The 144,179-nt window shown below is 33.6% G+C and overlaps 8 protein-coding genes, 2 long non-coding RNA genes and 1 pseudogene across 18 annotated transcripts; 1 reads left to right on the forward strand and 10 right to left on the reverse strand.

Annotated features, from left to right (window-relative positions):
* Positions 1-2,164: 2,164 nt before the first annotated feature.
* LOC118343682 (NAC domain-containing protein 91-like) lies at positions 2,165-14,828 on the reverse strand. The gene is made up of 7 exons (XM_018985328.2): positions 14,581-14,828; positions 13,159-13,445; positions 5,079-5,315; positions 4,670-4,963; positions 4,373-4,570; positions 3,836-4,144; positions 2,165-3,636 (listed from the first exon to the last, which is right to left on the reverse strand). Exons 1-7 carry the CDS (start codon positions 14,738-14,740, stop codon positions 3,493-3,495), a joined length of 1,629 nt encoding a protein of 542 aa, XP_018840873.1. The 5' UTR covers positions 14,741-14,828; the 3' UTR covers positions 2,165-3,492.
* Positions 14,829-18,849: 4,021 nt separating this feature from the next.
* LOC109006141 lies at positions 18,850-21,857 on the reverse strand. The gene is made up of 7 exons (XM_035684714.1): positions 21,658-21,857; positions 20,871-21,133; positions 20,147-20,407; positions 19,737-20,033; positions 19,332-19,649; positions 19,171-19,245; positions 18,850-19,093 (listed from the first exon to the last, which is right to left on the reverse strand). Exons 1-7 carry the CDS (start codon positions 21,815-21,817, stop codon positions 18,887-18,889), a joined length of 1,581 nt encoding a protein of 526 aa, XP_035540607.1. The 5' UTR covers positions 21,818-21,857; the 3' UTR covers positions 18,850-18,886.
* Positions 21,858-36,024: 14,167 nt separating this feature from the next.
* Positions 36,025-38,758, reverse strand: LOC118344295. Its single transcript, XR_004798067.1, has 3 exons — positions 38,329-38,758; positions 37,898-38,251; positions 36,025-36,690 (listed from the first exon to the last, which is right to left on the reverse strand). It is a non-coding gene; the product is annotated as an uncharacterized LOC118344295 (long non-coding RNA).
* Positions 38,759-38,921: 163 nt separating this feature from the next.
* Positions 38,922-42,799, reverse strand: LOC109006143 (protein NTM1-like 9). 3 transcript variants are annotated; one of them, XM_018985332.2, is made up of 4 exons: positions 42,499-42,799; positions 41,572-41,858; positions 39,330-39,572; positions 38,922-39,220 (listed from the first exon to the last, which is right to left on the reverse strand). In XM_018985332.2, the coding sequence occupies exons 1-4, from the start codon at positions 42,656-42,658 to the stop codon at positions 38,951-38,953; spliced, it is 960 nt and encodes a 319-aa protein (XP_018840877.1). In that variant the 5' UTR covers positions 42,659-42,799; the 3' UTR covers positions 38,922-38,950. The 3 variants fall into 3 exon arrangements, 1 of the variants encoding a protein (XP_018840877.1); XR_004798079.1 differs by lacking the exons at positions 38,922-39,220; positions 39,330-39,572 and adding an exon at positions 40,615-40,893 and having other exon boundaries at positions 40,985-41,784; positions 42,499-42,794; XR_004798078.1 differs by lacking the exons at positions 38,922-39,220; positions 39,330-39,572 and adding an exon at positions 40,617-40,893 and having other exon boundaries at positions 40,985-41,858; positions 42,499-42,792.
* A 5,364-nt stretch (positions 42,800-48,163) lies between these two features.
* Positions 48,164-59,400, reverse strand: LOC109006142 (NAC domain-containing protein 91-like). Of its 4 annotated transcripts, XM_035684554.1 has the most exons (7): positions 59,200-59,400; positions 58,373-58,668; positions 57,626-57,922; positions 57,230-57,514; positions 56,960-57,151; positions 56,621-56,764; positions 55,346-56,545 (listed from the first exon to the last, which is right to left on the reverse strand). In XM_035684554.1, exons 1-7 carry the CDS (start codon positions 59,360-59,362, stop codon positions 56,534-56,536), a joined length of 1,389 nt encoding a protein of 462 aa, XP_035540447.1. In that variant the 5' UTR covers positions 59,363-59,400; the 3' UTR covers positions 55,346-56,533. The 4 variants fall into 4 exon arrangements, with proteins under 4 accessions (XP_035540448.1, XP_035540447.1, XP_035540446.1 ...); XM_035684555.1 differs by lacking the exons at positions 55,346-56,545; positions 56,621-56,764 and adding an exon at positions 48,164-49,140; XM_035684553.1 differs by having other exon boundaries at positions 55,346-56,764; positions 58,373-58,656.
* LOC109006144 lies at positions 49,963-52,328 on the reverse strand. Of its 2 annotated transcripts, XR_001998605.2 has the most exons (3): positions 52,040-52,323; positions 51,380-51,662; positions 49,963-50,879 (listed from the first exon to the last, which is right to left on the reverse strand). It is a non-coding gene; the product is annotated as an uncharacterized LOC109006144 (long non-coding RNA). The 2 variants fall into 2 exon arrangements; XR_001998604.2 differs by having other exon boundaries at positions 51,380-52,328.
* A 4,324-nt stretch (positions 59,401-63,724) lies between the features above and the next one.
* LOC108996623 (NAC domain-containing protein 91-like) lies at positions 63,725-67,457 on the reverse strand. The gene is given in 6 exon segments (XM_018972618.2): positions 63,725-64,041; positions 64,043-64,300; positions 64,382-64,795; positions 64,933-65,244; positions 66,267-66,544; positions 67,027-67,457. Coding segments are annotated over 6 exon segments (1,467 nt in total). The 5' UTR covers positions 67,190-67,457; the 3' UTR covers positions 63,725-63,999.
* Positions 67,458-73,967: 6,510 nt separating this feature from the next.
* Positions 73,968-78,351, reverse strand: LOC108996622 (uncharacterized calcium-binding protein At1g02270-like). 2 transcript variants are annotated; one of them, XM_035684869.1, is made up of 10 exons: positions 77,730-78,351; positions 77,453-77,557; positions 77,180-77,285; positions 76,311-76,531; positions 76,119-76,195; positions 75,906-76,014; positions 75,667-75,792; positions 75,447-75,557; positions 75,191-75,298; positions 73,968-74,813 (listed from the first exon to the last, which is right to left on the reverse strand). In XM_035684869.1, exons 1-10 carry the CDS (start codon positions 77,913-77,915, stop codon positions 74,586-74,588), a joined length of 1,377 nt encoding a protein of 458 aa, XP_035540762.1. In that variant the 5' UTR covers positions 77,916-78,351; the 3' UTR covers positions 73,968-74,585. The 2 variants fall into 2 exon arrangements, with proteins under 2 accessions (XP_035540762.1, XP_035540761.1); XM_035684868.1 differs by having other exon boundaries at positions 73,968-74,816; positions 77,730-78,350.
* A 16,090-nt stretch (positions 78,352-94,441) lies between these two features.
* On the reverse strand, positions 94,442-103,722 carry LOC108996588 (annotated as a pseudogene).
* A 16,807-nt stretch (positions 103,723-120,529) lies between these two features.
* Positions 120,530-127,424, reverse strand: LOC108996587 (WAT1-related protein At5g64700-like). 2 transcript variants are annotated; one of them, XM_018972566.2, is made up of 8 exons: positions 127,236-127,424; positions 126,429-126,849; positions 126,167-126,229; positions 122,577-122,693; positions 122,164-122,398; positions 121,887-122,045; positions 121,069-121,220; positions 120,687-120,937 (listed from the first exon to the last, which is right to left on the reverse strand). In XM_018972566.2, the coding sequence occupies exons 1-8, from the start codon at positions 127,246-127,248 to the stop codon at positions 120,820-120,822; spliced, it is 1,278 nt and encodes a 425-aa protein (XP_018828111.2). In that variant the 5' UTR covers positions 127,249-127,424; the 3' UTR covers positions 120,687-120,819. The 2 variants fall into 2 exon arrangements, with proteins under 2 accessions (XP_035540068.1, XP_018828111.2); XM_035684175.1 differs by lacking the exon at positions 127,236-127,424 and having other exon boundaries at positions 120,530-120,937; positions 126,429-127,088.
* Positions 127,425-129,474: 2,050 nt separating this feature from the next.
* LOC118344297 (60S ribosomal protein L9-like) lies at positions 129,475-134,621 on the forward strand. Its single transcript, XM_035684797.1, has 4 exons — positions 129,475-129,552; positions 132,700-132,996; position 133,129; positions 134,509-134,621. The coding sequence occupies exons 1-4, from the start codon at positions 129,475-129,477 to the stop codon at positions 134,619-134,621; spliced, it is 489 nt and encodes a 162-aa protein (XP_035540690.1).
* Positions 134,622-144,179: the final 9,558 nt, after the last annotated feature.

Below are 144,179 nucleotides of genomic sequence, written 5' to 3' on the forward strand. Positions count from 1 at the left end.
AACAGATGGAAATGACTCAGCATAAGACATTAACTGAACCTCCATCTTGGAAGATTTGGGCTAAAGATCTCAACCACTGAAAGATTTCAAGCCAAACAAATTTCACCAACCAACATATCTTCTTTCTGATGCAAAAGTGTTACAAAGTCCAGCCAAAAAGAAAGGCAAAAATCTTAAGAGGTTGACCTCCTTAATTCTAATCCACCTTCTCCTAGCTTTCTCCACTAATAAAGATGCTAATTTAGGTTATGTTTGTTGGAATCACTTCAACTTTGAAAGATAGGCTGATTAGGAGATTCTCATCTTATGCCAAGTGTTGGCAATGCCATTATTAGAACGGCCGATTAAGAGAATCTAGATTATTTGTTCAGCCTAGTTGATTAAAGCAATCATACTCTAAAACCATTTGTTTTTGGGCAAAGTGCAATCATACTCAACCACTCATTAATTTAGCTTTCATGTTTCAGAAAGCACATATATATGAGAGTTTCAAATTGTTAACATGCATGCAAATCAAATGTTGTCATATAAACGATATGGATGATGTGCTCTTCATACTTAATTACAGCTAAAGGATTTATCCTACAGTCCTTTAAATATTGTATATTTGTCTCAAATTAGGAAAAAGAACTCGTTTATATGTACAAAATCATGAAAAGATGGAACAAATGATAAACTATACAGTGACCATCATAATGGTCAAGATCGTGCAGTTGGGATTTTCATGTGTCTTGATTATTTGTTTGTGATCGAATTTTCTTAAATTTTTTGTTGGACAAACACTTTTGGTGTGCTCTTTATGTAAGGCCGGTGACCAATAATTTAAAGAATAATTGAGAATTTAAAGCCATTTGGATAGTGAGATGAGATGAGATAGTTTTAGATGAAAATTAAAAGTTAAATAAAATATTGTTAGAATATTATTTTTTAATATTATTATTATTTTGAGATTTGAAAAAGTTGAATTGTTTATTATATTTTGTGTCGAAATTTGAAAAAGTTATAATAATGAGATGAGATGAAATGAAATACTTTCACTATCCAAAATGCCTTAAATCTTTTAAAACATACAAATTTATAATGGAAATGGTAAATTATTGAAGGGCAGAGCCACACCATCCAAAAAAGAGATGTAATTGCTAGACAGGCTAAGGGAATAAAAGTCTCTCTTACAATTTCCATAACACCGTACCACATGATATCCACAAATTCATGGACAAAAAATCCTGTTTATCTTTAATTAAAGTTAGATTTGTTCTTTGTGATAAGAATCAATGTTCTTTCATTTTGACAAACAACTGAAAGTAGCAGAGTCTCTGGCAATAATGTTGTCCCTTTAAAGTTTGAAAGCTAGAACAATGATTAATTTGATTTTGATGGCCATGCCAATTTCTAGAAAATACATGGTATATAGGAATTACTTGTTTTCTAGAAAAAAAAAAATTGTACATATGAATTATAACAATTTTTAACGTGGGCCATGACCCCCCAACCTAAATGTGGGTCCTTGTCGTGATCATGGAGGTGCTTGATTCGTGTGAAGGGGTCCATGGCATAATAGATGAACATAAAGAGAGGTAAAGGGAGTGCTTTGTTGATTAATTATTGCTCTTTTTGTGGTCTTAAATTCTCTTTGTTTTGGACGTTTGGGGAAAGGGATTTTAGATCTCTGGGGTGCAGAATAGATACATTGTATGGAAGAAAACATACATGTGAAGTAGATCTCCACTCTGTGTTAGTAGTAGTACTGGCAATCTTTCTGTTTCTGGTGCATTATTCACGACATATTGTGCAACTTGGTAAATTGAAACTTAAAGCATGAGACCCGCTTATTCAGATCAACCTCTTTCTCAAACACACACACACACGCAACATAGATTCTGGCAATACGATCCAATGTAGTTGGACTCTGATATCGATTCGAATGTAATTTTGTAGTTTCTAGCAATCAAAAGTTTGAATAATCAAAGTCATACCTAATGGTCTTCGAATACAGCAAAGGAAAATGTATACTCATTAGGACCAAAATAATTCACCACTAAATAAATTAGTTCAAAAACTGTTGTAGAGGTTGTCTATATACGTAGAAACAAATAAAAATAAAATAAATAAATAAATAAACACAATAACAAGAACTATCATTATAAGTACCAAAATAATTCACCACTAAATAAATCAGTTCAAAAACTTCTATCATTATGCATACTAACTAATCTTCAAACTGCATACAAGTTTCAGAACTCTTGTACGAAATGGTATCCTTCTAAGTGCTTCTAGACTCCTGTAGGAAGGCAACCTATAGCATTTCAGTCTGATACCAAACCCTTTAATACAACACAATATTATTTACAAAGTATCCATTGTCAAAGTACAAGCAAACATTACTTACAGGAATCATATAGTAGCTTAAATAAAAGTACAAGTCTTTGTCAATCTTCCGTGGTTACTAATTCCACAGTCACTTATGTGGTGATGCATTTTCTCCCCACCACAAATATAGCTGTGGGAATACTTCATGAAGTCTTGAACAGTTCTTGAAAGTCGATAAACAAGAAAAACTACAGAGCAAATAGGCAGACGATCTTTCCCAGATTATAAGACATCTTGTCTCGTTGATTTGGTAACAACCATATGATTATCAGAACCTTTGGAACCTCTGTTCCAGTCGGTTCTGATAATTATCTGGTAACATCCCATATGATTTCATATGGGGCATCATACTTATGATTATAAGTCGGTTATGATAATTATCCGGTAACATCCATATGATCTCATATGGGTCATCATACTTATGATTATCAGTTGGTTCTGATAATCATTCAGCACGACATCATCCATGAAACTTGAGGGCCATTCTGGCTAAAGTTTCATAAGTGGTATCATTTTTTGGTTGTAGCTACAAGCTACATAACTTATAGCTGGGTAGATTTGGTTTTTCTAGGCCTTTTGGGTTATGGATTGTGTGGCTGGTGTATTTTTTCGAGTCTGAGACTGTACAGCATGATAAAAAGGGTTTGGGCTATTGAGGTTTGTGCTTGAGTTATTTGCGGCTTAGGAAAAGTTCAGGCAATTGAAAAGAGTTTTAGACTGTAAGTCTGGGCTCATGGGAGGTTTTGGTGGAATGTTAGAATTTTGAATCTTGTATGTTTTGAGTATTATGCATTGGGTGAGATTCAAAAAGAGGCAAGTTTCTAGAAATTGGTTGGAGGGAAATGCATGTCCAGGAGAAAACCTTTTTGAACAACTTCCAAGGAGGTTTCACATGGAATTCTGGTTCAATGTCAAAACCTGGAATTGGCAGTGGCTTCATAAAAGAGTTGATATGGTGTTTGGATACTAGAGTTGGAAATGGAAGGGAATTAGAAACTGAGCAAAATAAAATATGTTGGAGGTTTGGGATATACTAGTTGGGAAATAATTGTCTTGCATAAGTACCAAGATTTTGGAATTTTAGGATTGAGCCTTTAGTTAAGACTCATCCTGCGAAGAATGTCAATAATTCTTCGGAATACAATCAGATCCAACGATCTGATTTGCAGACCCTCCCATTGGTACCATGTGGGATTCCAGATTTAGCAACCCTGATGAAGCTTTTCTTTTGCTGGTCTCTCCAGAACCTTGGAATGTTGACTCCAACTGTCAAGAACAATGCACGGTTAGGTTTCAAAAAACCAATAAATTTGAAAATACAAGGCAGATAAAACTCTTTCAATTAAATGTACTTGCGGAAGATTATAAAAAGTCACAGCATTCGAGCTGCAAATTGATACGATCCAACAAAATTTCTGGGCTCAACTACTATCAATAAAAAAAGTACATGAGAGCCGCCACTTACAAGTGCGTTGGCCAATTTTGCATCTAGACCACTGCATGATCCATTGTCCTTCATCGAGTCCAAAGGGAGATTCTTTTGACAGTCAAACGTATTAGGAAAGTTCTCACTACGATAATCAGATGTCAAATTCGAAAACTTGTAACCAAATTTGGGAAGCTCATTCGTGACATACTGAGAATACGTCCCACAATGATTGTAGTCATTGTTGACGGAGTAAGACATGCCAATATGCATATCTGATGTGAGTGGCGAGGAAAAGTAGCAATCTAGTGGCTTTTGTAGATCAGACAAACTGAAGCCCTCCTGGAACTGCAAAACAGCCTGATGTTAGAAACATAAAGGATTGGGGGAGGTGCTTAACTGCCATCGATATAATATTTTCTTTTAAATAGGAATTCAATGATTTACCTCACTAGCTGTAGCATTATAACCATTTTGGTTACAATTACTAAGTGTTGTAGTGTTAAATGGTGTTCCATCAAAAGTTTCTTCTATATAATATTTTCTTAATCAAAAGTACTTGAGAGCTCCACTTACCGGTTCATTGGCCATTTTTACAGCTGACCCACTGTATGATCCATTGTCCTTCATCAAGACCCCATACAGAGAATCCGTCCCACAATGATTGTTGCTGACAGAGTAAGACATGCCATTATGCATATCCGAGGTGAGTGGCGAGAACAAGTTGCAATCTAGTGGCTTTAGTAGATCAGAAAAACCAAAGCCCTCCTGCAACTGTAAATCAGCCTGATGTTAGGAACATAAAGGATTGGGGCAGGTGCTTAGCTGCCCTCGATATAATATTTTCTTTTAAGAAGGAATTCAACGATTTACCTCACTGGACGTAGCATTATAACCATTTTGGTTACAATTACTAAGTGTTGTAGTGTTAAAATTTGTTCCATCAAAAGTTTCTTCAGGATGACATTTTGCTAGATAATTGTTAGACTGTTCTTCTGATGAGGGAGATACCAAAGCCAAAGCTTGCCTAGACTCTAATTCTTCAAGAGAAGATTTAGCTGTGGTAGGGAATGAAAATGCAGAGTTATTATGTAGTGAAGGTGACGGGGCCAAAATCTCACAATCAACATAGATCATTGCTGATGCTTCATCTTGCTGCAGATCATCCTGACGGAAAAAACATAAATGAATAAGATGAGTACTTTAGTAATTGAAAACACCTATAACTTTTTCAAAAAAAAATGAACAGCTATTTTAAGCTGAAACTCAATTCCTTTCTCACCTCAGTAGCTGTAAGTTCTCCGACTTGATTCTCTGCAGCATGAGCGCTAAAACTTTTGCCATCACAATCTACAGGTGTTATAGTGGTAGATATTGTTTTGCCAAAATTCTCAAGCGTTTTTGTAGCTTGCACTTCTAATGCCGGAAGTCCAGATGGAACAGCAAGTCCAACAGAATTGAAGTTTTCAACGGCACTCTCTTTATCTTTATAAGATAAACGACAGAGTACAAATGGGCTCTGCATAAAGTTCATCAAAAAAGTGAATTAAGCCGATCAAAACTTACAAACTTGAGTTAATACAAAACTGCAAGGTAACAATATGTAAAGATGGGATTCGAAAAGTTTAGGGACATGACAACAATGAAATACAGGATTTGTTTTTGGTTAATTGCAAAATCAATTCTTCAAGTTTTCCTACTTTTGTAAATATTAAGAATATAATACAAATAATTAAATCTACTTATTCTCATCAACTTAAATTTTTGGGACAAATGGTAATTTCATATGGTATCAGAGCAGAAGTCCTGAATTCGCAACTTGATTCTACACTCTGCTTCATTTAATTAAATATTCCACGAGTTGAGCCTACTTATTGAGGGGGTCTAATTCACCCGTGAGAGGGAATGTTAAGAATATAAGACAAATAATTAAATTTACCTCTTCTCATCAACTTAAACGTTTAGAACAGTTAGTGATTTCACAGTATGCAACACCTTGTCTCCAAATTTCGCACATTACCTCCCTGGGTTAAAAAAACTCGCACTTTAGTGTTTAGGTCCTTTCATTAGTTTTTAAATATATGCCACATGACGAGAGATGCCACACATCAGCAACTAAAAGTTGACACTTAGCAATAGTATCCCAAGTCATCCATCCCTTAAAAGATATAAAAATATTATAAAAACAGATTATTAGAAGTCTTAGGAAAAAAAAATTAAACTAATAAAAAAAATTGAATTATCCTTAAAACAAATTAAACATCTATATACTATATAATCTCTTAGAGTTCTTCTACTCAGCAACCTTCTTCTTTGGGTTTGAAGCTTTATTCTTCTTATGCCTTTTGACTTCCTTTTCATGACAAACCCATTGAGTTGGCATGTTGTTTAAGCCATAGCATAAATTCTTTCGTGCCTTGCTGATTTGCTTCTTGGCTTTCTTATGAAGAGTGCTTTGGATGCATATTTCTCTTAAATATCTTCTGCATTCTTCGATTATCTCTCCTAGGATTTCGTAATGAGCATCTTTAGCTCTGATGGTTATCATTAACCTATCGTTCCATGGAGGAGTTATTTTCTGACATAGGACTTCAGATACTCAGTATTATGAAATTCTCCAATCTCATAATAGTATTTTATGTACTCGTAAGTATTAAAAATACTATAATGAGACCCTCCAAAATACTTTTTCCTGTACTCTCACAATAATAGTATGACGACCCTCCACAATGCTTCCCGTGTTGTGCAAAACACACATCAACGATGACAAATTAAAGTAAAAGCAAGCACGATCAATCACACAACACACAATATACGTGGTTAAACAAATTGTCTACGTCCACAGAGCTGCAGAAATATTATTAACTAGAGGAGATTACAATCACTTAATCTCAACTCACACTCTCTAGAACTTTTTTCTTTCTCACACAATATGCACTCACTTGACAATTGTTCTTTATCAAAATATGTTGAAAGTCGTACAAAAACAAGTCAAATGTAACATATTTATAGCAAACGGCATTAGAAACTCTAATATGACAAAAACTACGATCTTCGCTTGAGCGTGTCTCGAGCGAACAGCTAATGAATATTGGCTCAAGCGAGATGTCAAGCGTGGCTCAAGCGAACAAAGTGAACACTAGGGTTTGTGTCTCTCTCGAGCTCACTGTCGAGCGCACCTCGAGCAAACTCACAGGTTGAGTTTCGTTCGAGCCCACTGTCGAGTGAACTCACTATTTCTCACTCACAGACCAATCTCCACATGCAACCCAATAATCTCCTACTTGGAGATTGGGTCTCCATATGCCAACCACTGTTTACAGCCAAGCCCTATCATCTCTACAGCTCACAGCTCCCATCTTCAAGCTAGGAGACACACTAAAGTCAAGCTCGACTTCAATCTCCCATATACATCGCCCTTAGTTAGCACATCCATTAGACAACTCATAACTCTCATTGCACTAGGAGTATCCAGCCTCGAACCAATCTTGGCAACCTCAACCAACTTTCCCAGTCTTACATGAGGAACTCACCCGAGTCTTTTCTACATTCCTCTTCAGCAAGGATCATGTCACGTATGTCGTCATAGTTTAGTTTCATCTTGCCAGCTGAACTACTCACAGCCATCCTCATGGCCCCCAACTATTTCGCAGTGATGCCAACAAAATCAACGCTCTGATCTCATCATCAAACTCAATCTCTACAGAAAACATTTGATTTGTGATCGTATTGAATTCATTTAAGTGTTGGGCCACAAACATACCTTTTGACATCTTCAGATTGAACAATTTCTTCATCAAGTGCACTTTATTATTCGCCGACAACCTTTCATACATACCTGACAAAGTCGTCATGAAATCCGTTATGGTTCTCTCCTTATTGACATTGTGTGCCACTGTTCTGCACAATGCCAACCGAACAATTCCCAAAACATGTCGATCTAACAGGGTCCACTCAGCATCATTCATACTCTCCTGCTTTTTTTCCAACAATAGAAGATGGAGCCTCTTCCAATAGAGATAGTCATCGATCTTCATCTTCCAGTACCCAAAATCAATGTCGTCGAACTTCTCGATTATGAGTGCTTTCACTTTATCTCCAGCCATCGTTCTCCTTCAGATTTGGCATTGGCTCTTGATATCAGTTGTTGTGCAAAACACACACACCAACGATGACAAACTATAGAATTAGCTCAAGCGAACATTAGGATTTGTGTCTCGCTCGAGCCCACTATAGAGCACACATTGAGTGAACTCACGTGTTAAGTTTCGCTCGAACCCACTGTCGAGCACATGTCGAGTGAACTCACTATTCCTCGATTTTCTGCTCACAAACTAGTCTCCGCATGCAACCCAACACCCCATTCATTGTTGTATCTCCATAACCATTTTCCAAGCAAAGATTTAATATTAGCTCTAATATTATTGTTCTTTGGTGGTGCTTCCCAACATAGCATTTGTGGTTGGGGGTTTTCATGTAAACGTAAATGAAGATGTGGCCATGTTCGGAAAACTTAGAATTCTCAAAATCTTTCTACATCTCTCAACTTTTCTTATAACTTCATTCACAAATATTACGTAAACACAAATTCTTCTATTTCAACTTTTCATCTAATCATTACTCAAACAAAAAAAATCAATATAACTTTTAAAAATTTCAAAACAAAAAATCATTTTTATTCACAAATTTACAAATTTCAAATTATATTCACACATCTTTTCAACTTTATCTATCTACATTCACAAACTCCAATACAATACTTATTTTAAAAAATACTTTTATTCAAAACATTCTCTCTCCCATTCCAAAACCTAATCTCAAACAAATTTCAAAAATTCTTGGAATCCAAACATGTTCTTGTGACTAGTTATTGTAGTACTTTGCCGAGAATCAAAATTGTTAACATGAAAATAATATGTTGGCATATTCTTTCAATACAATTTGTCCAATTGAGTTATAAGTATGTTGGGAAGAGTTTACGTACAAATTGGAAAAAAATTATATAAGATTACAAATTCAGTAGATTTGATGAGATCGACCTAGACATGGTAAAACACTTATAACTTCTAATCTTGACACAAAGTTGAGATGATCTTGGTGGCATTGGAAAGCTGAATCAAAACTCTATAACTTCATCTTTCACGAAGATTTTTAAATTCCAACGTGTACTAGATCAAAACAGCTTGACATTGGCTCAAGCGAAAATTGGATAGAAAGTTCATTCGATATTGGCTAGAGCGAAAGTTGTAAAAAACACAATTTTACTTGGATAAGTAGCCTACACAAACCCTAGATAAATATAGCTTAATATGCATGACTTTTAAGGTGTAGAGATAGGTCAAGCCTACTGTTTTTATTGTATTCGGAAGAGAAAACTCTAAGGAGATTTGTTGAGCTTTTAAGTTCTTCTGATAAACAAACCTCCACATATCATGTTTCTGTTGGATTATTGTTGGGACCACTGGTGTGGACGGTGCAAAACTTATAAAGTGGGTCACTTGGATTTTGAAAGCTAGATTTAGATACTTTAAGGTTGCGTTTAGTTACAAGAGTCAGTTGAACTCAGTATAATTTTAAACTGAGTCTAACATCCAAACACCTAACTCTCAAATTACTAAACTCATCTCAGCTCAAAACCTCCTTACACGTAGGACCCACAATCTTTTTCAACTTCCAATAAAAAGTACTAAACTCATCTTAACATCCAAAAACACTTTAAACTCGGTTTAGATGAGTCCAACATAAGTCCCTCCACTACTTAACTCACTATTATTCATAAAGAACTAAGTTCAGCTCAACATCTAAATGTAGCCTAAGGGTTTGTGAGTATTTTTTAAATTGGTGATTATAACGCAGTAACTTCTATATTGGATTTAACAGTAATGGCTGAGCACCTAGAGTGGTGTTTGTTTTAAAAAGTTTTTCAAAAGTTTTCCCTTCGTGGCCAAAATCTTGTGTTCATTGTGTTTACTCATTTCTAAGGTTTTGGTTTGATCTATGTGATTGCCAATATATATTAGTCTGATTTATTAATCAATGTCCACTTACCTCTAGGGGTTGGCTATAACACCCAAGTCGAGCACCAAGTCCAAGCTAATCGTAGGTTCTATAATTTTTCTTTTTCTTTTGGTTAATACGCATAAAAAGCCCACTTGAGATTTAACGAGTAAGTTTGGAGTAAGCTATGGGCCCAAAATTTATTTCGGCGGTATATAAAATTTTATTGGACTTGATAATTTAGTTAAGTTACTTAATGGACCAAGTGGGGTCTTTTTATTTGGGAATTGGCCCTAAAAAAGAATTGCTAGACGAGTTGGGCTATTTTAGCAGTTGAGTCGAGACCTATTATTTTTTATTAAATGATCGACCCATGAAAATATGGGTAAGCTAAAAAGATTATTTGGATTGCTTTAATCGACCCAACCTTGTCATTTAGACTCATACCTAGTTGCTCTAAACTGAGAGACCCAACGTCCAAAAATTTTTTTAGAAACTTCCCACCATGCACGACTCCACACCCATGCACATTTCTCCCTCCCCTTTCTCTAGGGTTTTCCAATCACCTATATATATACATATATTATCTCATGCATGTAGAAACTGCGCAAGCCTTATTTCTGCCGCCAATCACTACCCAAGCCCTACCTTGCTGCACCTCCACAAGCCACCAATCCCACGTTGTTGTTGACCCAAAACCCTCCACCGCAGCACCTAGACAAACTGAGAACCACCATAAAGTAGCCCAGCCACCGTGCACTCCACACCCAAACTATTTCTCTACCACCATTGGAGCTAATCAAGATCAAGCCACTGCACTTATGTATTCCCCATCGCATAGTTAGCTGTTAAGCACCCCAATCCTCACGGCCAACAACTAGTGGCACACCTAAGGTGCTGAGAAAGAGACCACCAGCGTTGGTTCCTCTCTTCCTCCCTCTGTTCAGTCACCGTGCAATGCCAAATTGCTCCACAACATTGCCCTTGCACCACCAGCCCACACCGAACCTCCATTGTGCTCTATTTCACCACACGAAAACAAAGCAAGCTCCTCCATTGCCGCCCAGTTGCTCAGCCTTAAAGCCCACAATTGAACAAGCGTGAACCACCTAGACGAGCCACAGAAACCGCCTGTCATGCCACCCTAGGTCCGCCTTTTTCCTCTCAATAAGCCCACGCCGAAACCTTCCCCCACTGTCTCCCTCCGTCCCTCTTCCCCTCACGTCGTGCTCTCTCTCTCATCACTTTCTCTTTCCCTTCCACAGTGCTCTGGCACCACTCCCACCCTCGCTGTTGTAATATTCACCAAGGCCGCCACCAAACGTAACTCTCTCTATAAGGATCTATCATACACCCCCACCTTGCCCAATGGAGTTTGGTTACAAAATAGGAAGAATACAATTGTAATCTCTCGTAGAGCATATTAGCATGATGAGCTTCGTGAGGTATTACATTTGTACCCCTAATTTTTCAGGTGGACTTGGACTCACAAGAGCTTTGTTTAGTAATGGGTTTGATTTTAAATGGGTTGGGTTATATTTTATTTACACAGAGCCACTTTGTTATGCTTGAAGTAATCGTATAAGTATGTTAGCTAGAAACTTTATTTCACATAAATAATTTAGAATTAATGTATTAGCCGAAAATGTTGAGTGGATATCGAAGAAATTTAAAAGTGATGATATTTTAGAATTACAAAGATTTTAGATTTTTAGGAAAAATCGGTTATTTTAGTATTTCAGGCTTAAATACCAAAATGTGTATTTAATTAGAGATTTAAGTAAGTTATATGTTTATCTTATAGGTGACGATTGATTTCATTCAGCACTGTTGTGAAAAAAATCAAAGAAGATAAAAAGTTCAACTAAGCGAGATTCTTATACTAGACTTTGCATAAAAGAAAATTACTGGGGTTGATTTTATAAAAATGTGCATGATATGTTTTAAAAAGAAATGTGAAAACAACTTCAGTCATGTGTTCTGCATTACTCATGAAACTTTGTATAAAAATAAAATATTTTCTGACATTACTGGTGTAGACATGAGCTTATTTTACCATTCTATTTTTTGAGCTATGCAAAAAGAGCGAGTATGAAATCTGAAAAGTTTTGCTTTGATTAAGTGAAGGTGCTTTGAATCTGTTTTTGAATATGTGAAAAAATCTAAATCTATTTAGTACTCTGTTTTGATATGATGTGACATCTAAAAAACTTTTGGTATGACTTTCTACTTCTACTTCTGTATCTGTATCTAATTATGTTCTATTAAAGTTCAGGCAATGAACCCATGGCATTGTCGCCATGGCCCATGGGTCGATAAACATGACCCGACGGTGTTGTTGCCATGGACAATGAGCACAAACCCACGGCGCTGTCGTGGGTCGATGAACGTAGACCGACGATAGTGTTGTAGATCGATGAACGTAGACCCATGGTGCAGCCGAGGGTCTGTGATGCGAAGATCCATGTGCTGCCATGGGTCAATGAAGAGGAGCCACAGGGCTCTCGCCCTGGGCGATACGCTACCGTGGGTCTGTGTTGCGCAGATCCTAATGCCATGGCTATAGTTGTCTAGATTTGTGCAGATATCTGGTTGTCTAGATTTGTGTAAATTTGTAACTGTTGTCTAAATTTGTGGATAGTAAGTTTGATATGGATTGTCAAAACGGGGAGGCAGTGGCTGACGGGCGGAGTTGCAGTGGGGATGGAGTTGGAGTGCTCTGAGTAGTATAGTGGCAGAGGTTTTGACCAGCGGCCGCTCCCGGCGCTGAAAGAGATCACTGCCATGGGTGACGTGGCCCTAAGCTTGATCTGTAACGGATTGAGAGAGAGAGAGAGAGAGAGAGAGAGAGGGGTAGGTCATAGGGCATTTTAGTCAAATCTTGATCTGAGGCATTTTAGTCCAATTATGTATTATTGTAGTAAGGATATTTTAGTCCAAACATGAACTATGTTAGGGGTATTTTAGTCCGCACAATGAAAACAAAACCTATGCCTAAGGCCTAAAACTCTCTCTTTTATAATGTATAGATTTCTTTGGGCGCTACTGATAATACTTTGAGAGATTCATCATATAATGACTCAGAATATGTTAAATTAGTTATACTTAATATTTTCATTCAAGAAGAAGAGTTGAGAGGAGCCAAATTCAATAATAATATCACAAAGGGAAATATTTTATTCATAAAATGATTGCATAAGAATAAAAATAAACTCACAAATTGATATGATTCGATACGTCAAATTATAAAATTATTTTTTATTATAAAGTAAAATTAACAGATCTAAGTTATTTTAATTTATAGATTTATTTTTATTTTTATATATTCAGCAATTTGATATCACAAACCAATCATTTGAACCAACCTGACCGGGATGCGAGCCATCGAATTCATTCAGGGTTACGAGGTATTGATGCATAACCCAATTTGTTTTCTTGGCTTCTTTGCCATGCCCCATATAGAATACCAAAATGTCTTTCTTGCCAATTAATCCCGAGTCCGACATGAATTTCATCGGCTGACCTGTCACTTTCCAAAACCCAGATTCGGTTGCCCTTTTCAATGCCTTCCCAATCCGATCCAGCAGCAAGAAGCACCACCACTCTGGATACATCGTTATGCCACATAAATCTAACCAGGCTACGCACAAATCTAGAAGGCCCAAAGTGAGTAAAACACGTTAGCAAAACAGTGATTGCAAAACAAAGATTCAATGGATTTATGATTGCAAAACAGTGATGAAATCTTATCTTACAAGCAAATCAGTGTAATGCAATGGATTTATTAATGATCAGTTTACGTTTCAAATAGTACTACGAAATTCAAAAGAAGAAACATCTTCAAGTTTCCAATTCGAGGCCCAAATGAGTGAACAAGTGTGCTGAATAGGTTTATTCAAATTTCATCGTCTCTATGAGTATTATTCGATGAAGAGACAATCAAAGGAGGAGGAGGTTAAAGAACGAAGATTAACAGTTATCCCAGAATTTTTTTTATTTTTTTTATTGGTATCGGGAGTCCAAAACAACATCGCTCTTAAAATGTCCAAACTCATCTCAACTCATCATTACAAATTTTTTAAATCTCAACATAAAATATAAAAAAATAATTTAACTTTTTCAAATTTCAAAATAATAATAATAATAATATTAAAAAATAATATTCTAATAATATTTTATCAACTCAACTCAATTTAACATCCAAACACAGCATTAGTTATAAGATTTTTAATTTTTTTGCTTTTTTATACGTATATTTTTTAACACTTTTAAATAATTTTTAAAAAAATAAAAAAAATCATAATATTATTAAAAACACAATTTTTTTAAAAAAATTAAAAAAAATCACAATATTATTTAAAAATACTTCTTTAATCACTGAGTAAAATAAGTCGAAAAAAAAAATCACACGTAAGAAGGAGCGGTGAGAATAACATTTTTCTCCCGACTAATTCCGAAGATGCTTAGATTCTCGACAAGGATTTTTCAGCAAGTTAACCTCAGATAATTTAAAGAAAAAACTCTCTAATCCGATGGTATCTAAAAATTGTTTGCACGAATAAATGATGGTAACTTCCAACCCATGATTTTATCCAAATGTATCATCAGCTACCCATTTACCACCAATCCCAAGAAAGATTAAGCCTGCAGATATGATCAACTTAATAATTTTCTAACAGGGTTTAATAAACCAAGTACAGCCAAAGAATCACAAACTTCTGCAGGGAGAAAAAAAAAAAAAAAACAAGAATCTGGGTTTGTAAGAACACGAATAGGGAGATAATTACTTTTCAGATCCCAGGGCTCCAAGTTGCATTTCCCGGCTTCGAAAATGAAGTCAATTCCTTTACAATTCCCAGTGATCTTTGAAATCAAGATGTCGATGGCCATCTTGTTCGAGGGACTAAATCTCATGCATTGTTGCAGGTCCGGAGCCAATTCACCCATCACACACACACACACAAACACCAGCAGATCAGAGTGAGGAAGGAAGGAAGGAAGGAAGGAAAGTAGTGTGAATACCGTCAGAGAGTATAGAACTGAGGGCAAGCATTTGGTCCAAAATATATAAGGCAAGTTGAGTCTATAAAAGCTGGCCCACCTAACTTCTTGATGAAGGTTGCACTTTAATCCTTGCTTTTCAATTTATTATCAAAATAGCTCTTTAAATTCGAGTTTAGTTTGTCGATTCCTAGTTTAGTCTTTCGATTTTATGTAATCGTTTTTAAATTATAGAAGAGTTATAAATGATTGCAAAGGTATCATTATTTTTTTTCCGAGTAATTATGTGTCAAAAGGAAACTCCATTGTAATTATCTAAGCCACCTAGTAAAATAGATAAATTTGGTATTTTATACATGTTAATAAGGAGTAACACACATTCTCTTTGGCTATTAACTTATTCTTAGTCGAAATGAAACCATGGCTCTAAATATTTTATTTTTAAAGGTATTATTATTTCGACATTTTTTTTAGAGAATTATTTCCATAGAAGAAGGATTATCATCATTTCACTTTAAAATATTTAGTGTAAAATATAGATATTTTAGTTAATTGGCATTATATAAACAAATAAAATTATTAAAATATACTTATTTTACATTAAATAAATAGTATCCATGTCACTTGCAATTGGGAGGATACTTAAAAATATATTTATTTTTTTATTGTTCTCACAATAATTATTATAATATGAAGGTATATAAGGATGGGTTTGGAGAAGTTAAAGACTAATTTCTGATTATTTCAATTTTTCAATTACTAACCTTAACGCTTTTGTTTGTTTTTAATCATTTTAAAATAAAATAAACATTCTATAAGGATAGAATCATAGAAACACAATTTCTTTATAAAATATGTTGTTTCCTTAAAATTGTATTTTGGCAATATGTTTTTACATTCCAACATGAAAAAATATTTTAATCTTACCCATAAAAACAAAAAATAAAATAAATAAATACATAATATTAAGGGAGGAAAACCGGAGTCTGAGGTTGTCCAAATCATCTGTAGACCATTGACCTGGGAGTCTGTGAAAGTGACAAAGTCATGCTCGAAATGGCAGACATGTGGGGACCACTTACCTCTCCACTATCTCTGCCCTTCGAATACACGGGAAGGGAAAGCCAAACTTTTTAAAAAGATATCGGCTTATTTCCCTTGGAATAGAAGATAAATCAACATGCTGCAGAATCAATCGGAGCATGGCCTTTTTTTCTTTTTAGAAAGAGATTCGCTAATGCCGATTTTCCTTGATAGAAGGTAAGTGCTGGTTTGGATTGTGTGAGAAGTTTTAGATAAAGATAAAAATTAAATAAAATATTATTATTTAAAAAAATTAAATTAAAATTTAAAAAAATTAAATTATTTATTATATTTTATATGAAAATTTAAAAAAATTATAATAATGAGATGAGATGATTTCTAATTCTACCGAGATCTAAATCAACATGCTGTAGAATCAATCCGAGCATATCATTTTTTTTTTTTCCTGGCATCAATGGTCTCTACATTCGATGGTACAAAGTGTGAGGTTTTAATAGTTGAAATGTGTAATATGTCAAATTTTAGTAATTGGGGTGGACACAACTGTAATATGTCAAAGTACAAGGTATGATTTAGCAAAATCACAAATCTGGTTCAAAACAGATGTATTCCAAGGAGCTCTGGTCATGAGAATTTTTCTTTGCATAGCCCTTGAATAATTGAAAGATTCTTACCACCATGGCAGGGGAGAATTTTGAGAAGAAAGGAAGCAAGGAAATATCTGCACATTCTAAGTGACACCATCACCAATTAAGTTTCATGGAATTACCATATATATATTGACATAGATTCTATCTTAACTCTATAAAACAAAGAAAGCAATCGATGCATCAGCTTCAATGGCACCCAGGCATTAAGCTCAAATCTCCTTAACTTGAAGGTAAAAAACAAAATAAACTTCTGTCATCATGCGTGATCACTAAGAGTATTTGACAGATGTCTTCAAACCAATTACAACATTATTTAACAAATTGTCTATAGCTCAAGTACAAACCAAAGTTATTTACATGCAACATAAAGTAGCTTAAACAAAAGTACACATCTTAGTCTATCTTTCATGGTTGCTAATCTCCCATGACGACTTCCCTGGGGATGCATTTTCGCCTGCCGTAAATCTAGTTGCAGAAGTACTCCATGAAGTCTTGACAAGTTCTTGAAAGGAGGTCAATCCAGAAAAATTCCAGGTCAAATACACAGATCACACTATCTTGACTTACTGCAAATGTGATGGGTAAGAAGAACCCATGTTTAATCAGGTTCCATAAGATGATTAGAGCCTGTTTTTCAGGTTCAAATAATCTTTTGGAATGGTGTTATTCATATGATTATAAATACCTGATGATCTTTTTATCAAGTTTCTGATAATCATTTGATTTAATAACATCCATATGATTATAAGAATCTTACTTTTAACAGGTTCTGAGAATCATTTCATATGGCATCATGCAGATGATTATCAGAAGCAGATTTTTTCTTATAAATGAGGGTTCTGATAATTATTCAGCATGATATTCCATGAAATTTGCGGGCCTGTCTGGCTAAAGTTTCATGGATGTAAGGACCCTTTTTAGGGCATCATTAGGTTATGGTCTGATGGTAGAAATGTGGAGAAATTCAAATTGTTGGATGGAATAGGTTTTTGGAGGTCTTTGGGGTCGTGGACTGTTTTGGTTGGTGTATTTTGTGACTCTGAGCCTCTACATTCTACATGCAACATGACAAAAAGGTTTTGGGATGCCTTGTTTGGTTACCAAAAGTCTTCAATAAATTTGAAGATTTCAAAGCAAACATTTCCAAATTCTAAAAAAAATAATTCACTATTTCAACTCTACATCTAATTATTATAAAAACTCAAGAATCAAGACTATTACAAATACAAAAATAAGAACTACTCTTGAAAAGTCATATTCAAGCATCTTTTCAACACTACTTATCCACTTTTCATAAATCCTAATGCAAAACTAAAAAGATTTATTCAAATTTTCTTAGATCTCATTTACCAAAACTCAATAAACAATACACATCTCTCAAAATTTGAAGAATTATCTTGAGATCTATTGTTTATTGAGTTTTTGAAAAAGGTAGAAAAGAATTTGAGTAAATACTTCTTGAAAATAAATTTTGTATTTAACTTTGCAAAAGTAGACAGGTAGATTTGAAAAGTTATTTGAATATAACTTTATGAGAGAATATTTTATATTGTAAAACTTATTTTAATTTTCTGTTTAGTTGATGATTAGATGAAAAGTTGAAATAGAGTATTTCTTTTATTTGGAAATATTTGATTTGATTTATAAGAAAATGGAAAAAGTTTGGTCAATTGAAAAGACTTTTGAGTATTATGCAGTGAATTGAATTCAAGGAGGAGACAAGATTTAACCAAAATTAGTATATATCCGACTTTTTGAATATTAATTTGGTTAAGCCTTTGGTCCTTCGGATCATAACCCTAAGATACAATCCCACGAGCTGATTTGAAATAACCTCCCATCGGTACCATGTGGAATTCCAGATTTAGCAACCTTGATGAAGCTTTTCTTTTGCTCATCTCTCCAGAATCTTGAATTGTTGAGTCGTTAGGTTTCAAAAGACATCTAAAACTCATTTAGTTAAATTTACCCAGAGAAGATTATAGCAACCCACAGCATTCAAGCAGCAAATCAACAAAACCCAACACGAAGCTTCCGGGCTCAACTTGCAACTATCAATAAAAAAAGTTCTTGAGATATCCCACTTACCGATGCGTTGGCCATTTTTGTATCTGAACCATCGCATGATCCATTGTCCTTAATTGAGGCCGAAGGGAGATCCTTTTGACATCCAAACGTATTTGCAAGGTTCTCATTAACATAGCCATTCAGATATAGTTTCATCTCATTTTATGTCACCATTATAATTTTTTTAAATTTACACATAAAATATAATAAACAATTCAACTTTTTCAAATTCTAAAATAATAATATTATTAAAAAATAAATATTCTAACAATATTTTATTCAACTCATCTAAAATCATCTCATCTCATCTCACTATCCAAACCAGCATGTACTAAGGTTCTAAATCTGGAAAATCATAGCCATATGTGGCAAGGTCATTCACCCCATACTGAAAATACATCCCGTAGTTTAAGTCATCGGAGATTGGGTAAGACATGTCAAATTGCATATCCAAGGGATGCGGGGAGGACAAGTTGCAATCTGGTGGCTCTGGTAGGAGATCAGACATGCTCAAGCCTTCCTTGAACTGAAAATCAACCTGATGATAGGAACATGAACGATTGGGACAGGCATTTAACTCACTAGCTGTTCATGTGTAGGAATTCAATGCCTTACCTCACTGGCTGTTGCTTCCGGCACTTCATTTTTTGCAGTGTAAGCATTATAACTATTTTGGTCACAACATTCAAGCTGCAAATTGAGAAAACCCAACACAAAATTTCTTAGCTTAACTTGCAATTACCAATTAAAAAAAAGTACTTGAGAGCTCCACTTACCAATTTATTGGCTATTTTTGCATCAGACCCACTGCATGATCCATTGTCCTTAATAGAGACCAAAGTGAGATTCTTTTGACTGACAAACGTATTTTGAATGTACTCACTAGGAAAATCAAGTGTTGGATCTGAAAACTCATAGCCATTTGCGGCAGGCTCACTAGCACCATACTGAAAATACATCCCACAATGAGTGTTGTCCAAGTCATTGGTAACGGGGTACGACATGCCAAATTGGATATCCAAGGGGAACAAGGAGGACAAGTTGCAATCAGGTGGCTCCGGTAGGAGATCAAACATGCTCAAGCCTTCGTCAAACTGCAAATCAACCTGATTAGGATCATAAATGATTGGGACCGATATTTAACACACTAGCTATCGATTTTCTAGAGCTCGATGCCTTACCTTGCAGGCTGTTGCATCAGGCATGACTTCATTTCTTGCGGTGCAAGCGTCATCACTATTTTGGTTACAATTACTGGATGCTATAGTGTTCAACGTCTTTCCATCAAAATATTCGTCAGGAGATACCAAATCCAAACCTAGCGCAAACTCTATTTCTTCAAGAGAAGATTTAGCTGTGGTAGGGGATGAAACAGTAAGGGTATTGTGGGGTGAAGTTGAGGGTGCCAAAACTTCACAAGCTACTATTTGCTGCAGCTCAAAGGTCATTTTCGATGCTTCTCCTAGTTGCAGATCATCCTGATGAAAAATAATGAAAAGTTAAGATAAGTACTTAATTAATTGACTGCACTTCTAAACTTCCGGAAAAAGATTAAAAACTGTTCCAAGCTGAAACTCAATTCTGTTCTCACATTGGTAGTGGTAAGTTCTCCCAATTGATTCTCTGCAGCATGAGCACTAAAATGTTTTTCATCACACACGACAGGTGTTGTAGTAGCTTGCACTTCTGATGCCGGGAATACTGAGGCAAGAAGTAGCTCAGACTCATATTCTTCAAGACAAGAGTTGGATGCGGCAGGAGATGAAACAGCAGGTCCAGCATCATTAAAGTTTGGATCTTTAATACTCTTTTTTTCGTGTTTATAGGATAATCGGCAGAGTACAAAGGCGTTCTGCATAAAGTTCATCAACAAAATGAATCAGGCTGATCAAACCTACGAATTGGGTTACAGAACTGCATGGTAAAAAAATGTACAGATGTGTATCAGAAAGGTTAGAGCTATGGCAATAATGAAATAGTGGAATTTGTCCTCGTTTATTATAAAAAGTACAATGCCAGCGGTTCTAATAAACTAAGAGATTTCCACTTCAGAGTAAGGACAGCTAAAATTACAAATTGAAACACATGAAGAAATCCACAACTCGTTGATTAGGTTGACCCCAAGTAAAAATTTAACAGATTCCACACCCCTTGCTCATTGAATAATTCATCCTTTTAAGAGGACCTCCATGTAAGTTTGGCAGAAAAATGGTCTTAAATCCACACAAACGAAACTTACAGGAATTTCAACTAAGAATCGAGATAAAGAAGAAACTTGAAGCCAATAATATCACAAACCACTCATTTAAACCAACCTGACCGGGATGGGCTATGTGGTATTCATGAATCGTCCAATTTGTTTTCTCGCCTTTACCTCGCCCTCTACAGAATACCAGAAACTTTTTCTTTCCAATCATTCCCAATTCAGACATGATTTTCTTGTCCTTTCCAGTCACTTTCCAGTACCCAGCATTGGTTGCCCTGTTCGATCGATTCCCACTTCGATGCTTCAGATCCAGTCGCGAGAAGAACCACCACTCTGGATATGCGGTCTTTATGCAACGTGAATCTAACCAGACTAAGCATAAAGTTCAAGGGCTAAAAAATTAGAACAACACACAAGCACGGTATGCAGGATTATCAAACAAAAAGTTAAGGTGCAGTAAGAGATGGAAGAAAATTCAAACAACACAAAAAAGAAGAAAAAATTATAAATAATATGATTAAGAAACAAATAACAATGAAGTTACAAACTCAAGGTCCAAACGAGAAAATCAAATGGTCATACGGAGGAAGAGCTAAATATTTTATTGGTGTCACATTTCTCATACCGATTTAATTTCCCGAGAGCAAGTTAAAAAACAGTTATCCCAAAAGGTTAAGCCTGCAGATATGATCAACTTAACCAGTTAGGAATTTTTCCAACAGAGTTCAATAAACATACAAAAATTAGCAAAATCAATGACATAAAAAAATCCAAACAACAATTCTCAAAAAGGAAGACTACATTTCCTTAATACCAAAGAATCACAAACTTTAGCAGGAAAAAAAAAAACAGGAATCTGGGTCTCTGATGGTAAGAATGGGGAGAATGTATCTTACTTTTCAAATCCCAGGGCTCCCATTCGCAACTCTGAGCTTCGGGAATGAAGTCGACTAAATCATCATTCCCAGTGATCTTTGCCCTCAATAAGTCGATGGCCATGTCGTCCGGCGGATGAAATCTCATCCATGGTCGCAATTTCGGAGACAATGCATCCATCACACTCGCGAACAAACAGAAATTTAAGTGAAGTAATAGAGTCTCGAGCGCCAGCGAGAGTGAGATCAGGCCGTTGGTTCCTTATTTATGGAGGGGAAATGAGTCAAAAGAAAGTCCAACTAACTTCATAACGAAGATTGCACTTTAGTCCTCTGAGTCTCAGCTTATTATTAAAATGGTCCTCTAAATTCGGCTTTGCTTTGTTAATACTTAGGCTGACGTTGAGTTTAATTTTTTATAAATAGTAACGAATTGATTAATTAATAGAGTTATATAGGATCCATTTAAATTGAATTTAAAGTGTATTTAAATATTAAGATGAATTTAATATTTTTTATAAGAAGTTAAAAAAATTGTGAGTTTCACGTATAAAAATGTGTTAAGTTGAAAAATATTATGAATCTTACGTATAAGAATGTTTTGAGTTGAGATAAATTTAATAATTTAAAAATTAGATATTTAGATGTTAAATTCAACTTAAAAATAGAATGAACTCTTACAATTATATGCAGCCTTAATACCCAAAAATTTGAATATTTTTTAATCATTAGGATAAGATTATAAAAATTTATTATTTTGTGGATTTAAAAGATGAGTATATTTCCACGCGGAGACATCATGTCATGGCTCTAAAAAACGCGGTTTGAGAAGGACGACTTGGGTGTTTTTGCCTGGTTATTGTTCATTTCCATTTTATCTTTTCTTAAAAAAGAATCTCCTCTTTTTTTTTTTAATTTAAGCTCCTACAAACACAAAAAAATTATAAAAATTAAATTTATAAATTGATATGATTTCATAAAATCTATTAAATCTATTTTATAATAAAATTAAATTTATAATCTGACTTATTACATCAAGATACATCAGTTTATAGATTTATTTTTGTGTAATTATTTTGTAGTTGAAGTATTTTTTTTATCTGAATCTTAAAATTTTAAAATAAAAATAAATAAATAAGTGTTTTTTCTTATATTTATTATTGTTGATTTAGATTTTCCGCACTTGATGAAATAAATACTGTGCAACTTATTCTATATGTTTATTTATCTTCTACTTAAATAAATAAAAAAGTTTGGATGTAAAAATATGAATATTGACAGAATAATCGACCAAGCATAGGTGTCGGACCAGGACCAGTCCGCTTGGGTCCTAAGTTTCAACCCAATTTTCAATACAATTTTATAATTCTCTAATACCATTTTTCTAAGAATCGCTTCTTTTTTTTTTTCTCTCTCTCTATGTTCCAGAACTTTCTCTCATGAACATTTCTTAGGCGGAGTTGGGTTGGTGAAATGAAATAAGATGATTTTAGATAAAAGTTGATAGTTAAATAAAATATTATTATAATATATTTTTTAATATTATTATTATTTAAAAATTTAAAAAAATTGAATTATTTATTGTATTTTATGTAGAAATTTGTAAAAAATTTTAATAATATGATGAGATGAGATGAAATGAGACTGATTGAAATAATTTTGATATCCAAATTGAGCTAATTAAATGTATTTTTTTTTTTTGATAAAATAGAATAATAACAGATATAGTTTTATAGTTTATAAATCCACTATAATACTATTAGAACCCACCATTAAAAAGTAAAATTTTTCATTTGAGTTTGAGTTTGTTTATATTTTATAATTAAATGAAGTATGTAGTATTTACGTATTCTAAAATTTTTCATTTGAGTTTGAGTTTCCAATTTCTCACATGAACATTTCTTAGGTGGAGTTGAAATGATGAGATGAAATAAGATGATTTTAGATAAAAGTTGAAAATTAAATAAAATATTATTATAATATTTTTTTTAATATTATTATTATTTTAGAATTTAAAAAAATTAAATTTTTTATTGTATTTTATGTAAAAATTTGTAAAAATTATAATGATGTGATGAAATGAGACTGGTTGAGATAATTTTGATATCCAAATTGAGCTAATTAAATGTTTTTTTTTTTTTTTATAAAATAGGATAATACCAGATATCAGATATAGTTTTTTTCTTTTAAGTTTTACGTTTGTTTATATTTTGGAGCATTGCTACACAACCTCCACCACACTCCACACTCCACACTTTTTTAAATTTTTTAAATTTTTAATATTTTTTTAAAAAAAAATTTTGAGTTTATTTTTTTAAAATTATTTCAAATTTTTTATTCATTATTCATATAATAAATATTTAATAGAAGAAAATAATAATAAAAATTAAAAATAATGTGGAGTGTAGAGTGTTAAGAGGTTGTGAAGATTTTTTGTTTTGGAAATAATCCAAAATTGAAACATCTCCTGTGCTTACTTATCGGTAGAACAAATAGCAAAGCATGGTAGTATACTCCGTGTGTTCGCTTGAGACCCAGTTTTCTGGACTTGGCCCTCGAGCTACGTAACAGGCCCATCGGGTCTGGTTGGAAAATTATACCCTTTCACAAATGATTTTTCTTTTCTTTTTCTTTTTATAATTAAATAATTAAATATTTATAAATAAATCAAATATAAAATTGGAATATGATGACGAAAAAATATAAATCACACTCTACTGTTTGTAGAGTCCCCAGCACACTCAATGTGCTGGGGTGAAAAAAAAAAAAAAAAAATTCTTCACAGTGTGCGGCGGCTTCCGGCTGCTCCCAAGCATTTCTCTATGATGAATATCCTAAATAATAACTCCATTACAATATTGGTATTTAGAAAAATCTATTTATCATCATATTTATTATCATCCTCTCAATATTTATTGATGTCGCATTAAATAATAGGCCTACAAATAAAACATAATAAATAATTTTTAATTATTTAATATTACATCATGAAATAATGAGATGATAATGGTAAAATGGAAGATGAATAGGGTTATTGATTTTCTTTGAGTTCACGTTGCACAATTACGTTTTTTTCCTTAATAATCTTTGAGTTCACATTGAATAATTACTATTTTTGCCTCTATTGCACAATTATATTTTTGTCCTCTTAATATTTTTGTCCACAATTAAAATTTTCTATTATTCTAATATCAATTAGAATATATTATTATTACTATTATTATTAAAAATGAAATTATTATTTTTATGTTCCAATTTATGCATCAGTCTATCTTATTCACTATTTTATTTTTTTGCTAACACGTTTCATATTAATCTATTTGTAATGCATTTTTAAATTATTACTAAAAAATAAATAAAAAGTTTTATCCTTTAAAAAATTATTTTGGTAAGAACATGCTTTTATTTTCTAAGATCGATATTACAGTTCCAAATTTGAAAAGAATAATAATATTATATTTAAGTTCAAAAATGAAAATATTGTCTTTTAATTTAAAGAATAATATTTTATTACTATAAGATATCGTTTCAAAAACATAATAATTGTCTTCATATTATTTTTTTAAATTAATGAATGAAACTGAAGGTCACTTTTTAAATTAATATTATTTTCATTTGAAAAGAACTATTATACTTTTTTAAATTTCAAATGAATAGTCTATTTTTGCACTTTATCCGTCAAACTAGCAAGGGCAACGTGCGCTGCACGTTTGCCCAGTTGATAAATATAAGAAAAAAATTAAAAAAAAGTATAAAATAGTAAATGAGAAGGTGAAAAAGAAATTTAAACAAAAATTGAACAAAACATATAAAGTGAAGAAAGAAATATAGACTTTACATATAATTTAGTGTCTTAATTATTTACGTATATAATTACAACAGTGAGAAGTTTAAAAAGAAGAGATTTTGAATGTTTATGACGTAATTTGATTTATAGGATGAGCAGAGAGTACGTTGAGTTTATTCTAGCGCAGTTGTCTATGTTGATTCATTTCTGTGCACCAATACATAATTCATTTATTTTCTGAAACTGTAGTTGCAATATTTACTAAATATGGTAGATGCTCCTGTAGTAATGAAAAAATATAAAGACAATGTATTAAACATTCTACCTCACATGTTTATTCGAAGTGATCAACAATTGTACAATTCAATATTTCTTTTACTATCAGTCAAAAGATAACAATCGCTATATATCCAATATCTTCCTCTACTTCTAGATAGACTCGTCAGCTAAAATTAATGAGAATATTAGTAATTGCGTAATTTTAACAATTACTATGTTATCTTTATCATATAAGGAATGATCATTTAAAATGATGAGATAAAATAATTTACGCCATGTTTTTGCAATTATAGCACACAAGTTTTTCGTTGCAGTCATATCCAATTGCTTTATTGCAATTTACACGAGAGATGTAGTGGAACTTCAAGGTGAAGGAGATGTTGCTAATTTGGGTTGTGGGAGGCCTTCGGCGTCCCTTGAGATTAACTGCGTGCATCGGTGGCTAACTGTGTATCGTAAATTTCAGATGCTGGTCGTCCTGCGAGTTATCTATTTTATATCAAAGTTCCACTACCTCCTGAATCCTGCGTACTTTATTTATTTATTTACTTACATAAGTAAATTTATCAATTATTACTATCTTGCTCTTGCTAAAAAAAAATTATCGCTATCACTCAAAATCAGAGAATTCAATAAAGAAATGAATTATTACTAATTTTTTTGTCACTCCCTCCCTCTTTAATGTCTGCGTGCTGATTTTTTTTGGCATATTTTTTTTTTTACAATAAATAATTGCTTAAAGTATGTGGGATTATGCCGTAGAAATGATAGCACCAGAGAAGTAGGACAACCACATAGAAATTTTTTTAAAATAAATTTATAAATTTATATAATAAGTTAAATTTATTATTTAAAAATAAAAAATAAAAAAATATATTTATAAATCATTTGGAAATACTTTCCCTCAACTTTTTAGGATGTTATTTAAGTTAACTATTTCGTCACTTGGTAGGGTTCTGTACTTCTATTGTATAAAATTATGAATCATTGAATACAATTAAAAGATATCTATATTCCATTTTTCTTTTTTTCTTTTCTTTTCTTTTATTTATTTTAAGGAAAAAAAAAGCAAAATCACAATGGTTTCTAATATGCGTTGAAATGAATTAAGTGCAGGAAATAATTAATGTGGCCATGCATCGTTTAGGTTGAATTAAAATCAAAGTGAAGAATATAAGATTTGGAGCATATATTTCTTGTTTTTCAAAAATAAAAAATAAAAAACGAAGATGATTTCAATAGCTCTACGCCTTGGATTCACCATTCGATAAAATTGGGAGAACCAAAAAAATGAACCCAATAAAGTAAAAGTAGTGGTACATCCCTGAGGGATGGAGCTCGAGAACCCTGAGAAATGTAGAAAAAAGTTTTTTAATTTTTTGATTCATTTTTTTATATTATTAAATATTTTTTTCAAAATAGAAAAATTCACAATATTACTAAAAAGTACTTCTTTAATCACTAAGTAAAAAAAAAATTAAATTGGAACACAAAGTCGAGACCCACATTCGGTGAGTTTAGCATTTTTCATAAAGTAATAGATAGGGTGTAGTTTAGCACTCCTCTTTAATATAACTTTTTTAAAATATAAAGAGATTCTTTAAAATGTAACTTTTTTTTCTTTTTTTTTATATTTGATTTCTTATTTTGTATTTTGTTACATAAATATGGAGAGGAAATTATTCATGATTATAAACTTTTTAAATTAATTTCTCTCTTTTGTTATTGATTTTTTATTTAAAAATATTAAAAAAATAATATTTAAATGATATGAAGAAAAAATAAATAAACTGATATATACGATATTGTAAAAATTAATAATTAAATAATTAAATAAATTTTTATAATATATCTTAAAAGATAGAAAAAAATCCATTAAAACTGTATATTTGATTATTTTATTTGATCTATTATTAACATTGTGAGAAGAGAAAAATAGATGCATGCAAAATATTTATTTTTATTTGATCTATTATTGGTCTGCAAATTATTAAAGCAGAACAAGATATAATTAAATAAATTTTTTTTTTTTATCTTTATTTGATCCATTTAGTTTGGTAAATTAAAAAAGAAAAAAAAACACAACAACAACATTCCGAAATTCACTTGCTTTTTTGTGTACTCTCTCTCATGCTTTCCGAAATTCACTTCCGAAATTCCCTCTCCCTCCCTCGTATCGCATGCTCTGTCTCTCACGGATCGCCTGTGGACAGCCATCAGATATGCCCGCCGTGAGCCACCATCGCCGCCTCCAGCCACGACTTCGCACTTGGTGGTGGTGCTCGGTGGAGCTGGAGGCTAAAAACGGAGGCGCCACGGCTGTGCGAAGGAAGGAACGCGAGAGGAGAGAGGGGCTCGCGTGGGGGAAGAGGGACTGTCGTGAGGGGCTGGGTTTGGTGGGATGGTGCTCGCCGGCGTCAGGGGGAGCTGCCGTGGTGGTGGGTGAAGTCGCTGGTGGCCTACGGCGGCGCGGGGTTGAGGAGGGTGAATCCGTGAGAGAGGGAAGCTATTTCGGGTGGGGGAGAGAGAGACTCGTGGTGGCTGGGTCCGTGAGAGGTGGTCGCCGGTGGAAAGGGGAGCTCGTGCGGTGGTGGCTGGCGGCTGGCGGCGAGCGGCGGTGGGCTGCTGTGGCTGGGAGGAGCCAAGAGAATCGCAAGGGGAGAGGGGCTGTCGTGGGAAAGGGAATGGGCAGAACGCAAATTTGGGATAGAAGAAGGGTAAAACTGTAAAAGTACAATCAGTAGATAACGAAAATGAAGGACAGAAAGGGAAAGTAAATATAAAAACAGGGATAAAATCGGAAAAAAAATGTTAGACGAAATTACTGTAGATCACCCCTTCGCGTTTATATATATAGTAGATAACAATTATATCCAGTAGTTTTCTAAAACAATTAAAAATAATATTATTTTATTTTTTTCATTTATTATTATTATTATTATATATGTCTAATTGGTCTCATAACAAATAGAGCAATGCATGTCCTATTATAACTTTAATATAATGAGTTCTTAACACTTGATTTGCTATGTGTTCAATAATTTTACATTTTCTATTTCCTTCATTTTTTAATTATAATTATAATCATTTATAAAATTAATTGAATAGATTTATGATTATCTCTACATTTATCATATTTGTTGTTCTAATTTATATATATATATATATATATATCTTAAAATTCATATTTACCATATCGAAAATTCAATTGAACTTTCAACAAGGAATACATATATTGTACGTAAACTCTTACATAGTGTGTGTGTATATACAACTTCTAAAAAACTATTTTTTTTCATGTAGATATCATACTTACTCACTTTTTTCAAAGGAGAGTATGGTGCTTAATCTATGACAGCAAATATCTTTTATCAAATAGACTATACAGGAATCGAGAAAACCAGCCGGCACCGACTCAAACCGGCCGCCAAAGCACGGAACCGGCCGAAACTGGCAAAGAACCGGTCGGCCAGCAGCATGAATTAAGCAAAATTGAAGTCAGCCAGTTCGATCTCGGTTTGACCTAGGGAAAAACAGGTGAACCGACCGACATCAGCTATGTTTCTTTTTTTTTTCAAATATATGTATATGAAACGACGCCGTTTCACTTAAATGAGTGAAACAACATCGTTTTGGGGATGCATGTTGAAAAAAAAATAGAAATGCAACGGCGCCGAGGCCATTTTGAATTAGGGTAAAAGACCCCTGACGAGCCCTTCTTCCTTCGAAATTTTTCCCTCGTTCTCAGATTCTCCCCAGCGTCTGCCACCCCCAAGCCTCCCTATTCGATGTTGCAATACCATCTCCTTTTCCGATATGGTGATACCATCTCCCTCTCGAGCTCTCAGAGCCTCTGTCTCAGGTCTCTCATCTCCCTTTCGTCTCTCTCTCTCTCTCTCTCTCATGGGATAGTTGATATTTATTGTTTGGATCTGTATGGTTGATGTACTGTTGGATCTCTATTGTTGAGTGTTGAGAAGCTTGTATGACTCATGGGAACCGATGTTCATGCCGATGAATAGACGACAATCGGCCGAAACTACACTGGCTGTTTTTACCACTGTCCATCGAATGGTTGGACCGAAATCAAACCAATATGCTCGGTTTTCACCCCTAATATATATATATATATATATATATATATAGAAAAATTATATTAATCATCCATATACTACATACACTACCTCATACATGTGGTGTAAGGAAATTAATAGAATAACTCTCCTATAAGGAGGTGCTCTCAGCAGCCTAGCATTTATTGTTGGGCATACCACTAGTACAAATATATAATTTGTTTTATTTTTATCATTTTTAATAAATATTTTTTTAACATCCTTAACCATTAAAAAAATAAAAAAATATATACAATTTTATTAATAATTACTTTCTTAATCACTAAATAAATTAAAAAAATTAAAATATTCAAACGATAACTTTGTCACATTGAGGGGACAATTACCATTTTCCCTCTCCTATATACGAAGAGCCGTACACTTCTGTAATCCATGATCTGGTGTTTGTGGGCAAGTCAGAGGTGTGAGACCTGATCGGTCCTGTCTAGTCCCCTGTCCACTATCTCCCTTTAAATTTGGACTGTAAGCTTTTAACAAATATAATTCATGTTTTACACCGATGTCCATATATCTGTAGTAAAACAAACTCTTTGACTGCCAACAAAGCCTTCAATTTTTGCTTCTATTCATTATATAAATTTATACAATCTCTTAACAAAGTGGTTCGGAATGGTAAGGTGTACCTATGCTCTAAATTTTTCAAAAGTATGACAAATTTATCATGCTCCACATGCCTAAATGAAAATTCACACAAGATGGAAATACTTGGCAATCATCACCCTTATTTTTTCTGGAGGAATGGATGATATGGGATTTCGGATATTCACAAAGAAAGGTACTAAAGGACTAGCGTTTTCCTTTAAATCCAACAAAATACAAGCACAATTAGAACCACCTTCACCACTGGGTGTTATACCAACTATTCCACTAAAACCATTTTCCACCAGTTTAAAAAAAAATAAAGAGAGAGAAATATAATAGAAACATGTGGGCCTGTCGAGCTAAAGTTTTATGGACATCATTACGTTTTGGCTCAATGGTAGAGATGTGGAGAAATTGAAATTGTTGGATACATCAGGATTTGGAGGTCTTTTAGGTCGTGGACTGTTTTGGCTGGTGTATTTTGTCGAGTGTAAGATGTTGAATAATAAACTTAAATAAAGTTGTCTTTTAGTATATTCATGAACTAGAGTCTAGGTTCATCTTGGAAGAAGTAATTCATGTATTTGGAGATTCATGTATTTGAAGATTCATGTATTTTGGGTATTCATGTACTTGGGTATTCGTGTACTAGGGAAGTTCATGTATTAAAGTAAATGCTAGGTGAATCTACAAGCCTATAAATACCAATGTATGCATTGGCACAAAGCAAGCCACTTGAGAAGTAATTCACTTAAAGAAATTTCAGAAATAGTCTCTCCTCACTTTCCTATAGAATAGAATATCAGTTTTTCTCCTCCAACAAATTGGTATCAGAGAAACAATTTTCTAGATCCTGAAGATGGCCAACTCGACGTTTCCGTTTCAATTTTCGCATTTGACAAAAGAGAATTATGAGAATTGGTGCATTCGAATGAGGGCTTTGCTTGGATCTCAAGATGCATGGGAGATCATAGAGAAAGGCTATGAGGAGCCTAGAGATGAAGCTTCGTTGAGTTCTAATCAAAAGGAGGCTCTGCAAAAGTTGCAGAAGAAGGACCAACAAGCTCTCACGCTCATCCATCAATGTTTGGATGAAGCAATGTTCGAGAAAGTGGCCAATGCCACAACTTCCAAGCAAGCATGGGAGATCTTACAAAACTCCCATCAAGGAGTTGATAAAGTGAAGAAGGTGCGGCTCCAAACTCTGCGAAGTGAGTTCGAAGTCCTTCTTATGCAAGAATCTGAGACGATTGCAGATTATTTTTCAAAATTGTTGGCCATTGTGAATCAAATGAGGAGATATGGAGAAAAGCTAGAGGATGTCCGGGTGGTTGAGGAGATTCTTCGCTCGTTGCATTCAAAGTTCGATTATATTGTGGTGGCTATCTAAGAGTCGAAAGACTTGGAGACGATGACGGTTGATCAATTCATGGGATCTCTTCAAGCCCATGAAGAGAGACTCAAGAAGAAGAAGGAAGAACCTATTGAACAGGTTTTTGCCACAAAGCTCTCTGTAAAAGAGAAGGAAGGAGAGCATGATAGAAGTCAACGAGGAAGAGGACGCGGACATGGACAAGGAAGAGGAAGAAGAGGACGAGGACGAGGAAGAGGCAGACAAAGCAATCAAAACGCCAACCATGAAGAAAGAGGTCAATCCTCAAGAGGTCGTGGAAGAGGAAATTACTCAAGGCAGAATGGGAGACAATATGATAAGTCCAAAATCAAATGCTACAATTGTCAAAAGGATAGCCACTATGCTTCGGAATGATGGAGTTCTCCTAGCAATGCTGAAGAGAAGGCGAATCACGTTGAAAATGAGGAAGCGGAGCCCACTTTGCAACTATCCTACAAAGGAGAAGAAACTAGCAAATCAAATTTGTGGTATCTTGATAATGCTGCAAGCAATCATATGTGAGGAGACAAAAGCAAGTTCGTGGAGCTTGACGAATCGGTGAGCGGGAATGTCACTTTTGGAGATTTGTCAAAAGTTCCTATCAAAGGGAAAGGTACGATTCTAATTCGGTTAAAAAATGGGAGCCATCAATTTATGTCAAATGTTTATTATGTTCCAAGTATGAAAAACAACATTTTGAGTTTGGGGCAACTCTTGGAAAAGGACTATGAGATTGAAATGAAAAATCGTAATATTTTTCTAAGAGATGACAAGAAGAATTTGATTGCTAAAGTGTCCATGACAAGCAACAGGATGTTTTTGCTTGATATTCAAACTGATGTGGCTAAGTGCCTCAAAGCTTGTGTGAAAGATACGTCTTGGCTTTGGCATTTGAGGCTTGGGCATGTGAATTTTAGTGGATTGAAGATATTGGCTCAAAAGGAGATGGTGAAAGGCTTGCCGCCTATTGATGAATCTGATCAACTTTGCGAAGGGTGTCTTGTTGGCAAACAATTCCGAAAGAGCTTTCCAAAAGAGTCATTTACAAGAGCAAGTGAGCCGCTCCAACTTGTTCATACCGATGTTTGTGGACCGATCAAGCCTTCTTCATTTGGTAAAAATCGATACTTCCTCCTCTTTATTGATGACTTCAGTAGAAAAACATGGGTATATTTTTTGAAAGAAAAATTTGAAGTGTTTGGTGTTTTCAAGAAATTCAAAGCACTTGTTGAAAAACAAAGTGGTTATGAGATTAAGGCTTTGAGATCAGATAGAGGAGGTGAGTTTACATCTAATGAATTTAATGAGTTTTGTGAAGTATACGGGATTCGTCGGGCTTTGACGGTTCCGAGATCACCTCAACAAAATGAGGTGGTTGAAAGAAAGAACAGAACGATTCTCAATATGGCTCGAAGCATGTTAAAGACGAAGATGATGCCTAAAGAGTTTTGGGCGGAAGCGGTTGATTGTGCTATTTACTTATCAAACTGTTGCCCTACAAGAAGTGTAGAGAACTCAACTCCCCAGGAAGCATGGAGTGGAAGGAAGCCAAGTGTTTTCTATTTGAGAGTTTTTGGAAGTATTGGCTATGTGCATGTGCCCGATCAAGAAAGATCCAAGCTTGATGATAAAAGCAAGAAGCACATCTTCATCGGTTATGATCAAAGATCCAAAGGCTACAAGCTTTATAATCCAAGCACTAAGAAGATGGTCATTAGTAGAGATGTGAAGTTTGACGAAGAAGGTTCGTGGGATTGGAGTGATCAAGAAAATGAGAGATATGATTTCTTTCCTTTCCTTGAAGATGAAGATCAAGGAAATGATGTACAAGAACTCACGACACCTCCTCAATCACCAACAATTCCTAGTACTCCTTCATCATCTTCTTATGAAGGAAGTTCTAGTGAAAGGCAATCCCGAATGAGAAGTCTCTAAGATCTTTATGACGTAACGGAGAATTTAAGTGATGATCTAACTCTTTTTTGTCACTTTGCCGATTGTGAACCAATAAGTTTTGAAGAAGCGGTACAAGAGAAAATGTGGAGAATTGCCATGGATGAGGAGATCAAATCAATCAAGAAGAATGATACTTGGGAATTGACGACTTTACCAAAGGGACAAAAGCCCATTGGTGTGAAGTAGGTTTTCAAAGTAAAGAAGAATGCAAATGGAGTAGTAGAAAGATTAGAGGCAAGATTGGTGGCCAAGGGATATAGCCAACGTCCCGATATTGATTATGGAGAAGTCTTTGCCCCCGTTGCACGATTAGAGACGATCCGGATGATTATTTCTATTGCAGATCAAAAGAAGTGGATGATTTATCAAATGGATGTCAAATCGGCTTTCCTGAATGGAATCCTTGAGGAAGAAGTTTATGTAGAGCAACCTTTGAGTTATGTGGTCAGAGGGCAAGAAGACAAAGTGTTGAAGTTAAAGAAAGCCTTGTACGGCTTAAAACAAGCGCCAAGGGCATGGAATAGTCGAATTGACAAATATTTTCAAGAAAATGGATTCACCAAGTGCCCGCATGAATATGCACTCTATGCTAAGGTGCGTGAAAGTGGAGACATTTTGCTTGTTTGCATATATGTTGATGATTTAATTTTTACTGGAAGCAATTCAAGCATGTTTGGAGAATTTAAGAAAGCTATGATGAGAGAATTTGAAATGACCGATATTGGTCTTATGTCTTATTATCTTGGCATTGAGATCAAACAAATGGAGGATGTAATTTTTATCTCTCAAGAAGCTTTTGCAAAGGAAATTCTCAAAAGATTCAAGATGGAAGATTGTCAATTCGTGAGCACCCCAGTTGAATGTGGAGCGAAATTGTCCAAGCATGAAGACGGAGAGAAGGTAGACCCCACAATATTCAAGAGTCTTGTTGGAAGTTTGAGATACTTGACTTGCACAAGACCCGATATACTTTATCGAGTTCGACTTGTTAGCCGATATATGGAGTCACCAAGCACAATGCATTTCAAAGCGGCTAAGAGGATTCTACATTATCTAAAAGGTACTATTGATTACGGACTTTTTTATTCATTTTCTAATGAATTTAAGCTTGTGGGGTATAGTGATAGTGATTGGGCCGGAGACTTGGATGACCGGAAGAGCACTACCGGTTTTGTGTTTTATTTGGGAAATACGGCATTTACTTGGAGTTCTAAGAAACAACCAATTGTAACGCTCTCCACATGTGAAGCTGAATATGTTGCTGCGACATCTTGTGTTTGTCATGCAATTTGGCTGAGAAGGTTATTGAATGAACTACTCATGCCACAAGAGGAAGCCACAGAGATTTTTATTAATAACAAGTTGGCACTTGCATTGGCGAAAATTCGGTTTTTCATGATAGAAGCAAACATATTGATACAAGATTTCATTTTCTTCGAGAATGCATTGTCAAGAATGAAGTACAAGTCAAATTTGTGAAGACCCATGATCAAGTTGCAGATATTTTTACAAAGCCTCTCAAGTATGATACTTTTAACAAGTTGCGGATGTTACTCGAAGTTACCAATAATTAAGTTTAAAGGTGGGTGTTGAATAATAAACTTAAACAAAGTTATCTTTTAGTATATTCATGAACTAGAGTCTAGGTTCTTCTTGGAAGAAGTAATTCATGTATTTAGAGATTCATGTATTTGGAGATTCATGTATTTGGGGTATTCATGTACTTGGGTATTCGTGTACTAGGGAAGTTCATGTATTAGAGTAAATGCTAGGTGAATCTACAAGCCTATAAATACCCATGTATGTATTGGCACAAAACAAGCCACTTGAGAAGTAATTCACTTAGAGAAATTTCAGAAATAGTCTCTCCTCTCTTCCCTATAGAATAGAATATCAGTTTTTCTCCTCCAACATAAGACTCTTCAACATGATAAAAAATGATTTGGGTTATTGAGTTTTGTGCTTCAGTTCTTGACAATTGGGGAAAATTCCAACAATTAAAAAGGGTTTTATATTATAATGAGTCTGGGCACATGGAGGTATAGGCGGAATATTAGAATTTAGAATCTGTCTGTTTTGAGTATTATCCATTGGATGGGATTCAAAAAGAAAGAGGCGAGGTTTCTAGAAATTTATTGGAGGCCAGAAATGCATGTCCAGGAGAAAACCTTTTTGAACAACTTCCAAGGAGCTTTCACATGGAACTTTTTTTTTTTTTTTTAAATAATGGACCACGTTCCATTCATAATAGAGGACATACAAATTTGACTTAAAAACAAGTCAGTTACGAACATTAATAGCTTCTTAGTACACTTCTGTAACTGACATGGTCTAATCCAGACGACAAATCTCTAAAATTCTAAGTCTAAGAGATTTGTCGTGCACAACTCTATCCAAGATAGAGTTAACAAAACTCCATACCCCGACTAAGCAGAGTATGGAGTACCAACCCCACCATAAGCACGGCCAAGTAGGGGGGACCACTCCATTCGGACTAAAGTCCAACGGTACTATTTTTTTGGATTTTTATTTTTCTAAAAAGTAAAGATAGGACACAAAATAAAATACAATGGGGAACAATGCGCAAAACTGGAAAAACAATGCACCAAGAGGCTGCTGTGGTGCGTGTAGTACATGCACCACTCTGGGAGGAAAATCGACGGCCGATCTTGGAAGTCCCGAATTCACAGGCTCCAGAAGCGCCGTGCCGCGCATGGCTTCGACAAAGGGCTTCCTGTTGCCGCGTGAGAGCCACTCGCCGAACATCTCCGAGAACTTCAACCTGCGCTTGCAAGCCACTCGTCGTTCCGTTTGGTGCCGTATTCGGTGGTCTTGAATATCGGCGGCTGGGCAACACCATGGAGGGGTGCGTGTTGGTTTGTGGTTGCCAGAAGCTTCCAGATTTGCGATTCTCCCTTATTTGGCTTGAAAAAATATAAAAATACAAAACGAACCATTACACAAAGGAGGAGGGAGGGGGGAAAGAGGGAGGGAGGGGGAAGGGAGCCGAAGCTCCCACCCCCTCTAGCCGAATTTGTGGAGAGACTTTAGATAGACTAGAGAGAGAAGGGAGCTAGTGAGTCTTCACATGGACTTATGGTAAAATGGCAAAACCTAGAATTGGCAGTTGCTTAAAAAATAGTGTTGATATGGTGTTAGATACTGAGATTAAATGGAAGTTATTTAGTAACTGAACGAAATATGTTGAGATTTGGGATACTAGGGAAATAATTGTTTTGAAAATACTTGAAGATCTTGGGATTGTAGGATTGAACCGGTAGTTATGGTCTAGTTTGATTATGCATTTTAAATAAAATAAGATAAGATGTTTTGTTAAAAGTTGAATAAAATATTATTTTTATATTATTTTTATTTTTAGATTTAAAAAAGTTAATTTTTTATTATATTTAGTGTAAAAGTTTAATAAAATTATAATAATAAAATAAAATAAAATAAAATAAAATAAGATAGTTTAATTTGATACGTCTAAACCAGCCTTCTGGGATCAGATTGTCAATCAAACAATGTCAATCATCCTGTTGCAATGATCAGATCGATCTGATTTGAAGTACCTTTCAACGGTGGTACTACGACGCAGGATTCCGGACTTAACAACCCAGTTGAAGGCCTGCTTTTTTGCTTTTCCGATCACTTCAGAAATCTTAAAATATGACTCAAAATTGTCAAGAACGGTGCAAGGTTTGGTTTCAAAAGAGCAATAAATCTGAAAATATAAGGCAAACAAAACTCATTCAATTGAGAATAATGTTACTCTCACCGTTCCTGGTCTCGTTATATATTTTTTATTTTTTAATATTTTTTTTATTTAATAATTAAGTAAATATTTTTTAATAATATTATAATTTTTTTATTTTTTTAAAAAATATTTTATAGTGTTAAAAAAATATATATATATAAAAAAATAAAAATAAAAAAATATTATATTTTACACTGAATGGGACCAAGAGCGGGAGAGAGAGCGGGGCTGTAGCAGTACTCTTCAATTAAATGTACCCGCAGAAGATTATAGCAACTCACGCCATTCAAGCCGCAAATTGAGACAACCCAACACAAAATTTCTGGGCTCAACTAGCAACTATCAATAAAAAGTAGTTGAGAGCTGCCACTTACCAGTTCATTGGCCTCTTTCCAGTCCTAAATGGAGACCAAAGTAATAGATTCCTTTGGCATCCAAACATTCCTTCGACATCCAATGCTTCTTCTTGTTGCAGATCATTTTGCTGGAAGATATATAACTATTCTCCAAATATTCTCACTTCTCAGCATGACAGCATCCAAACATCCACTGGACCCGCAACTTTGACAGAAAGAAAAATCTTCACACCGGATGTGGTGTAAATAGTAATTATACACCATCCAAGCCTGCCACATCTTCTCCATTCTCCAATTTCAAATCGCTGCCATTGACACCAATAACTGGGTGTTCCACATCTTCCAATATCTCAATCTCTTTCACGGTACATCCTGTGCAAATTTATATTGTGATGTTGGTCGGCCAAACCCATTTCAACATAGATTGTAAGAGTTACAGGAGCACTTACCATTTAATCAATTTCATCCGGCATGTGTTCAGTGTGCTTCACAAACAGCGGTGAGACGGTGGGTTTAATGGGAGAGAACTCAGAAGAGAGGTTGCAACGGGGTGACATCGCATTGACCGAAATGGAGGACGGGGGCAAAATTAAAAATTCACTACATATACAGTACAGAACAGTGGTGAGAGGGTGTGTGTATATGTAGTGTACAAAGGGCTTTGTACACGCCCTATGAAACGTCTTCATCCTTAATTTTCAAAGGAAAATGAAGATAAAATACAACCTCTAGGTCATTTTTAAACAAATTTCTTCGTATTTTAAAGAATTTTATATTATAGAACATCCATCGGAGTGCTCTTACTGGCTAAGTGGCTGTTGCTTCCGTGAGATTCCTCGTGTTGACTTATCAACGAAGTGGATAGGTAGTTAATTGGATTCAAACAAGAAGTTATTGTATTTTATAATAATTTCAATTTATCTCAACTCATCGTTATAATTTTTTCATATTTTAATATAAAATATAATAAATAATTTAATATTTTTAAATCTTAAAATAATAATAAAATATTATCTTATAATATTTTATTATCTCAACTCAATTCAACTCAACGTGCAGCTTGTTACATTATCAAACTTCACTTTTTGAAATATAAGCATTATAGCTTACATGGTTACAATTACCGAGTGGCATGGCGTTTGATGTTGTGCAATCGAAGTTTAGTTTAGGGAAAATTTCGGGAGATGCCAATGCCGAAGCTATCTCAGACTCGAAGAAGCATTCTTCAAATGATTTTGCAGCAGTAGATCTGTTGAGTAGTGAAGTCGATGAGGGGGTCAAAATTTCAAAATCAACAGGATTTTGCAGCAGCTCGGAGATCATTTCTAGGTTCAGATCCTCCTGCGGGAAGGAAATATAAACGAAAAAGTGAAGTGCTTAAATTAATTGACTGCGACTTCAAAATTTTAAGAAATAGAAGGTTGAAGCTGAAACTGAAATCCATTCTCACCTCGGTAGCTGCATCTTCTCCCAATTGATTTTCTGCAGCGTGAGCCCAAAAACATATGTCACCACAATCCACAGGTGTTGTGGTAGATATTGTTTCATTAAAAATCTGAGGTGTTGTAGTAGCTTCAGCTTGAACTTCGAATGCTGTGGTAGGAGAGGAAACAGCAGTTCCGGCAAAATTAAACTTTGGATCTGTGACGCTCTTTTTCTGTTTATAAGATAAACGACAGAGTACGAAGGGTTTCTGCATAAAGTGAATCGGGGAGTTAGCACATAACTTATGTCTAAGATTCATTTCAATAAAAGAGACATGTTGCATTTACATGATCTTCAAAATTTCTCGTCATAATATGTATACATATTTTTTTCAATTTTTTTATGTTTTAATTTTCAGTTTTTAAAATTTTGTTGGTTTATATATATATATATATAAATCTTTTGTCTTTAAACACTAATTATGGCTTATGGATGATAGCAACATTCCCATAAATTCATAATAGATTTCAAGCACATATGCTCAAATTAAGATAAATCTCTGTGATCGCTTTTGGTGGATTTGATTCCCGAATTGGTATGTAAAATAGGGATTTGCTTTTGCTTTTATTAATCTTAGAGCATCATTCCCATCCGCTTTCTCATATGTGATCGTTAGTTAAATTATAGGAAAAAAGCATCAAATTCCCTATCGTAACTTTTGATTTTAGGATGTGCTGTACACATCCTAAATCATTCTTTTGATTTTTTTTTTCTAAATTTATATTTTAAAAGAATATAAAAGGAAGAGGGAGAAAAAAAATAATAAAAAAATAAAAAAATATTATTTTAATAAAATAGAGAAAGAAGAGAGAGTGAGACATAAAAAGTTTTTTAAAAATAAGTAAAATTTAAAAGAAAATTTTAGGAAATATGTTTTTTAGCCAAATTATAGAAAAATTTATAAGAAGCATAGGGGAATGTTCTTTTAGTCTGCCGACCCATGCTTGGTCTATTTTTTAGGGTTTTTATTTTTAAACCAAAATATAGACCGGTACGAAATATATATAATACATTTACTCGCCACTGGGCTTGTACAGTACGATATTTGAAACACTGAGCAGGAGCCTGCATCCTTCTACCACGCATTGTCCGGAATCCATACAGGGGCAGGGGCCCCACCTTGTAGGGAGAATGTCTAGCGAGGGCAGGGACGGGGTTGGGTTTGGCTGATTCCAACAAAGCCCCGCCTCCCGCTCTGCTATATATAAAAAATAAAATTTAAATATTTATATAAATAAATATATTATATATAAATATATACAATTTATTGAAAACTTGAAATTATATTTAAGTTATTAAATTGTCTTAACCTCCTACATTAATTTTTATATAAGAGATCAAGCCAATCCAATTTCCTAAAGCGGCATCCGCTCTTATTATAACAGTCCCTCACAATTTCACCACACTTGTAACAACTCCCACCATAACCCCTGGCATCCTCCCTCCTCCACGTCCACTTCTCCTGCCGCCTCGGCTAGTTTGCATAGGACCCTCAGATGGGCCTAATGATATCAAGGGCCTTGGTGCAGCTGAATATTTATATAAATAAATATATTAAATATAAATATATACAATTTATTAAAAACCTAAAATTGTATTTAAGTTATTAGATTTTCTTACCTCCTAGATTAATTTTTCTATAAGAGATCAAGCCAATCCAATTTCCCAAAACGGCGTCCGCTCTTATTATAACAGTCCCTCACAATTTCACCACGCTTGTAACAACTCCCACCATAACCCCTGCATCCTCCCTCCTCCACGTCCACTTCTCCTGCCGCCTCGGCTACTTTGCATGGGACCCTCAGATGGGCCTAATGATATAAAGGCCTTGGTGCAGCTGCGCTTGACTCAATCAGGTACTTCATTGCCGCCTAGATTCTGGAATCCCTCAGATGGAATGAAATATTGGTGGACGACAGCCCTTCCCCACGCACCATTGTCAGGGATTATGAACTCGACCCCTTTTGTCATTGAACCAATTCACTGTCCTGCTCAGCCTCTCCACCCATCTTCTTGGTTATGCAAAATAATTTGTATACATACATCTGATATGAACAGTATTTTTACCCAGTATTTTTACATCTGATAAGGGTCCATGCATGTACACTAATTAAACCCTTCCTTTACTCCTCAATGCAGATCTACAACTAGTGTTTTTTTTAAAAAAAAGAAAAAAACAAACTAGAGACCAAAAACCAGAAACTAACCTGACCGGGGAGGGTGCCATCGAGTTCCTTCAGGGTTGTGCAGTACTCGTGCATTACCCAATGGGTTATATTGCCTGGACGAGTCCCTGTATAGAATACCAGAAAGTTTTTCTTGCCGATCAATCCTGAGTCCGACATGATTTTCTTTGGCTGACCCGTCACTTTCCAGAATCCAGCATTGGTTGACCTTTTTGATCGCTTCCCATTCCGATCCTGTGGCAAGAAGAGCCACCACTCTGGATAATCCAGCTTTATGCCGCATATATACCACCAGAATAGGCACAAATCTTGAGGGCCAAAGACATGTAGTAGAAGTAGAACACTTTTAGCAGACTATATATGGCTCCTATACATATCGATCCATGTCTCTTCACATTTTATAATCAAAACAAACTAGAAGGGGTGAAAGAGTACTAAGAAACTCAAAAGAAACATTAATAGTTGCAAATTCAAGGCGGACCGAACCGAAGTGAGTGAAGAAGTACTAAATAAGTTCATCTATTTCACCAAAATTCATATTCATCGTCCTTTAAATCGTATCCTTCCATCGTTCTTGTTGATCGCAACAGTAATTGACAGTGAAAACTTGATTATTAATAGTCATTCATGCAAAATATATTCATATTCATGTTGAATTAACAGTTTATCCTGAGAAAAGTTAAGCCTGAAGATGTGATCAACTTAAATCAGTCTTCTAACTGGGTTCTATAAACATAAATTAGTAAAATCTTTGACAGAACATCCTAACAACAATTCCCAAAAATAAACATAAAAAAAGATTTAAGTTTTCCTACTTTTCAGGTCGAAGTACTGCCAAAGAATCAAAAACTTCTGCAGAAAAAAATAAAAACCATGAATCTGGGTTTGTAATAATAAAGAAAGTGCTTGAAATACGGACAAATTCACCCAGAATAGTGAGATACGTACTTCTCAAATCCCAGGGTTCCCATCCGCAATTCTGGGCTTCGTAAATGAAGTCAACTTCACGATCATTCCCAGTGATTTTGGACCTCAAGAAATCCATGACCTTCTCGTCCGAGGGACTGAATCTCATCCATTGTTTCAGGTTTGGAGGCAATTCACCCATCACTCACACAAACACCAGCTGCAGAAAGTGAGGAATTAAGGAAGGAAAGGAAGAGAGGAAAGATGTGTGGAAGTGGTGTGGTCTTGACTCTTGACCATTGTCACTTGTGTGGATATATATAAAGTCGAGCCGCGTTTACAAATCAGGCCCCTAACTTCTTGATGAAGCTTGCACTTTAGTTAGAAGTCCGTTTGTCGTCATATCATCCTTTCTTTCCATTTGAGCTTGTGGATGCTATTGTGCCGCCAGTTTTGACTGTACGTGCTAATTAATACAAATTTTATTCTTTTTTATTGCTTTTATATTTTTTTAATATATTTAAATATTTTTAAAAAATAAAAAAGTATATCAATAAGTTAGTTAATAATTACTTTCTTAAATAGAAAATAAAAAAATAAATTAAATATATAAACAGTTAAAATAAAACGACATAACAACATTATTTTGAACATAGTGTTATAGTTATTTTTTTCCAATAATGACGAGCAAATAATAACCAACTGTCAACTGATGTGATAAATCTTTTTACTGTCATTTATACAAGTACTAAGTCAAAATAACGTGTAAAAGCACGTTTACTTAGTTAGATTAAATAGTTATTTTATAAAAATAATATATTTTTTATTAAATTTGTAAAAATAATTAATGACATATATAACTTAGAAGACATTGCTTCAACTTTTATACAAGTAATATAATTAATAGAATATTACAAATAAACTTTATCAAACAAATTAACTACTATAATTAATACTTTAACAAAATGATTGAGTTTGCATCATCAAAATGATGATATTTAATGGCGTGTTTTGGACCAAATGGGATTTATTTTCCCTTTTTTCCTATATATTTTGTTGGATAACTGTATAACCTCATTGAGAATATTTCACTATTGTGATTCTGTTTATAAAATTCTAATACTTAGGATTACTAAGTTGTGAAATTTATTTTCTTATTTTAATGTTTTTTTTTTTACCCTTCTTTTTCAGATTAGGCTTGTTTTAATGTGTTTTATTCTCTTTTGGGCCCAGCCCATTCGGATTTGAAGCCAAGCCCGTAGCCTGCAGCCCAGTCCTCCCTTTCTCTCTAAACGGCGTCATTTTGGCCATAGCCCTTAGGGCTTTATTTCTTTTCCTCTGCGCGCCGTCTACTGCTTTTTCTTCTTCTTCTTCGATTTCATCTTTCTCCTCATATAAAAATGGTGTCCTATCCTCCTACTTCTTGTGCCTACGCTACAGCTCATGCCAAAGAAGGACCTACTGAGGTAGCCAACCAAGGAAGGGACCAAGTGTTGTGAAATACTATGCAAAGTACACACACCAACGATGACAAATAAAGTAAAAGCAACACAATCAAGAACACGACACAGTATTTACGTGGTTTGGCAAATTGCCTACGTCCACAGAAGCTGCAGAAATCTTATTAACCAGAGGAGATTACAATCACTCAATCTCAACTCACACTCTCTAGGGCTTTTGCTCTCTCACACAATATGCACTTACAAGACAATTGTTCTCTCTCAAAATATGCTTCTGACCGTTCAACACAAGTCTAATATGACATATATATAGTGAGTGGCGCTGGAAACCCTAATTTGGCAAAATCTGCGTACTTCGCTCGAGCGGACTGTCGAGCTCGACTCGAGCGGAGTGTCAAGCGAACACTAGGGTTTGTGTCTTGCTCGAGCGGAGTGTTGAGCGAGACTTGAGCGAACCTCTCTGACTTGCCTTCGCTCGAGCGGTCTGTCGAGCGAACTTGGCTCGAGCCAACTTTCAGCAAACACTTTTTCAGCTCCAAACCAGTCTCCACATATACCCCAACACCAAGCACTAAGAGCTCCACCTACTTACTGCTTGAGCCGACACCGCTCCTGCACTTGCAAGAAGAAGAGGGCCCACTTATCAAATGAAGACAAATTCTGCATTCAAACCAAAAGCTCCCATTTTTCCCTAATCTTAAGAATCCGAAGCCAGTATAGACTTATGGAACATGGTCAGCTAGCTAAAGGCCAGCTTCAGTTCTAGGCAGCCAGTAGCAGTTCCTTTACCAGTTCCCATTCAACATTCATTCAAAGTATTCTCTATGTGCGTGAACCCAGTTAGAAATTCTTTCATTATTCTAATCACCTTAGTGGATAGAGAGAGAGACATCCAAGTGGTGGTGCGGTTGTGTTTTTTTTAGTATTTTTTTCTTTGAGCTTGAGTTTAAAGCAGAAACACAGCTAGTGTGTGTGTGCGAGCGCGAGAGAGAGACTGCAAAACCCAACGATGCAAACCCGAGATAAAAGTTTTGGAAATTGAGGCAATGGTTCGTGATGGAGACGATGATACGATGTGAACTTGGCGTTAACTTTAACTGGAAAAAAAAAAAAAAAAAAAACGTTAAAACAAGGTTTTCCGTCTCATAGACGCTTTATATATATAGATAGATAATGAGAGTGTTTATACAACTATAATGAGAGTAATATTATTTCAAATTTTTTTATTATTTACAAATTGATACGTTATTTATATCATAAAATTTGATTGATAAAATTTAAATTTTAAGAATTTTTTTTTAAATCAAATTATATTGTGTAAATATTTTGTTAAGTATATTATCATACCAATTTATAAATAGAATTTTCTTTTCTTAAAATATGAATGTATAAAAAATTATAAGTATATTAATCATTATTTATTTTTAATGCTGTCATTTCTTATGAGTTATTACCTATTAGAATGGTATTAAAAGTATTGGATCGAACTTAAAGGTTTGAACCTTGCTTACTTGAAATTAAACAATGGAGATCAAAACGTGATTATTCCGGGATGGAACGCTTTTTGTTTGGAACGTGATTATTCCGGGATCAAAACGACGTATAGATACAATGGAACGCTCTTTGTTTGGTTTTGAAGACATTTTCAAAGAACTGATGGGCTGAATCACTGCATGTGCAAACCCTTCACTAACTAAATAAAATATTATTATAATTTTAAAATAAAATTAAAAAAAAATTAATTAAACTTACCCGTACAGTTTTCAAATAAAAATCGTACGTAATATTGCTCTTTCTATTATAACACGAGTCCGGCTATCTATACGCTTTAAAAACGCGGTATTCCGGTGCTGATGTGTCGCTGCCACATTATTTATTGAAAAAAAAAATAAAAAAAACTGGACAAATTCCAGCCGTTTACTTATTTCTCTTTCCGATATTTTAGCAAGAGCAAACAAAGTCACCATCACCTTTACAGATAAGAGAAATTATGTTTGTAATTGTGAGTGTGTAAGTATCATACAGTCGTTTTAAAAAAATAAATAAATATAAGATTTATAAAAAAATTAATTTTTTAATAATAAATCTTACATTTTTTCAAAATAATTGTACGATATTTATACATTCCACAACTGTATGTAACATTATTCTACAGATAAAGATTATAATGGGATGCCAAAGGCATGCCAAATGTTTGGCGTAAATTTTCACATATTGTTTGATTACGAAATTCAGATGAAATGAAATATTTTATTAAAAATTAAATAAAATGTTATTATAATATAATTTTTAATATTATTATTATTTTAAAATTTAAAAGAATTAAATTATTTATTATATTTTATGTAAAAATTTTAAAAAAATTATAATAATAAAATGAGATAAAATAAATTTATATATCCAAACGATACACAAACCGAGCCTCAAGGTACGTTTGGAATTAAAATTCCTCTCAACTAATCTCAATTCATCATTACAACTTTTTTAAATTCCAATACAAAATATAATAAATAATTCAATTTTTTCAAATCCTAAAATAATAATAATAAATAATAAATAATATTCTAACAATATTTTATTATCTCAACTCAACTCAACTCAACTCAACTCATTTCAACATCCAAACGCAACCTCAATCTACAAAAAGGAGGTTTTGGATTTCTTACACGTCGGATTTAAAACCTTTTTTAACTTTCCATTCACAATCGAAGCACACCATCGATCCCGGTAGAGAGGCCCTATGAAATAAATATGGTGGCAAATTAGGTTTGGAAATTGCCACGTCAACGCATACTCTTCTTTGCATAAACGTGTCCAAAATCGATTTCCACCCAAGTAGCAAGTACCCAGCTTTAGTTACGTCACATACCATCCCTTTTAGATCTGAGCCGAGGACCTCCTCTGCTCGGGAATGCACATTAAACACTGAACGAGTATGCTTTTCGAAGAGAGGAAAAAAACCTAATAAATGGTAAATATGAACCCCAAACCGAAATGTAGCGCATAAAATGTGTGTTATGATGATTTTCCAGAGATAATGGTGCTGTCTAAAGTAGCATACAATGAAAAAAGGCATTAAACAATAGTGAATAAGTGTGGGCAGATTATGGGGTTCTCATAGAGGACACTCGGAAGGATCCTTGTTGGGAATTCAAGATGGAGTGTTAGGTTTGTGTACAGACTACAGAGAAGCAAACAATTTAGCACATAAGCTTGCAAAATTAGCTTTTTCTTTTTTCTGAGGAGAGGGTGTGGATACAAGAAGGCCTTTTACAGATTGCTAATTCAATTCTTACTGAAAAATATTGTAATGATTGAAATGTTACTGATTGTTCAATGAAGGAAATATTTTTTTATTCAAAAAAAAAAAAAAAGGCACCATCAAATTGGTTCTTTTTTTTTTTCTTTAAAAAAAATTATATATTGGAAGGTTACATATTTTTGTCTTTTGAGCTATTTGGTATTTTACTTCCAAGATAAATCAACATGCTGCATTATCAATTCCATCAAAACTATTTTTGTTTTGGCCTTTAAACTTTAGATATTTACATTTTTCAACCCAAACTATCAAAACTTAACGCATTGCACCCTTAAACAGACAAATTTTCCTATACTTGACACTCAATTCAAATTAATATGGTCGTTGGAATCAATAAAAATGAGGTGACATGTCAAAATTTTGACGGTAAAACCTTAGTAGATGGTGTAAAGTGGCAGTTTTTAAGAGTTTAAAGTTGTAATACGTGAGTTTTAGTAACCGTCCGTATTGGTAGCTTGAGGGTATAAAATGTCTTTATCCCCAATTTTTGCTTACGTGATTTAGCGAAAACCACAAGTTAACCTTATTTGTTTATAAGGATTTTATTTGTCCGAGTTTATGGTAGATGTTTCAGATGTTTTTTATTTTTACTAATTTGTAGTTCCAATCTGCCATGTTTGTTGTAGACTAGACGATGTGGATTTTTTGTTTTGTTCGACTTCCTATATATATATATATATATTTCTTATTGTTTTATTTTTTATTTTTTATATCAATCTTCTGTTTTGTAGATTTGTTGAACGATCGAAAAGTTTATTCCCATAGAGCCTTGAATAATTGGAAGATCCTTACCACCATGGCAGGGGATAATTTTGTAAATGGAAACAAGTATACCATATTGATTTAGATTGTGTCTTAAGTAAAACAAAGAAAGTAATCGATGCATCAACTTCAATGGCACCCAGGCATTAAGAGATCTTCCCTCAATTATCCTAAACTCTTAAATTACAAATATAAGAATTTCATGTCTTTATGCGTACTAAGAGAATTGCCTTCAAACCAAACACAACATTATCTCACAGATTGTCTATAATTCAATTACAAACCAAAGTTATTTACATGCAAGATAAAAAAGTAGGTTAAACAAAAGTACACGTCTTAATCAATCTTCCACGCCTGCTAATCTTCCCCTAATAATCGTTCAGCATGATATCATACGTGAAACTTCATGGACGTACCCTTTTTTAGGGCATCATTAGGTTATTGCTCGATGGCAGAGATGTAGAGAAATTCAAATTATTGGATACATTATGTTTTTGGAGGATGCTTGGCTCGTGGACTGTTTTGGCTGGTATATTTGTCGAGTCTGAGACTCATCAACATGAGAAAAAGGATTTGGGATATTGAGTTTGTGCTTGAGTTATTGGACAGCTGGGAAAAATTTGGGTAATCGAAAAGAATTTTAGATGGTAACGAGTCTGGAATTTCTCTGTTTTAAGTATTATGCGTTGGATGAGATTCGAAAAGAAAGAGGCTAGGTTTCTAGAAATTGGTTGGAGAGAAATGCATGTCCAGGAGAAAACCTTTTTGAACAACTTCCAAGGAGGTTGCACATGGAATTATGTTTCGATGGTAAAACCTGGAATTGGCAGTGGCTTCATAAAATAGTGTTGATATGGTGTTTAGATCTTGGAGTTGGAAATGGAAGTGAAATAGAAACTGAGCAAAATATATTGAGGTTTGGGATACTAGTTGGGAAATAATTGTCTTGCATAAGTATGAAGATTATGAGAATTTGAGCCACTCATCTAGTGAAGAATGTCAATAATTCTTTGGACTACAATCTGATCCTTCGATCTGATTTGAAGACCCTCCCATACATACCATGTGGAATTCCAAATTTAGCAACCCTGATGAAGCCTTTCTATTGCTGATTTCTTTAGAATCTTGAAATGTTGACTCAAACTGTCAAGAACAATGCAAGGTTAGGATTCAAAAGACCAATAAATCTGAAAAATATAATTCATATAAAACTCATTCAGTTTAACTGTAAGTTTTTTGCAACCCACACCATTCAAGCTGCAATTGACACAACTCAACACAGTTTATGGGTTCAACTTGCAACTATCAACCAAAAAAGTACTTGAGAGCACCCATTTACCAGTGGGTTGGCCATTTTTGTATCTGGGCCACTGCATGATCCATTGTCCACCAAAGTGAGATTCTTTTGACTGCCAAATGTATTTGCAAAGTTCTAATTTTATTTTTTTTTATAAGTAATAACTTTATTAAGCACAATGTAATAGGCAAAGCCCAAGTACACAGGAAGTATACACAAGAAACACCTAATACATTCTAAAACTTAGAAAAACAAAGACAATAACTCGTTTACAGCCCCACCCTTCAGTACAATAGCAGAGAACTAGCTAAGTAGAGTGCTTATAAAAAACTTCCAAAATGCATCTCTATTGCGTTCTCAATCATTAAAGCACCTCTCATTAACATAATCAAGTTCTAAAATTGGGAAATCATAGCCATATGTGTTGAAACGCCTTAATGGAAGGCCCAAACCACATAGCCTATACTTCAAAAGGACTAGTCAATGATATAATTGGATCCCCATTGAAACTTTATAAAGAGCAAGAACTTCTCATTCTCAAACAATGTGAAATCTCATACATCACCTACACTTATTCTTATCATATGGGGTATCACAATCTACACCCCTTAAATTCCTAACGTTCTCGTTGGGCCAGTCCATTGTATGTGGCACGGTTCAAATCCACATTTTTTTTTTCATCGGGCCAGTGCAGTTGATTAATTAAGTACTTATCTTTATCTATTCATTTTTTTTTCATCAAGATGATCTGCAACTAGAAGCATAAAAAATGACCTTTGAGCTGCAGCAAATTGTAGCTTGTGAAGTTTTGACACCCTCAACTTCACCACACAATACCCTTACTGCATGATCCATTGACCTTAATAGAAAACAAAGTAAGATTCTTTTGACTGAAACTTATTTTGAATGTACTCACTAGAAAAATCAAGTGTTAAATTTGAAAACTCATAGCCATATGCTATGACTTGAACAACAATCATTGTTGGACGTATTTTCAGTATGGTGCTAGTGAGCCCGCCGCATATGGCTATGAGTACATTCAACACTTGATTTTCGTAGTGAGTACATTCAAAATATGTTTATCAGTCAAAAGAATCTCACTTTGGTCTCTATTAAGGTCAATGGATCATGTAGTAAGGGTATTGTGTGGTGAAGTTGAGGGTGTCAAAATTTCACAAACTACTATATGCTGCAGCTCAAAGGTCATTTTTTATGCTTCTAGTTGTAGATCATCCTAATGAAAAAAAAAAAAATGAATAGATAAGATAAGTACTTAATTAATCGACTGCACTTCTAAACTTTCGGAAAAAAATTAACAACTGTTTTATCAATTCTTTTCTCTCATCGGTAGTGGTAAGTTCTCCCAAGTGATTCTCCGCAGCATGATCACTACAATGTTTGTCGTAGTAGCTTGCACTTCTGATGCTGGGAATACCGAGACCAGAAGTAGCTCAGACTCTGATTCTTCAAGACGAGATTTGGATGTGGCGGGAGATGAAACAGCAGGCCCAGCATCATTAAAGTTTGGGTCTTTAATACTCTTTTTTTCTTGTTTATAAGATAAATGACAGAGTACAAAGGCGCTCTGCATAAAGTTCATCGACAAAGTGAATCAGGCTGATCAATACCAACACATTGCGTTACTACAAAGTGCGGTTTAAAAATGTAAAGATTTGTATCAGAAAGGTTAGAGCTATGACAACAATGAAATAGAGGGATTTGTCTTCTTTCTTTTTTTTTTTATGAAAAGGAACAATGCAGCTGTTCTAATTTAATTGGACAAATAAACCAACAGACTTCCTCTTTAGAGTAAGGGCAGCTAAAATTACCAATTGAAACATATGAATAAATCCTCAACTCGCTCATTATGCTGACCCCAAACAAAAATTTAACAGATTTAATAGATTCCGCACCCCTAGCTAATTGAATAATTAAACTTACTAAGAGGACCCCCCACATACGGTTGGCAGAAAGATAGTGTCAAATCCACACGAAATAATGTTGCACGAAATTCAGCTTAGCAATTAAGATTAAGAAGAAAGGTGAAGCCAGTAATAATATCACAAACCAATCATTTTAACCCACCTGATCGGGATGCGTGCCATCGAGTTCTTTCAGGGTTTTGGGTTACTCATGCAATACCCAATTGGTTTTCTTGCCTGGACAACGCACTCTATAGAATACCAGAAAGTTTTTCTTTCCAATCAATCCCGAATCAGACATGATTTGTTAGCCTGACCAATGACTTTCCAGTACCCAGCATTGGTTGCCCTGCTCGATCGATTCCCACTCCGATGCTTCAGATCCAGTGGCGAGAAGAATCACCACTCTTCATACTTGGTCTTTATGCCACATGAATCAAACCAGACTAAGCACAAAGTTTGAGGGCCAAAGTGAGTAAAACACACGAGCACAACATGCAGGACATGATTAAGAAACAAATAACAATAAAGGAAAAAATTCAAGATCCAAACGAGAAAATCAAATGGTCATACAGAGGCAGTGCTATTTTATTGGTCTCACACCGATTTAATATCTTGAGAGCAAGTTAAACAAACAGTTATCCCAAAAGGTTAAGCCTGCAGATATGATCAACTTAACCAGCTATGAATTCTTCCAACAGAGTTCAATAAACATACAAAAATTAGCAAAATCAACGACATAAAATCCCAACAACAAATCGCCAAAAAAAAAAAGACACGAATCTGGGTGTTTGATAACAAGAAATGGGAGAATATACGTTACTTTCAAAATCCTAGGACTCCGATTTGCCATTCCGGGCTTCGGGAATGAAGTCGACTTAAATCAACATTCCCAGTGATCTTTGCCCTCAAGAAGAAGTCGATGACCTTGTCATCCAGTGGATCAAATCTCATCCATAGTGGCAATTTCGGAGACAACACATCCATCACATTCACGAACAAACAGAACTATAATTGAACTAAAGTCTAAAGAGCGACCGATACTGAGAAGAAGCAGTTGGCAACTCGGTCTATTATACAGGGGAGCTAAACTCCAAAATATTCGAAACGGTCCTTAACTTCTTGAACAAGTTCAGTTCAGATTTCAAAAACAAAAAACAAAAATACAAAACCAAACTTATTCGTTACGTTTGCACTTTATACGGGCTAGTTTGGACATTTCAGTATTTTAATCCCAGCTGTGCTCCGTCAGAGCAGCCCGCTCATTTTAACCGTTAGATCATTTTTGTCTTACGTGAAGTGTCAAAATGAGATGGTAAGTTGAGTGGGTAAAATAATATATTTTTTTAAATATTTGGGATTTATTTGGATATAGAGATGATCTCATCTCATTTTATTGTATCATTATAATTTTTTAAAATTTTTATATAAAATATAATAAAAATTTTGATTTTTTTTAAATCTTAAAATAGTAATAATATTAAAAAATAATATTTTATTCAACTCATTTAAAATTATTTTATCTCATTTCATCTCATCTCATTTCATCTCATTTCATTATCTAAGATGTTTTAAAAATTAAGTGAAAAAAAGTTGAATTAAAATAATATAAAATTAAAAATTACTTAGATATATTTTTTTAATATTATATTTTTTTAGAATTTATAAAAATTATATTGATTTTTGTGTTCTATTTTAAAATTTATAAATATGGTATTATTTTTGTGTTTGAATAATTATTAGGTAATAATTAGATGAAAAAAATTGAAAAATTAAAAATTTGAAATTAAGAATTATTTTATATTTGAATAATATTTAAAAATAAAATTATGAAAAGTTTTAAAATTTTTAAAAATTCTATATTTCATCTCTGTGTCCAAATATGTTGTTGCTTCTTCCGTTCTTCGTATCATAGCTCTAAAATACGCGGGTTTGATTTAATTCTTTAGAACTTGAGTTTTTTTAGATAACTTTTGCATATTATTATCTTAATTATAAAGATTTTTTTAAGCAAATGTTTTATCTTACCAAAATATATATATAGCAAAATAAATCTTTAAAGATAAATAATATACATGATCATTATTATTATTATTATTATATTTTAATGCGATATTAATCAATTGAAAACTATTTATTATTTAAGAAAAATTTTACCCATCATCTTAAAGACCACACTTTTTTTTTCACTTATAAAATATGTAGTGTATAGATTGTGAATAGAAGAATTTAATTAATTTAAGAAGAATAAAAAAATAAAAATAAATGTGATATGTAGTGTGTATGAGTAGCAAAATTCATTATTCAATACATATCATTCAATTATTAGATGTCAAGTGAAGAGATACCATGATAATAGTGATTAAGGGCCCATTTGGAAACACAATTGTTCTAAGGTATTTTCAGATATTTTCAAATTCAATTTTTCCTTACTCATTTCTAGCAACCTGATAAAATATCTTAACTCAAACTATTTTATTATTATTCACAAACTATTTTAGTATTATTAACAAAGAGAAAAAATATTTACAACTATGAATTTTGCAATCGCAGCATAATCGTTTTGAAAAAAATGAATAAAATATGAGACTCACTTGAAAAAAATTAGTTTTCTAATAGTAGACTACACTCTTTTTCAAAATGATTACGCGACGTTTATACACTTCACGGTTATCTGTAAAATTACTCATTCACAAATATTCTAAGATATTCCTAATATCCAAAACAACACTAAGGTTTGGTTTTGTTTTACAAACCTTTCAAACTATCTCATATCAATATCTAAATATCATTCAAAGTTTAAATACAAACATTTTTCAATTTCAAATTTTTAATATTTTCATCTAATCATTACAATTTTTCTAAACTACTAAATAAAACACAAAAAATAATTCAATTTTTTCAAATCTCAAAACAAAAGTTATATTCTAATCCTCTTTTAATTTTATCATTTTTTATTCAAATTTTTTCTCTCTTATTTTTCAAAATTCTATAAAGGTCTTAACTCAAAATATTCAATTACTAGTTTTAAATTATTTAATTTTTTTTATAGTTTTTTTTTTTAATCTCATATAACCAAACGAATTCAAAGAGATGGAAGAAAACAATTTTCTATCTCCAAAATTTTGGCGTCCTTTGAATTTAAAATTCATTTCATTTCAATTCATTTTATTTTATTATTATAATTTTTCAAATTCTCATATAAAATATAATAAAAAATTTAATCTTTTTAAATTTTAAAATAATAATAATATTAAAAAAATATTTTAATAATATTTTATTTTACTATTTACAAATCATCTCAATTCATCTATAAATCCAAACCCTCCCTCTATTGAACAGAGCACGTGCGCCAGTCAACAGAGGGGCATAATCAACCTTGTGTAAACCAGTCCAATCCAGTCCACTTGGTCCCTTGGATTGCAAGTTATAAACCAATTTTCTATAAATTCCAGAACTTTCTTCTAACCCCATTTCTATAAACCAATTTGGTTTGATTTGGTTTTTTATTTCTTCTCTCTTCTAGAAATTTGTCCTAGCAACATTTCTAAACTATTATTAGGATTAATCGTTTATTTTTTTCGATAATAAAATAGGCACAGTCAATTTTCTTAACAATGGTAACTTTTAGTAGTGTGATGTTTAATGTTTATGTGTATGTATGTATTTTAGAACTCAATTTATATATTTATTTCTCAATAATCACTTAGGCAACAGTTTGATCCTAGGCATTTGACTTGACCCAATTACCCAACAAAAATTAATTGTTTTGAAAACGAGGCCACTCTAGCTTGTTGATAATCCTACTAATTTTAAAGAATAAATATAGATAAAAATTACTATTGAGAACATTCATTTTACACACATGATGTGACATTATCTAAACCACACATCTCTCTAATGAGTATTGGGAACCATGCAGTGAGTGTAAAATATACACTACTATAATGACTTCTCTCTAGCATTACTCAATTTTAAAACCAACAATTTAACACTTAAAAAAAAGAGTTTTGCTACAAAACAACAACTATTCACACTACACACCCCACACTAATAACTTTTTCATAACATGTGAAGTGTGAGGTGGTGAGTAATAACTAATAAAAATAATTTTTCCAAGATACCACATAGATATAGATTGTATCCAAAGTAAAACAAAGAAAGTAATCGATGCATCAGTTTCAATGGCACCCAGCCATTAAGAGATTTGCCTCACTCGAAGGTATAAGATAAAATAAACTTTGTGTCATCATGCGTAATGACCAACAAGACCGTCTTCAAACCGAACAATACCTTATTTTTACATATTGTCTATAGCTTAAGTACAACCCAACGTTATTTACATGCAACATAAAGTACCTTTAACAAAAGTACACGTCTTAGTCAATCTTCCATGGTTGCTAATCTTCCATGATCACTTACGTGGTGATGCATTTTCGCCCGCTGTAAATGTTGTCGCGGAATTACTCCATGAAGTCTTGACCAGTTCTTGGAAGGAGGTAAAACCAGAAAAATCCCAGATCGAATACACAGATCACACTACACTGAATTTGTGCAAATGTAGTGGGGAGAAGAAGAACCCTGCCTAATCAGGTTCCATATGATGATTAGAGCCTGTTTTTCAAGTCCAAATAATCATTTGGTATAGCATCATTCATATGATTATATACACCTGATTTTTTTTCTAACCAGGTTTCGGATAATCATTTGATTTGGTAATATCCCTATGACTATAAGAATCTTATTTTAAGCAGGTTTAGGAATCATTTCATATGGCGTCATCCATATGATTATCAGTGGTTCTGATAATCGTTAAGATGATATCATACATGAAACTTACGAGGTTTCATGGATGTACCCATGTTAGGGCATCATTAGGTTAAGGTTCAATGGTAGAGATATGGAGAAATTCAAATTGTTAAGACACATTAGGGTTTTGGAGGTCGCTTGGGTTGTGGACTGTTTTGGTTGGACGGCTGGGAAAAGTTCGGGTAATTGAAAAGAATCTAGAATCTTCTCTGTTTTAAGTATTATGCATTGGATGGGATTCAAAAAGAAAGAAGCGAGGTACCTAAAAATCAGTTGGAGGGAAATGCATGTCCAGGAGAAAACCTTTTTGAACAACTTCCAAGGAGGTTTTACATGGAATTATGGTTCGGTGGTAAAAGCTTGAATTGGGAGTGGGTTCATAAAATAGTGTGATATAGTGTTTAGATACTGGAGTTGGAAATGGAAGTGTATTAGAAGCTGAGGAAAATATGTTGATGTTTGGGATACTAGTTTAATTGTCTTGATTCAGTATGAAGATTATGGGGTTTTAGGATTGAGCCTGTAGTTAAGACTCATCTTCCGAAGAATGTCATTAATTCTTCGAAATAAAATCAGATCCTTCAATCTGATTTGAAGACCCTTCCATCCATACCATGTGGGATCCCAGATTTTGCAACCCTGATGAAGCCTTTCTTTTCCTGCTCTCTCCAGAATTTTGCAACCCTGATGAAGTCTTTCTTTTCCTGCTCTCTCCATAATCTTGAAATGTTGACTCAAACTGTCAAGAACAATGCAAGGTTAGGATTCAAAAGACCAATAAATCTGAAAATATAAGAAATGTAAAACTCATTCGTTTTACCTGTAAGATTTTAGCAAGTCAAACCATTCAAGCTGCAATTGACACAACTCAACACAGTTTCTGGGTTCAACATGCAACTATTGATAAAAAATGTACTTGAGAGCTTCCACTTACCGGTGCATTGGCCAATTTTTCATCTAGGCTACCGCATGATCCATTGTCCTTAATAGACTCCAAAGTGAGATTCTTTTGACTGCCAAACATATTTGGAACGTTCCCATTGAGATAATCAAGGTCATAGGTGCCATCTGGTGGCTCGGACTGAAGCTCTAACAGGCTCAAGCCATCCTCAAACCTAGAATCAACCTGATACAGGAACATAAACGATCAGATATTTAACAAATATCTCACTAGCTATTGATTTGCAGGAACTCAATGCCTTACCTCACTGTCTGTTGCTTTAGGCACTTCATTTCTTGCAGCGCAAGCATCATGACTAGTTTGGTTACAACTACTGAGCGGTATAGTGTTCAATGTCTTTCTGTCAAAAATTTCTTGAGGAGATACCAATTCCAAATCTAGCACAGACTCTAATTTTTCTAAATAAGACTTAGCTGTGGTAGCTGATGAAACAGTAGGGTTATTGTGTGGTGGAGTTGAAGGCTTCAAAGCATCACCACCTCCTTTTTGCAGCAGCTCAATGATCATTTCTTCTATTTCCAGATCATCCTGATGAAAGAAATATGAATAGATAAGATGAGCACTTAAAACCGGCTGCAGTCCTGAACTTTCAGAAAAAAAATTAAAAAATTTCAAGCTGAAAATCAGTTATTTTCTCACATTGATAGTGCTAAGTTCTCCCAATTGATTCTCTGCTGCGAGAGCACTAATATGTTTGTCATCGTACTTGACAGCTGTTGTAGTGCCGGATATTGTTTCATCATAATTTTCAGGTGTTGCAGTAGCTTCCACATCTGATGCAGGAAATTCTGAGGCCAGAAGTAGCTCAGACTCTGATTCTTCATGAAACAATTTGGATACGTCGGATGATGAAACAGCAGGTCCAGCATCATTAATGTTTGGATCTTTAATACTCTTTTCATGTTCATAGGATAATCGGCAGAGTACAAAGGCGTTCTGCATAAAGTTCATCAAAACAAAGTGAATGAGGCTGATCAAACCTACGAATTGGGTTACTACAGAACTGCATGGTAAAAAAAAGTATAGATGTGTATCAGAAAGGTTAGAGCTATGGCAACAATGAAATAGAAGAATTTGTCCTCGTTTATTATAAAAAGAACAATGCAGCTGTTTTAATAAACCAAGAGATTTCCTCTTTAAAATTAAAATTACCAATTGAAACAGTCCTCAACTCGCTGGTTATGTTGACCCTAAGTAGAAATTTAACAGATTCCATACCCCTTGCTAATTGAATAATTCATCTTTTTAGGAGGACCTCCACGTAAGTTTCGCAGGAATATGGTCTTAAATCCACAAAAACGAGACTTACAGGAATTTCCACTAAGAAATCGAGATTAAGAAGAAATGTGAGGCCAATAATATCACAAACCAATCATTTAAACCAACCTGACCGGGATGGGTGCCATCAAGGTCCTTCAGGGTTGTATGGTATTCATGAATCTTCCAATTTGTTTTCTCGCCTTTACCACGCCCTCTATAGAATACCAGATACTTTTTCTTTCCAATCATTCCCAAGTCAGACATGATTATCTTGTCCTTTCCAGTCACTTTCCAAAACCCAGCATTAGTTGCCCGGTTCGATCGATTCCCACTTCGATGCTTCAGATCCAGTGGCGAGAAGAACCAGCACTCGGAATATGCGGTCTGTATGCCACATGAATCTAAACAGGCTGAGCATAAATCTGAGGGCTAAAAATGTTAGTAAACAGAAACACAGTATGCAGGATTATCAAACAAAGAGTTAATGTGCAGTAAAAGAAGGTAGAAAATTAAAACAACACAAAAAAGAAGAAAAAATTATAAATAATATGATTACGAAACAATTCAAACAAATAACGATGAAGTTACCAATTCAAGGTCCAAATGAGAAAATCAAATGATCATACTGAGGAAGAGCCAAAGATTTTATTGGTGTCACATTTCTCATACCGATTTAATTTCCCGAGAGCAAGTTAAATAAACAGTTATCCCAAAAGGTTAAGCCTGCAGATATGATCAACTTAACCAGTTAATGATTTTTCCAACAGATTTTAATAAACATTAAAAAATTACAAAAAAAAAAAACCAAAATCAATGACATAAAAAATCCAAACAACAATTCGCAAAGAGGAAGACTACATTTCCCGAGTAACAAAGAATCACAAACTTTTGCAGGGAAAAATAAAACATGAATCTGGGTCTCTGATGATAAGAATGGGGAGAAAGTATCTTACCTTTCAATTCCCAGGGCTCCCATTTGCAACACTGAGCTTCGGGAATGAAGTCGACTAATTCATCATTCCCAGTGATCTTTGCCCTCAAGAAGAAGTCGATGAGCTGGTCTTTCGGCGGATTAAATCTCATCCATGGTCGCACTTTCAGAGACAATGCATCCATATCACTCTCGAACAAACAGAATTATAACGAAGTCTAAGCGCGAGCGAGAGTGAGAGATGAAGCAGTGGCCCTTACTTATATAGAGGGGAAATGAGTCAAAAGCAACTCCAACTAGCTTCTTAACGAAGATTGCACTTTAGTCCTCTCAGTTTTAATTTATTATCAAAATGATTCTCTAAATTCGTTTTTATTTTTTTGATACCCACAAGTTTGCGTGGATTTTTTTCTCATTTGGATAAGATTATAAAAAACAATTATTTTGGAATTCAATCTTTGGATTTAAAAAATAAAAATAAAACTTGTACACGTTTTATATTAATTCAAAAATTTAGAATATAATAAAAAAAATATTTTAAAAAAAAATAAATATATATGAAATGATATTTGTGTTTGGCTTAAATAAGAAAATTTGCGAGAAATGTTGACTTGTTAATTTATACCATTTCTAATAATTATCCATTTTGTCTGTTTTTAAGCATTTGAAAACAAATATTCATTCTCTAAAAATAAAGACACAATTATTAACAATATATATTATTTCCATTTAAATATAAAGAAAAAATATATATAAATTGTCCAAATGATATCTTCTAGCAGTTCATTGGGCAAGTGATGCAAGTCAACAGAACGAAGCGTGTGGGGACTAGGAACAGTCCACTTGGATCCTAAGTTTTAGCCCAATTTTAAATGCAATTCTATTCATTTCCTATAATTCTAGAACTTTCTCTGAACACCATTTTTCTAAGAATTACTTTTTCTTCTGTTATTCGTTTTTGGTTCTCTATTCTAGAACTTTCTCCCAGAATTAGAGTTGTTTGGTTAATCAGATCAGATGAAATGTGATGAAGTCATGGTTGCCGTCCAGCAATGATCGGTGGACGTGTTGTCTAATATAAATTTGTATTTTTTCTTTTTTTTTTATATTTTTTAATATATTTAAATATTTTTAAAAAATAAAAAAATACATCAATAAATTAAAAAATCACTTATTTAATTATTAAATAAAAAAATTAAATATATGAGCGATCAAAATGAGAAACAAACTCAAACAACATAATAATATTTTTTAATGAGATAAAAATTAAATTTTAAATAAAATATTATTTTTATTTTAAAATTTAAAAAAATTAAATTTTCGATTGTATTGAACTAAAATAGCAATCACATTTAAATGTGGGAATCTAATTTGATTTCATATTCCCAAGAGAGGAAAAATTGACGTAATTTTGGAGCAAATATTTTTTATTTATTTTTATTTTTTTATGGTGGACAAGTTTCGTTTAGTTTCTTTAAAAAAAAAAAATCAAACTTACGATTCAAATAAAAAAAATAGAAATGATGTTTGTAATTGTAATGGCGGAAACGTCATATGATCTCTTTAAAAAAATAAATAAATATAAAATTTATATGAAAAAAATTAATTTTTTAATAATAGATTTTATTTTTTTAAAAAATAATTATGCACATTTTATGACTATATATAACATTATTCATAAAAAAAATTAAATTTTTTTAATTGATCTCGCTTTTTTTGAGCAAATAATGATGAATTTGTACATTTCAAAACTATATAATTTAGTATTATCCAAAAAAACAAAAGAACCAAAACATAAATCTTGAGAAAAACTTGTCTGTCGTCCAAAATGTACCGCTATAATATATCGCTATGGAAACTTTTTTTTATTTAAAGATTAAGGAAGTAATTTTAAGAATATTGATATATTTTTATTAATTTTTAAAAATATTTAAATATATTAAAAAAATATAAAAAAACTAAAAAATAAATAACTTTATAAACGAGTAGCATTACTCAGACAGTAAAATACCTTCGTACAAGTTAAATAATACAAAAACAATAATCTTTTTGTGCATACAAAGACAACAAGTGTTTTTTTGCTTTGTTTATACAGTTGAAATAAATTAAAATTAAAATTAAAATTAAATAAAATATTATTAAAATATTTTTTATATATTATTTTTTACTTTTAAAAAAAATTAAAAATACACAGTCACTTTTCTAACTATTAAAAAAAAAAACGTATGAATTTGAACGACAAATTGGACAAGTATCATTTTCTTTCTAGATACATATGAAAAGAGCCGTACACTTCCGTAACCCGTGGCCTGGAGTCAGTGGGCAAGTCAGAGTTGTGGGACCGGACCAGACCGGTCCTGTCCACTACCTTAAAGCCAAGTTTTTACAGAGAACTTTCTCCTCACACCACTTTTTGAAGGAGTACTTCTTTTTCCTTCTCCCCCAAAGGATTCCCTGTTGGGGAATTTCGTGGAAATGAACAAAAAAGAAATAAATTAGAATCTTTCTCACTGCATGCAAAAATAACAAGTGGGGGAAATTGTTGTCTCTATAAAGGTCGACAAAAAACATTTTTAATGCACACAAAAAGATAATAAGTATAGCTAAGAAAATGTAAAACACAATATCCACACATTTGTTGAGATGAGATAAAAGTTAAAAATTAAATAAAATATTATTAGAATATATTTTTTTAATATTATTTTTATTTTAAAATTTAAAAAATTGAATTGTTTATTTTATTTTATATGAAAAATTAAGAAAATTATAATGATTAGATGAGTTAAGAAGTTTTGTGAAAACAAATAAGACCTAATTTCTAACTTTTTTTAATTATTAATTATCTGTTTTAGAACATTATTCTTCATTCTCTAAACATAGAAACACAATTTTTGTTCATTTCTAAACTATTTTTAATTTTTCCTTAAACTCATATTTTAATAATATTTCTATGCTATTTATTATGAAGGAAATACTTTATCTTAATAAAAAATAAAATAAAATAAATAATAATCCACCATCTAAAGGTGTGGGACCGGACTGTCTACCATCACAGTTTAAAACTTAAAGTTATAAACTTGGATTGTAAGCATTTGAAGCCACCTTTTGAAAGAGAGTGGCTCTTTTGCTAAAGTCCATTTTCAACAATAATTTTGTGTTAATTTATATAATTCCAGAACTTTCTCCCAAACAAATATACATATATTTATCTCTTTTCAATCTATATCTTGTTTAAGATCTCATCGTTGATACGAAATAAAAAGTTTATAAGGTGTTGATACTTTAGGGTACAAATTGAATTTTAATTTCTGTCTCTAGGATTTTAAATTAAAAATAGATGATAGTTTATATAAATTATAATTACAATTTCCTTTAATATATATATATATATATTTATATATAATACAAAGAAAAAAATAAAAAATAAAAAAAGAAGTTGCAGGAAGTGAACCTCTGCATAAACAGAAGGACTCTATCTTCCCCCCCAATACGACAAACAAATCCATCAAAAGTGTCGTCGTCTCGTGACTTTAAAGCTTGGGCTTTTACTGTTGATGTTAACGAGTTCGGATTAAAATAGATTGTTGAAAAAAAAAATTTATAAAAATTTATAAATATTTTTTAAAAAAGTAATATATATGTTGATTAACCAGGGAAGCAAAGTGAATAGACAGAATAACTAATCAACCATGCACAAGGGTGAGTGGGACCCTTCCACTATCAGCAGATTCGGCAGGAAACTTAAGTCTGAAGCAAACTAAATTGACCGTTAGGCCACGTAGTAGAACTTTCAGTATTGGAACAAAACATTTTGAATGGAACATGAATAGATAAATGAATATAAAGCTCTAATGAAGGATCTGAGAAATATTTTATTTTTTTAGACACGATATTTGTAATTTAAGAGTGTGTAAATATAATATACTATTTTAAAAAAGTAAATAAATATAATATCTACATAATAAACTTACTTTTCTTTAAAAGAAATACACTTTTTTCTTTTAAACTGTAATTCATTTCAATATAAATTATTATTTAAATTTAAAATAATAGATGACAAAAACATATGACAATCGTTATCATTAGTACAAATATCGAAGACTACGGGTAGTTTTATCAAGAATTACGATTAATGAGTCTTTTAAAATTTTCATTACCATCACTCCCTCTCTCCACTTTTAGCTTAAAATAAAATATTACTCATTTTTTTAATTATTCATTGAAAATTTATAATTATCAATCTTACACCATACATCATGATGTTTTATTTTTTATTTTTATTCTTTTTCCTTAGTATATAAATGATAAATAAAAGAACACAATTAATTTAGCAAGAATAAAAAAAAATATATGGCGTGTTCACGGGTTTATTTCGTATCTTTATTCTATGAAAATTGACAAAAACGCAACTATTACACAAACTCATCTTATAATAATAAAGAAATAATGTTTGATCCGCAATATTGTATTAATATATAACAATCTCGGGCATGAACAATTTATAAACATCCTCGTAACTTGTACTCACCCAAATTTCAAACCACATCTTGATCAAGAAAGCCGAACTGTTCTCTGAATAGGCACAACAATGCAGCTCAAAATCATTTCAAATAATACAAAATTCCGCAATGGAAGATATATACATACAAAGATGGACTAAGTTTGAACATGTAACACTTTTTTTTTTTGGGGGGGGGCTGGGGTTACAAAACTACATAGATTCTAAAATGGACGAACCTGACAATTGGACCTGGTAAGCCTAATATAATTTACACAAATAAAATAAAATCCTATTGGAGCCAACTATATTAACAAAAAGGTGTCAAGTAGCATCAAAATTTAATACATTTCCATACGCTAGCAAAGATTATGAACAACACTCCAACCATCGCCACTCTGAACATAATTTCAAATGGCCAGATTGAGGGACCAACGGGAGGTCTCAAAGTGTTACCCTTTGATTTTAAGCTTCCCCTCCTCGTACTGGTACTTGGCTCTTGAGAGGTTTTGCTGTTGTCAATGGAATCAGAAAGGATCCTTTGCTTTTCACTCAAAGTACTGGTGGTATTAGCATCATTACCAGGATCATCAGGAAGGACGTGCTTCTCTGAAGTTTTTCCCTCCTGCACATTGGCCTTTTAATTAACTTCACAATCTATGTATATAATATCAGACTTTTACAGTAGTTTTCACAGACTTCTCACCTCCGTTGTAGCTGGTTTTAAACTACAAGACCGCACTTGTAGTTTACACTGCATACGAAATCTTCTTGGAGCAGTGCCCTGCACAAAGTTCTCAACAGATGGTTGAACGGGTTCCATGTTCATCGGGTTCTGCCCTTCATTAGCCAGATCCAATAGACTGGCAGCTTCGAGATATGGGGACCCATATGGAGCATTAGGAAAGGGATCTAGGAACACAGGGTCAAAGTCATATGGCTCATTCGAGCCATATTGAAACTGCACCCCACTGTGACTATTTTCCGGATTAGTGAGGTTAGGGTAATCAGTGAAGGAAGATCCTAGCTCATTTTTCACCTGTGAGTGTAATGGGGAGAGAATCGTGCCATCTAGTAGCTCCATTTGTTGTTCATCGAGCTTTTTAAAGCATTCCAGCAGCTGCAGAACAACGAATAGAAGAAGCATAAACAAACAAGATAAATACTTAAATCGCCTGTGCACACCTGCACGTCTCATTTGCACAAAACATAGTATTTATCGTATGCTACAGAATAGTTTCTCAGTTTCTTTCTCACCTCAGAAACTGGTGACTCTAGCACATTCCTCTCTGCACCACAGCTGCTGCTGTTATGATTGACAGGTATGACAGTGTCGGATATCGTTCCAATAGATTTTTTATCAGGACAGTAGTCAATACTTGCAGGATTGTTTTCAGATTGCCCTCCCAGCGATGGAGATGCTGGATCCCGTGCTACTTCAGACTGTGTATCTTCAAGAGAACATTTGGCAGTGGTAGAAGATGAAGCAACTGGTTCAGCTTCATTGCCATTTGAAGCTTCAATACTCTCATCTTGTTTCTTGAACAAGCGACAGAGGACAAAGGCACTCTGCATGAATTTAATCAGCATAGTAAGTTAGGGGAAAGTAACAACTGTCTGAGTATTGAGTAAAAGTTCGCATTACTAATGTTTGAATGTTTCAGAATACTTAAAAAACTCCAAATATAACAATATGTATGAGGTCTTTCTACACAGCCATTTGATGTATGGTAGGTGTTTAGGGAAGCACATTTCATAAAGCTGACTGAAGATAAGGGGTACATATATCTCCATCACACGAATCATCTAAAAATCAAGAATTAAAAAATAAATAAAAATCAGTCCATGCTTCTTTCTTATCAGTTGTTGGCCAAATGCACAAAATCAAGACACCAAGCCATGCATTTCCGTGCAAATTCTGTTTCTCATTATAAAGGTTTGTGGCTTATCCAGGAATCGAGTAGTTAAGAACTCTAAGGGCTTGGTTGGATACTAAGAATATCTCATAATATCTGTGAAATAGTTTAAGAATATCTGAGAACAGTTGTGTTCCCAAGCAAGCCCTAAGATTATAAGAACAATTCAGGCAACAACTTTATATATCACCAATTATACAAGAGCTATGCTATATTCCACATGCTCATCACCCTTTCATCCCTATGTGTTGATGTGAACCGATAGATCAGCTCTTTGTTTCTTAAAAATTCAAGGGTCGATTGATAATGTCACATCATCACAATAGGATAGTAGCGGGATGATAGTGTAGTACACAGCGTTTTCTATCATACAAATCAGGAAATCCTTAATCCAGCGGTAGGTTTAAGCCTCCTTGATTATAAAAAAAAAAATCAATTGAGCCATGAAAGTTAGTAATCAAAAAGCACTGTTTAAAATTACAAGTAAAATCACATCAGCAGTCCTTAAACTTAAGTAGCCACATGATTTCAGCAACAAAACTATCACAAATCCACATAAAACTTACATAAAATTCAGTTTAACATTTACTCAAGGTGAAATCTCAACTCAAGGTCACTAACCAACAAGCTGCATAAAAAAGAGAAAATCAAAAGCAATGCAGTATGAAAACCAACCTGACCAGGGTTAGTGCCATCAAGCTCCTTCAGGGTAGTGCGGTACTCATGCATCACCCAATTGGTCCTTGTTCCATGAGGAGCACGCCCTGTGTGGAAGACCAGGGTCTTCTTCATTCCAATCAAGCTCCCTCCTGACTTAATTTGCCGATCCTTACCGGTTGCCTTCCAGTACCCAGCAGCCGTTGCCCTGTTCAATCGACGTCCGTTTGGATACTTCAGGTCCTGTGGACAGAAGAAGAACCAATCCTGATCCTTCGTCTCTATCACCGATAAACCTACACCGAGGAAAATAAGCACCAAATGAATGCCAGGAGAGAGAAAATCAAATGGAATAATTTTAAAAATATGAATTAATATCATTTTATATGTCCTGCAGCACCAGATGTACTAAAAAATTTGTGAATTGAGTTCAATGACAAGGTGGAAATGCCAATACCAGATTCAGCCTGCAACACATTAATATAGTACAAAGTACTAAATTTTGAGAATCTCAAGGTACAAAATGATAAAACCAAAATATCAGATCAAGATGCTTACAAAGTGAGATTCAAACAAAAAAATCACATAGAAATAAATATTTTCACCAAGTCAAAGGGAAAGGAAACCAAATTCACAATCCAACAAACAAATAGCAAAACTGAACCAAGAAAAACTCAAAATCACAAATTTTAAAAAACACGAAACTGAAAATGTCAAAAAGATTTAAAAAAAATGGATTTGGGTGCGTGATCATGAAAATAACGAACAAGAACTGTACCAGGCAAATCCCAGGGCTCGCACTTGCAAACATCAATCTCACGAATAACCCAAACATCTTTGTCATTCCCATTGATCTTGTACCTCAAATAGAAGTTCACTAACTCCTCGTCCGTAGGCCTAAATCTGAATCCCAGTGGCATCGAATCCAACGAGACAGCCATAAGACACACGGAGAGACGCAGTCAAAGAAGGAGACAGAGAAGGATCAAACAAAACTGAGATCGAGGTCTTTTCGGTAGAACCCGAAAAAGAAAACAAAAGGAAATCGGTATCAGAAGAGATTCTAGGATTTCAATTTGGGGCTCCAGCCACTGGACTTGAGGTTGTGGATTAAGCAAACTTATGGGAAAAAGAAGGCAGATAAAACAGACAACGTATTGGGCAAGAGAGTGAGAGAGAGAGGGAAGGAGTTTGGGGGCTGGAAACATGTATTTATAATACACACCGCGTATGAATTCCTGGAATATACCGCATGGGAGCGTTTACCCTCGTATTTCTCTAATCATGGCCATTCATTTGGAAAGAAGGAAGCGTCGCGAGGAAGTTTGCGTAGTTGGTAGAGCTGGATGGGAAATGAGACATTGCCACGTAATGGATTGCTGTAGTACGTGGGAATTTAACGCGTGAAAATTCATGATGCGTTCGCATGGCAAATGGAAAAGTAGGAATGGAAAGATATACGTGAGGACGTGACGAAGGTACAACGAACGTCTTTTCAGTCCCCCAACTTTCTTTTCTTTTCCTCTTTTCTTTTCTTTTCTTTTCTTTTCTTTTTGTGTATTTGCCATTTGGTGCAACTTTTTGTTTTGTGAGAAGAACAGAACAAATTACCCCAAAAATAGGTGAGTTTGGATTGTGTTTGGGTAATGTGGTGTTATGTGAATAGTAATAAAAAAATATTAAATAATAATAAATAGTAATAAAAAGTAAGTTAAAACTAATAATAAAATAATAAATAATAATAAAATATTCTTTGATATCTCTATTCTCAATATCCAAACTAGTTATTTTTAAAGGATACTCTAAACATGACTAGAAAAAAAGAGAAACTTTTTGTTGAGTAATTGAGGTTTATGTCTCTTTCTAAAGAAATAATGTTCTATATTTTTAATTTTATCATTCTCAATTACACCGGCTAATAGGTCATATTTTAAAGTGAGTTTTTATTTAACTGGTGGATTTATAAAGTCGATCGCTTAAAATACGATACATGATTTGAATGAAAAAGAATGATAAAACTGATCAAGATATGTTCAGTTCCGTTCATAGATTCAGTACGTCATGCATGGTTCCATTTATGAATATTGGTTGTGTTCTCCTTAATTATAAGTGGGATCCTACTGGGATCCTTTCCAACAAAACATATGATCAGTACCCTTTTTATAGAAAGAGAACCTAAAAAAAAAAAAAAAGGCAAAAAGATAGACTAGTAAATTAGATAAGAGTGTGTGCGAGTTGAAATTAACACTAATATATATATATATATATATATATATATATATATATATGTTAATGCGTGCAATAATGGAGGGAGAGTACCTTTACTTAATGCATAGCAAGAATGGATATTCATTCTTGAGTGGGTTTTGAATGAGCTGGCACGATGAGGTAATGAGCCCGGGCCCCACCCTTTCAAAGATGAGACCAAGGATCATAATTTTATCAATCACTCAATTTTCAAATCTCTAAGTCCATTATTTTGTATATATATTATTTTTAGTTTTTTTTTTTAATGATATGATTTTTAAAATGTCAAAATCATATCAGTTTGTGAAAATTTTTTGTAAAACGTATGAATGAACCTAACAACTTAATATAGAGTTGTAAAAGAGTTGAGAGTTGTAGTTTAAGAATTTTCTTTTATTTTTAGTGGTAGTTAACTTATAAAAATTAATGTATAAAATATGACACATCATATGAGTACTATATATAACGAAATAATAAAATTCAAAATAGAAAATAACATTACTCTTGATTTTATTTTTATTTTTGAAAGAAAAATATATTAACCAACTGAAAAGGGAATTAAGAACCAAATTTAATACCACAAATATGTCCACCAATAATAATAATAATAATAAAATCATCGTTCAAAACACAATCCATTACTGGTGAAAGATTCACTACTTTTAAGTTTTCATGCATATTGTTAATTTGTACGTGTCCTGATCCTTAGTATTTGTGGAGGAATCTCCTTTCGAACAAAATATATGTAGCTCTTTTGGACGTTAGTGCCCTTTTTAATTATAGAAAGAGAACTTAAATGTATCATTCATGGAGTGTGCAACTTGAAATTAACACTAATAATATATATATATATATATATATATACTAGCAGTGGATTTACGTGCGATGCACGTTTGCCCTGTGTTAGATTATTCTAAAATATAAACATCTAGTGTAGAAGAAGATAATTTAATGATAAGGTCTATGAAGATAATATAACTAATTAGTTAAGCAAACTATAATTGTTTAAGGTCTCTAATAATAGATTTAAACAAACTATACGTTTAAATAAGTCTGGAAAGTGAATATTACATAATTGTTTTTTTCGTTACTGAAAGTAAAGTCTAAAAAGACTAAATATTACATAATTGTTTCTTTCGTTACTAAAAGTAAAGTCTGAAAGAACTAAATATTACATAAGTGTTTCTTTTGTTACTGAAAGTAAAGTGTCCGGGTTATGGATTCAAAGTGGTGTGTTCTCCTCATTCACAATATTTATGGAGAGAACATTGAATAGATCCAAACTATGCGGCCAGTTGTGTTACCAAGTTATGTTATTGTCGGTTCCAATATAGACAAAGTAAAATGTTGGGCAGTCCATATGTTATCTGTTGGGCTTATAAATCACCGTCTCCAGCATTTCTATTACTACATGGCTATCACGGGCTTGGGTCAGAACAGGTGTGGAAGGATGGGGACTGACTGTGGCTCAGAAGATTTGGTATTGTGTTGCCCCCGTTGGTGGTCAATACGTTTGGGCACGTTGGATGGTGATACAGCGTATAGAAGGATTATACAAAGCTGCCTCATTTGGCAACCTGCTCATATTTCTTTTTACTGGAAGGTATGCTTTAAATTGAATCTTACCGTTTTATTAATTTTACCTATAAAAAAAAAAAAAATTGAATCAAGTATACAGAAAGTGTTGAAAATTTTGGAATGGTATTATGTAGTTGAAGTAAAATAACTGTACAGGGCAAATGAAATCATTGAGTGGAACATGTTATGCAATAAGAATAAATTATGAGGTTTTTAATTTAAATATAAATAAGAAAAGAAAAAAAAAATTATTTAGTAGTAAAATAGTAGTAAAAAAGGTATAATTACTGAATTATAATTTAAAAATATTTTAATTTTATAATATTTTTTATTCAACTGTTATGTCTTATTTTTTAAAATTTAATAATTATTTAATCCAAAATTACATTTCTATTATTTACAAACTTTCTTATTAATATTCACAAAATTTTTATTTCATTTTATTTTTCAAGCATCTTTTAGAGTATAAGTTTATATATAATATTATTTTTATTGATTATGTACTCTATTTTATCAAATTATTTAATTCAAATTTCAATTTTTAAAATTTAAAATTTTTAATAATTCAATAAATGATTACGTATAATTATATAACTAAACTGTAAATATTGATGTAGTTTTTCAAATGGTAAATGTATTTTGTTTATTTTGGAATTATAAAAGAAACAAACTTATAATTTAGAGTGAATTAAGACATGTGGAATTAATTAAATAAAATATTGTTAGTGAATGTTTTAAGCAATTTTATTTTATTAAATAAAATATAGTATTATTTTTATATGATTTATCTTAGAATATGTTTAGATGTAAATGTGAGATGAGATAATTTTTTTTTTTTAAAGATAAATGTAGTAGATTCTCTTTTATATAAAAGTTGATATATTTCTAAAAGACTTTAAATAATCTACAGTGCAAGATTTCAGGAAAAGTCTTCTTAAAATGTAGTATTATTTTTAAATTAATTCGAAATTATAAATTAAAACAGCTCAAAGTTCATGCAAAATAATTCTTGAATAAATGACATTAAATAAATGACTTAAAAGGTGCTAAAATCAGAGAAGCAAAAAATATTATTTGAGTTATTAATTCATAATATAGAACTAAAAAGTTAAAGGATTCATACTTTCGACACTTTTATATGTTGCTAGTTGTTGGAATATCTTGTTTCGACTTTCAACTTCACGGAGCTCAACCTATGTAAAAAATTCATCAATGTAATATTCTAGTAAAGATAAAAGCAAAGCTGTAAAAAAAAAAAAAAAAAGAATTTACTAATATTTAATATTTTTCAGATCAGAAATTGTAAATTACAGGAACATATATATATTTTTTTAAGTAAATTTGTAGGAAAAAAACATTTTTTGCTAATTTTTCTCTCTCTTCTAGCCGATTCTCCCGCACGGCCATTTCTCCTCCAGCACAGCCCGGCGCCGCCGAGCCCCGGCCATGATCACCGCCACCACCGGCGTGTTCCCCTCACGCCGACGAGCATCGCTGCCACCTCCATCGTTCCCCACGCGCAGCCATGGTTCTCCCCCGCGGAAAGAGAACCGAAATGGGTTTCTCCCATTTATGTAATCTCGCGCCGCCGTGCGCGGCCACGGAAGCTCACGACCGCCACCGAGGAGTCCCCCTGAAGGCGGCGACCAACCCAGCCACCGTTGAAGTCCCCCACGCGCAGCCCTCCCTCTCCCCTACGGAAATGGAACCGAAATGGGTTTCGACCCATTTGTGCCATCTTACGCCGCCGTACGTGGCCACCGAAGCTCACGACCGCCACCGAGGAGTCCCCCTCAAGGCGGCGACCAACCCAGCCGCCGTGGAAGTCCCCCACGCGCAGCCCTTCCTCTCCCCCACGGAAAATGAACCGAAATAGGTTTCATCCATTTGTTTCACCGAATCTGCGGCCGTAGGCAGCCACCGCAGCTCCACCAGTTGACACCAACGACAACCTCTAGGAGACCCAGCCACCACGAGGTTTCGTTTCCCTCTCCGTCGCACACTGATTTCCACCCAGAAACCCATTTGAGGTGTACAAAGAAAAAAAACATGCGAGAAACAGGAAAAAAAAAAAGATGCAGAAGGTAGAGATGAGTTTGTAAATCTGAAGAGAATTGCGTACCAACGGCGAGAACAAATCTGAAGAGCACGGGAAATTTTTTTTCTTCCTTGAGTTGAGTTTGTAAATTGTTCTGTAAATGTGAATCTGGAAATGATGAAATCCATCTGTTGTATGTAAATGTGAGATATTTTATGTGTTGAACGAGGATATGCTAACTGAACGGAGAAGAGTAAAAATCGAATTGAGAATAAAGGAATTTCACAGAAGGCAACGAGAAGAAGCAAGGAGAAGAAAAGAAAGTGCTGGACGGCACTATGCACTACTGTTCATCTTATACACGCTTTTAAGTATTAGGAAGATATAAATGGATGGACACAACATGCAGCACCTTTACTTAATGCATAGCAAGAATGAATTTCTAAAAAGCTAATAAATAAATAAATAAATAAATGGTTTTCAAATCATAAAAGCCAATGGATATTCATTCATTCTTGAGTGGGGTTTGAAATTTGAATCATTTGATTTGGCACAATGAGGTAATAAGCACCAACCCTTTTAGAGCAAAAGATGGGAATTTGTCATCCTCGGATAAAAAGGGTGATTAATTCAGCCTTTTCATCCCTTTTTCTTTTGATCTCTTGAGTGCTTTAAATTGTGTTTGGATAGTGAAAAAATAATAAAAAAATATTAAATAATAATAAATAATAATAATAAAATAATAAATAGTAACAAAATATTTGTAGTCCCCAAAATAAGCTTACATGAAGTTTGGATCTCAAACTCATCTCAACTCATCATTACAATTTTTTTAAATCTCAACACAAAATATAATAAATAATTTAATTTTTTTAAATCATAAAATAATAATAATATTAAAAAATAATATTCTAACAATATTTTATCATCTCAACTCAACTCAGCTCAACTCACTTCAACATAAAGACACCTTAAACGGATCTTCTTGCAATGACCTCTGGATTCCACTGTCTTTTTATTTTATTTTTATTTTTATTTTATTTTTTACGTTTTGATTTGATGGAAAGGGACTTTTTCTTAGGAATCCTAGGACCTCGCTGGTGGCGGCGAGTGCGAGAATCATAAGCACCAATCCTACCTCCCAGTACTCGTTCAGCAGCAAAAAGATTACAAAATGATCTCCAATTCACTAACCTACTAGCGGTCATGTACGTAGTTGGGAATTAAGTGGATGAGCCACAGGCCTTAGGCCAACCAATAGCAAATATGAAAGCCAACCACCAAACACACGGTAAACTTAGACCATGAACCAGAGGCGTGAAAGATAACACATATGCTTGACAAACCGCATAAAGACTCGAGAAAAAATGTTCGAGGCGGCTTGCATTATTTAATGTAAGACAGAGGCGTAATAAATGTAACAAAGAATGGTTGCAATGTGATCTACGTTACATTAAATGCAAAGCACTTGAGAGTAGTGTGATAAAGCTATCCTTGCAATAGTAATTATAGTTTTTTTTTTCTAATTATTTCAAAGGAGAAGCAAAACCATTTTTAAAGAATCTTTTGTCGGTATATGCGGCTTTTGTCCTCCTTTCCTCCTCCCTCTTCTATTTCTGATTTACTTTATTGCGTCTTTGAATTTCTTTTTATCTTTTATAGAAAAGGAAGAAAGAAAAAAAACCCTCTACTCAAAATTTATACTTTAGTGCATCTTTGTCAGTATAGGCACAGATGTTACGCCATGAACTTCTGCTTACGATGGCTTCTCTCAGACCATCATGTGAAAGATAACATTCCCCAAAGTAAACCAAAAGTTTAAAAGATAAAAAGAAAAGAAAATTAAATTTCCAAACTTGAAAATAACATTAAAGCCCTCTGTCATACTCTGTACAAGTTCAATCTGTAATCCTTCTATTTGGTGTATCAACCGTGTTGCGGCTGAGCAGAGTATATTACAAGGTAGTTCAGTTCTGTATACTTTGATTGAATGCAGCCCAACTACAAGAGGTTGCAAAATGATGCATCTCACCGGAACTACAAAAAGGTGAGTGCTCCTACAGTCTACATATATCCACAAGTACACAAATCTCGACCTTCTTTCTCTTATTTTTGGTTTCTTCTTGGTCCTAATCATGGGGTAAATAGAGCGGAAGGCAGAACAGAACCGAGCATTGCAGAATCCTAGTCCCACTTTATCAGCAAAGTTGAGGGTCCTCAAAGTGCCTGAATCTGATAGGTTTGCCACGTACCGAAACTTGAACAGCATGAGAGACTACAAGTTTCCAATCATCTATCATGGCTCCATCAAATAAGTTAAGGACCTCTCTCACAACAATTCCGATGGTTGTTTTTGCATCGGTTTCAGATCCATTAGTTTGTCATCCCAAGCTTTTCCCCATCCTTTTTTGGGTTCTTTGTGGACAAGTCTTGCATCTAAGTTCTGTCACACTGGAGGTTGGTCAGGATACTGACTAAAAGCATGGCATTCTTATCGGTGAGAATACCACGGTAAGTCGTGCATGATCAGAAAGAGAGTAGTCTTCAGGCCACCTTCCTTTCTCTACTTCAGGAGGGAAGAGAACTGCATTTTTTATACTAAAGCCAATGGTTTGCTCCTGAATACCCTTTCTATCACCATCTCGGACCTCATTGTTATTTTCATCCCTTTGATCTGACCCGGCAGGATTCCAAATTCGCTGCTGCTGTGCCACATTTGCAACATGAACATTATAAGTTTGACATTAAGGAAAAATATGTACAATGATTTAGTGAACTGTTAAAGTGGCTATGTGCATGAGACCATATTATGATAAGAGAAACAATTTATTGACAGCTAAATATCTTCTAGATCTAGTGCTGCCATAAGTATAGAACTACTCAATGCCACAACATGAACAGCATTGACATAAGCAACGGAAATTGTCTTGCTGCTCACATGTAAAGTTTAAACAACCCTGAGTTCTTCTCAGGCTAAAGCCTAAGACACATTTTGCTACCAAATGAGTTATATTGGTAGAATGCCCTGAGGCTATATATAGATGAGAGCAAAGACAAACTTCCATTGAATAGAATTTACCTGAAATTCCGTATAATCAACAACACCATTTCCATCAATGTCTGCTTGAACCCAAAGTTCCTTTGTCTCTTCAACGCTAAGTCCATTGCAATGGCCAGTTAAATTAAGCTGCAGAAAATGACAAAAAATTAGTAAAGAAATTTACCCTCTAATAGAAAAGCCCACCCTGCTCAGAAACCAGAAAAGAGCAAAAAAAAAAACGTACATGGAAAGTTAATATGGCTCATAAACTCCTGTTCCAACAATTATCCCATACCTGTCGAAGTGCTTCACAGAAACCTGAGAAGGTAATGTAGTCGCCATGGTTGTCAGCCTTCAGAAAGGCAAATGCATCATTCTCAGTCAGTGATGCCCTTCGTAGGAGATACTGAAAATTGGAATGTTCTACCATCAGAAACAATGTGAAGGGTTGCATTTGAGAAAGTGTTACAGCAATACATGCATAAAGTCAAAGTTTAAAATATAAGACAGATGACCTTGAACATGCCAAATACTGCTTCACTCCAACTTGCTTTTAGTAGTCTTCGATATCTATTAGGATTAAGAAGCCATATGAAATCAACACCACATATGTTTCCCCGATGATTTCGGTGGCTAACCCACTGCATTCCAAATATGAAAGAGATGATGAATGTGAAAAACAAAAACAAATACAAGCACTAGTCAGATCTTGTGGTGCAAGGAAACAAAATTTATGGTGCGAGTAGAAGTTGACCTTGTGTGCATCAGCATCCGTGTACTGATGAGCGGTATCATATGATGACATAAATCCTTGGGATCGAAGGAACTTGTAAACATGTCCACTTTTACTTCCATTCCAGTCACTACAAAAGCATAAATTAGAAGATGAGAATTTCGAGAATACTAGTACAGTAGAAACAACAGAGTAATATAAACCTCTCCAACTTGAAGATAATTGTAAACATACCCACAGAGTACAATGGGCATAGGTTTAAGTTCTTTTTCTTTCAGATAAGATTCCACAAGGTGCAGGATTTTGTAGACCTATATGAGAAATGTACAGGATATGGCAAAGGAGAGCATCAGGATAATCATTAAATAGAAATATCACAGCCACATATATAGATAAAAAAGATTACAAAATGGAAAAAGAACTTACCTGATGCAACCTTACAAGACAGAGAGTTGAATCATGAGGAAATAACAAGTGTGTATTCACAATGAGAATTCCTTGCCGGATGTCATTGTTCCGGAATTGCGAAAATGGGGCAGCTAGTTCAACATGCAACAACTGAGCCACACGGTCTCCACAGTCATTGAAAAGCAACTCTCGATAGTTAAGAACTTTAAAGTAGTCCTTGCGCACTGCAGTCAGCAGGCCTATAAGGTCCAACCAAAAGACCTCAAGTTAGTATAAACGCATACAACTCGGTGAAAAAGCAGAAAAAAATAAATCTGCTCGATATACTCCAAGATGGAACATTAGGTGGTCTGTTGACCATATAGATACGAATAACAACTTCTCAACACTACCCTTTTACCCTCTTTAGCTATTTTATTGTATAGCTGACATCAGACAGATACTCTTGTACGGTACCAAAGACAAAGATCTGAAAAGTCATGATACTACCGAGTCTGATAAAAAGGCCCACCCAAAAGTCACAAAAGCACCACAGCCATTTCCCCACAAAATCCTTCTTATAGATTTCCTCTTTATCCTCACTTTTGTAAAGTTGCACGGTTCCTTCCTTATTTTCCCAAAACCCAAATGTGATTATGGGACACTTTAACCAATCTTATATAAATATATATATATATATATATAAGAATAGATGAATATATGATTTCGGATGTTTTACATCCAAAACCAACACTAAGCAAGTTCGGTTTCAATTAGTTCAAACAGTCTAAATGATGGGTAAATGTCACAAAAGGGAATCATTGAATAAATTCTTTGTGTGGGAAAACAAGTTAAATTATGACTACATAGGACCTTGATAAACCCAAATTCCTAATAAAAGAGCATACCATCACCACGGTTGTTGGTCCGTCCAAGCTTGAAATGAACATATCCGGCATCGCCAAGTCTCTTTTCATACAAATTAACAAGTTCTTCGTTTCCAATCCAGAACTCCTGTGCCAACCCACAAACCAAAACAAAGATACATCATATACATATAACGCACCATGCTAGTAAATGCCCATTAAAGAACCGTGTATGAACTTCATCTAAATCCGATTAAATCCATACAGAGATAGAATTCAATTAAAACTAAAAGTAAGTGTTAAACAAATGCAAACCTGAAGACAAATGATGGAAGATCTCTCATATAGCAACAAATCCAATATCCTATGATTCCTGGACAGCCAATACGCTCTATAATCACTTTCACGGCAACTCGGATCCTGCTTCCACCCCGCCCCCCCAACCAAAGCCCCAAAAAAGAGACACCAAATCAGATAAGACATAGAAAGAACCGTTCACTCGGAAACCATTATAACCCGCGAAATTGATATAACATGAGATAAAAAAAAAAAAAGAGAGCCCATTCTGCGAATAAAAATGGCAAAAGGGTACCTCAAGGTTGATGCGCTTGTAGATTGGAGCAAGGATGTTGAAGGTGGTGCAAGTAATGCAAGGCTGTTGATGATGATCCCTAATGGAAGACGCTATGGCATAACTCCCTATCCTCGATACCCTTCCCTTCATCTTATTAACCCTCCTATCCTTTCTCATTCCTCCCTCCCCCATATATACACACATGGAATCCCACAACAAACAGTTTCAAACCCGCAGACAGACAGACCCACCACAGAAAGAAAGATACAAAAGAAACCAAAAAAAAAATAAGTCACTTTTTTTGTCCTTTTTATCGAACAAAAAACAATGGGTTTTGTCTGTAAAGCCAATGATGAATTGCTGGTTTCGGGTGTAACAGAAACGGGAACGAGTTTTCCCTTTAGATTTCCTCTTGGCTTCGGTTACGGATCTAGCCAGAGACAGAGAGAGAGATAGAGAGAGAGCGCGGGGATGGGAAAAGTGAATTGCCGGTACGAAAATAATTATTTTGAAGAAGAAGAAGAAGAAGAAGAGGGCAATGAAGATTACAAGGGGAAATTACCGGCAGCAGCGGTGTACGTTTACCCGGTGGGACGAGAGAGAGAGAGAGAGAGAGACCTGGGATGAGTCCTATTTTTGATGTTGGGTATCTGGTATATATGTGAGTGTATTTATAGGCATAATATTTTTATTTATTCTCTCTTTGGCTGTATTGCTGGCTGGCGCCTTTAGCTGCACAAATATGTGAACATCTCGAAATAAAGTAACTATCTCTTCGTTCGCAGCATTCGCGCTTCTCTACTCTTTTCCTGCTCTCGACATCTCTCCTCTCCGCCTTTTTCCTTTGCTTTCTCTTTCTTTTCCTTACTATCTCTTGTACACTTGCAAATTTTCTCGTCAAAAAGTATGAAAAAAGAGATGACACATGTGCGGACTCTACTGTATTTAATGTTAAATTTCACATTATTTATAAAAGAATATTTAATACAATATAGTCCACGTAATATATATCTTTCTTTTTCAAAAATTATAAAAATTCTTCTATTTTTTGCATAAAATATCAAGATTGATATGTTCTTTACTCGTTATGTAACTCAAAATACGAGGTGCAGGGTGGGACTTTGCTGGGGTTAGCACGACCCTATTCCCGTTAGGGATCTTTCATTTGGGGCGAGGGCTCCGTCCCACATGGGCGATGCGTGGTAGTCTGCCAATCCAATCGAAGGCAGGACGGATGGGATAGCGGGAGACGGCCCTGCTGCCCACTCCTACTTTATTGTCTTCTTAAATTATATTCCACCAAGAAGTTGACTAAAAAGAATAGTATTGGGGTGCCCTTTGATTTAAATACTATAGACAAATGCTGATAATAATATTCATGTTTAATAAAGGAATAGAATAGGAATAGTAAAGGAATAGAATAGTAAAGGAAGGTAGGAGGCTGGGACCCACAGAATTTATTTCTCCGCCGAAAGTAAACAAATGGGTTTGCCTACAAAGTGATGGAGTATCATAATCACTATCTCTTTCTAATCCCTCCCTACTTCCTTTATCAAATATGCTGCATATAACATAAAATCAATCAAAACTGCTACGTATGTATAAAGAAATGAATTTATAAATTGATATAATTTTATGAGATTTATTAAATTTATTTTATAATAAAAATAATTTATTTTTATATAAATTTTTGTATCTAAAATATTTTCTAATCAATATGGTTCATACTGTATTGTTATAATATATGTTCGTATAATATTTCTTATTCATTTAATATTATTTAAAATATTTATATAAATAATAATAAATATTGTAAGATTCAATTCATATGTCTATTCCACGTCACTAAAAACATTTAACTTTGAGAAAAAAGCATTTATCCCGTTTGGAATGAAAAGTGATCTTATCTCATCATTACAATTTTCTTAATTTTTTACGTAAAATATAATAAACAATTCAATTTTTTTAAATCTCAAAATAATAATAATATTAAAAAAATATTATAACAATTCATCATTACAACTTTTTCAACTTTTCACATAAAATATAATAAACAATTCAATTTTTTTAAATTTTTAAATAATAATAATATTAAAAAAATATTATAATAATATTTTATTCAACTCATCTAAAATTATCTTATCTCAACTCAACTTACCATCTAAACGGCACCTAAAGAGAGTTTTTCCTATATCTCAATGCTCATGTTTTTCGTAGTCATTATTTTGCATTGATGATCTATTCAACTATCTAATCTTCATATGCAAAGGCATAAAGGTCTTACTATTGCAAAAACATATAAGACCAGCCATGTCAATTGGACTGTTATATTTACATGCTTACATTTGTAGGTCTAATTTCTAATTTTCTTTTATCTATTAATACTTAGTGGTAATAGTTATTATGAACTTATAAAAAAAATAATGATTATGATGAAGATATTGTCCTCCACCGTATTTAACCACTACTCCTACAAACTAATATCTTGCCAAATCGGCGTCTATACGGGCACATGCTTGTCCACAAACTTAACTCGGAGAATAATTAAGTCTCATTTAGTTATACAAATAAGATAAAATAATTTGTGAATAATAATAAAATAATTTGAGTTATAATATTTTATGAGATTTTGAGAAATAAGAGAAAGAAATTTGAATAAAAATATTTTAAAATTAAAATATTGTTAAAATATTATTTTTATTTTAAAATTTAAAAAAATTGAATTAGGTTTTATGTTTTCTTTAGAAGTTTGAGGAAATTGTAATGATTGGATGAAAAATTTAAAAATTTGAAATTAAAAAGTATTTATATTTGAATTGTGCTTTGATATTGAAATGAAATTAAATAAGATGGATTAAGATCATTTGTGAAAAACTAAACAAGACCTTAGTCTTCAATCAACCTATATGTAGTTGGCGCCCATGCTGCCCCTCGTACTTTTTCTGTTCATGGAAGTCTATCTAATTGTTACCTTGGATATGGTGGTTGTTGTAACACCTTAATAAAGACCCAATCACATTTGGGATTATATTAAAAACAGATTAATCAACGATAAAATTAGAATTCCATTAAAATTATTATAAATAGTAAGAATTTTTTATTTTCAAATAATATGAAATCTCATATACCATATATCGTTATCACTTATCATTCAATACGGGATATCATAGCTATGGCTCTAATTCAAATCCAAATCGACCTTCCCATGGCCGCGACAGAGGTTGTGGCTCTTCAAACCCTGCTGGTTCGCGACTTGTTTGTCATATCTGCAACAAGGCTGGACATACCGTCTGCTGCAACATTGATACGATGACTCCTATCAGCGTGATTCTTCCCTCATCTCATGTAAAACTTACATGCCAGTGCTACATTTCTTGTTGAGTGTTTGTGGGTGCATTCATATGAATGCAGCATGTCTCTGAACATTTAGATGTGGAATTAGTCAAACATTTAAAACAGAGTGGTGGAAGATACAAAATTCCAAAGGATGAAAATATAAAAGAAAATGAGCAAAAGATAGAGCTCAAGTCAACATAACGAACCTTGCTTACTCCCAATTTCAAGAAGCAATACCACCGATACGTGAAGTCTCTCAAGTTTCTTTTGAAAGTGAAAAGTCAAATTTACACCCTACGAAATTGACGAGGTACAAAAACTGTCAGGGCTCAAAAGGCAGGTGGCTAGGTTTTACTGGACAGGAGGAAAAGAAGTGGAAATTTTCGGTGGAAATTTTCGGTAGGAATAGCATTTTAAACGCTGGTTTCGATGCGAAGGGATCAGGGACTGGGTTTCCTTGGTTTTCTGAGAAGGAATCGACAATGTTGGGTATCGAAATCTTTTTGGTCTTTGAAAAAACAAAAGAGCGGTGCAGTAGAAATTTAGAAAGAGTAGCACCGCTCCTTTTCTTTTTTTTTTTTTTTTTTTTTTTTCACTTTTTCTAATATATTTAAATATTTTTTATAAATAAAAAAATAAATCAATATACTTAAAATTACTTTTATAATTATCAAATAAATAAAAAATAAAGAATTTCAGAACAATACTATATAACGTTTAACTATAGGCGGCATACAAGCTTTTCTAAAAAATAAAAAGGTATTTTTTACCTATTTTTATGATTAGTTGTATCATTTTTTTTAATATGAAAAAACTAATTTGATCAATCACATCAGTGAAATATATAAAAATAATTATATGTAATAGAATTTTTGAAAAAATAAGAGTATTTAGATGAACTTGTGGACGTTTGGGAAATCATATATAGTAGGAGGTAGCCAGCAGTATTGGCATTAAATCAGACTACGTCAAAGTTTGTAGAAAATATATATACTTTATAATTAAATTGCTCGCTCTCATTTACATGTACGGGGTCCATTGTTGACCTTTTCGGTGAAAAGATTTTGCCAAAGTATTATTTATTAATTTTTTTGAAAGTTTATCAAAGACTAATTCTCGTACGTCCTAAATATGATCTCTAGACGCGTAATGCCATTGGAGCTTAAGGTGGACCAAATAAACATGACATTTGGATAACTTGGGAGTTTCGAGTATATGTTTGATCTTTATTACGTAATAAAGATCATAAGATCTACTTGGCGTCTTTTTCTCTTTTTCATTAGAGACTTTCAAGCTCTTACCTGAATTTGTTAAATAAGAACTAATGGAAGAGTGAGAAGTTGGAAGCTAGGGGGTTATGCCTTAATTATTCTATGGGTAGTGATATTATTCCTCCTCAATTTGCCTACTTGATGTGACTCTAGCTAATGCAAATTGCACTTTTTTTTTGTCCTTTTCTTTTTCAAACATTTTTTAAAGAGAAAAAAATATTTATAACCGTGAATTATGCAATCGTCGCGTAATCACATGGGATTCACATGAAAAAAAATTAATTTTTCAATAGTGGACCTCACACTTTTTCAAAGCGATTACACGATGTTTACGTACTTTATTATTGTATATAAAATTACTCTTTTTTAAACATATTTAAACATTTAAAAAAAAATACCTGCAATACACTAATAAGGGGGGAAAATTGAGGGGTCAAAATGAGGAAGCAAATTAAATGCATGAGCGGTCAAAATGAGAGAATAAATCGAAAAGACATAATAACATTATTCTTATTCTATTGATCTTTATGGTGCAAATTTCTTCACGTAATCTGCTTTATTTGGTTATTTTTGCTAGTTTCAAAAGATTTTAAGCCCTTTGTTCACCACGTATCAATTATGCCGGTCATGTTTATCACTTATTTTTCCTTATCCTACAAGATCTGCTCGAACAAAAAAGAGACAAATACATAAAGTAAATTCGACAATATCTATTATATATTAACATCAAGAGATTAATTGACTACATGAGTGAGGACAGATTAATATTGCCCATTAGCATCATCATCAAGAGATTGATTAAAAATTCAGAACATCCTATCAGACCAAGGATGAAAGCTAGAAGGCATGCTTCATCATGTGAAGCTAAGGATGCAAATTCTTTAAAATTTTTAAAAATAAACATTGTATTTTTTTTTTAATTGAGAATCGAGATATGACCGTTTATATTATGTCATGTCATTATTATTATTGATTTATTTTAACAGTAATAATTAAATTATGATATAAAATTTTAGTTTATATATATATATTGAAGGATGCGATATTGTTAATTTTTAATAATTTAAAATATAACATGTAGAATTATGTAATTTAAAATTACAAAGTCGTACTTTTTTATTTTTTGCAAAGTTATGGTTGATTTAGTTACATAAAATTAAATTATCTCATTTTACCTCATATAATTATTATAATTTTATTAAATTTTTATATAAAATATAATAAATAATTTAATTTTTCAAATTATAAAATAAAAATATTATTAAAAATGATATTATAATAATATTTTATTTAAATTTTAATAAAATATCATACTTCATCAGTTCATCTCATCCCAAAAGTGCTTAACCAAGCGACTTCTTAAAACGAGGTGCCATCCCATGCATTGCCAAACACTTTCGGCCCACCCATTTGTCATATTGGAAAGTCATCAATCATTATGTGCACAAGCTTTGATATATAATCTCTACTACACTCCATATTTAAATTTTTTTTTAATTTTTAATATTTTTTTAATATTTTTTGAGTTAATTTTTTTAATTATTTCAAATTTTTTATTCATTATTCATATAATAAATATTTGATAAAAGAAAAAAAAATAAAAAATAAAAATAATATAAAATGTAAAGTGTTAGGAAGTTGTAAATATTTTTTGTTACGTGCACTATGCAAATATGAACGAATCTTGTGGCGGCTATAACTTTCAATCTGGACCGTACATGAACCAACGGCAACCAAGCACGTTTCCTCCACTCGTATATATCATATATGGATCACAAATGCATTTGCAATGCAGAAATTAGAATAATAAAAAAAAAAAATTGAAAGTAAAAGAAAAATAAATTATCGATGGATTTTGTCGATGACTTTCTCAAGTGGGAATATCATTTCCCATCTCATAAACAAGGCAGATTTTTTGTTACGGTTGTTACTATTCACATGACCACTAATAAACAATATTAATAAATAATTTAATTTTTTTAAATTTTAAAATAATAATAATATTAAAAAATAATATTATAATAATATTTTATTTAACTCATCTAAAATTATATCATCGCATCTTATTATTAAAAAATTATAAGTATAATATATATATATATTTATAAAAAAAATTAGTTTGAGGTTAATGGAGGTGGTGCGTTGGTATCAGCTGTGAATACGGAAGTGTGACATTTGATGCCATTCATGTCTACAAAAGACGACAAACAACAATTCCAAATTGCATATGCCCATGCATGCATGTAACTGTGCTTTGAGTGAGCCGTTGATCATATACTATTGGCGTGCGTGCGGGCGTGCGGTATAATACCATAATTCCCATGCATTGTTATGGGCGCAGCTGTTTTGTATGGCTTAGAACTTCAGCTAAACCTCATCCGGACCTCCACCAATACCATATCATCAAATATTATAAGCCTTTAAATAACGAATGCGATTCCAGCCCTCCAAAAACTAATTGAAAACAAAAAATCGTGATGCTCAATATATAATTAAATATAATATAAAGTTAAGATTGGAACTCAAAATAACACCTTTCGAAATAAACACTTGTATAAAAAATTTAATCGAAAAAAAATTATAAATTTAATTATTTCTATCATAAATTTTTAATTTAATTATTTTATTTTAAAGATATATTACTTAAATTGAGCATAAAATGTGATATTTAATTTGATAAAATACATTATTCTGAGTCTGGTGATGTTGGCTCACTGTTCATGGCAAGTGAACCACGTGTGGAGTCAGTAATGGATGGCATGACACACATGTTGTTTTGCGTTTGAGAGGCATATTTATTTAAAATTGTAACAAATTATTCTTCAAACAAACGTTACGGATATCTATAAGAATAATACTTACAAAAACTCATATTTGAAATTCATTCACTCTCCGTTTTGCTGGATCAGTCGCCCTTAACCTCACTAGACACTTCAGTTGATTCATTTCCTTTTGATTTTTCACCCTCAATTACTTCGAGTTGAACATATTTTCTACGTAATGGGACCATATCATATTGGTTTAGATCAACAAATAGATTGATGCCTACTTCATTTTCTTTATATGCTTATTCATTTGCTGGACTATCAACTTCTTCATATGGTTCATCTGCCTCCGGAATGCAATCATATACATTTCTTGGTGCAAACTTCTCTACTACCCGCTATGGGTTTCCATACTACCCGCTATGGGTTTCCATACTCTAGATCATTTAAATACAAAACTTGATTTGTTTGGCAAGCGAGAATGAATGGATTGTCCTCATACCATGTGCGAGATATATTGACACTCACAAAATAATCATCGTTACACACTCCCAACCTAGGATTTGAGACATCCCACCAATTACATTTAAACAACTAGACCATATATCCCCCCACGTATTTTAAAGCTATGCTATTTTTCACAATTCTGTAGAAATCAGTGTTATTATCCCCATGGCTTCCTTCGATTATGACCCCACGAGATTTCCTATATTGTTCTTTGTCAGTTGTGTGAAATCTATATCCATGTACCAAACATCCAGAGTACTGGATGGCCCACCTGGACGGACCACATGCCAGATCATACAGTTCTAGTGATATTTCTTCTGAATTTTCACCGTATTTCGATACAACTTATATCAATAAATATTATTATATAGAAAAAAAAGTAGAGTTTAGTGATATGAAGTTTTTATTATAAAATGTGACTTTACAGTAATACCGTATGTTCAAACTACAAGGTAAATTCCTCTTCATGCATATTTTCTACATTAGTTACATCATTCGTACGAAGTAGTTGTATATGTTCGCTATGCATGTTCACGTGACTTCAATATAATATTGATTTAGAGGATCATCACTAACTTCAAGTAGTGGTCAATCTGTGCGAGTTATTCAATACATACTATTGATCTCTTCCAAACTCTCGCCCACATTGGTCGTAACCCTCTTGTGCGCCTATAAGACGTACGGTCCGGAAAAATTCAGTAAATGTCGATGAGACTCCCAACTCTCGTCCACTGTCATAATTTCAGTATGGTATTGTAAATCTAGTATTAACCCCACGAAAATACATTGAACAAAAGGTATGCCACTCATTACCAATATATGATTTTGCAATCGAACCTCCTGGACGAACTTTATTCCCTACAGATCACTTAAGTTTTTAAAAAAACCGTTCAATAGGATACATCCATCTATACTGAACCGGTCCAGTGACTAAAGCCTCATGAGGTAGGTGCACAATCAAATGAACCTTTACTTCAAAGAATAAAGGCGAGTACAAACTCTCCAATTCACACAATATTATTGTAATGTCAGCTTCCATTTTTAACAATGCATCAACTTTCAACGTTTTACTACAAATGTCTCTGAAAGATCCCCTAATTTTGTGAGAGCTGTATGAACATCTCGAGTAAGTTTTCTACGCACATCAACTAGCAACAGACGCTGCAGAAATACATGACAGCCGTGACTTTTAACACTAGTTATCTTCCAATTATGTGTTCGAGCACATATTGTCATATTTGAATCATAGCCATCGGGTAATTTGATTGTCATGATGTCACAACCCCGCCCCGGAAAGGGCGGGATTGCTACGTACATACCTGTTCTTTTTTATTTTTATTTTTTAATAATATGCAATCAGCATGAACATAACACACGTGTACTCTAAACTCATAATCTAATAAAGGGAACACTTGATAGACATTCTATTCGAACATTCATCCATAAAAAGGCTCTTAGAGTCCATCATACGTACATAAAAACATAATTGTTCTAGTTAGAAAGAGACTACATCCCAACATAAAAACAACACCCATAAACATAACCCATCATCCATGTAAAGTCGAACTAATAGGGAAGACACTAAGCATCTGCCTCTCTCTCTATGGTAATGCCTTGCTCCCCAACCTCTTCGTCATTTCTTGGACATTTAAAACTTAATCCAAAAGTGAGTCAAATACTCAATAAGTAATACACCATGCAGGTGAACATATTAGGATTCTATTCTTTTTCTTTTAAAAATATGCATACATAAACATTTGCTAATTCTTGAAAATGTTTTCATGCATAAACAGTTTAAGGAATGAGCCATACTTTCATGCTTAAACATTTAAGAAATAAGTAATAACTATACTTTTATTCATAAACATTTTAAAAAATAACCATGTTTTTCATATATAAACATTTTAAAAAATAATCATAATTTTTACGTTTCACTTTCTTTGACCGCTACACACTATTACGCTATGTGTGTTAGGGTTAGTAGTCTTCTTTTGGCCCTAGATTCCGCCCGTAGCTACAGAGTGGGAATCCCTTTCAGTTTGGGGGCAATACTGGGTGCAGTACCAGTACTTGTTATTTGGCATTGCAATCTGCCCATTCCTTTGGTACCATTTTCATTTATATGGCCGTTAAGTATTTTCATACATTAAAACATTCATTCATTCAGTTCTTTATTTATTTCATTCACGTTAGTCATTTCAGTCCTTTCTTTTCAGTTAACAGTTCATTCATGGAAGAACATCATTTAAAAGCATGAGCTTAAATATCATCTTTTATGGTATCCCTAAAACATCAGTTCATAGAGACATTTTAAAACATTTTTTCGCGTCATTTAAAGCATCAGTTCATAGGGACATTTAAAACATTTTCTTCGCGTCATTTAAAGCATCGCTTAAAATAATAAGCATGAGACCTTCCTTTCTTTTCTTTTGCAATCAAAACATTTTCATCATCTTTTTTTGTCCGATGCACATGCATTTTTATGAATAAGATGCATTTTCGTGATATACCACATATAAGAATAATCAATAAGTTTCTTGTGAGATCATGTATGAAAATCTCATGATTTTGAATCTATATGCATGCATTACCTTATACACATACACACAATTATAATCGATAGAGTGCTTAACATGGGCTATCAAGAAAGGGTTTGTATATAATATATACATTTACTCTTTTTTTACAAGAACATTTAAAAAGAGAGACATTTTTTCGTAAAGAGAATTTGGTGTAATGCAGAAATTAAAATAATAAAAAAAAATTGAAAGTAAAAGAAAAACAAATTATCGATGGATTTTGTCGATGACTTTAATTCCTAAGTGGGAATATAATTTCCCATCTCATAAACAAGGCAGATTTTTTGTTACAGTTCTTACTATTCACATGACCACTAATAAACAATACTAAGATATTTGCATTATCCGGGAAATATCTCGTTTAGATAAAGAAATCATCTCAATTTATTTTATTTTATTATAATTTTTTTAAATTTTAGAATAATAATAATATTAAAAAATAATATTATAATAATATTTTATTCAACTTATTTAAAATCATATCATCGCATTTCACTATTCAAAAATTATATGAATGAATCTATGATATATATATATATATTTATAAAAAAATTAGTTTGAGGTTAATGGAGGTGGTGCGTTGGTATCAGCTGTGAATACGGAAGTGTGACATTTGATGCCATTCATGTCTACAAAAGACGACAAACAACAATTCCAAATTGCATATGCCCATGCATGCATGTAACTGTGCTTTGAGTGAGCAGTTGATCATATACTATTGGCGTGCGTGCGTGCGTGCGGTATAATACCATAATTCCCATGCATTGTTATGGGCGCAGCTGTTTTGTATGGCTTAGAACTTCAGCCAAACAAAACCTCATCCGGACCTCCACCAATACCATATCATCAAATATTATAAGCCTTTAAATAACGAATGCGATTCCGGCCCTCCAAAAACTAACTAAAAACAAAAAATCGTGACCCCAAATATATAATTAAATAAATAGAATATAGTATAAAATTAGGATTCAAATTCAAAATCCTTGATATAACACCTTTTGAAATAAACACTTATATAAATAATTTAATTGATAAAAAAATATAAATTTAATTATTTCTATCATATTCTATACTGTTTCGTATAAAGAATATAATAATAACATTTTGGTCAAGCATGACCTTATGTCCTTAATTTTGTAAATTAAACTTTCTCACTTATGCGTTCTCATTTTGGTTTTAGCAATAACTAAACTATCTGTGCTATGGTGGACAATTCTCGATTTTGTTAAAAAGAAAGGATTATTAAGTAATTTAATGAAATAAATAAATAAATCTTTATCAAAATTAATTATATATTTATAATTTGGTCCTTCACATCTGACTTAATTTGTTGTTCCTCAACAAGAGCGACCTTTGTAAGAAGTACATAACTAAGAGGATGTTTGAAAAATGAGATGATGTGATAATTTTGTAAATAGTAACGAAATAATTTATAAATAGTAATAAAATTGTTAAAGTTAAGATGTTTTATTGGGTATTAGAAAATGAGAGAGAAAATTGAATAATAATATTATAAAATTAAGATATTGTTAGAATATAATTTTTGTTTTAAAATTTGAAAAAGTTATATTTTTTGTGTTTTATTTGAAAGTTTGGAAAAGTTATACTGATTAAGTAATAATTAGATAAAAAATTAAAGATTTGAAATTAAATAGTGTTTGTATTTGAGTGATGTTTAAAAAAACAGTTTATGAAAAGATTTGAGATAAGATGATATGAGATGGTTTGTGTTTCCAAACAAGTCCTAAAGCTTATAAAAATAATTATTATCCATAATATCAAGCAAGTATAATTTGGATGAGTATATATTTCATTCCATTAAAATTCATATAAAAAAGGATAATGATACACTTACAAATTTTTTATAACCATTTTACTACTCATTTTAAATTAATCAATATAATTGTGACACTTCATAAAAAATTAATTTTAATTTTACATTGATACTCTTAATTTTAAGTAGAGTGCTAAAATAGTTGTAGACTAACTTTAGATTTATCATTTTCTTATAAAAAATGTATTTATTTATTTGCCAGATATTAATTTGAAAGAGAAGTATAAAAAATGTTTTTAAGAAAAATCTTCCTTCTCCGGCTAGGGTTAGGTGGACCATATTAACAAACTGAGTCCCGCTACCGGTACCAATAAAAGGTATCGAAAGTCTGGACCGATTACTGCAACTTTATTTTTTATTTTTTTCATATAATATTTAAATATTTAAACAAATACATAAATTTATTAATAATCATTTCTTTAAACCATATTTTAAAGGAAAAATCTATTTTGCCGCCTCAAGATTACCGTTTGGGAAAAAAAATTATTTTTTATTTTTTATTTTTACTTAATGATTAAAAAAGTGATTTTAAGTGTATTGTTGTATTTTTTTTTTATTTTTTTAAAATATTTAAATATATTAAAAAAATATGAATAGAAAAATAAAAAAAAATTTTACAAAACATACTATCGGTAATAATGAGCGGTGCTACTCAAGTAGCAAAGTAGCACTGCTCAATTTTAAAATGAAAATTATTTTTGGAAATATATTGTGAAATGTGTTGTGCTCAAAACATATATAAAAAGAGGTAAGATGTGCAGGTTGCATGATAATTTAATCAACTAACCAGATGTAGGTACCAAAGTTGTGGGGACTCAGGGCCAAGAGACAAAGGAACATGATCTTTATGGTCTATCCCTTGGCAAAAAGAACAATATCCGGGAACTTACATATCTAACCACCTCTAGGAAATAGGTTGTGGAAGACATGTCTGTTTCTAATATTTAATCCTATTGATTGCTTATTTTCTATTGATAAATATTATCAACGTGTTTTATTGCCACCGTCTCATGATGACATGCAACCATATAGCTTGGGGGATTCGAGGAAACCCCTCCGATGTTTAAGTCAGTGATCAAATAAATTCATTAATACCAATGAATCATATGCCTTTTACATACCTGAATTCTTCCTTTATATAAAACCTTTAAACCATTCTGTTATTAAATGATAACAGACACATTTGTTATTTCAAATTCAAATCTAGAGATGAAGGGTTCATCTTTTAGTAAATTTAAATAATAACTGTTTCAACTCCATGTCACCGTCGAATATATAGTTATCTCGTCGGTATTGGCTATCGGTTGGATCTCTTAATATCGAGCTAGGTTTCAAATAGTGAGGTAGGCTATGGGCTTGAATAATGAATAATGGCCCAAGCCAATGTGAGTTTAACCGGTTGAAATATCCTCTCTAATAAATATATAATATTTATTTAATTTTCCTTCATTATTCTAAGTAAATTTAGTTAATGATTAGTGCGTTGACACATTTATTTAAATTAAAATTGACAAACACGAAAGAGCAACATAATGACATAACTCTTTCCCAAACTATTTCCTAAAAGTTGAAAGAGAAATGATGTTTCTCGTAAGCCTTATTATTTTTAGTACAATTGTATGACGTCGAATTCTAAATAATTCTTTTATTTAAATGATTGACTTATAAATTTATTTAAAACATATCAACCTAATTGAAAATGAAAAAATATTGTAATTCAGAGAACCACATTGCTCTGTTCAAAATAATTATTATTTGACACGACCTCATGCTTGGGCAATTTCATTGCTGTATGTTAATGTAAAAAATTGCATAATAGGCCGAATGGAGGAAAGAGTTATTTCCAGCCCAAGATGATGATTCGAGCGTCGATATGATATTCTTTGCATTCATTCATGATAGTAAATAATAAAAATGAATATAAATAAATAAATAAAGACAGATTTACATGATTTTTCATAAAAAACATACGTCCATGAGTTATTTGGGAGCGAAATCTATTATAATGGACAATTTTATCATTTTTCATGGCCTCACAAATCTCACAATACAATATTGAAAGAATTTAAAGTTTCGGAAGGTTGAAAAAGATGTCTCCCTTAGAGAAATTGTTTGGAATCATTATACATGATGAAGTCTATGCATAGAAAAGTCGTAGAGAGCCTGTCTATTTGTAGATATCTCCTCTTTTTATAGAGATTTATTTCCTTTGTTGGAATGATTGAGTCATTTTTGTCTTATAAAATCCTTTATGAGCATGGCTATTCATAAGCCCATACACCACACACCATAATTTTTTTTATTTATTTTTTATTTTTTTAAAGTTTTTTTTTGTTTTATTATTCTTAAAATAATTGAATTATTTTATTTATAATTCATATACCACATAAAAATGATGGTGTGTGGTGTATGAGGCTTAAAAATAGAATTTTTCATCCTTTATTGTTAAGAGTCTAATCAACTGCTTTTATCTCTTCTGTCTTATCTCTAGGCTAGATTATTGGCTTTATCTTTTCCCTCGTTATTAGGGATGGGCTGAACCAGTCGACTTTATCTCCAACACTACCTGAAGAATTGTTTGACTTTCAACATTCATGGCTATGGCCGGATCAGATTCAAGCAGTACGTTCCACAATTCAAATTGGCTCTCAACTACACAATGCATTAATTATTTCGTTTTGTTTTAAAGCAAAAAGGATAGAAGAGACCGACAACAAGTGATGCATAAACATGGTAGCATTTTACCGCTAGAGATGCATTATTTGTTTTGATTTATGGGGCTGGGGCTGTCAACGAGATTGTTAATTTCCTTTTTCAGACTGCAGTAATATTATTTGAAACAACAGCTAGCTTATAGCAAGCTGCCCAGCTAAGAGAAATGAAATCATGCAACCTACTACATATATATTGTGGGCGTTTGTTGTGAGGGAGTTTTGAAGGAGCTAGCTAGCTAGTGATCCATAAATGAAGCATTCAAAGTCATTCAACTACTTCGCATGAAATTTCTTAATGGCACCCACGTATCTGCATTCATGGCGCCTTTGTAATGGCCAAATTGACGTTACTGCTATTTAAATATCCAGCTATTAAGCTGTTTCCTGGCCACATCTTTTGCTCATGGAAACCCTTTTACCTGTCCTGCTGGCCCCTTTCCAAATCGAATCCCCATTCATTGACGCACCTAACTACTGCAAGTACTTGTAGCTAAATCCTGCATATATATACATACATAAATAGATGATCATCACCTACAATGGCAATTGTGTTTCTTGGTGCATAGACACTTAATATTGTTTTGCAGTAGCTAGCCATGGATGTTCCCGAGGAACCCAACAAGAAACTACAAAAGAAGAAGAATCCACGCAAGTGGAACAAAAGAATCAGCTTTGCAGCTTGCTTGCCTGATGATGTTTGTGGTGTTTTTGCAGGTAGTATCTGTGCGGTTAAGTACTCTACAGATCCATTCACGGATTTGAGGGAATCAATTTTGGAGATGATTCAGGATGTGGGAGTTTGTGATTGGAATGATATTGAGGAGTTGGTTTACTGTTACATTGCTCTCAACTCAGCAGAGTTTCACGAGATTATTGGAGATGCATTTCTCAGTCTATGCTGTTGTCTTGCGAAAATGCCATGCTAAGCCATGACTGTCTCATGTGCTTAGAGGAAACAGATGCAAACAGCTTAGTTTGTATCATCATGAGTTTGAAAATGGAAATGATATATTTCTCCTCATCAGTTAGTAATGATATAGTTCTTTCATCAGTAGTCATGTTCTAATTTTCCCTGTGCTTGCTGAACAATTACAGATCAAGGAAAGCAATGATCATATGGTTTTCTGTTTCCTATCCCCTCCACTTCACAGAGAAGATTTTGGCATTTCCACATTTGTATCTCTTAAAAAAGTATAGAATGATTGCAATCTGTGCATGTCAGATTTTGGTTGAATACCCCTTTGAGGTGCTTCCTTCTCATTATCTAAAAAATAGTTCTAGAAATAATTATAAAGGTAAGATTGAGAATTCAATTTGAATCTCAACAAACTACATCTTTATCTTATCTAAACTAACCTGACTTTATCCTATCTAATTATGTACAAGTTTAATTTAAATACAATAAAATTAGTAAATAAATCATAATCTATTTGAAATTCAGTTCTGCTGTATCTCAATAAAATAGGAGATTAGTTGCCATGTAACTCTAGCCACAACCCTGTAAAATAGGAGATTAGCTGAAGAAAATCCTAGTTTTCCTTTGATAGTGCATTCAAGAGAGTATGTCAAATTGCATTACAAACTAACGTGACTAGATGTACTATGTCATATATATATATATATATATATATATATATTTATAACGAAATTTGGCATATAATATCAAGACACGTCAATTTATAAATTTTCTTTCTATAATTGTTTTTGGACATGACAGTTTTGAATTGAACATAAAGCCGGCCCTGTGTACCTTCGCACTGTATATTATCAATTTGATTTATATCTGAATCACCAAGCATGTTAGCTAACCTTCCCACTGCTGCTTTAACTTCCGTTCACCGCAGTACTGGAGGGATTTGCTTGCATTGCACTTTTTATCTCCTTTCTTTTGCCCCACAAGAAGGAATACAACCCAAAAATAATCAGAATCATGCCTAGAATGCTGCAATAATAATTCAAAACAAAGTGAGATTTTGCTGTATAAAAAGGAGCAAATTAATTAATAAATATAAGGTCAGAAAATTTGATCAAATGTCACACATGATTGCTCATATCATAAGAAAATACACATACATTCCGAGTCTGATCTCTTCGCCAAGTATGATCGCTTCTGATAATGCCACAAAAATGAGTGAAAGTGGGTTGAACATTGCAGGATAAGTGGGACCTCGCAATGAAATTACCCATGTAATTATGCAGAAAGTTGCAGCCGTGGTTAGTGCTCCCTGTGTATACAAAATATACCCGATTCTTTTCACTAAGATATATAGTAATTAATGTTATTCTAAGGAGTGTGATCACCAAACGATGTACCCTTTGAAATGACACATTCTAACATGGTTATGGTTTCCATGAGGGGTGATGTTAAAGGAAGTGTCAAGAGACACAATCTTAGTTAAAATGTTGTGTCACTTCTTAAAGTTATAACCTTTGGGTTACCATTGGTTTACCAATGGTTGTGCCCTTTCACAATAGGATGTGTCACTCTTTAAAGTTGTGACCTTTGGGTTACCATTAGTTAACCAATGGATGTGCCTTTTGCCAACCGGTGCATCATGGCCTATAAATAGGGGTCATTGGTGCACAAATGATTGCACTCAATTCCATTTGTTCATCACCAACTTGTGGGACAAATATCCCCAAGGGAGTGTCACCATATTCTTGTAATTTCCGCTTCCATTTGTTATTTATTTCTCTACAGTGGTATCAGAGCCTGGTCATGTCAGAGGGAATTTGATCGCGCATTGCAAATACGATAAATAGGCAAGTGCTTGGTTTGGCAACCACACTTGCATATTTTAATCATCTTCGTTTGCTTGAAAATCCGAGAGAGAAACTTTTTCAGATCAGGTGAGGGGTCTACAGTACACTGGTAATCTTCAAAATCTTGTGAATTGTTATTATTTTGAAGAAAATTATTGGCATTATTTTACACAAAGAAATAGTGAATTGAATAGCCCATTTTCACACACAATCACTGTTTCTGCCGGTCGCCGGAGCCCCTCACCGCCGCTGGACTTCGTGGACCTCGGGAGCACATCGGAGTCTTCGTCGCCAGCCACCATCTAGTCAGACGAAACTGAAGACAACACACACACGGTCACTGGAATGCTCCAGCGAGAGGTTGAAGACAAACCCAGGACAAAACGGTTTCGTCCAACGGTCATCCAGTTCAAATTCGGGAGGGATTAAACGACAGTGTCGTTCAGCCCGTAGATCCAAACGACAACGTCGTTTCGTCCAACGGTAAGGAATTTCAAATTCCACCTGAACTAAACAATATTGTCGTTCAGCCCAAGGAGCAAAACGACAACGTCATTTTCGGCACTGAAGATCCACAACGGTCACCTCCAAACGGCACCGTTTCACTCCCTTCAAGTAGAGCCGTAAGTCGATCTCCGAGCCGAGCCGTTGACCGAGCCGCTGACCGCCGATTTTCTCTAGAACCCGGTTTGAATCGACTGAACCGGTTTACCCGGTTTCTTGAACCGATTCAAGGCATATTTGCTCAATCGGGCCGTTCGAGATCATTTCAAGCCCGATTTGATCCGTTCAAAAGCCGTTGTACTCCAAATTTCAAGCCAAAATATTACAAAGCCCCTGTTGGTCAAAATTATCGCCAAAAATTCTTTGAAAAATGTGAAACATCAAGGAAAGGTCGTAGATATTCTCGATTGGGGCATTATTCTTCTTATATAAAATATAATAGGAGAATTTCTAGACTACCACCTTAGATTAAATCCAAAGATTATTATTACTATTAAGTTTGTAATAGTTTTAATTTTTCACAGTTGAACTATTGTATTTAAATAGTACACATTTATTATTTCTACGTTCTTCTTGTTGATTAATTTTTAAGGTTTATTATTCATGGCAACAAAGAAAAATTAAATGGAAGAAATTTCCGGGCTTAGAAAAGGCATATAACTTTTCTTCTAATCCATGAAAAGATCTTATATACATTAACAACACCAGAGCCATGTGAAGAAATTGTAGAACATAAAAGTGAAAGTGTGAGCAGCATTTCAAATAAAGATAAATGGATAGAACACAATGCATGGGCGAAAACTTTAATTTTGCATTGCATGAGTGATCATATTATTTCTTTATTTGAAGACTATGGAACTGCTAAAGAAATTATGGATGCAGTTGAAGCAAAGTATGGTTTATGGTCTGATACTTATATACAGTTATTATTGGATAAGTATAATCGGACTTGTATGAGAGAGAATGATGATATTGGCGATCATGTACTTCAAATGAAGTTAATGGCAAAAGAATTACATGATGCCGATCATCCTCTCACTGACAAAATGCAAGTCACAACTATACTAAATAATCTTTCTTCATCTTGGGATCACATTATTACTTCTTTAACACACAGTGGAAATGAAGTAACAATGATATCGCTTCCAGTACTTTTAGTACTTGAATGAGAAATGATGAAAAGAAGGAAAAATATGGTGAATCATCTAATTTATTGATGGCTCAGGACAAGCGTTCTACACAGAATAAGATGAAGTCAAAACAATTTAAGAAAAAGAAATGACTAAAAAGGAAACAAAATAAACCATTTTCTGGAAATTGTTTTAAGTGTGGAAAGAATGATCATTACAAATCATGATGTCCTAACAAAGGAAAAGCACAAGAAAGCAAGGAAATTGTGATGACAATCTCAGAAGTAATGCTAGTGGAACCAGTGACAGATTCATGGTGGGTTGACTCTGCAGTAACAAGACATATATGCAGGAACAAAGATATGTTTGTCAAACTTGAAGATAAACAAATTAGAGAGCACAAAGTGTATATGGGCAATAATACATATTGCGATGTCTTGGGGCAAGGTACATGTAAATTCAAAGTGAATGGTTCCATTATTTTACTTAATGATGTTTTATATGTACCTAGTATTCGTAGGAATTTAGTATCAGTGCCTGTACTAGATCAGAAAGGCTACACAATTGAGTTTAAGTCTGGAACTGTTGTAATAAGTAAGGGCAATATGTTAGTGAAAGGCGTGAGAAATCACAATATGTATGTACTAAATGTTGATATTAATAAAGTACCTATTTCTGAGTATTTGAATGTGTCTACAGATTGTGCATATTTATGGCATTTAAGATTAGAAAAATTCTATTCTTAAGCCTCATACACCACACACCATCTTTTTTATGATTTCTTTAATTTTATTCTCTTATTAAATGTGTAGTATATGAATTATGAGTAGAATAATTTAATTATTTTAAGAATAATAAAATCAAAAAAAACTTTAAAAAAATTTAAAAAAATAAAAAAAATTTGGTGTGTGGTGTATGGGCTTATGAATAGCAATACTCTTAAGATTAGGCCATATAAATAAAAATAAAATGATCAGAATGTATAAAAGTGGATTAATACCACAAATAAATTCAGATAATTTTGATATATATAAACTATGTATCAAAGGAAAAATGAGTAATAAATCTTTTTCAAAAAGTTGAAAATATGCGGATTTACTAGAAATTATACATTCTGATGTTTGTGGACCTTTTAAAACAAAAACTCATAGAGGAATGGAGTACTTTATTACTTTCACTGATGACTATTCAAGATATGGGTATATCTACTTACTCAAGCATAAATCTGAAGCAATTGAGAAATTCAAAAAATTTAAATTAGAAGTAGAAACTCAGTTGGGTAGACCCATTAAAAATTTGAATAGTAATAAAGGAGGAGAATTTGAAGTTTTAGATAATTTCTGCAAATTGAATGGTATAAGACACATTTATACTATGCCATATAAACCTCAACAAAATGGCATTGCATAAAAGAGAAATAGAACTCTATTGGATATGGTGCGATCGATGATGGCATATGCTGAACTACCAATATATTTTTGGGGGGAAGCATTATCGACTGCTATATATATATTGAATAGAGTTGAAACTAAAGCGAAACCTCTTACACCTTACGAATTATGGACGGGACACAAACCGGACTTAAGTAAGCTCAAAGTGTGGGATTGTAAGGCACAAATGCTTATCCCAAGGCCACTAAGGGATAAATTAAAAAGTAAAACCTGGGAATGCAGGTTTATTGGGTATGTAGAAAATGAAAGTGGCTACAGATTTTATGATTCTGAAAAATGATTGATAGAAAGTAGGGATGCCATTTTCTTAGAAAATACGAACATTATTACTCCTGTTGGTCAAATAGATTTATTAAATGATTTAGAGAATCAACAGATCTCCACAGAATCTGACAATGAAAATTATGATATTATTCAAATCCAGAATAATAAAAGAAAGTCAGATGAAAATCAATCTTCAGGTATTGATGTTGGAGAGAGTGGAAGTAAAAGATCCAGAAGACCATCAATATTATTTCAAAATCATTATGCACTAAATACCAGTTTGAAAAATTTAGATAATGATCCTGAAAATTTTTCTGAGACAGAAAATAGTATTGATTCAGATAAATGGTTTGAGGCCATGAAAGATGAAATAGAATCAATAAACAAAAATAATGTTTGGGAGTTAACAAATATTCCAAAAGATAGAAGAGCTATTGGCTGTAAATGAGTTCTCAGAAGAAAATTTAAAGTTGATGGTAGTTTGGAAAGGTACAAAGCAAGCTTAGTGGCCAAGGGATATAACCAACAACCAGGTGTAGACTTTGTGGATACATATTCGCCTGTGGCGAAATTCACATCCGTATGGATCATCATGTCCATTATTGCCAGGATGAATTTGAAATTACATAAGTTAGATGTAAAAACAACTTTTCTCAATGGTGAATTAAAAGAGAATATCTTTATGATTCAACCAAACGGATTACAAATTAAAGGATATGAAGAGAAAGTTTACAGGTTGAGGAAGTCACTGTATGAACTTAAGCAATTTTCAAGACAGTGGTACTTGAAATTTCACCAAGCCATTTTGGAAATGGGATATGAAATGAGTCCACTAGATCATTATGTATACATATGGAAAAATGATGATAAATTAACATTATTATAATTATATGTTGATGATATATTACTGGCAGGTAATTGTCTAGATATGATGTATGAAACAAAAGAATTCTTGAAATCTAAATTTGAAATGAAAGACATGGGTGAAGCTGCCTATGTTCTTGGTATAAGAATTTCTAGAGATAGAAATTCAAATCTATTGTATTTAGATCAAGAGAAATATCTAGAAAAAGTGCTTAAAAGATTTGGTATGGAAAATTGTAAATCTTTAAGTACGCCTGTTTGCAAAATTCATACTTTAAATAAAAGTATGTGCCCAAAAGATGAGGATGAAATAAGTGAAATGCTTAAAGTTTCATATGCTCAAGCTGTGAGAAGCCTCATGTATGCAATGACAAGTACCAGACCAGATATTTGTCATGCAGTAGGATTGGTAAGCAGATTTCAATCTAATCCAGGTAAAGAACATTGGCAAGTAGTGAAACGTATATTAAGATATTTACAAGGTACCAAAAATTTGAAATTGTGCTTTGGAAACAATGATCTAGAATTAATCGGCTATAGTGATGCTGATTTTGGAAGTGATGTAGATGACAGAAAATCTATAACTGGATATATATTTCTATTTGGTGGAACAACAGTTTATTGATTAAGTAAGAAACAGAGTTGTGTTGCTAAGTCTACTATGAAAGCAGAGTATATTGCTTGTAGTACTGCAGTGAGTAATGCGGTGTGGATAAAACGCTTTGTTGAAAGCTTAAATTTGGGTACATCCACAGAACCAATCAATGTGCTTTGTGATAATCAGTCTGTCATTTCTTTGATAAAAAATGGAACACAGAGTTTCAAGGGAAAATACATTGATGTGCATTATCACTATATTTTAGATATAGTGGAAAGAGGTGAGGTCAATGTTAATTTCGTTTCCTCGACAGAGATGATAGCAGATCCAATGACCAAATGTTTATCTCTGGAGAAATTTAGAGAACATGTGACTAGAATGGGATTGAGAGAAACCTAGGTGAAGCAATCTCATGGTCAACACGTATAACTCAGCAATTTTTGGGGATGCCTAAAAAATTAGAGTTATGGAGATACCCAAATGAAAATTTTGGCTATTTGTAAAGTCACTGATAAGGTGATCAAGAAAAACCTCAAGAATGGCCTTAGGGTGAGTACTTAATAAAATTTCAGTACAGGTTGATTAATCAAGTAAAAGGTTGATTACCACTTCCATTTGTTATTTATTTCTCTACAATTACCACTCTAAAAATAAATCAAAGCATAACACATCATAAAAACGGTCTCTTTCAATATATGATCGTATCTATTTAGGTATCTCCAAAAATTTGAAACACATGCACCTAATTTAATTAGCTTGAATAACCACTAATATGTCATGATCACTTGGCATTATGACAAAGGATAATGCTACTAATTGGCCGTCCGTCCAACACAGTGCAATTTTTTTTTTTTTCCTTTTTCTTTCACGCATTTTTAAACATTTTAAAAAAATACACAAATTCACTAATAATCACTTACTTAATCATTAGGTAAAGAAATTAAAAAACAAATACATGAATTGTCAAAATAAGAGGCAAAACCATATGGCGAGTTTGCATTTTCCTATGACAAATATAGGAACAGATCAAAGTGCGTGATCACACATGGTTTCTCATCGGAGGCGTCATGAGTTTAATTTGAATCACTGAATATATTATCACTGATTCTTTGTTTATTTTCCTTAAACAAATACCATTTTGTAACCTTACCGAGTAAACAATTGTAATAAGTTCGAGATTCCACCCTAATCTCCAAGAAGTCTTACTTCTATCAATGCACAATCCTATCACTGCTGATTGGATTGATGCCATAGCACATGTGAGCAGTGTTGCCCAGAATTTGAAAGGAAAAACTTTGAGTAACTTCTCCTGTACTTTGCAAAATATATCGCACATAATTTCTCGTTAGAATGTAAATTAAATATTAAATCACCACTTATTTCAAAAACAGATCATCGAAACGTTCGTATGATGAGGCTCATGTATACCTGAATTATGAACCATGCACCGTAGGAAAAGCAACTGCCAACCAATAAGAAAGTTCCACGAGCCCAATGAGCCTTAGATGGCTTGACAACAAGATGAGGGTCATGAAGAGAATGGTGATTAAGATGGAAAGCTTTTCCTTTGTAGAGACTAGCCGTTAGTGCTCCTGCTACACATACAATTGCCCCCATTGTCTTTAATTTGCTTGCCCTTGTATTCAGTCCCATTTTCTCTATACTACACATGAAACATATAATATATATATATATATATATATATGAGCACTTAGAAACAAAGTATTAATTATTTATTATAATAAATTTTTCAGCGATATATATTAATTAGAAATATATATAGGAAATTATTCATGTAGATATGGTGCAATAAGTTCCAATATTATATGTACCCAGCAATTGTGGAGAAGACAAAAGTAGTTATTGGAACTAAGTTGAGGAAGTTTGTAGCATATGTTGCCGTGGTGTCTCGAAGACCATAGTTGTACAATCCCATAGCCATCGATATCCTGTATTGTAAATAAATAAATAAAGTAAAAGGAAAAGGAAAAAAAGAAAAAGAAAAGAAACATAAGATCGATTGTGTGATTACGAAATAAATATATTTTTTTAATTCATGTCCAAACTCTTGAGAGAGATTATAAACAGTACAGCATATTGTAAATTTCACAATAAATAACATTATATGTTCGTCGTATAAAATGAGCCCTATAAAAATATTTATACTGTAGCTATTTCTCTATGGCATTAGATTATCTAATTTCATAAAAAAGACCTTATAGCTAGCTAGGCATAGACATTAGACAGCATATAGTGTGTATACTATATATACATATATTAGAGAATCAAACAAATATATATATATATATATATTTGTAGTCAGATTTTTTTACGAAAATAATTATTTTTTATTAAAATACTTTATTTTCGTCTTAAATAATTATTTTTATTGTAAATAATCTGATTTTTTAAGTATATATATAAATTGATAACATATAGAGTAATAATGATGAAAAATGCTATTTTAATTTTTTTGTCATAATTATTTCATTAATGATGTAAACGTACTAAATAATGAGTGGCATATATATAAACCATAATAAATATATGTTACGAGCATGGTCAAGACTACATGAGAGCACGTGGCCAAACTGCATGGAAGGTATGGATGCAGTGGGTAAGAATAAATTTTTATTAAGGGAGCCGAAATCTTTAAATGCCTATTAATAAAAGTCTGTTTGTACTTTGTAGGACTAGGCCGGTTCTCAATTAATGAAAACAAATAAATTTACTAGATAATATTAATTTTTACTCTCTTATTTAAATAATTAAAAGATATATAATAGCAACTCATAATAAATTTATTTTCATCATAAAAAGTTATTTTTATTATAAATAATTCATTACAAATATTTATTTTTTTATTAGTGATTTGAAGGTAATGTAATTTGTATTAAAAAAAAAAAAAAAGCACTTTCGATTTTTATTTTAAAATTCGTTAACTCGAAGATGAAAATACGATCGAGAAGTACTACTTTCGATTAGCGTGTACATATATGGCTTACCCGGTTAGGGCGCTGAGAAAGAGCCAGAACCAAACAGACCATCTCAAGTTCTTTGCGTTCCCCCTGCATCCACGGCACCATATATTCGAAACATTATTTCTCATTCAAACACAGCAGGAAAAAGAAAAGAAAAGAAGGTTTAAATTGTTAAAGATTACAAAAAATTAGAAAGGCTATAAAAAAAAATCAAGAAGAACATCATGAGGATCATCACCTTTCGAAATAGAAAGCAAAAGGGACAACACAAATCGCAGCAACAACATGGCGGTAAGCCATATATGCAAAAATAAAGGTTCCCTGACTGAGAATTACCCTGGAAAGCAGTTGCAGACCTGCTGCGATCGAAAAGCTGCACCATTATCATGCTCACCACCACCTTTGACCACTGAAACCATTTCTTCATCATATTCATGCCCATCTCTTCGATTGATGATCTCTCTCTCTCTCTCTCACTCTCTCTCTCGATATATATATATATATATGTAAGTTTATAAGACAGACTTCTGTTAGACTTAAATAAAATCCTTTAATGCGGAATAACACTTTAGAAATGAGAATTAAAGGGTTTAACGCCAAGAAATCTTACCTCCAGCCATTGATGCAATTCACTGTAAAAGTTTCGGTTCTCACTGTGTTTGGCTCTTCCAAACTCTTCTCTACTCTATTTAGATGGTGTATTACCGAAGGGAATTGAGTGAGTGAGTTTAGGGACCAAACACATGTATTTATAGCCGAAATTTTCATCAAATTTCGGTGTTTACGTGTCCCACGTGATCTTATTTTCATGGGATCAATTTAAATTGATAGAAGAGTGTTGGACCACTTAAAGGACTCTTAAGATGATAGACTCCCACTCACGAATGTCTTCATGAGCAAGAATCGGTCAATTTATTCACTTGCATGAGAATCGGTCAACATTCTCCCACTTGGTCCACACTCCTAGTTTAAGATTTTATCTTAAACCCATCAATAATCTTCATTTAAGTAATAAATACATGAATCATGGCGATAGGTCCTCTAATGACGAGTATTACCTTCCATGTATTACTATGTATTCATTCTTTACAATTTATGTGGAAACAATTTCTTAATGAATAAACCCTATGTTTATTCTTGGTCCAATACAGATGAATTTTCTCAAAAATAAATTAAGGTGCACATTAATATGAGAAAAGAACATCAAAATGATTAAGAATTTCATTAAAAAATAACATTGTTCATACAATGAAAAACTATATAATGGAACCAAGTCCCATATTCACTATATGATCCTTGAATTTCAACGGTGGCATGCCCTTAGTCAAAGGATCAGCGATTATTAGTTCAATACTTACGTGCTCAATGACCACTTTATTTTTTTTAACACGTTCCTTTATGGCTAAATATTTAATGTCGATGTGTTTACTCCGACTCCCACTTTTGTTGTTCTTAGCCATAAAAACATCAGTTGAATTGTCGCAATACATTCTCAATGGCCTAGAGATTGAATCCATAATTCTAAGCCCAGAAATGAAACTCTTAAGCCATACACCATGTGAAGTAGCCTCAAAATAAGAGACGAACTCGGCTTCCATAGTAGAAGTGGCAGTCAAAGTCTGCTTGGCACTCCTCCATGATATAGCTCCACCGGCCATAAAAAATACGTATCCTAATGTTGATTTGTGTGAATCAACACAGCCAGCAAAGTCAGAATCCGAGTAGCCAATTACTTCTAGATTGTCAGTTCGTCTATACATAAGCATGTATTCTTTGGTCCCTTGAAGGTACCTCATTACTTTCTTTGCAGCTCTCCAGTGGTCTAAACCTGGATTACTCTGATATTGTCCCAACATTCCCACAGCAAATGCAATGTCAGGTCTTGTACAGACCTGAGCATACATTAGGCTTCCGACAGCAGAAGCATATGAAATGTTCTTCATTTGTTCTCTTTCAAGGTCGTTCTTTGGACATTGATTCAAATTGAACCTATCACCCTTCACAATGGGAGCTACACTTGGTGAACAATCCTTCATCCGATATCTCTCCAAAAATTTATTAATATAGGTTTCCTGAGACAGACCCAAGATGCCTCGAAATCTGTCTCTATGGATCTTAATGCCAATGACATAAGATGCATCACCCATATCTTTCATATCAAAATTTTTAGAGAGGAATTGTTTCACTTCATGCAGCAAACCCTTATCATTGGTTGCTAGCAAAATGTCATCCACATATAAAACAAGAAAACATATTTTACTCCCACTGACCTTCTGGTATATACATTGATCCATAACGTTTTCTACAAAACCGAATGAAGAAATTACATTATGGAATTTCAAATACCATTGGCGAGATGTTTGTTTTAAACCGTATATGGATTTCTTGAGCTTGCAAACCAATTGCTCACCATCACTAGAGGGGAATCCTTTAGGCTGTTTCATGTAAACCTCCTCCTCTAGATCTCCATTGAGAAATACTGTTTTCACATCCATTTGTTGCAATTCTAAGTCAAAATGGGCTACTAATGCCAAAATAACACGCAAGGAATTTTTCTTAGATACGGGAGAGAAAGTCTCCGTGTAATCGATTCCTTCTTTCTGAGTGAATCCCTTAGCAACGAGTCTTGCCTTGTATCTCTCAATGTTGCCTAATGAGTCTCTTTTGGTTTTAAAGACCCATTTACATCCAATGACTTTTACACCATTAGGCAACTCAACAAGATCCCAGACTTCGTTACTCTTCATGGAATTCATCTCTTCCTTCATGGCATTGTACCATAATTCTGATTCTTTGCAACTCATGGCTTGTGAAAATAACTCGGGATCATTTTAGGCTCCAATGTTATAGTCAGATTCTTGCAGATACACAACATAGTCATTAGTAATTGCTGATCTTCTTGTTTTAACAGATCTTCTTAATGTTGCACCATCATCTTCCTGAGAAGTAGTATGTGGTTCAACTTGTTGTTCAAAAGTTGTTGGCAACTCTTGAACTACCTGATCTACTAGAGTGTCGTCAACAACTTGTGGAACATCAATGATTGGTTGTTCAACACCAGTTGGTACTTGAGGGGTGTTGTAAACAATAATCAATCTATCACTTGAAGTGGAAGGTTGAGATTCTGAATGATCATTCTCAGAAACTATGTTCCTGGTTTGATCGCTCCCACTGATCAAGTCATTTTCAAGAAACTTTGCATTTCTTGATTCCACAATCCTAGTACTGTGAGATGGACAATAAAATCTATAACCTTTAGACCTTTCAGCATATCCAATGAAATACCTACTAATGGTCCTTGGGTCTAGTTTCTTCTCTTGTGGATTATAAATTCTCACCTCAGACGGGCATCCCCAAACGCGCATATGTCGCAAACTCGGTTTCCAACTTTTCCATAATTCAAATGGCGTTTTAGAAATAGCCTTGGTTGGAACTTGGTTTAATATATACACTGCTGTCTTAAGTATTTCAGCCCACAATGATTTAGGAAGATTGGAACTGCTAAGCATACTCCGCACCATGTCCAATAATGTTCGGTTTCTTCTTTCTGCTACACCATTCTGGTCCGGTGAACCAGGCATGGTGTATTGGGCAACAATCCCATGCTCTTGAAGAAACTTTGCAAATGGCCCAGGTGCTTGTCCATTCTCAGTGTATCTACCATAATATTCTCCACCTCTATCTGATCTCACGATCTTAATTTGTTTACCGCATTGTTTCTCTACTTCAGCCTTAAAGATTTTAAAGGCATCTAATGCTTCGTTCTTGTTATGAAGCATGTAGAGATACATATATCGTGAGTAATCATCTATAAAAGAGATGAAGTATTTCTGACTATATGAGTCAATGTCCGGACTACATATATCAGTATGTATGATCTCTAATATGTCTGAACTCCTATTGGCACCTTTCTTTGACTTGTTGGTCTGCTTTCCCTTTATGCAGTCCACACAAGTCTCAAAATCAGTAAAATCCAGAGTATTAAGTACCTCTTCATTTACTAATCTTTTAATCATATCTATGGAGATATGGCCTAATCTCCGATGCCATAATTTAGAGGAATCCTCATTAATAACACATCTTTTAGTGCCAGTGTGAACATGCATTGAATCATAAGTTGTAATGTTTTGTAAATTAATGCAGTAAAGACCATCAGACAAAGTACCATTCCCAACACAATCAGATTTATAAAATAAACTGAATGATGAATTTGAAAAATTAAAGGAATATTCAAAAGGTACTAGTTTTGAAACTGAAATCAAGTTTCTAGAAAAACTTGGAACATAAAAGGTCTTCTCCAACTTTAAAACAAAACCACTAGATAAAATTAAATAGCAAGTTCCAACAGCTTCCACATGCGAGCCTATCTTGTTTCCTGATAAGATGCTTCGCTCACTTCCTACTGGCTTCCTTAGGTTTTGCAAACCCTGCAAGGAATTCGAAATGTGGATTGTTGATCCAGAATCAATCCACCATGTGTTAATATTGACATTAACCATATTAGATTCATAACAAACAAGTGAGGTCGAATTACCTTTGTCTGCAAGCCATTTCTGGAATTTGGCGCATTCCTTCTTCATGTGTCCCTTCTTTTTACAGAAGAAACACTTGGAATCTTTCTTAATACCACCTTGGGGAGGTATTTTGCATTTTCCCTTCAGTTTGGCTTGATATTTGCCATTTCCATGCGTTGCCAGCATTGCACTTTCACCCTGTTCCATCATCAATCTCCCTTCCTCTTGAACACACATGGTCATGAGTTCATTAATTGACCATTTATCCTTATGTGTGTTGTAAGAGATTTTGAAGGGTCCATATTGATGCGGGAGTGTGTTCAGGATGTAGTACACTAGGAAGGACTCCGACATTTCAACCTCGAGTTTCTTTAATTGAGCCACATTGTCCCTCATTTGCATGATGTGCTCACGCACACCTTTCACACTGGTGAGTCTTAGGGATGAGAACTTCATAATTAGGGTGCTTGCTAGTGCCTTGTCTGAAGTGACAAATTGTTCATCAATGGCTTTTAGCAAGTCTCAGACCTTTTCATGCTGATCGACAGAACCACGAATACCAGCTAATATTCTAGTCTTAATGAACATCATGCTTAGGCGATTAGATCGCTCATATAGTGCGATGTCTGCTGCATTACTGGTATTAGTTACAGCTGGTGGTTCGTTTTTCCTAATAGCATAATCTATGTCCATCCACCCTAAATGAAGAAGAATTCTTTCCTTCCAGACCTTATAGTTATCTCCCTTAAGTTCAGGGATATCATAACGAATATCAGAGAAATTTGTAGGTTGTGTAACTGCATATAGATTACATGTTTATGTTAAAAATTGAGGCCTAAATAAATATTCATGTTTTACCAATGTAAATCATGCCTAAAAATTGAATCTAATAACATAAAATTGCCTGTGGGCTAAATTTTTAATACTAGTAGATCCAATTAATCTATATGATAGAATTTTATCAATATAATTACAAAATTCATAATTCTAAAGGGTATATTATGAATTTGATGTGTATTCTATCTTAGAATTTTATGATAAAACTATCAAATTATTTACTTCATTCATAATTCCTGTGGGTAATTTATGAATAACTTGATATTTTATCCTAATTAATAATATAAATATAATAAAAATTCCTGTGGGATAAAATTTATTATATTTATGTATAATTAATTACAATTAATGTCTAATATTCTTTATGTGATCCTAATCAATCATTATAATTTTACTTAATTAAAGATGTTGTGGCTATTCTCTAATTAACATAAAACTATATGGATCACTAGACATTTAAATTGCATAAGACTAGCTTAATATTATGAATTACATAATTTTAACTAATACTCACATGTTATAACTATGCACAAAAGATTCATAATATAAGCATAAATATTGCATAATCTAGATTATAATATTATGCATAACATTTAATCTACTGCTCTAAACTATATACTCATAAAAAATTGCATGTAAAAAGTAAAAAATTAATCAATTCATGCAAACTAAATATGAGCATAATAAACAAATATCTTCATTGCATATAATTAAAAAATAAAAAAAAGAAAATTATAAGCACAAAGGGCATAGACCAAAAAACCCACTATTCAAGCCATTTAAAATGGGAGTTTTTTTTTTTTTCTTTTCTGCACCAAGTAAACGACATGTCGTTTTTCTAGAAGGAAAAAACGAAGTGTCGTTTTGCCCATTTCTTAAAACACAGACAGCCTCTAAACGACATGTCGTTTTACTGAAACTCAAAACGACATGTCGTTTATCTTCAGGCTTGATAAACAACTACCGAATAAAACGACATGTCGTTTTCATCAATTGAAAAACGACGTGTCTTTTTTGTCATTACACACTGAACGGGCTCCAAAACAAAACGACATGTCGTTTTCATTAAATTGAAAACGACGTGTCGTTTAGTAGTATATGGGAATAGAAACCTTATGCTAAACGACATGTCGTTTTCATCAAAGTTGAAAACGACCTGTCGTTTAGCAGAACCGAATGAAACAAAAGCTGCTGAAAGCGACATGTCGTTTTCAACAAGCCTGAAAACGACATGTCATTCGCGTCGTCTTCTACCTCCAGACACAGCGCAATTTTTGCATTTTACAGTGTTTTTCACATCAAAAATCATGTTTTTAATCACAGAAAACTTAGAAAAAATATTTCTTTATGATTTCTAAACTTCTTTCAAATAAAAAACGTCCAAAAAACAAAACCCAAAATTTTTTTTCAAGTCACGGCCAAAAACAGAGGAACTCGGGTTTTTGAATTTAAGCATCAAGACAGAGGATTTTAATGCTCTGATACCAACTGTTAGACTTAAATAAAATTCTCTAATGCGGAATAACACTTTAGAAATGAGAATTAAAGGGTTTAACACCAAGAAATCTTACCTCCAGCCATTGATGCAATTCACTGTAAAAGTTTCGGTTCTCACTGTGTTTGGCTCTTCCAAACTCTTCTCTACTCTATTTAGATGGTGTATTATCGAAGGGAATTGAGTGAGTGAGTGAGTTTGGGGACCAAACACATGTATTTATAGCCGAAATTCCTATCAAATTTCGGTGTTTACGTGTCCCACGTGATCTTATTTTCATGGGATCAATTTAAATTGATAGAGGAGTGTTGGATCACTTAAAGGACTCTTAAGATAATAGACTCCCACTCACGAACGTCTTCATGAGCAAGAATCGGTCAATTTATTCACTTGCATGAGAATCGGTCAACAACTTCTACCTGCCTGATTTCCGTCTGCCTGGATGTATAAAGAGAAATTAAAGTGGATGAAAAACAGGAAAAAAAAGTAGTATATATGGTTTGTCTGGAAAGTGGGTCTGCAGAGCTGATTTGTTCTATCTGTGGCGTATTAAGGAAACAGTCGTAACTGATCTTGATAGCAGTGGCTGAAATCAGCCGAACGTGATTTGAGGACCTGCAATATATATATATATATATATATATATATATTGTGCATGATTTGAGGATATTGTTCTTCTTGTAAATATTTACTTTCCATATTTATACTTGCTTTGTATATCATAGACGGTAAGGGACAGCCTGTATACGGCTCCCATCTCTTGTAAATTTTGCATACAAATACATATCCTCTCGATGGAAAGACAGCACATGAGTTTCCCAGAATTTTGGTTTCGTATTATGGTATCAAGAGCCTAAACGTGACCACTGTCTTTTTTTTTCCCAGACTCGATCCCATGGCCTCATCTACAACCCCTGTCAACCCCGGTAAATGTTCACAGCCTTGTTACTGTTAAACTCACCAAAGATATGGAAAACTCAAATCGTCCCCGTACTTGCGTGGCCAACGCTTGTTCTGTTTTAAAATGCATGCAATGCAGAATGAGCAAAGAAAAAGTAATTAGTAATTTAAAATGGGCTTGATATGTGTTTAGGTAGGCTGCCTAGTTAGTAATTACCTTCATGCTTCTGTTATAATTGGAGCCCAATATATGGCCGCCGAGGCTTTAGAAAAAGCATGTTCTTCTTGATGCTGACGCATACGCTGATGCTAAGAGCCCATTAACAGTAAAAGCCCAAGCTTTAAAGTCACGAGACGACGACACTTTTGATGGACTTGTTAGCCGTATTGGGGGGGGGGGATGATAGGGTCTTTCTGTTTATGCAGAGGTTCACTTCCTGCAATTTGTTTTTTTTTTTGATAACATTTGAGACAGAAGTCCATATATATATATATTAAAAGAAAATGTAATTCTCGTATATAAACTATCATCTATTTTTAATTTTTCTATCATTAATAATATTGAGAGACATAAAAAGTTGAATAATAATATTATAAAGTTAAGATATTGTTAGAATATAATTTTTTAATATAATTTTTTCTTTGAAATTTGTAAAAGCTGTATTTTTTGTGTTTTATTTGAAAATTTATAAGGATTAAGTAATAATTAAATGAAAAAGTTGAAAATTTGAAATTAAATAATATTTGTATTTGAGTGATGTTTGGAAAGACAATTATAAGAAAATTTGAGATAAGATGATATGTGATGGTTTGTGTTCCCAAACAAGTCCTAAGGCTTATAAAAAGAGAGAAATGATATTTGCAGTGGTGAATACACAAGCGCCGTGCAGTCGTTTTAAAAAAAGTGAATAAATACGTGACTCACATGAAAAGAAATTAATTTTTTAACAGTGAATCCCATTCCTTTTCAAAGCGAATGCACAACACTTGCATACTCCACGACTGTACGTAGCATTACTCATAAAAATAATTATTATCCAATATCAAGCAAGTATAATTTGTAAGAGTGTATATTTCATTGCATTAAAATACATATAAAAAAGAATAATCATACACTTACAAATTTTTTATAACCATTTTACAAATCATTTTAAATTAAACCAATGTAATTGTGATACTTCATAAAAAATTAATTTTAATTTTACATAGCTACTCTTAGTTTTAAGTAGAAAGCTAAAATAATTATAGACTAATCGTAGATTTATCATTTTCTTATAAAAAATGTATTTATTTATTTACCAGATATTAATTTGAAAGAGCAGTATAAAAAATGTTTTAAATAAAATCTTCCTTTTCCGGCCAGGGGAAATTTGTTAGGTGCAACATATTAACAAACTGAGTCCTGCTACCAGTACCTAGGGGTGTAAACTCAAATTGAAAAATTAAAAAATCGGTCCAGACCGGTTTTACCGGTTTTGAACGGTCCGGTCCGGAACTGATTTTTAAAATATAAAAACCGGCCGGTTCCTGAATTTTTTGGCCCAGACCGAACCGGACCGGACCGGTTGATTAAAAAAAATATATTTTTATATATAAGTTTTATAGAAAATATTTTATATATATTAAATAGTAATATATATAAGTTTTATATATAATATATAATTATAAATTTTTATGTGAAATTTTATATATAATATATATATTCATATATGAAATAATTTCTTATTATAATTTATAAATTATTACATAAAATGTTAATACTAAATCACTAAAAGTTTATAACTAATACTAATATATAACTTATAACTATACGAATAGTCTAATATTAATACTATTATATAGTCTAATATATTAATAAAAGTATAAAACAGTTTTTTTAAAATTAATTTTTTTTTATAAACAAATTTTTAATAACAAATTGTGAAATTTACATTTTAAAAAAATCGAAAAACCGGACCGGAAACCGGTAAAACCGGAAGTACCGGTTTAGGAGGGTAACCTGTGCGTAATCAGTTTTGAAAAATACAAAACCAGTACATACTGGTTCGGTCTTAGATTTTATCCAAAACCGGACCGGACCGGACCGGTTACACCCCTTCTAGTACCGATAAAATTAAGGAATCAATAGTCTGGACCGATCACTTCAATTTGATTTTTTTTTTGTTTCACATAATATTTAAACATTTAAAAAATATACAAATTCATTAATAATTATTTCTTTAATCATTAAGTCAAAAAAAATTATCGATAACTCTATTTTGGGAGAGAAATTATATTTGTAACCATAAAGTACACAAGCATCACGTACTTCTTTTAAAAACAGTGAGTAAATATGAAATCCACATAAAAAAACTAATTTTTTAATAATGAACCAAACTCTTTTACAAAAGGAGTGTGCGGTGCTTGCACAATACATAACTGTATCTAATATTCTAAATAAATAATTCAACTTTTTTAAATTTTAAAATAAAAATTATATTAAAAAATTATATTATAACAATTATAATATTTTTATTCAATTTTCTCTCTCTCATTTTTCAAAATCTCATAAAATATCTTAACTCAAATAATTTCACTACTATTTACAAATTATCTCATTACTATTCATATATTTCTCATCTCATCTCATTTGTATCACAACACATAATGTGAAACTCACATAACATATAATATCTTACTATTTATCTCTTTTTATATTAAATCACCAAATTCGATTAAATAATTAAGAGAAAACTTTGAATATGAAGACCCCAAGTTGGAAAGAGATTGACATATGAAGTGGACCTACAACATGTATTACTAAATAAGAAAATAGGAATTTGATAAAATTCCTACTAAATAACAATTTGTGTATGTGTTTTTTCTCTCCCACTTGAGAGCTTTAAGTTCGAACAAGAAGAGTTTTTTTCAATAAGAAAATAGGAATTTGATAAAATTATTACTAAAGAACAATTTGTATATAATTTTGTAATAAAATAATATTATTTTAAATTTGATTTTGACTTTATTATTTTAAATTTGACTTTGACTTTGACTTTGGTTTAAATTTGATAAAATTCCTACTAAATAACAATTTGTATATGTGTTTTTTATGTTTTTTTTCTCTCCCACTTGAGAGCTTTAAGTTCGAACAAAAAGAGTCTTTTCAATAAAAAAATAGGAATTTGATAAAATTATTACTAAATAACAATTTGTATATAATTTTGTAATAAAATAATATTATTTTAAATTTGATTTTGACTTTTACTTTGGTTTAATGTGTTTAAATATAATAAAAAAAATATTATTATATAGTTGTCTATAAGTTTTGAATGGATTGTTAGCCTACCACTACCCTTTTCAATATATTTGATAAAGATCCTCTCAAGTTTTTATCAGAACTTTAATGGTCTCAAATTAAAAAGGGAAAGAGACATAAAACAAGTCTTTTAACATTTACTAATTTAAATTCTAATGACGTGGTGTTGTCCGTAATTAATTCTAGTGATAAAAATTTGAAGGTTGTATTTGGTGGATCATACATAAGGGATGTACCACCAATTGCATGTTTGAAGGAGTTGAGTCCGGGACCGTAGTGTGGTGCCTTTGCATGATAAAAAGATTAAAATATAAAAAAATTATTTATTTATTATCAGTTATTTCTAATAAAAATGATTATTTCTTATCTAAATGAGTCTATTTTTACCGTTAATAGTCGTTATCATTGAAAATAATTTATTACAAATATTTGTTTTTCTTATAGTTTATATATATAATGACATAACTCTTTACGAAACTAGTTCCTAAAAGTTGAAAATACAGAAATGATGTTTTTCGTAAGCCTTATTATTTTTAGTACAATTGTATGATGTCGCATTCTAAATAATTATTTTATTTAAATGATTGACTTATAAATTTATTTAATGCATATCAACCTAATTGAAAATAAAAAAATATTGTAATTCCGAGAATTACATTGCTCTTTTCAAAATAATTATTATTTGACATGGATGGGAAATTTCAATGCTATTTGTTAATGTAAAAATCAAACAATCGGCCGAACGGAGGAAAGAGTCATGCTCTGGCCATGATGATCATTCTGGCGTTGATATTGTATTTTTTGCGTTCATCCATGACAGTAAATATAAAAGTAAATAAAAATAAATAAATAAAATATAAATATTTACGTGGTTCATCATAAAAGTCTTTGTCTAAGAGTTATTTGGGAGCGTAATATATTATAATGAATGATTTTACAATTTCTCATAACCTCACATATCTCACAATACAATATTGGAGAGATTTAAGATTTTTGGAGGTTGAAAAAGATGCCTTCCTTGAGAGAAGGTCCTTTAGAATCATTGTACATGATGAATTAGTCTATACTTAGAGAAATCGTAGAGAGTTTTTCCATTTGAAAAGATTGCCTCTTTTTATAGATATTTATTTCTTTGAAATGATTGAGTCCTGTTTACCTTACAAAATCTTTTCTTTTTAAGAGTAGTCAACTTCATTTACCTCTTATTTACCTTATTTCTAGGTTAGATTATTAGCTTTATCTCTTCTTTTATTATTAGGGATGGGCTGAACCAGTCCATTTATCCCCAACACTACCTAAAGAATTGTTTGGCTTTCAACATTCATGGCTATGGATCAGTATGTTCCACAATTCAAATTGGCTCTCAGCCACCCAATGCATTAATTATTTCGTTTTTTCTAAAGCAAAAAGATGGTAGGCATTTTGCCGTAGGATGGATCGATTATCTGTTTTGATCTATGGAGCTGTCAACGAGATTGTTAATTTTCTTTTTCAGGCTGCAGTAATATTATTAGAAACAACAGCTAGCTTATAGCAAGCTGCCTAGCTAAGAGACGTGAAATCATGCAACCTACTACATATATATTGTGGGCATTTGTTATGAGGGAGTTTTGGAAGGAGCTAGCTAGCTAGTGATCCATAAATGAAGCATTCAAAGTCATTCAACTACTTTACATGAAATTTCTTAATGGCACCCACGTATCTGCATTCATGGCGCCTTTGTAATGGCCAAATTGACGTTACTGCTATTTATATATCCAGCTATTCTTTTTTCTCTGAACGATGAAACCTTTTATTAATAAGAAACAAGTGTACGTAGCACAAGAGAAATAGAAAGCAAACTATTATTACAAAGTACTTGGAACAACTATAAAGAGAAAATTGGTGGATATTTTCCATTGTGAAAATTTAACATACAATCTGAAAGTTTGATGATGGGTATATCTTCAAATAAATTATTTGAAGATGCCCATTGCGCCAAAGTGTGCGTGTATTGATTTTGAGCCCGGTGAATTTTAACAGCTTTCTACCTTTCAAAGTTGTTGAGCAAAATACGAGAATCTCTTGTTCTGCCTTCAATGGACCAATCTAAGACATTTTGAGTGTTTTGTAAAGCTGAGATCACCACCTGGGAATCTCCTTCAATTTTGATGTTTTTCTATTTTTTTTTCTACTGCCATTTTGATGCCAATGAAAGCAGCTAAAGCTTCCCCACCATTAGGATTACATATAAAGGAAAATTCTGTAATAGAGCCCACTATCTTACCTAAATGATCCCTGCCTACTGCAGCTGCTACACTACCAGAAGTTCTGATTGCCACATCAAAAGAAACCGAGATCTGACCTATGTCTGGACGTTCCCAAGTTTGGTTTTCCTGATTTAACGCACAGACCCAAGAATTCCTATGATCCTGATAAATCTTCAGTGTATTAGCAACAAACTGGTCAATTGTGGAAGGTTGGGAACCATGAGTGATTTGATTTCTAAAAAACCACAAGCATTCCATGGCTATAATAGCAAACAATTGGAAATGATTAATGTCCTGAGAGTGGATATTGAGATGAGCAGCAGGATCTAAAATGAACATAATCCAATTTGTGATATCTTGTCCTATAACACCAATGTTTAGAGGCCAGGGAGACTGTCTCCAAAGAATTCTATAATAGGGACACTCTAGAAATAAAAGGGAGGTAGTTTCTTCCATTGACTGACAAATAGGACAGAGAACATGATCATTGTCAAGAGGCAAACATTGCTTTAGACGAGATCTAGTAGGCAACACATTGTTCAGAACTTTCCAGACAAAAAGTTTAAGACGGTCTTGAATTCTAAGGGACCAAAACTTTTTCCATGTGTGAGGAGTATGGCCTATTTCAGAATTGTGAGATGAAGAGACAATAGCAGCATAGGCCGATTTTACAGAGAAATTTCCACTTGAGTGGTGAAGCCATTTAATATCATCTCTCATATTATGATAATTGAATTGAATAAGAGGGATTTTGAAAATTTCTCTTATTGTTTGCCTAGTGAAAAGAGCTTGAAGCAAAATGGTGTTCCACCTCCTAGGTTTTTCTAAAATTAATTCAACGACTGTTAAACCAAGATCTTTGAAAACATCATTAGAGGTAGGGATTGGAAGAGCTGGTAAAAGGGTGGGAATCCAGGGGTCTTTCCAGACATGGGTGGTTGCTCCATTATTGATCTGATGACAGAAACTAGTAGCAGGAAACTCTCTTTGCTTACCCAAAATTTTCCAAAACTTAGAGTCACTTTGCTTAATAGAAACTTCTAGCCAAGAAGATGTTTTCAGATATTTTTTAGAGATGACATTTTTCCAGAGGAAAGAGTCATTGCTGAGAAGAGACCATCCTAGCTTACTTAAGAGAGCCTTGTTAAAATTAGAGGTAAGCCTAAGGCCAAGTCCACCCATGGATTTTGGTTTGCAAATGGAATTCCAAGATTTTGGAGTGAAATTATGAATCTTTTTGGGATCAAAGCTCCACCAAAACCTCATAAAAGACTTGTCAATAAATGTTGCAACACTCTTAGGGATAAGAATACTGGACATCATGTAAGCAGGGATGGAACTAGCTACAGATCTTATCAAAGTTGTTCTACCTGCCTGAGACAGAAGTTTTGCTTTCCAACCAGCAAGTTTGCCTTGAATTTTATCCTCTATGCCATCAAAAAGACTTCTGTTGGTTCTATTCAGATCTAAATGGAGGCCAAGATATTTGAGTTTGTTTGGATTAAGTTTGAAATCTAAAACCAGTCTGATACTTCTAACAGAAGTAAGGGGAGTTAGTTTGCTGAAATGAATGGATATGGATAGGTGATTTCATGGAATCGTTATACCTCTCTCTAGAATTCTCTCTCTAGATGAGCTCTCCACTTCAGTAAATGAGCTAGACCCTCTTAGTAGTTCTTTCCGTTAGTTTCCAAAAGAAGTGTTTAGTTTCTACCTTGACCCCACCTCAAATCATTCCTTTTGGAGGAATTAAACCAACAATCTTCGACCACAGCCTTTAGTCAACCATTCCAAAAACAACCATCCATACCCCACAATCTCCAAATTACCAATTCCCATACAGCATGACGACAAACCAAGAAGATATTGATAGCATCATCACTCAAGCAAAAGCTTTATCCTGGGATGATCTGCAACTGGAGCCAGAAGTCAACATAGCAACCCAGTACTCGAATCTGACCCTGATTGGTAAACTTCTATCTTCCAAGCCACTCAATAGGAAAACTTTTCATATCATAATAAAAGTAGTTTGGAGTTTTGTTTTGGGTCTTTTGATTGAAGATATAGAAACAAATACGTTTCTATTCACGTTCCTGAATCAGCAAGATAAGGACAAAATCCTATCAAACAGGCCTTGAAATTTTAAGGGTTTTCACATGGTTTTGAAGAACTGGCCTTCGGGACTGAGCATCCAAGAGGTTAGTCTAAAGACCTCTATAATATGGGTACAAGTGCATGGCCTCCCACTGGAGATGCTCACAAATCAAAATGCTGAGAGTATAGGCAATGTTCTTGGGACTGTATTGGAAGTTGATAAAGCTTCAATTTTTGGTGTAGCCTTGAGAAGGTTTCTGCGCATAAGAGTAGAGATTGATATTGCGAGCCCCCTGCCTGATGGTTTTGATCTCAACAGACCTAACCGTATGGCAAAAAAAATTCTACTCAAGTATGAAAGATTATTAGACTTTTGTTACTATTGTGGTCACTTAGGACATGTAGCCCAAGCATGTCCTCTGTATGCCTATATACCAGAAAGCTCAAGGTTTGGACCTTGGATGCAGGCTGAAAGCTCCAACTTTAGGAGAATCCCAAGACAACTTCAAGAAGTTAATCATCTAGTTGTAGGGATGCCACCCAGGTTGATCCTACAACCAACAGTTATTGAACCAGAGCTGGTCCAGGGTGCAGAATATCCACATGAGGAACTCAATACGGACCGAAGAGGCATCCAGTGAACTATAGGGGTGAGGGATTCTCATAACTCCAGGCCCAACTTTAACTCAACACAGCAGTGAGGAGTTCTTCCTCCAATTCCAATAAGAGAACCCGTCTCAAACAGCTCGTAGGTAAGGGCATCTACTGAGAAAACGTTTTTCAGCGAAGGAAAATGCAAGATGTTTGTAGAGAAGGTAAATTGCTAGTCCAAGCTAGAAAATATTCTTAAATGTCTAGGATTTCACCCAAAGTGGATTAATTGGATTAGAACTTGCATCACCACGGTTTCTTTCTCCGTGCTTATAAATGGTGAGCCATGTGGCCATATTATTCCCTCTAGGTGGGTCAGACAATGAGACCCTCTTTCTCCGTTCCTTTTCATCATAGGAAGTGAAGTTCTCTCCAGACTTATTAATAGGGAAGAAAACTTGGGTCACATAAGAGGTATTAAAATGGGAAGGGATGGACCCCTTCTATCTCATCTTCTTTTCGCAAGCTGTTTCCTGGCCACATCTTTTGTTCATGGAAACCCTTTTTCATGTCCTGCTGGCCCATTTCCAAATCGTATCCTCTTTCATTGACGCACCTAACTACTGCAAGTACTTGTAGCTAAATCATGCATATATATACATACATAAATAGATGATCATCACCTACAATGGCGATTGTGTTTCTTGGTGCATTGACACTTAATATTGTTTTGCAGTAGCTAGCCATGGATGTTCTCGAGGAACCCAACAAGAAACTACAAAAGAAGAAGAATCCACACAAGTGGAACAAAAGAATCAGCTTTGCAGCTTGCTTGCCTGATGATGTTTGTGGTGTTTTTGCAGGCCGTAGTATCTGTGCGGTTAAGTACTCTACAAATCCCTTCACGGATTTGAGGGAATCAATTTTGGAGATGATTCATGATTTGGGAGTTTGGTATTAGAATGATATCGAGGAGTTGGTTTACTGTTACATTGCTCTCAATTCAGCAGAGTTTCACGAGATTATTGGAGTTGCATTTCTCAGTCTATGCTGTTGTCTTTCGAAAATGTGCTAAGCCTGATCACTGTCTCATGTGCTTAGAGGAAACAAATGCAAACAGCTTGTTTCATCATGAGTTTGAAAATGGAAATGATATATTTCTCCTCAGTTAGTAATGTGAAATTTTTTCTTTACCTTTATGCTATTTTTTCTTTCATCAGTCATGTTCTAATTTTCCCTGTGCTTGCTGAACAATTACAGATCAAGGAAAGCAATGATATGGTTTTCTGTATGTCTTAAAAAAGTATAGAATGATTGCACTCTGTGCATTCAAGAGAGTGCGTCAAATTGCATTATAAACTAATGTGACTAGATGTACTACGTCATAATGAAATTTGACATATAATATCAAGATATGTCAATTTATAAATTTTATTTTTATAATTGTTTTTGGACATGACAGTTTTGAATTGAACATAAAGCCGGCCCTGAGTACCTTCGCACTGTATATTATCAATTTGATTTATATCTGAATCACTAAGCATGTTAGCTAGCCTTCCCACTGCTGCTTTAACTTCCGTTCACCGCAGTACTGGAGGGATTTACTTGCATTGCACTTTTTATCTCCTTTCTTTTGCCCCACAAGAAGGAATACAACCCAAAAATAATCAGAATCATGCCTAGAATGCTGCAATAATAATTCAAAACAAAGTGAGGTTTTGCTGTATAAAAAGTAGCAAATGAATTAATAAATATTATAGGGTCAGAAAATTTGATCAAATGATTGCTCATATAATCAAAAGAAAATAGTACTCATACATTCCGAGTCTGATCTCTTCGCCAAGTATGATCGCTTCTGATAAAGCCACAAAAATGAGTGAAAGTGGGTTGAACATTGCAGGATAAGTGGGGCCTCGCAATGAAATTACCCATGTAATTATGCAGAAAGTTGCAGCCGTGGTGAGCGCTCCCTGTGTATAAAAAATATACCCCATTCTTTCTCAAAAACTGACTATGTTTTACACGAGTTCTTTTCACTAAGAAAGTAATTACCACTCTAAAAATAAATCAAAACATAACTCATCATGAAAACTGTCTCTTTCGGTATATCGTATATATTTAGGCCGTATCTACAAGAAATTTGAAACACATGCATCTAATTTAATTAGCTTGAATAACCACTAATATGTCATGATCATCACTTGGCATTATGACAAAGGATAGTGCTACTTGGTCGCCCAGTGTTCACAACTGGGCGTACTGCTAGTGCAAAACCTTTTTTTCCCTTTCAAATATTTAAAAAAAAATATACAAATTCACTTCCTTATAAATCATCAGGTAAAAAAAATAAAATAAAATAAAATACATGAGCGGTCAAAATAATGAACAAAACCATGTGACAAGTTAGCATTTTCCAATGAGAAATATAGGAACAGATCAAAGTCGTGCGTGATCACATAATAACAGTATGTGCCCCTCATGTCCTTATAAACTCTGCCCACATGGTTTCTCATCGGAGGCGTCATGAGTTTAATTTGAATCACTGAATATATTATCACTGATTCTTTGTTTATTTTCCTTAAACAAATACCATTTTGTTATAGATGAGGAGATTAAAAATTGGCTTGTAACCTTACCGAGTAAACAATTGTAATAAGTTCGAGATTCCATCCTAATCTCCAAGAAGTCTTACTTCTATCAATGCACAATCCTATCACTGCTGATTGGATTGATGCCATAACACATGTAAGCAGTGTTGCCCAGAATCTGGATGGAAAAACTTTGAGTAACTTCACCTGTACTTTGCAAAATATATCGCATATAATCTCTCGTTAGAATGTAAATTAAATATTAAATTACCACTTGTTTAAAAAACAGATCATTGAATGTCCGTATGATGATGTTCATGTATACCTGAATTATGAACCATGCACCGTAGGAAAAGCAACTGCCAACCAACAAGAAAGTTCCACGAACCCAATGAGCCTTAGATGGCTTGACAACAAGATGAGGGTTATGAAGAGAATGGTGATTAAGATGGAAAGCTTTTCCTTTGTAGAGACTAGCCGTTAGTGCTCCTGCTACACATACAATTGCCCCCAGTGTCTTTAATTTGCCAGCCCTTGTATTCAGTCCCATTTTCTCTATACTACACATGAAACATATATATATATATATATATATATATATATATATATAAGCATTTAGAAACAAAGTATTAATTATTTATTATAATAAATTTTTCAGCGATATATATTAATTAGAAATATATATAGGAAATTATTCATGTAGATATATGGTGCAATAAGTTCCAATATTATATGTACCCAGCAATTGTGGAGAAGACAAAAGTAGTTATTGGAACTAGGTTGAGGAAGTTTGTAGCATATGTTGCCGTGGTGTCTCGAAGACCATAGTTGTACAGTCCCATAGCCATTGATATCCTGTATTGTAAATAAATAAATAAAGTAAAAGGAAAAAGGAAAAAAAAAACACAAGATCGTGTAATTACGAAATAAATATTTTTTTTAATTAATGTCCAAACTCTTGAGAGAGATTATAAACACAGCATATTGTAAATTTCACAATAAATAACATTATATGTTCGTCGTACAAAATGAGCCCTACAAAAATATTTATACTGTAGCTATTTCTCACTACAAGAGATTGTGGTTTTTGAGACAAACAACCGCCGGGAGCTTCCGAGCTTGCCCTTTATCTCTGCAGCGAAAACCACCACTCAACCGCCGTGGCAACCCCACATTTGAACTTCTAAGAGGTATGGGTAAACTCTCCACCTCTATTGTTTAGTTTTTTAGACGAATGTGTTGTGTTTGGGAATATGGATTTCGAATCCGAAATCCACCCACTTTGGTATATTCTGTTGAAATAATATCAAAATAATCGATAGAAATGATTGAGATTCATTCCTTAATCATTTATACCGATTAAAACAAAGGATAATATCTAAATAGGAAGTTTTTCAATTCGGGGCTGAGTCGACTCAGCCATGGCTGTTTAGCTTCTTCCCGTTTGAACTAACTCTAGTCCGTTCGAGTGCTTAGTTGCCAAACAGCATTATTTCTGTTCGAACAACATAAATTCGTTCGAATGAACAAATTTTACTGGTTCGAATGAACAGAATAGTTTATTCGGATAGATTTGACTAGTTCGAACAGAATATGTCCCGTTCGAACGAATTATTTCAATTCATTTCAATATATTATAATTCTTCAATAATATAATTTAAATATTATGGTTAATTATATTCTTGCATTCCTTATGGTTAAAAAGTATATCAATGGCATCTAGCAGAAGAAACGTATGAGAGATCAGTCCAACCAAAGTAGTGGATCAGCAGCTCATGCTCAGGAGACGAGACCGATACTTGTCGAGCGTCTAGTCATTTTGTCTGACTTCTCCGATCTTTCATGGGAGGGACGAAGCATATAGTCCATCTTCATCGAGTGGAGATGGATATCGATCTGTGAGCAGCGAGGGACTGCATATCCAGAGATAGTCGGTGAGTTCTACCGTGCCATAGGAGAACTTAGTGTTGATTCTCTGTTATACACTTTATCGGTCCAGGGAGTGAGTATTAATTTCTCTCCTCGCATTATTTTTGAGTTTCTTGACATCCCGCGCGTGGCTGACACATATCCTACAGCGGCTACACGGGGACCAGCGGCTACACCATCTGATTCCGACACACTGGTCGCATCCTCCACGCTAGCCCCGAATGTATATTCAGATGCTAGTTCGGATGGTAGTGAGGATGATGATCTACTTGATGATGGTCTCATAGACGATCAGGTGCGTCAGCTAGTGCGAGACCCATCGACTCCTTCATATGATGGGAGCAAGGTGATCCGACTGGCCGATTGTATAGCATTTTTTTAGAATGCTTTATTTGATTGTTGGCTATAACATCAATTCGAAAAAACACAAAACTGATTTCTAGATTGATCGAGCTAGATTTTTGTTGTGGATAGCATGGGGGGATCTCATTGATTTGGCATTGTATTTATTCCTCCGCATTCGATCGGAGTCACAATTTTCCAGTGGAGATAGTCTACTATTTGCACTGATGATATCTAACCTCTTACTCCGATCGGGGGTTACAGTGTCGGCCACTGAGCGGAGGTCGCCATAGATAGAGCCTCTTAATAAGATCACATTTATCAAGAGCAAGGGGCACTTGCAGAAGGCTGCACCAAAACAGCCTAGTGATCCTCCCAGAGATCCAGGTTCTAGTAGTGCTGCTGTTGAGAGACAGCCTCCTGGGGCTACTTTGGATCAGGTACGAGCTCTGTTTGTGGAGTTCATTGAGCCTATTATGGAGAAGCTTAGGGATATGGAAGGATCTATTAAAATGTTACAAGAGGATGTTGATCTACTAAGGACCCAATGATCGTTTTAGTTATTATTTTTATTTTTTATGTTGTATTGAACATTATATATTTGAGATGTAATTAATGTATAGTTTTTATTTTTCGTGTTTACTACTTTATTTATTTTTTTCATTTTACTTGTCGTTCATGATAATATAAAAAATGATACTATCTTTAAAGTTATATTTATATAAAGTTAACATAAAAGAAATCACTATAAAGTTTTGAAGTTCATTACATAAAATTAATTTATGAATTTATAAATATTTTAACTCACTGCAAATCATAATATATAATATATACACATCCTTATATTTGAAAATTATAACAAATTAATGGGAAAAATATATGCACAAATTCATACTAATAAAAAAATTAATTGATAAAATTTCCGCTCGAACAAATAAATTTAAGTTCGAACGGTTATTAACTTTTTCCGAAAAAAATAAATAAATTTTCCGGCCAATATTATTATTCTAACAGATTATATACTGTTCGAACGGACATTAATTCCATGTTTGAATATATTAAATTTCGTCTCTAAAAATGACTTTTAGGGACCCTAATAAATTTCGTCCATAAAAGTCAAATTTCTTGTAGTGTCTAGTCTCTATGGCATTAGATTATCTAATTTCATAAAAAAGACCTTATAGCTAGGTAGACAGCATATAATATGTGTAAATATATATAAATATATTTATATATATTTGTGGTCAGGTAACAATTCTTATGAAAAATAATTATTTTTTATTAAAATGACTTTATTTTTGTCATAAATAATTATTTTTATGACAAATAATCTTTTTTTTTTTTTTAGTATATATAAATTGATAACATATAGAGTATTAATGCTGATAAATGCTATTTATTATTTGTTTGTCATAAATATTTAATTCATTCATTATCTCACGTTGACGATGTAAAAGTAATAAATAATGACTGGAATATATATAAACCATAAATAAATATACCTTAATAAATATATGTTACGAGAATGGTCAAGGCTAGAGATCGAGCACGTGGCCAAACTTCATGGAAGGTTTGCATGCAGTGGGTAAGAATAAATTTAAGTGTGTGTAGTTATTAAGGGAACCGAAATCTTCAAATGCCTATTAAGAATGTTTGTACTTAATGCCTCATCCTAATCTAGCAGAGGCCATCACAGCAGCGATAGCAGTAAAGTTTGGTCTAAAATTAATGAAATTGTTCTATTGCCATAATCGAGCTAAAGCAGCTGTATATGTAGAAGTTAGAACAACATGAAGGAAGATCATGTTTCAAGAATAAAACCTCTGTTTGTGCTTTGTAGGATTAGTGCGGCTCTCAATTAATAAAAATAAATAAATTTACTTGATAATATTAATTTTTACTCCATTATTGAAATAATTAAAAGATAATAGCTACTCATAATAAATAATTTTAAATTATTCTAACGAATTATTATTAATTGAGAAAATTTTACTCATCAATCACTATTTATTCTCACACCTCACATGTATGTATATACACACGTAGAAATGGCTTACCCGGTTAGGGCGCTGAGAAGGAGCCAGAACCAAACGGACCATCTCAAGTTCTTTGCGTTCCCCCTGCATCCACGGCACCATATATTCGAAACAAACAAACATTATTTCTCATTCAAACGACACAGCAGGAAAAGAAAAGAAAAGAATAGAAAAGTTTAAATTGTTAAAAATTACAAAAAATTAGAAAGGCTATAAAAATTAAAAAAAAAGAAAGAAAGAAAGAAGAAGAAGAAATCAAGAAGAAGAACATGAGGATCATCACCTTTCGAAATAGAAAGCAAAAGGAGCAACACAAATCGCAGCAACAGCATGGCGGTAAGCCATATATGCAAAAACAAAGGTTCCCTGACTGAGAATTACCCTGGTGAGCAGTTGCAGACCTGCTGCGAAAAGCTGCACCATTATCATGCTCACCACCACCTTTGACCACTCAAACCATTTCTTCATCATATGCATGCCCATCTCTTCAATTGATGATCTCTCTCTCTCTCTCTCTCTCTCTCTCTCTCTCTCTCTCTCTCTATATAAGTTTATAAGACAGACTTCTACCTGATTGATTTCCGTCTGCCTGGATGTATAAAGAGAAATTAAAGTGGATGAAAAACAGGAAAAAAAAGTAGTATATATGGTTATCTGGAAAGTGGGTCTGCAGAGCTGATTTGTTCTATCCGTGGCGGATTCCCCTGAAGAAATAAAATTAAAGATGTCAAAAGTAATAAATGCAGAACGACTTTGGAGAATCCGAAGGACGTAGGAGATGGTTATAAGCGCTAGCTATAGCTAGCTGCTTGATGACGATGTATATTTGCTCCTTAAATCCTTCGCGTCTCTGTCACTGATCAGTCACTGCATGTCCTCCATGTTTTTGCATGCGTTGTTCTCTAATTGTTTGGTCTTTATATACTTAGTACCATACATACATACATACATATATAAATATATATATATATATATTTATATATATATATATATAAACACACACACACATAATAACAAATGCTTGACAGCAAAACCCTAACTCCAGTACACACCATGTGGCCCTTATATATATGTCTATTGCTGTACGTACCGATCATCATCATCAGTTCATGTTAATGATCTCCGTGATTGCCTCTTTCGGTCCCTAGCTCTTAGCCTCCCGGCCCATTGATATCTGCTTAAATACCCCAGAAATCATCGGTACGTAGTTAGGATATCTACTTCTATTGGGTCACTGGCAAATATTTTGCACATTTGGCGTGGATTTTTATTTTGTTTTTGTTTTCTTTATTGTTTTGGTACTTCAAAGCTTTTTTTTAGGAGGAATTCGATCGGATACATAATTTACGTAATAATTTTTGGAGATCGAAACTGGTGCTTGAAAATTCGACTTATTATTCGCCATAAAAGCAGGGCATGCGCATGTAGTGAATAAATGATTCAGTTATTTAATTAGTTTGATCATGAGTTTTATATATATATATATATATATATATATATACACACACACACATATCATTTTCAGCAGTGAAAACCTATCGTATTTGTGTAAAACATCTCATGAGTGACCTATCGCCTAATAAAAATCGATATATATTCTTGATCATTAAGCCGGGTCATGACGTAAGTGGTTCGGTTTTATCGGTTTAAGACAATTTTAGAAGTTTGAGAACATAAATCAGAGAACTGAAACTTTCAACATTATTTCGGTTTTGATTCGGTTTGGTATGGTTTTGCATGTGTTGATGATTCGGTTTTGGAATTTTTTTTATTGGGTTGGTTAGGTTTTTTTACGTACCCAAATGAATAATTTTTTTAGCCCAAATATGATAGAGCCCGACACATTATTTTCCGCTCATAACATTATAAATATAACCAATTAACAAAATTAAGTTTTAAAAACAATTAACCAAAACACACTAATTAATAACGCTTGTTTTGCTTGCAAATGAGTTGCCTTTTTTGCTTGCCTTTGCATGTATTGCACTTTATAGGTCAAGCTCGCCTTGAGGACCAACTTCATCTCTTCAATTAATTAGTTGATATTCACCGGCGCATCTCTTTCAAGTTTTGTCCTTTACTCCCTTTCTCTAGATTCAGGGACTTGAGTTGCCTTTTTGTCTTCTCTTACTCTCACTACCTGTTGAAACTCTATCTTATACATCTCCTGTTTCTACTTTAATTACTTTGGTTGGGCTAATAAAACTTCCGTAAAAGATTAGAGCATTTCTTCGTAATCATGTCTTTTCCATAATGCATGCTACCAATTCAGCTTCCCTAATGGTCAACTTACCGAGCAAGATGCTTCATAACTCTAAAAAATATTCTACAACACATGACTATTTCTGCAGTGGACTAATGTGATACCCCAGCTTACTAAATAATAAGGGTAAGTGATGTATAAGATCTCATCACTTTGCTTAGGAAAGAGAAGTTTTTTCTCTTTATACTTGTAGTTTGGTTCCAATAAGACTTCAATTGAATCATTGACTAATTATTTTAAAATATACGTCATATATGAGGCGACCTCCCTTGAGGCAGTTAGTTTATATGGCATCCTCTAAGGTTGTGTTTGGTTGTTGAACCAAACTCAACTCTTCTCAAACCAATCATTGATGAGAACCACTATTTTTTTAACTTTCCATAAAAAGGTTGAACTCATATATATCTACTTCATACATTTCAACCTAAAAATTTAAACTCATCACAACTTAAAAAAGTTAAATACATTTCAATGGGACTCAGAAAATATTATTATTCAGAAATCAACTCACCACAACATTCAAATGTAGCCTAAGTGGACAATTCCTTAGAATATTTGAATTTCAAAGTGATAAGGTATTGATTTTTCAAATTTCTTATCATTAAACTGCAAAGTAATATTTAAGATTTAAAAAGACTCATTAAATAAATTACTTTAAAAACTTAGAGGATGCTCATTCACTTAAGTTAAAATGAACCAAAGAAATCAAGTATTTTTAAAGATAATGAAATTTATAAGGGAGGAGGTATTTGTTTTTTCATTCAATTTTCAAATTTAAAAAGGGCGGACACGGATGAATACAATATACATGGGGTGTGGTGGCGGGTGAAACAACCGCTAGTTGAGGAATGGGCGGAGAGCCGAAAGTCATAAATATAGGGCCCATAAATCAAGATACCACAAAAGGCCCTATACATTAATTAGGCTCTAATTCTCAATTAGGGTTTCTATGTTTTTGTACAAACTCATCACTACGATATAAAGTCATCAATCATTTTTATTTCTAGGGTTTTTGGTGCCTCCATTATCTTCACCTCGCTTAGATTTAGAGAGCAACGGAGTGAAAATGAAGACCATTCTCTTGTCGGAGACTATAGATATCCCAGATGGCGTACAAATCAAGATAAACACCAAGATCATCGATGTAACACCCGGACCCAATCAATCTCATTTTTTTTTGTTTATTTTATTTTATTTTTTTTACACATTAATTGCCCTGCACCTTTTTTTTTTTTTTTTTCGTCTGTTTTCTTTTTCATCCCTAAGTCTTCCTCTAGTGCACGGCATGCATGGTCTTGCAAGTCTCTAGTGTATTTTTATCCACTCCATGCACACACACGACTCTTTTTCCGTCCGCACGCACGTCTCCCTCATATCTCTAGGGTTTTCGCATCATATATTTACACACACATTAGCCATGCTTAGAGAAACTTCTCTGTTATGTTCGCTATCGCCAACCATATTTTTTTTCCTCAGCCTCCTGTCGCACGAATCAGCCTCTCCTAGTCTGACGCCCATCTCTCCACCGTACACGACCAACACCTAGGGCCCAAAGCCTCCACTGTGCACTGCCCAGAACTCTCACTGCCCCCATACGAAACCGACGCAACCCGCGCATAACTCCTTCTAGTTCAGTGCCTCTCCGCGTTCTCAGCTCAACGCTCGTCAACTTTGCCACCATAAACCTCCACCGCAAACCACCAACACTGAAAAATAGCCACTGCAGAACACTTCTCCACCTTGGTCACGTAAACACACCCCAAGCCGTGCAGCACCCCCAACCACTGGCCAAGCCGTAACGCAACATAGTTTTATTTTCTGTGACGCTGCTGCCCAGGCCACGCGAATGTATACCCCTGCACCAAGAACAACCGTAGCCTACATCCTTGTATGTTCGTAGCAAACTCTTTTGCACTGCCACCTCTATCTCCACGTAAAACTGACGCCCAGAGCAACCATCGGAAAACACTTTCGCAACCACATGAAACAGCAACCCACGGCTTTTACCAAGTTAAAATCCTTTGTTTTCCATACCAAAAACAGAGCAGCCCACGTCAACACCTTCAACCCACTTCCTCCGCATCTTAACCGCCTGGGTCCCCGTTCATGCTCCTTAAAACAAAGCCCAATGACCCCAGCAACATAAGCTTCCCTCCTTTTTCCCGATTGCCCACCGTAAGCCATTGTTTCTTTCTCTCCCTATTTTTTTTTTCTCCCACTCCCTCTCTTTCGCTCGTGCGTAGCCCAGCTCAACGGAGTCTCCGCCTCACTCCTGCTCTTTTGCTGCACCACCTCGATCCCTTCAGCCAGCCCTGTCGGGCCTCACCCCTCCACAAGTGCCTCGGATTCCCTTAGGTAAGCTCCTGCCTCACCGACTATTGCACTAAATCGCATGAAACGTTTTAAGTCTACATAAACTTAGTTTTGCATAATATTTTTGTATAAAATTACAATATTGCCCTTTTATTGGATGGTTGTAGTTGGGATTTTTGTTTTTATTAAATCTGTTTTACGTGGTCTTTGTGGGATGTATAAGATATTGTACAGAGAATACATAGGATTCTTAAATTTGTACTTAGCATATTATTTTCACAGTAGGTGTGAAATCTTATGTTGAACTTTTTAATTATGATTACGGAAAATCACTTAAGTATTTTAACATGTTATTAAGTAAAGATTTATTTTAAGAGTAAACAATATTGGAGTAATGTTATTTTTACACTTTAGATATGATTTAGTTTATTTAAAAATAGTTATTGTTTATTTTAAAATATTTTGGGATAATTATATTATCCCGTATTAAACTTCATAATTTTTTTTAATAATAAATAGGTCAGAATTTTAAATGTTTTAGTCATAGTTATTAAATCAATATTGATGATTTTAGAAAGTGATGATTTGTAATTTTAGGTTTTTGAGAAATTAAATAGGTTATTTTAGAAGCTTAGGATTAAATATCGAAATACATGATTAATTAGAAATTTATGAGAATTACGTGATTATTTTATAGGTGATGAATAATTATTGTTCGATATTTTTGAGGAAAATTCTAAAAAAGCTAAGAAGTCCATGTAAGCGAGATTCTTATACTAGACTTTGCATTAAAATAAAATGAGCTGAGGTTGATTTTTTTTGTAAATATGCATATTTGGTTATGAAAAAGAAAATTGAACTACCTCAGTTATTTGTTCTGTATTACTCATGAGATTCTGTTTAAGAATAAATTATTTTATATCATGACTAGTGTAGACATGAGCGTATTTTTTATATTTTCTTTCTGAACCTTGCAAAAGAGAGCGAATATGAAATTTTGTGTATGAAATTATGTTTTGTGATTTGATTCTGTTTTGTTCTGAAGATGTTCAGTACTTTGATATGATATGATGTGTTTTCTGAAAACCTCTGGCATAACATTTTGTTTCTATTTCTGTTTTATTCTGACCTTACCACGGGTGTAAAACTGTGGCCCCTATTCAGGTTGGTACCAACTTTTCTATTTCTGGTGCGCCCACTTTGGAAACAAAGTGGTTTTCTGTGTGATCTTTTCTATGTGCACACTCGGGGCTCCAAGAATGAATAAGGGAAAGATTTACATTCTTTTTCTGCTCGGTTAGCTACTAGGGTTTGCACAACCCTACCACGGGGGTTAAACATGATACTTGTTCTGATATGCTAAGATAAGATGTGATGTTTCAATTTATGTTATGCCAAAGGAATTTTGATTATGAATACTTTCGAACTTTCGCTTTGATATTTTTGATAACATGTTCGGACGTTGCATTTTGAAAACAAATGTTCTGATTATGTATTCTGAAAGAAAATATTTTGTTCTGCATTCTGAACTCTGTAAATGCTCATGTTTACACACTAGTATACGTTCTCTGCTTACTAAGTTGTTGATAACTCACCACGTATCTCCAAATATTTTTCAAATAATTTTAATGGTTCAGCTGGAGAACAAGAGTAGAGAGTTTTAGCAAGGTGTGATGATCATAGTAGAATAAGTGTAGGAGGGTACACGTACTTATTTGAGAGTCGTAGTAGTAAATTGATTTATTTTCAGTTATTTTGATTAGATGAATTAATGATATTTTCGAGTCTTTGGAGAGATTTTAATTTATGTTATTGAGAATTTCTTTATTGTCCTTATGAATGAACACAAATTTTTGGGTTGAGTAAATGAATTGATATTTTTGAAAGTTTCTGAATTTTATAGTTGTGTTATTAAAGTTGATATTAAGTATTAAGAGCTAACTCTCCGGACCTCCGGAATCGGGGTGTTACAACCGAGGTGGAGGGCCTGCACGGTAAATTGATATGCAACTTCAAGCACCTCAATCTTGACTTTGATCTCATCACTGACGAGGCCATTGGCAAGAGAAAGCTAAAACTTGAGGCTTGGTTCATATCCCAGAAGACCTCTGTGGTGATCCGTACTTCTCTCAACCATGTCCAGAACCTCATCAATGGCACCACCAGGAGCTACTGCTACAAGATGAGGTTCGTGTATGCTCACTTCCCCATCAACACTAGCATCACCAACGCTAACAAGTCCATCGAGATCCGTAATGTTTTGGGTGAAAAGAAGGTACCTTTTTAGAAATTGTGAAATGGATTTGTATTCTTTTAAGGTTTTGTCGTTTGGTTCATTTTGATTTTGATGCTTGTTTACTTCTTTTCTTTTTTTTCTTTCAGTCATCTGTCTTGTTTATATACGAAGGGTTGTTTGATCTGTAAGAAGTAGTAAAGATATTCGAACCTTACTTCATTATTTAGTTTGAGGTATTAGATTGTTGGTGTATATTGATTCTTAACTGGAAGCTTATTAACTAGAAGAGTTATTTCATAGTTTACCTGTTCCATGATAGAGCTATAATTTGGGGCTTTATTTATTTTTATTTTTTATCCCTATGCTAATGTTGAGTACTGGTTGCTGTTTGATTTAACAAATATCATGGATATTTATAGTTTCCATTTATGTTTTACATGTTGCTTATTTTTTATTAAAATTATGTTTGTGGTTGTACTTGTGTTGATGCATGCACAAGGTGTGGAGCTATTGTACTTACATTCCAATCTACCAATACCAATTGGTTAGGATACTGTTTTGGAGTCTCCATTCTTGTGTAAGAATTGTCTTTTTCAACCCTCCTAGTTGCTCATGAATTGTAATCACGTGTATTGGATTACTATAAATTAGGCGTTTGCAGCTCCTTTTAATTTTTCTGATGTTATTGCTTGACGGTTCAGTTGACATTGTGTCCCCTTTTACCCTACGCCCTTTCTCAATTTATTTTTGGATATGGTGGCTTTGGATGTTTGTTGTTGTCTTTAAACACTTATTTTTTATTACTTCATGAAAAGGAATTCAAATAGAATAGAGTAGATGAAGTCAATTTGTCATTTTGGTAACTCATTTTTGCATGCTCTGGATGAGGCTTATTCCAAGCATGGATGCCTGTGTATTTGTATAGAAAACACAAGAAAATGGTGGGGGAATTAAAATAGAGTAGTTGGTATTGTTTTAGGTGTTGTTTTCTTGTGTCCTATTGTTGACCATCTAGTTTTCACTATTTTGATTATTGTGGAAAGTGTTAATATTCGAGGTGTTTCTATCTTGCAAGTCTTGTAGATCATACAGTGCATTATTTTTTCTTTTGTTGAGTTCAATCTAGAACAGGTTGAAGTCTTGATGTTCTTGTTGTCGTTTTCAATGTTGGTAAGGGTGCAGGTTTAAATACCCTGGTGTAAAACTTTAGCTTGTTCAATTGTGAAATAAGGACTTCATTGAACTTTGTACATTTTTTGTTGGTTTTGTTTAACGTGTTGTTTTCTTGTTCTTATTGTTCACCATCTTGTTTGCACTACTGTGGTTAGGGGGAATCATAATTGTTCTACGTCAATCTATTTTGTAATTATTGTAAATAATATATTTTTTGAGTGTATTTTTTTCTTTTTTGAGTTTCTCTCTGAACAGATTGATGAATTGACATACTAGTTGTTGGTTTCCATGTCGGTAAGTACATGGATGTTTAACTTTTAGTTAATCAACTGTTAAGTGAGGACTTCATTGCATTTTGTGTTTTTTGGGTGTGCCAAGTAAGAAAAGTGGATATGCTTGATGGGGTGTCTATTCTTCGTTCTGAAAAGGTCGAGGATGAGCTAGTATTAGATGGGAATAACATTGAACTTGATCTCGGTCTTGTGCCTTGATAAACAAGGTCTCTCTCTCTCTCTCTCTCTCTCTCTCTCTCTCTCTCTCTCTCTCTCTCCTCCTTCCCTCCTATTACATTTTGTTTGCACTTCCTGATCTACAATCATTTTTAGTTTTGCAAAAATATCATATGAAGAACAAGGATATCTGAAGGTTTCTTGACGGTATCTATGTCAGTGAGAAGGGAACCATCCTTGAGGAGGAGTAATTGATACTTGAATAGGATATTCAATTTAGTTTTGGCATTAGATGACTTTTGTTCTTTTTTCATCGGCAACTTTCTGGATAAGTTTGAGTTTGTTTGAAATTGGATCATACAATTTTGTATCATGAAAGTTTCTATTCTAATTTAGCCGTGGTTACTGTAATATGTACTCCTCAATTATGACAAATATTTGCTTCATGTTTTGTTTATTTGTCCTCGGTAATTCTAGAAAAAGTTGGATACTTTGCAGTTTTAGAGTTAAAGGTAAGTTTAGTATGCGTGTGGACAAGGTTCTATTGAAGACATAAATATTTTGGTTATAGGAAGAGCCTATGGTCAACCTTAAGAGCACTGGCATTGGATTAGCCAAATGCTAGTGTAGCTATAAATTTAGCTAATATCTTCAATATTTGAGCCACATTGAATTAGCCAAACTAAAGTTATCTACCATTTGAGCGACAGTAAATCTATCCCATAAGTCATATATGACTGGTACTGTAGTAAAGTCATATGTATATTTTATAATTTTCTCAAAACCTGCTTCATCTGTTTCTTTCACGCGGCTCCTTCATGTTTTCATCTGTTTCTTTCCCGCGGCTGCTGTGTGTTCTCTCCCTCCTCTTGTGCTTTTTCTCTCCAGCTCCTTTCCATTGCCAGTGAGGTTTCCATCGACTTTTCCACTCTCTCGAAATTTCCCCCTCTGTAGACCTCGTGCTCCTCTTCCTCCATCTCTCTCCCTCACAAACCCTTTGGTTTCTAAAAAGGGTATCTTGCAACCTTTTGTTCCACATCTCCGTTGTCTTCTTCATCCATCGTCCAGGATTTCCCCTCTGTAGACCTCGTGCTCCTCTTCCTCAATTTCTCTCCCTCTCAAACCCTTGGGTTTCTAGAAAGGGTATCTCGTAATTTCTTCATCCCGGGGCCAATTCGTTCTTCACAGATGGAGGATAATTTCTTCTCCAAGTCCCAAAATTTATTCTCCATGCCTAGTTCTTCATAGCTCGTTCTTGGTCATTTTTTTTTATGATCGTGCTTCCATCACCGTTGCAACTCCTCCATCTACTCACTGCTTGAACTCCTCCATCAGTGATTCCAGGCTCCTCTTCTTCACACAAAGCTCTTCAATTAGTGCTGCACCACTTCCAATCGCCACGCAAAGCTTGTCTAACAAGGGTAAGAAAATAAGTAATGAGCTTCAATATTTCACTGCATAATCAACTTTGTCTTGTTTCTTTTCTTTGCATAAGTAATGTTCTTTCTTTTCTTTTGTAATCAGCTTTGCCTCTTTTACTCTGCATAAGTAATGATTTATATAATTTGGATGTGAAGTCTTATTCATTGTGGCAGTACTGGCCGGTAACGACCTTTTTGTTTCTTTTGTTGAATAAATGGTAAAGATCTAGACAAGGGTATCCTCACATTTGGTTACTAAACTCACCTCAACTCATCTCAATTCATCATTACAATTTTTTCAAATCTCAATACAAAATATAATAAACAATTCAATTTTTTCAAATCCTAAAATAATTATATTATTAAAAAATAATATTCTAACAATATTTTATTATCTCAACTTAGTTTAACATTCAAACGTAGCCTTAAGGTTTGAATAAGACGTCATTGCCATTTCCCAATCTTTGATAGGACCGAGAGTGAATTTTGGGATTTTAATTTCCTCCTTGAAAGATTAATTGGTTGTATTTGGTGAAAATCCCAAAAGTGATGGGTTTACGAATTACTAAAATCATCTATCTTCTAAACCAAAGAAGAGAAATACTTGCTGATGTTCTTGCTTTTGGGGAGTTCTTAAATTTTTTGTTAACATCTACCAAAATTGTCAACTAGATATGCTAAATTTACAGATTGTTGGATTTAATTGATGAAAATGAATATGATTGTTGGAGGCTATTGGAGATTATAACAATAAAAATAAAAATAAAAATATTTAAGAAAAAATAATAATAAAAGAAATATAAATAATAATAAAAGAAATATAAATAATAATATTTTATTATTATAAAGAGTGTGATGTCTAATCTAATGTAGACTTCAAGTTTTGAGTGATTAGTTAAAAACAAAAAAGTTACATATTAGTCAAATTTTAAAGATTGAAATGGTTATTCCAATACCAATGCTCTAACCACGTATTTCATTCTTAGTCTAAATACAGGACATAAGTGCTTTTATTTTTATCGTGTCAAAGACAATGAATACCGCACTTCACTTGAATAGGTTACAACATGTAACTCTCTCAAGAAATGATAGAGATATAACTCTTTTTACAATCATGTTAGGACCATTACAATTATGGTTCTTTTAGAACCATTGCTACCGTTTCTCTCTTTGGAAATAATAGACATACCTTGTGATGTGTGGTGTAGGAAGTTGTGTAGCAATTTTCATTTAGAAAAGTAACATCATTTTATATAAATACCTTTATTTTAAAACATGAATATATAATTTAACAAATTGTAAAAAATATTGTACATATATCATTAGCATACGAAATAAGTTAGTGAGTAGATAGGATATGGTGCATAACTTTGGACTAGTACTGTTTATCCGGGTTCCGGCCTGGGAACCCGAGTATACCCAGACCAGAACCCTGGTTTCAAAACTGAGCTGGAACCCAGATTGAAACCGGTTTATAAAAACTTGGAACCCGAGTTCCAGGTTGCATCCGGTTTTTTCTTTTTAATCAAAGCCTACGTGTTATGAATATTTTTTCATAAAAAAATATTGATGCAACATTCAAACTCTATTTATAACTTTTTTAAATCAAAATCTACATGTTCATTGACCACCAATAAAAAGCCATGTGGATAAGAGAGTAAAAAAAATAAAATCGTAAAATGGATGATTCATTAGACATAATATGCATTTTCCTTTTGAGTTTCTGTCCATTTAGTTGCTAGAAAAGAACAAAAATAAAATAAAATAGGGTACCAAATTATAAACCCGGCTCCCCGGTTTAAAACTTGGTACCCGGGTTTTTCTATGTGGGTACCGGTCCGGATTTGTTCCAGGCCGGACCCATAACCAAAACCCAGTTATGCAGGTTCCGGACTGGGCCGAAAAAATAACCTAACCCGGATAAACAAGCCTACTTTAGACCCAAGTCGATGTTTTTCCTTCTGTTTCTCATTTTGATAATTCCCGGGGCGATGCTGCTAAGCAAATCTCCTCTCCTCCCATATTAGAGGAGTTCCTAACGGCAACATCCATTTTTTTCCCTCAAGTTTTAATTTTAAAATTTTTACTCCTACTTTCATCTTTGATCAAATTAATCATTCTGTCGCGGCTCACTATTTCGTTAGTCAATTGTCAGTAGCAATAGGTCAACACCAATAAGAATTTAGCATGCGTGCATCATATATATTTTAAGAAAAATGCTGGGGACAACCGGCCTCGCGTCCTCGCCGCGGCCTCACATCCAATGTGGCAAAAAGGGCGTCGTTTTCGTTTTAAGTTCTTTTGGGTCTTGAACGGAGTCCTCGTCTCCCTCATTCAGTCTCCCTCATTTCAAATCCACACTTTCTCTCCACACTCTCTCTTCGACGATTGCCTTTCATCTTCTCCAAGCCCTAGATTTCGTCTTCTTCAGAGAATAATATACCTTAGTAGCTTAGTAGCAGATGGACCAATCGCTCTCTCCTCCACGACGATGAACGCGACTCAGAGATGTGAACTGTCCCACCACGGCGACCGCAACAACCAATTTCACTCTCATACGACAAAAAGAAGAGAAGCTCGGCTCAGACGAAAAACCAAAAACACAAAGACCAGACGAGGAGTGGCGAAGCTTGGGAGTGGCTCAGACGAAAATGGAAATTCCCAGATCAGACAAGGAGAAGAAGAGAAGCTCGGGAGTGGCGAAGCTCGAAAATAAAGTGAGTAGACCAGACCGAAGTGAAGCTCGGGAGTGAAAATGGAAATGGAGACCACTAAACCAGGGGCGAAGACGTTTCAAAAATGAAAACCAATTCATTTCCCACTTTTCGCTTTTTTTTTTTAATTAATATAATGTTGCACTGATGTGGCCACGTCAGCCAGGGACACGGTGGGGGCGCAACCTCGGTTGTCCCGAGAACTACTGATATTTTAAAGGCCAATGAAATCGGGCTCCCCTTTTTTTGCCCGATTGGGCATTTCATTTTTCTTTTAGTTTTTTTTATTTAGTGATTAAGAAAATATTATTTAATATTATTTTGAATTTTTTTATTGAATTTTTTTTTTCACATCATTTTTTTAACACTTTTAAATATTTTTAAAAAAATAAAAAAAAATTCACAATATTATTAAACAATATTTTCTTAATGACTAAGTAAAAAAAATTAAAAAATTAAATAAAATACCCAATCGGGCAAAAAAAAAGGGGAGCCCGTAGCATTTTTCTATTTTAAATTATAAAGATACAGAAATAATATAAAAAACATAAAAGTCATTTTAAAACTTAAAAAAATAAATCTAACAAATAAGTCTCTATTTAAAATGAATATCATTATTTTTAGAACATAATTTCAATTTAAACGAATTTTTACGATTTTATTTCGAATTAAAAAAAATTAAAAGAACTTCTAAAAATCTTTTCAATCTTATTTCTTTAAACCAAAATACAACTCATAAGAAAAATATATTTTAAATTGAAAACTGATTTTTAGAAGTTTTTTTAATTTCTAAATGACTACTTATATAATTTTTTATATATATACTACTTATGTAATTTTTTTTTAAAAAAAAAAGTTTTTATTAGTAATGTTGACTTAATAGACACTTTTAACAATTGATTAACATAACAGTGATGAAAGGATTAATTTGGTCAAAGTTAGAAATATAAAGAGTAAAAAGTTCAAAATTAAAACTTAAGGAATACTCTTAACTTATAAGAATTAAACCACAAGAAGTACTATTTAAACCTTTTATTTCCTATCTTCTTTATATATAACTTGTGGAGTAGGTAACCTCACTTGTTGGCGTCAAAGTCGTTAGCAATAACTGAATGTCGTTTCAGTAAGAAACAAGTAAAGTTTTTAATAGATTTTCAAGCTTTTGCGGGTCACTCATGATCTTTTTGCCACTCTTTAGAATTGCGAAAACATTTTCTAATAATCTACTTTAATTATATAATAAATATTATATGTCTGTTTCATGAATAATTTCCTTATTTGCTTTTATAGTTGTTTGCAGCACACGTTGACACTACCGACAAGACTATGAATATATTCTAAATTCAATCAAATTTTGATGAATTCGAATGAGGTGATCTTTATTCTCGTGCGCGCGTCCATGCATGGATAAGAGATGTCTTGCAGTGGTGTACAAGAAAGACAAACTAAACTTGAATATAATCAAAGAGAAAAGTGGGGAAGGAGATTGAGGAAAAGAGGGAGAAAAAAGAGTGGAGAAAATAGTAGAGAGAGAGAGAGAGAGTTTTATTCATGTTTATCTCACCTTTTTTGTTGTATTTATTGAAATAATGTAACCTATTTGGGGTCTAAAGATGTAAAACCCCATTAATTTCCAAGGCTCGTGAGTGCCACGTAATTTTTATAAAATATTACCCAGCAAGAGATTTCATAATTTAATAAATAAACTAATTAAATAATTAATGTCTGGCATTAAATTCAACTGCTTCATCTAAGTCTGGCCTGCCTACTCATGGTCATCATTCTCACCTGGTTGGTTTAAAAACATAAAATAAAATTAAAATGAGTCGAAGACTCAGTAAGAACTCATCACAACATAAACATGATAAACATTAATGCTTTCATAAAAACAAATTTTATGTTGAGCGCTTAAAAACTGACTGATCATACTAATATTTATGTTATGCATGACTTGTCTTGATTTATCTGAAGTAACTGAATGATCTGATTTATCTGACTGATATAACTTATTTAACTTATCTATCTGACTGTAGAAAATAACCAAACAAATATTCTGTTTAATACAAAATCAATTAATGTTGACATCTTAATTTACTTAAATACCAATAACATATTAAAATTTAGCAAAATACTTGAGTTATATTCAATTCTAATAAAAAAAAGTCGTTAAAGCATCAACTCTCAAATTAGGTTTACTTTCTTATAATTAACATAATTATTCAATTTCAAAAGAAATCTAATAAATACTAATATCATTTAAATATTCTTAACATATTTCTTTATTCTTAATTTACAACTTTAATAGTATAACTATATCAAAATCTATTTATGTAAACAACAAAAGTCTTTTCATAAAATAGACTTAAGTTGAATTAAGTGTTCCAGAATTAATATTTAATAATATAATTTAAATCTTTAAACATTTTCTATAAGAAAAATAAAGTTTCTGTAAAATAAAATCTTGGGCTAACATATTTATTCAATTAAAATTAAGCCAAACTTAACATATTATAATAGTCTTTTGAAATATGAAAAACCAAACTCAATATACCATTTAAGCCGAGGAGAAGATACAAGTCTAAATAATATCCTTTTAAAATAAACTTAACTCAAAACATAAGTAAAATAAGCCTAGCACAACAAGAAGCCGAGGTGAACTCCAAGTTTAAACAATCTGCCAAGCTTTACACTAAGGCCATTAACGTAATTTAAATACAAGGATAATAATGTAATTTAACACAAAAGAGGCATCTCTATGTGTTCGGTTTCCACTTTCCACAAGTAGAGCATCATCTATTGAGGTATACAGATCGAGAAAGAGAGGGCTTGAAGGCTCATCGTGCGTACGACGGCAAGGACAGCAGAGCTATGGCTGGAGTGAAATCAACATCAGAGGAAGCTTCTGTGCAACAGACTCATCGAGAGGAGTGAATATGCGACGGATTTGGGCTGTCTGAGTCTAGAAACATGAAGGGAGTAGATTCGGGATGGAGGAGACACATCCGAGCGAACACTGTCATGCCGGCATCACTCCCGTGACGCACGATTGCAACCGTCGCAATATGGTCTTAGATGTAGGATGGCTCTGATACCGTTTGTTATGAACCCACTAGATAGAACTCACCCTTAAAAACTAACTTACAAGAAATGGTGCTTAGGGCTTATAAATCATCAACCAATCCTATACTTAGTCGATGTGGGATCGTAACACAGCGGAGCTGGGGTGCTTGCGACAGAGTTCTGGTTGTTCGAACTGAGATCAATGGCGGCAGCGAGAGTGGACTTTCGTCCAACGGCGGCAGCAACGAGTTGGGTGAACTTGGGGCCATCCATGGAAGAAGTTGGTCCGTATGTGGGGTGGAGAGTGAGTTTCACGATGCGGCGATTCTTCAGTGCATCACTGGTGCAGCAGAAGACCGTTGAGACACGGAGGAAGTAACCCCACGTGGTGCTGACACTTTCTATGCCGGTTTGAAAATGCTCCTGATGCCATATCATGAGTGTGCTTTGTTTTTTGGTGTCTTAAAATAGAGAGGTTATTAGGTAGTGCACTGGGTGGCTAGTGGCTAAACAGTGGTTTCCAGTGGTTGATTTTTTGCCTTGGTGGAGGCGATCCGAGCTTCAGCCTTCATGGTTGTGCTCAGTTCTTTGCTTCGGTTTGCAAGGGGCTTCATGTGAGGGTCTCCATATTTTTGGCTTGTATGCTTGTGTTTGTGGCAGTTGACGGTGGCCATGGTCTTGGCATAGTGAACGTGGGATGTGGGAAGTACGTGGTGGAACTAATCTGAAACGGATGTTAGCTTGCGGGAGTGCTACGGCAACAAGGCACTCTGTTTTCTTGTGGCATAGCGTAGTTATTGTGGAGTGATTGACGTGAAGGGCTGGTGGAAGATATAAATAAATGAGTATTGCTACATACAGTCGTAGAATACGCAAGTATCATGCAATCGTATGCTACATTTGGGTAGTGAGATTACCTGAGAAGTGTTGAGAATGTTTGGATTTGTGGGTCCCACTGAGAGTATTTTGAGTTGTTTAGATGTATGAAATATGTTGAGTTATTGACTTTTGGATATATAGTTGAAAAATGTGTAGATCCCATCAATGATTGATTTTTTTTTTAATGATAAATAATCATGATTTTATTTATATATAATAGTAATAAATATTATAGTAATTTTATTTTATTTTTTTCTTTCCTCACTTTCCAGCATACAATTGTTTATTTATATATAATAGTGATAAATATTATAGTGATTTTATTTTTTTATTTTCTTTCCTCACTTTCTCTCTCTCTCATCTGGCCCGATTCCTTCAGCCCGATTCTCCTTTAGCCCAGCCCGGCGCCCCGTGCGCCGCCCAACCTCACCGCCACTATCGGCGACTCCCCCTCACTCCAGCGACCAAACCAGCCACCACCGATCTCCCCCACGCGCAGCACTCTCTCTCTCTCCCTTGTTGTAACCCAACCGAAATGGGTTTCACCCATTTCTCTCTACTTGCGCTGCCGTACGCGACCACCCAGCTTCACTGCCACCACTAGCTACTAGGTAGGACTCCATGTTTTGTGGCCCATGGCCAAGCCACTAGCCATGTCAGCCACATGCCTGCCAGCCGTGCCAACCAAGCCCATAGCCCATGCCATGGGCTAACCTAGGCCACCAAGAGCCAAAACATGTCACGGGTCACATTGGCCATGCAAGGCCTTATCATTTTATTATTTTTATTTATTTATTAATTATTTTATTTAATAATATTCCAATGGACCTATTGGGAGTTTCCACTTTGTAATCTCTATAAATAAGACCCTTAGGCATTGAGTTGAGAACTTTTGATCATTTGACATTTTTCCCATTGTGGACGGTTTAAGCTTGTTCTTGTGAACACTTTGGTGCTTTTGCATTTGAGCTACTTGGGTGACATTCGTGAACCCTAAGGAGAGGATCGTCACCTTACAATTCTTTGAATAGGTGTTGTTCCATCTATCTATCTTTTGATTATTGTTTCATCATCACCTTGAAATCCGTAGATAGGTACGATTCTATTTTTATTCAATATATGAGGTTATTTAACTCTTGTGAAATCCGTGGATCAATTGTTGAATTATTATCATTTGGTTCATTCAAGTTCTTAAGTATTATTACTTTTGTTCTTGTGTGTTCTTCATTGAGTTTTTGGTGTTCTTTTCATTGTTGCTCTTCCAATCCATCCAAACCTAATTTTCGACCAACCCAAGTGTTTGTCCATTTTCCATAAATCATTTGCTCCATACACTTTGCTCTAGCTGTAACCCACTTTCCTTATTGGTCACATTTAAATTCGACAATCGCTTGCCTTATTAGAATTGCTCTAGCCGCCCACTTCACTTCCCATATTAGTGTTCCTATAATTTAGTAACTCTAATTGCCCTCATCTTGCCATTCCCTTACTTACCATATTCGGCCATCATAAGCCTTCCCTCCATC

Source organism: Juglans regia, chromosome 13 (assembly GCF_001411555.2).
Source record: "Juglans regia cultivar Chandler chromosome 13, Walnut 2.0, whole genome shotgun sequence".
Classification (NCBI taxonomy): Eukaryota; Viridiplantae; Streptophyta; class Magnoliopsida; order Fagales; family Juglandaceae; genus Juglans; species Juglans regia.

Coding starts and splice junctions, on each gene's coding strand:
- LOC118343682 (XM_018985328.2), bottom strand. CDS start 14,740: ATGGGTGAATTGGCTCCGGACCTGCAACAATGCATGAGATTTAGTCCC. Junction 4,571..4,669: donor ATAATGCTACGTCCAGTGAG/GTAAATCGTTGA, acceptor GCTGATTTACAG/TTGCAGGAGGGCTTTGGTTT. Junction 3,637..3,835: donor CAAAATTGGCCAACGCACTT/GTAAGTGGCGGC, acceptor TGTTCTTGACAG/TTGGAGTCAACATTCCAAGG.
- LOC109006141 (XM_035684714.1), bottom strand. CDS start 21,817: ATGGATGCATTGTCTCCGAAATTGCGACCATGGATGAGATTTCATCCG. Junction 19,246..19,331: donor CAAAAATAGCCAATAAATTG/GTAAGTGGAGCT, acceptor CTCAATTTGCAG/CTTGAATGTTGTGACCAAAA. Junction 19,094..19,170: donor CGGAAGCAACAGCCAGTGAG/GTAAGGCATTGA, acceptor TCCTATCATCAG/GTTGATTTTCAGTTCAAGGA.
- LOC109006143 (XM_018985332.2), bottom strand. CDS start 42,658: ATGGGTGAATTGCCTCCAAACCTGAAACAATGGATGAGATTCAGTCCC. Junction 41,859..42,498: donor GGAACCCTGGGATTTGAGAA/GTACGTATCTCA, acceptor TTGGCCCTCAAG/ATTTGTGCCTATTCTGGTGG. Junction 39,573..41,571: donor ATGGCACCCTCCCCGGTCAG/GTTAGTTTCTGG, acceptor CACTTTATGCAG/AAACCCTTCGTACTCTGTCG.
- LOC109006142 (XM_035684552.1), bottom strand. CDS start 59,362: ATGGATGCATTGTCTCTGAAAGTGCGACCATGGATGAGATTTAATCCG. Junction 57,923..58,372: donor ATGGCACCCATCCCGGTCAG/GTTGGTTTAAAT, acceptor AACTTTATGCAG/AACGCCTTTGTACTCTGCCG. Junction 57,515..57,625: donor GAGAACTTAGCACTATCAAT/GTGAGAAAATAA, acceptor TTCTTTCATCAG/GATGATCTGGAAATAGAAGA.
- LOC108996622 (XM_035684868.1), bottom strand. CDS start 77,915: ATGTGTGTATATATGGGGGAGGGAGGAATGAGAAAGGATAGGAGGGTT. Junction 76,196..76,310: donor GTCTTGTAAGGTTGCATCAG/GTAAGTTCTTTT, acceptor TTTCTCATATAG/GTCTACAAAATCCTGCACCT. Junction 74,817..75,190: donor TTGATTATACGGAATTTCAG/GTAAATTCTATT, acceptor AATGTGGCACAG/CAGCAGCGAATTTGGAATCC.
- LOC108996587 (XM_018972566.2), bottom strand. Junction 126,230..126,428: donor TTTGCTTTCTATTTCGAAAG/GTGATGATCCTC, acceptor CCGTGGATGCAG/GGGGAACGCAAAGAACTTGA. Junction 120,938..121,068: donor GAAGAGATCAGACTCGGAAT/GTATGAGTACTA, acceptor TTATTATTGCAG/CATTCTAGGCATGATTCTGA.
- LOC118344297 (XM_035684797.1), top strand. CDS start 129,475: ATGAAGACCATTCTCTTGTCGGAGACTATAGATATCCCAGATGGCGTA. Junction 129,553..132,699: donor TAAACACCAAGATCATCGAT/GTAACACCCGGA, acceptor GTTACAACCGAG/GTGGAGGGCCTGCACGGTAA.